We start from the raw sequence: 135595 nt of genomic DNA on the forward strand, positions 1-135595 counted from the left end.
AAAACACTAGGAACCTACAATAATTACATCGGAAACGGCTGAATCAGGCGCCGAACCTTCGTACGCCCCCCCCTGCACCACTACCATCCGGCTGCGTTTCTTGCACTCCCTCCCCACCCGCAGCACTCTGACCCAGCAGATCCATTGCATCTTGCAGAGTAAGTGATCCTCCAAGCTGCACGCGCGTTCTTTTGGCTCTCTTGCGCTTACTGAGTGCCTCGTTGGCCTTGCGGACCGAAGCAACCTCTGACTCAAGAATAGCGACCCGATGCATCACAGCCATCGTACCCTTGGTAAGCTGGTCCACCGCAGTCAACATCGAAGTCGGAGAGCTGTTTTGATGGTTGGCAATGCGAGTCTTGATGAGCATTGACTGCGAGGTCGCTTCTCGAGGGCTGTGTGGTGTCTGGAACACCCAAGGTTGTGGTGGGCCAGCCTGCGAGTTCAAGGCCTTGGCCTCGACGTTCCGTACAAGGGCGAACCACTCGCCAATGACCTTTGGATCCTCGCACTTGGCCATCTGGTAGTCGTATCTACGCGTATAACGCGTCCGGAGCTCTGGCTGGCGTTTGACGAAGTTGTGTGCCCAGCGTTGGCCGACAGGAGGCGCGTCGCGCACACGTAGTAGTCGATTGGCCATATCTTCCACGCCACTCAACCTAGGAGGAAATGCGCGTGCATACAGCCCAATTACATACTGAACTATTGTCTTCTCTTCTAAATCTGTAAGCTTGCGCGAGTTGGCTGGAATATCGCGTCTTGCAGGCTTGCCAGCGCGTCGGCGCCCCAAGGTCCTACGGTCGACCCCGTAGATCTTAGCTGCGGCTCGTTCGCTTAGATTCTCATCTACTTGAAGAGCTTGAAGAGCGAGGATTATCCCGGCTTCTTTTGACCTAGTGTGCATCTTGAATGGTGGAGAAAAAGTGTTGTTGAGGGAGCCTTGGGAACTACCCCAATCCCAATAGTATTCTGGACTAGTATAGCTCCGATGCCTTGAGGCCCTATCTAATCAATAGCCCTATAGTGCGGGGAGAGCTATTATATTTCTCCGAGGCGGGTGTCAAACAGACTATTACCCAGGTCCTCCTATCTCTCTAGAACAGCTACCACTTCTTCCACGAGCAGATTATCCTATATAAGAGCACTATAGGCAAGGACTTCTCCGCGCAGGCCTCGTTCGGCGACAATGGTAGCCCAGTAAACATTATAGACCGCTGGATTCTGGCAGATTATCAAAGTTTATTACGGTTCGTAGACAAAGAGATACAAGGTATTATCCCCCCCTACCCTTCCTCTCATACCCCCTTTTCCACAACACGACCTCCGCCCACAATCACTAACACTGTCTTCCAGCCTACCGCCTCCACACCATCGTCCCCCGCCTCCTCCACTCCCTCGACAACCTCACCAACTGGTATATCCGCTTCAACCGCAAACGCCTCAAGGGCGTCGCCGCCGCCGCCAGGTCCGACGCAGCAGCCGACACCGCTACGGCCCTGACCACCCTCCTCCAGGTCCTCTTTACTCTCGTCCGCGCCCTCGCGCCCTTCACGCCCTTTCTAACGGAGCACATCTACCAGCTCCTCCGGCCGGTACTCCCCACGACCGGGGTTGGGTACGCCCGTAGCGTGCACTTCCTCCCGTTTCCGAGAGTACAGACCGCGCTGCTGGACAAGGCTGTCGAGCGGCAGGTGGAGGCGATGCAGAAGGTCATTCAGCTGGGCCGGGCGGCGCGGGAGAGGAGAGGTGCGGCGTGGGGCTGAAGACGCCGCTTCGGACGCTCGTGGTAATTGCTGACGGGCGGGTGTTGGCGGATATGGACGGGCTGAGGGGATATGTGCAGGAGGAGTTGAATATGCGGGATATTGGGGAGGTTGAGGGAGTATCAGCGGACGGGGCGGTTGGAAGTTGGTAGTATCGTGTTGGGTGAGGGCGATTTGACGCTCGTGCGGGTGGTTGGGAAAGGGGAGGGGGGGAACGCAGTGGGATGAGCATGGCCACGAGGGCGGCCCCAAGTAGGAGCCGGGGTTTTCGGATGACATGATGGAAGAAGAAGGGGGTGGACTTGATGGGGGGAACCCCATCTTGGAGGAAGAGCAGAGTGTTGGAAATGCGGTCATCGTGTTACGGCTTGGGAAATTGTAGGTTATATAAAATTCAAGTCGGGTCTATTCATGCGGGAAACTTAGTGCTAGCAATGCCCGGCTCGAGGTGTCAAGCGTAAGGTACCAGACAAAGTGTCGCCAGATGGACTGCAAAGGACGCCGGGCAACGATCAGGCAAGACGTTTGACGACTCTAGGCTGCCTCTTCATCGTCATGAGTGTGAATCGCCAGCAGCCACATGCCTCCCCGACCTCTCATGTGTGAAGGGGGCTCTGCATGGCGACGTTGGCAGATATCGGGCCGAAACTATTACCCAAATCGGCTCCGAGCAGCGAGATCAACGCAGCACGGATCTTCCCAGACCCAGATCAGGAAGATGTGGATGCTGCAAGTCCCCCTCATCCCGCCCCCGCGAACGATCCTAGAATTGTGTTACCTACCTGGGAGATAATTCCGCCCCCCCCCCCCTGGCAGCGGTGGCGGCCGAGCAAGCCTGGCACTCCTGACTACTCTGGGTAATTACAGGTCAACATCCACCGCTTTGTCGGCGACCGTCATCGGCGACCTTGCAGACGGTAGCAGCATCGCCGCCCAGCTAACCGCCCACTCCGCCTTCTATGTACTGCATACGGGCATTAACGGGACGTCGCCATCATGCGCCCTGCGCCCTGCGCCCAGCTACTAACGCTGCCCGCTCTGGAATACCCCTTGCTCGATCGAATTGCCTAAACTGGACAATGGGGGTGGGGTTTGGCCCCCATCGACCATCGCATTTCCGGACAAGCTGCATCGTACGCTTTTGATTGGCGCCACTTGCAACATAGTGGAGCGAGCAATGACCATATTGGGATTAGCGAGAGTCAGGCCCGAACGGGGCCAAAGGAGCGAATTGAATCCCTTGGTCTTCATGTAAGTGTCTGGACGGTGTATAAAAGAGGGATGGGAAGACGAACAAGTCTTTCCCAAACTCTTTCCCGCAAGCTTCCTCCCTCCCTGACATTCCACCTCCAAGCATCCAAGCATCCAAGCACTGCAGCCTCTGCTCTGTTCGTACCTACCTTAGCCACTCCTCCTACCACCCAGTATGGCTCTCCCACCTGTCCAGCTCGTCCGCTCTAGCGCGCTCCAGATCGATGCCGACACCCCGTGCGTCCTCGAGATGCATGTCCCCATCACCCTCCCCCACCAGCTCGACCCTTCCATGCCCGCGCCGCCCTACCACTTGGCCATGGGGGCCGAAGACGGCCTCAGCTCCTATGCCAGGCCTGTGCTGCGGCGGCTGATGGCGGAGATCGTCTCCCGCCTCTTTGGCCCCGAGCACGCCGCCGAGGCTCTCAAGGCCCCCGACCGGGCCCTGCCTACCCCTGGCGCTCACTACCTCCGCCTCGTCAGCGACTTCGACTTATATATCATTGTCGATAGGAAGAATGGATTCAATCTTGCCGCTGGATACTGGAAGGATCAATACGGCGAGGAGGGCCACGGTCCGATTGACGCCTACGTGGAGGATATAGGGGATAAGATTATTGTCCTCCGCGGATTTGTACTGTACCTTATCCGCGGGGTGCGGGATGCAACGGAGCTGGTCGAGATGAACCCCAGAGTCCTTCGCTTTGACCTGGTGGGAGAGGGAGAGGGAGAGGGAGAGGGAGAGGGCCGCGGCGCGCCGGGACACGAACTTGTGTTCGGTGTCAAGGAGTATACCGAATTCGAACGGGGCTGCGATATCCCCGAAGGACTGGCTCCCCTCATGGGCGTTGGGGATTTGGTTGTTACTCCTTGCCAGAGGCTCTAAGATAGCTTTTGGGGGAAGTCACTGCGCATTTCTTTTCTGTTTTGGCACGGCTAGCGTGTTGATCTATTGAGTACCGAAACTACCACCATCCTATTCCTCGACCCCCTGCTTAAACGAGTGACCGAGAGGAAAGTGTGACCAGCGCTCCATTTCCTAACCCCTAGTCTAATGCGTGACAAAAGAAAGGTGCAACCAGCGCTACATGTCCTTACCGAACCCCCCGAGTCAAATGAATGACGTGAAAGGTGCGACCAGCGCAACGACTTTTCGACCGAACCGTCTCCCGTTCCCCAGACCCCCCTGCTCAACCAAGTGACAAAAGAGAGGCACGACCAGCACGACCTCTCTCCACAGAAGCCATCTCCGGGTGTGTGTGAACCTAGCGAGGACCAGAGGATGCTCCGCGCCGCGAGGGTGCGTGCCCGGCACCAGAAGCACCGCGCGCCGAGCTCCCAGTCGAAGCGCCCCTCGGGGCAGGGTGGGAGCTCGCAGGCCTTGCCGAAGAGCCCCTCGGGGCAGCAGAGTAGGTGCCCCCATGACCACTTGAACTGCCGATGTGGCCGGTGGAGGAGGAGGCGGCATCAAAGTCGAAGTACGAGTCCTCTTGATCAAAGTGATCATGGACGCTGGCAGCCAGCGGCTGGGATTCGTCCGCCGGTCTGCCGTTGTGGCGGGAGTGATCGAGGGATCGATGGAACGATCGCGGGATCACTCAAAACGCCAAGATCGATGGATCGTGGAGCGATCACCACGATCAAGGTATAAAGTACCTCGGGACATTCCCTACCTAGATAGCATATATAGTCACGCACTCTGGAGGACTCTGGGAAGTTCTCCAGTAAGCAATACAACTTGTTCATTGCAGCTTGCACAACACATTGGACATTGAGACCAGATCATTATCTCGTTGTGAACCCCCTGGCTTCACCGGAACACAACCCTTACGTCATACCTTCAGTGAACCCTTTCAGAGTGTGTTTGAGAGACGTTCCGTCACACCTAGAGGACCTAAGGTAGACTATAATAGCTGGTAAGCAATAGCGAGCTAGCCGATGTAGGTAATATATAGTCACTCGTTCTAGAGGACTTTAGGAAGTTCTCCAGTAAGCAATACAACTTATTTATTATAGCTTGTACAATATAGTAATTTCCTTGAAGAGATGACCCATGTTCACGGCCGGCCTTGTCGGCTGGCTCAGGTGATGTACTACTACGCAAGGACGTTTCCCCCAACTGGCGTACTCTTATCTCGACCTTTGCTTTTCGTTGTTAGTGTCCCACCATGACCACTGTCACCGCTGGGGTTCAGCCCAGTGATGTCAATGGAACACTGAACATTTAAAAAAGGTCCAGAACGGCCGGTTTGCCGGGCGATGACGATTGATCGCCCCAACATCATTGGACACTACTGTCGAGTAGCGTTCCCGGTCCCCAGACGGTCCCCAGATACCGAAACTGCCGTTCTTCCCGATCGACTTGGTCTAGACTTCGGCAGGGTTCTCTCCCCATTGCCGAATCCCAGGGCCTCGTTCCACACCTAACCCACTTTTGTGCCCCGCACTCACCCTGCCGATCATGTTTCCACCACCGCCGGCCACGAGGGCTTGTTTGTCTGACATTCCATGACGGACGGCCTTTCACCTTTGTTTCGCTGCACAGTCCTCGGTGAACACTCGCCCGACATTGCTTGCGCACCCTATCAATGGAATCGAGCTAATTTCCGTCAGATGCCATCAGGAGATTATACCTTCTACGGCTGAGTAGGACTCGCATCGATCCTTCTTGCCGGACAATCTCCGACAAGTCTCCGATTATCCGTGATCGGTGGGGAAATGGTTGGGGAAAGGTTCATTTACCTGCTCCTCCACTTCAAGACCCATTATCGCACGATGTTTGCCTGGGGGAATTGCTCAAAGCGCTGGGTCAAAGATTGACTTACGTTCTAGACTTCAACGTAGAACCCTGTATTGTAAGTTCCGAAGAGGTTTTTGGGCTATGACGCGGTGACTTCCGTATTTTCTGTCTTGATCCAAGGCACTGAATTACAAATGGGCGAGCAAGAGTCAACATCGAGAGCCTAGAACATTTCGATTCTCCCATATTCGTTACCGGCCGCGATCCCGCTAGGATCTAGCGGAGGTCTGGATGTCCCCCATCCTAAATCACTCACACACCGAGCATAAGGGCCAGAAAGCCGGAACACATCCTTGTGACTCTGCCGGTTTTCCAGGTTCTTCCCTCGCAAAAAGCAGGTTTAAAGAGGGTCTGGACAGGACCTGGACCTGGGAATCGACGGTTTTTTCCCTTCAATCTACTAGCAACGGTGCCATCCTCATTTGCAGTCCTGCAGGACGCAGAATCCTTCGTGGGGTGACAACATCGCTGGTGCCTCGGAGGGTTGTCATACTGTGAGACATACCACGAATTCCTCGAAGCTTCACAGTGTGGACCCACAAGGCTGTCCCTTGTTTCAAGTCAACGCAAATGGCCCGGCCCGCCGAACCCCTCCTTGGACCCTGGCCCCCACCCGACGGAATCCACTCCCCCACATTCGCCCAATCCTTGCTGCATGGGCCAACCTGGCCAGACCGCCACCCGTTTCATGTCCAACCCCGATCTGGAAATCATCAGTGACCTTGACAGAGCGTTCGACGAATGGCTTTCGGGAGTGAAATTCTCACCTTCTCCGGGCGCGGTCTAGGCAATGGGAAGATACGGTGAAGACAAACCCCGGATATTCCGAGAGTACGCCCATTTCCGGGATCGCCAAGTGGACACATCGTCGTCTCTGACGCATCCCACTTCACCCCCTCCCATTGCTCTGTGTATCTACGGGGTCCAGATGTTTCGCGGTCACACAAAAACGATACAACCTGCAGAATCAAGCAAGGCACAACCAGGCTGAACAAAAGAACTGACGCTAAACAAAATGCAGAACACCACCGCATGCTGCGGTCCATGCATGACCTAGAATGATCCCTCCCACCTGTAACCAGTGTAGCTAGGACAATCCCACATCCCCCTCATCCACCATCTCACCTCCGCTCCGCCCAACGCATAGCTAACCAGATCTAGACTAGAGATAACACCTCGAGCCACACCATCAAGCAAAGTTTACAACAAGGCAACATAAGGCAACACACGCAAGACCATGACGAGGCAACGCGAGGCAAGCCGGGGAACAAAGGACCTGAACGGACCCACCCATTTTCCCAGGGTTCCGATCTCCCGGTGCTTCCCCGCCTGCCCGGCCGCTCTTTCAAATACCAAGACCCTGGTCCCGACCCGCCTCGGCCGTCTCCCGAGCACAGGGTCTGGGCCCACCCTGTGCCGTGCAAGCCACTTTGACGGGATGTCCATATTCCAGTACACAGTGTACATGCGCGGGACAAAGATGCCGGTGATAGAACGGCCGACGGGCCGGGACGTCGCACTACATAATTCCGCGGTTTGGTGTTGGTGTAATAAATGTTATGGGTGTGGAACGCGCCCGGCGGAATTGGGACCGAAAGGGGTGTGGATTGTGATCGCGATGAGACGGGGGGTTGAAAACGATCGGATGCTTATGTAAGGCAATACGTGTATTGTTACGTTACGTGACCGTTACCATCCCAGAGCCCCTGGATGCTTGTATCTCGATATCCCGCTCGACAACAAATATTAACAGCTAAATAATATGCATGGATCACCTCCTGGATTTCCCTCGTGTGTCTTTTTGAGTTTGGGAGGATTTCTTCACCACACCCTGTGGCTTTTTCCCCTTTGATGACGCAGCTGCGGCCTCCGGTTTCCTCGCCCCCTTCCCCCCGGCAGCCGGGCCCGTCGTACCGTTCTGGAGTCCATTTCGGAGCGCGGTAATGTCTGGGCCAAATTTGGCGTTTGCACCCGACAGTCTTTGACTTCTTCGGGGGGAAGGCGTCGCGGTTGGCGAGAGAGGCTGTGGCGGCCATTCCGATGGTGCATTTCTGCTTGCGCTTGAACAACTTGGGCTGGTTCGCGAGCTGGTATCGGGTTCAACGGTAGGGTTGATATCGATAGGGGAGAATTCAATGGTGGTTTGTCTTTGGGGTGGTGAGATATCGGGCGATCTTCGTTTGCTCGGTTCCGTAGGTGGCGTGAGCGGCTTGTGAGATGTCGAACCTGCATCGATGTTGTGAACGGCACCGTCCGTCGTGAGTTTCTCGCCGTTTGTAATTGGTTTGCCATTTCCAACCGTGTTGTTTCTCGAATATGGAAGCCAGTCCCCTCTGTCAACTCCGGCATTGAGATCAAAAACGTTGCTCGTGGTTTTCGCTGATGCTTCCTCAGCACCACCCGCCGTGTCGTCCATTGGGAACGGCCCCGTGGGACCGCCGAAAAGGGGCTCCCCAAAAAGCGTCCCACCGCCGGACATGACTCCTCCATTGATCAAACCGCCACCCGTGTTACCAAACAAGGGGCCAAATGTCCCTGACGCCTGTTCCCTGGCCCCCTGGGTATTGTTGCTCGAAAAAAGTCTTTGCGGGGCCCCAAACACAGCTCCACTGCCAACCCTGTCCTTGGCACCGGAGAGGCTCACAGTTCCAAGGATGAGGTTGTTGTTCTGGGCCGGCCCGTCCTTCCTATCCCCGATACCACCGCTCATTGGACCGAAAAGCCCACGGCCAGTATGACCATCTCGGTCACTAAATGGCGCCCGATTACTGGAAAGCTTATTGATGAAGTGTTCACGCGGCGCCTCTTGCCCGTTAGCCAGAGCACCGTCCGTCTGTAACGGCCTGGTCCAACCACCAAAAAGCCCTCCACTAGTAGAAAGTCCTCCACTCGTAGAACGGTCTTCACCGCCAAGAAAATTCACACCGCTGAAGAGCCCGTGAGCTGGTGCATCCTTCCCATCATTGTCAGGGTTATTCGCTGCGCGCGGATCGTGGGAATCAGCGAAAATACTTCCCTCGGGGAACTCAAACTTCGGACGCAAACCCCAAACCCCGTTTCCGAGCCCAGAGCTGGTGTTCCCCTTCATCAGTTCCTGTTCCCTCGCCTCTACCCAGCTCGGAAACTCCCACGGCGGCGGTTCATGCGCGGCCTGAGATCCGGGACTGGTCACCGCGGAGCTCATGTCCGGTGGTGGCGGTGTCTCCAGTTTCATTTCGTCCTCATTAGGCTCAAGCACCACGTCGTTGGCGGGATACTCGCCTATGATCTCCTTGACCAACTCCTGAACCGGCGTCTCGTGCTTCCATTTCATCCCCGGGAGCACACCCCACCTGTCATCCCAAATTCCGGTCCTGATCCACCACGCCTTGATCCTCTCGTATGCCTGAGTGTTGATGTCCAATAGGCTTGGCTTTACCGCTTCTCCCGGGCCGGACAGTTCACGGGTCGGGGGGTGTGATGAATTCATTGGCGGCGCATCCCTAAATGTACGCAGCTCCTCTCGGATATTTTCGCGCTCTTTGGACACAAGATAGATGAATTGGTGGTAGGGGCGTGAGGCTTCCACGTCACGCGGTTCCTTCTGGATCGGCGTGCCGTAGACTATTTCGCCCAAGTCCCAGTCGAAGCGCCGATTCTCGTGCTTCCAGAAACCGCTGGGGAAGCCCTTGTCGTTCCATCCATCGTCCCAAATGCCCTGCTCAATCCAACGAGCCTTGACCATTTCCTTGGCATCTCGCTCGTCCCTTACAGGAGTCCCGTAACTGCATTCTTGAGGTTTGAAAACAGGCTCGAGGGTGCCGTACCGCAAGCAGGTCACCTGTGTGTTGAATAGGTCGTACGGGGCCGATTTGCCGTGGCTGCTGTAGAGCTCCAGACTTTTTTGGTTGTAACGTTGCTGAGCAGCCGTAATAGGCAACGGGAACTGTGTCGACGCGAGCGATGGGGGGGGAGGTAAGGGCTTGCCGAACCGCCCTCGAAACATGTCCAAAAGTTCGGGGTCTTCGGCGAGTGCCATCAAGGTCTTTTCTGCCTGCAACAGGTCTTCCGGTGGATACGGTGAAATGACTGGCATTATTGCAGTGTGTTGTCGTCAATCACTGGTGAAAAATAACGAAGGAGCAAGCAACGTAGGTTGGACGCAATGACGCATCCGGAGACGGACTGAGGGACACAACAAGTACTGGAAGATGAAGAGGGTTGTGAAAAAATGAAAATGAAAGAAAGCGAAAACAGGAGTAATGAATGGAAGAAACGGAAGAGCAAGATCCAACCGTCATATTCAAAGCTTCCATTTACTCGCGAATGTCGGCTGACCCATTGGTGGTGTGCCTCTCCGAGCGATAAGAGGGCCAATGAAAATGCCCATCGTGACATCGTCTGCTGCAGGTTGGCGCTGTTGGCGCGGGCAGTGACTCGTCCATCTCAGCGAGATGCCCAGTGCCCTGCGCACCAGACGTGCCATACCCAATCAGCCCATCCGTGGGGACGTAGCCGCCGAGCGGACGATGATCGGGGGGGGCTAAAATAAAGTCGGTGGCACGGTGTATCCTGCATGAAAGCCAAACACGGCGGCAAGCCTTGTGCCTCGGAGACCGCTTCTCGACCTTCCGCGGCCGGCCCAACCTCCCTCGCTTTCGCCCAACGCCTCGACAAAGGGAAGGTTGTCACAAAAGTGAGGCAGCGAGGCTCAAACCTGTGGTGTCGGAGGCCCCAAAGGACAGCAAATGAAGGTAGATAAACTGAAAGGCTTCCGTGGCCTAATATCTCAAACGTGAAACCATCCCAAATACCCCTTTCTTCAACCAAAAATACACCTTGCTCCACACACACCGCGCCAAAAATGGAGCATTCCGCTGCTGGCCACAGGCCACACAACCTTGTTCTGTTCTTCTTGGTACCCGACTCGGAACTAGCCTATCAAGTCGTTAACGACCCCAGTAACAAGCCCCTTGTTACATCGAGCATGGATGGAAAGAAGGGTCTCGGTATCGGACACACCCAGTCAATATCGAGAGATCCTGACGTACTGGCAACCCTAGGTCGTGACGGGGACGTCACTGTGTCGGGGGATATGATTTCGAAAGCGCAATGCCAATTTGTTCTCAATCAGAGGACCGGAGCCATCATGTTTCAGGACACATCGATAGCAAGGACCAGCCAGGTTTTTGGCGAGAATTCAACCCCATTTGAGGCAGACCACCCACGCCGTGTCGTCGTCGGACCAAGTCTAAACACCTAGATCGGCATGGGCGGTGTCAACAGCAATCTATTCACGTTCATCCTCGTTTGGCATCACACTGGAGCAGAATTTAAAGCCAAACTCGACGAGCGACAACGCGCAACTCTTAATCTCAACCCCCGCCTTGCCCCAACCGTGTTGTGCGAACCGGGCGCCATTTCCTCCTTCCGAGTGCAGACTCGCATACACACTGGAGGGTTCCCGAAGACGAAGCCGAAGTGGCAGGGGGGGGAACTGTTCGCGTTGGGAAGATCCGGTGAAGTCTATAAATCACGGGATATCTACACCGGTGACTTGATGGCGGAAAAGTTTCTGAGAGGGCCAACTGGTGAGATGGAATATCCGGGGTGGCGGCTCAGGCTGAAGGGGGAGATCGAAATCCTTGCCCGGTCCACACATGTAAGTGCTTTGATGTCTGAAGTCCCTCTCGAGAACGCTTAGACCCCACAAGTGATATGACTCCCGGAGTTATTACCGCTAACCTTTGTCCAGCCTCACATCGTGGAATTTCTTGAGTATTTTGAGGCAGATGTTGGATGCTCCATTTTCATGGCTTTGCAAGAGGGCAGTCTTGCGTCCCTCTCTTTTCCCAATCCCCAGCTCGATTCGCGGGTTTGTCAGCTGTTTATCAAACACACCCTCCTCGCTCTCCAATATCTCGCGGCCAATGATATCATCCACCGTGACGTCAAGCCGGACAACATCCTCTACACCATGCGGAATGGGGCGCCTCACTTCCAACTCGCCGACTTTGGATCAAGCATGTACCAAGCCGACCGAGATGACTACTGCGGCACCCCAGTCTACGCAGCCCTGGAAATCTACTACCGCATGAAACAAACACCCAAGGCCGACATCTGGTCTCTCTTCGTCACCATCGCTGAGGTACTAAATGTGCGCGAGTTTCGACAAACACGACGACGGTTAACTGAGCTGTTTCAATCAAGCACGAATGGTAACGAAAAAGTACGATATGGTTAAACAGGCAGTCTGGGAGGTTGCTTGTAGTCCGGGACTCACCAATATCCAAGATATGGCCCACGGCCAGGCCGAAGAACGCCCATCCGCCGCGGAGTTGTTAAACCGCCTAGCCGATCAACTGGAAGGGGACCCATACACCCCGGAAGTTGAGATGATGGACATGGTCTCTACTTTTTCCTCTTAATTAGTCCAACCGGGTAATCATGGAAAACTCATCGAGGTACGCTCTCGCCCCCCGTAACCGAACACCACGGACAACAATAAGAAAGTAAGATTTCCCAACAGAAGGAAATATAGTGTTGGGCACAGACAGGCGGCATGAGAAATACGTCAACGATCCTGTGGGTGAGTCGAATACTTAGACAATGCCGGGCCGATCGTGGCTGGCGGACCACCACCTTGCACTTGGAACAGCCGGGATAGAGGAAGGGTACGACGGCACATTTTGGTTTGATTTCTTTGTTTTTTATCGTTCCTTTTAGCTGATAATTTTGTTGCGTGTTCTACCAGGGCTAGTAGCCAGTTGCTTGTAATATGCTCCATTCCTCACTTGCCATCTTGCTTAAACTACGTAAGACGAAAGTCCTGAAGCAGAACGTGAGACCCGCCGACGACCGAAACGTTAACTTGAAACGCAGGGCCGAAATAGTCATTGCAAGGGGAGGAGGGGCAAAATAGAAAAGGAAAAAGATGAGGTCCTACCCGGAATCGAACCGGGGTTGCCGGAATCAGAATCCGGAGTGATAACCGCTACACTATAGAACCGTGCATGTTCTTGCGCCCAAAATGTGGGGCTTATCAACCTTGGCCACTTTGCGTCGGAGCATCGAAAACCAACCCCTTTTAACCCCAAAGTCACCAACAACACAAGCGTTGGTGAAATTAACGACATCTATAATACCTTTGCCCCTTTTTCACAGCCATATATCATGCTGCCAGCTCTTGCCCCTTCCTCCACGCAACACCATACCGTTGTAAGACCCAAGCCAGAGGGATGCCGAGAAAGATGATCGATGCATAAATAGCAAAGCACCCGGCCGGTCCCACGTTCTCAATCATTGGTTGGAGAATGGCTACAGCGCCGCCCGCGCTGAGACAGCGGACCAGGTTGCTTGCTGCCTGTGCTGTGGCGGAGCGATTCATGTTGAGGTCTGTGAGGAGGGTTCCGCAGAGCTGGATTTGTTAGGGATGGTGACTCTGAAAATTTTCAAAACGGGGCCAAAAGCTCACCGTAAAGGTTGCTGCCGTAGCAGTTCCGGTTAGGAGTTGCATGATGAGCATGACGGCGATATGCTATTATTCAGGCAAGCTCCTATTAGCAACCGCATCTCTGGCATGACATTCTCCTTGGGGTACATACCCAACGGAACTTGAGGGCCAAACCATATCCAATGATACCGAGAACAGTGGTGGCACTCAGCACGTACACTCCTCTAAGACGTGTTTTCTCGAGTGGAAAATCAGGGGACTTTTTGTCGTATTTTTCCCCTTGTGTTTTCGACAGCCGTTCCACAGTGCGACGGTAGTTCCAATCGACGAATTTCCCTAAGCCAGTCAGTCAGTTCAGAGCGTCTTGTTGCCGCATCTCAGTTGACCTACCAGCACCGTAAGAACCAAATCCACCACCGACCCCTGAAGGAAGGTAGACTAATCCTGCCTGGATGTAATTCAGTCCGTAAATATCTACACATTGCGCATCGAGCGATGTCTGCAGTGCCGCTTTGACCGCATAGTTGATGGCGGTAATAAGAATGACAAGCAAGGAGCCCCTATTTGCCAGAACCGGAAGACATGCCAGAGGATTCGGGAACCTGAGACGCGGTTTCTCCAACGCCTGCCCTGCCTCACCTTCTTGGGGCGATAACCCCTTAGCCGCTCTTCTCCGCTTCGTTTTCCTCAACAGAGAGAACACGGTCTGGTAAACCCATCCATTGGGCTGGACACTGCCGTTCCCGACAATCTTCCGCTGCGTCTCGGGGAAGAAGAGAATCATCACGATGAAGTGGGTGCCTGTGAATATGACGAGAAACCAAAAGATGGCACGCCAGCCGAAGCCTTGGGTCAACCCGCCGCCAATGACGGGGCCAAGGCTTGTCGCGAAATCGGTCCTGGTGATGTTTAGCACAATCATAAAAACACCCAAGCCTGTAGGGTGGCCTACATGAGCAGTAATACCCCGACAAATGAGCCTCGCTCATCGATAGTCGCGATGTCCGCTATAACTCCATATGCCGCGCCGTACATCCCTATCAATCGAGTCAGCTGGTCGGTTACACCACCTCCTAACCTGCCTCACCACCAACATCGAAAGCAAAATGAGAAGCAAAAAAAGCAGAACCTACCCGACGACCCAGCGCTCTGCACCATCCTCAAAACCAACAACCCCGTCCACCCCCTAACAACCGCAATCCCCACATTCGCACCCACCATCAACCCAAACATAACCCCATACACCGGCCTTCTCCCACCGCGGTCCGCCAAGTCCCCCATAAACGCCGGCGCAACGCCTGCCACGGCCAAGTACGACGTGATGGTCAACTGGACCAGGCCGAGGGATACATCGAGGTCGGTAGCGATGCGGGTTAGGGCGGGGTAGTAGATGAAGGAGGAGAGGGTGGAGAAGAGGGCGGCGAGGGAGGCGGCGAAGGCGATGAGGCGTTTTTGGGTTGGGGTGAAGGTTGAGAAGGGGGGTTCATCTTTGGGCGGTTGGATGGTGGTGGGTTTGGCGATGGAGGGCGAGGGGGTTGAGGAGTTACCAAGGTCTGGTGTTGCGGGGGATATGGTGAGGGAGGGAGCCGGCGGTTGTTTTTCTTCGTCCGTGGTGGGTGTGAGATCCGAGGGAGTGGTTGAGGAGGATTCGGTTCTGGCCGTGTTCAGCTCGGGGCGGGAAGTGAGGACTGACGTCCCGAGGGATGTTTTGGCGGTCATCCTGGGCGTGGAAACAAGTGAAAAAGTCAATGCCTCAGAGAAACGGCCAAAAAGATCACACGAAAAGATCACAGTATTTCTTGGTGTTGCGTCTAGAGGCCACTAACCCAAACACCAACCAAGAGACTCAAAAATGACATGAAGTCATGATGCAAGAAGCAAAACCCCGACCCTCCAGACCAAATACGTGATCTCGACTCGCCTTGTCGTATTTCCCCAATTGGCCCCCACCTCAACTCCCCGTGCCGGGAGTGGCTTGTTGGTTGGTGACAACCCCCGGCACTTTCGGGGCGGCACATGCGGCACCGGATGCCGGAGCGCGGAGCTAGCGGTGTGTGAATGTGACGAAGTGGGGGCTGGGCGTATCACATCAGGCATGTGAGTGAGAGATGCCCCCTTGTGGAAAGCTGCAGGAACGGCTGCATGACAGTTACCAGAGTTTAACGCACGGCTGACGCCGAAATCGGCTGTCCGTTGTTTGAGCCAAATCATCCGATTCGGTGCCACAGAGGTGCAAGATTGAAGATGGGTTGTATCCCGTTGCATGCGCCCGTTGAGCCACTTCGCGGGCCGATGGGCTCGATCGTGTAACACTTTCGGGCCGGTACATTGTGCGGGAAAAGCGGAAACAAATTCGGTTAAAATGGTTCGTAACGGCTCTCTCAGGCAAGTCGTGATCCTGAGAATACATGGGAAATCGTGTGTAGCTGTTCTGCTCATCTGATATAATAATTGTTACCTCTTCCCACGATTAGATCCATAAAACGAAAAAGCAGAAACCAAAAAGCTCACCCCCTAGCTGTCTCTTACTCCCCATAAAGCGTAAGAGGTGGTAGGAGGTTACGAAAACCGGCGCGGGAGTTTTACTTCGGCGGAACACCCGGGTATCGAACCCGGGCGCTCAAGATTCTGTGGTGTACTTTTTGACGCCCACAGCCCCCCCACCTACGCCATCCGACCGGTGTCGATTTGGGGGGGGGGGGGGGGGGGGGCGGTTGGAAGGAGCAGCTTGCGGGGGAGTTATAAAGGGCGGTGTTGGGTTATGGGAAGGAACCTGCCCTGGTCAGGTGAACAGATTATTTGATCCGATGATTTGCTCGGAACATCGAGTTGTAAAACCACAAAACCCAACCTGTCCTGTGTCCTCACTTCTTTGAGGCGTTGACAACAAATTCAGGAGCCTTCGTATGCTCCTAAGTTACTCTCCGTACTCTATCACATAGCTAGGATTAAGGGACGGAGGTTAACCGCCTGAAACAAAAATCTACAAATGAAGCGAAACTGGTTACGCGGATTTCCCTTTCGTAGCCTCCTCCTCTTCAACACGTTCCACCAGGAGCCGCATGTTGCTCACAAAACTATGAATGTTAGTTGTGATCTCAAAAAGCCTCGGGATCAGTACACCAAGCAATAAAACTTACATCTCGCGCAGCTTCTTGTCCTGGGGGTATAAAATTGACAGCAAGATCTGCCCGCGCAACATATAAAGTGAGTTCCGGCTATCAACATCCTCCTCAGGCTGGGAGATGGGAACCCGCTTCCAGTATTCCTTGAGGTACGGCTTGCCGAGCGGGTATCTCGGGTTGCGGAAGACACCAAGGTCGACTATTCAAGATCAGTCAGCCGGCCAGAAATAATTTGGCCGTGAAACCAGAATCAACGTACCCTCGTTATGCCCCCACATAGCACAGGCATCATACATACACGCCGTGTCACCGTCGGTCATGTACTTAACGTTACCAGGCCAGAGGTCGGCATGAATGAGGCAGGGCGTGACCGAGCGGCCCTCGCTCTCCAACGGGCCGAGGTAACGAGGCAACACCTTCTCGAAAAACAACGGACGCAACCTGTCCAGCTCCTCGTGCTCCTCCCCATCATGGGCGGCGTCCTCCTTGTCGAGAAAGTCCCTCATCTGTCGGGTCCAATACTCCTCCCAGCTATCGGTCCATGTGTTGTCCTGCTCAAGGTTCCCGAAGCGAGTGTTGACCGGGAACCCAAACTTGCCGGTGGGCGACTTGCCCATGCTGCGGCTGTGCAGGTTTGCCACGGCGGCCATGTAAACCTCCTCGCGAGGAATGTCATCCTCAATCATTTCGACGAACTCGGCGAGGAAGAAGAACTTGTCGGGCCGAGACTTGTAAGTGCCCGTGGCGACCGGACGGGGCACGTGCTCGGGGATGAACTCGTAGGCGGCGGTCTCAGAATTCCAAGCGGAGTCGACGCACCCCTTGCCCTCCTCGCCGGTCCCTTCTTTCTCAAAGAAGACCTGGGAACTGCCGTCAGGGAGCTTCACTTCGATCCTGTAAGTGTTGCAGTAATCGCTCATCCCAGACGGGGTCACGGACACCACTTCGCCGCCCTCCGGGAGGACTTATCCGGGGACACCTCAAGTCAGCTTCGAATTCCCGGTCACATTCCTGGGGGATTGGTGAAATTTCAAACTCACCCGCTAGGAGGCTCTCATCCAGCTTCAGCTTCTCGTCGACATCTCGCACATCGGTGGCCATGATGAGATCGGGATTGGTGTCCTACCCGGTCAGTACTGATTAAGATGCAAAGGCCGAAAAATGAAGCCAAAAGGGCATGACAAAACAGGACGGGCAGCAGCCCAAGTGACCGCTAGGGACTCTTAAGCGGGGAGAATCGTGGGCATTCCGCCCACTTAGGCGGCACAGCAGCACGGTGTTAGGCATCGGACATCGCCTGCGCCGCCTACGGCCGGGTTGTTGGGCCAGGAGGACAAGTTAAGATGGGGGCTAATACAAAAGCGGGCCGTTTTAAACACTTTACCCTTGCTCTATGGTCTCTGCAAATAGGTCGCCTGCATTAAGCTGGGCCGTTGGTTTCAAGTCACGTACTGAGAACCAGCCACACTGCAGAGGGAACCAAACAGGGCGGGCCATCGTTCGTCGGGAATCGCAAACCGTGGAACGTGAAAGATGGGGTCGGAAGGCGGGGATTGGATTCGTCAACTTGGCACATGTTTCTTTTCGCAGAGTATTGCTCGGTGCCAGAAATCGAGACGGGAATTGGGTGGATGAAGGAGGCACGATTGCACGTGGCTCGGATATTCCCAAAAGGGTAATCGCCGCAGGCAATTCACGATCCGGCAAGCACCACACACGAGCACCTTCCAGACTAGACATTATTTACTCGTGGAGTAATTAACCGTCCCCCGCAAAAACTCTATCTCGAGGTTTCTCTGTTTTTAGGATTTTGTTTCCTTATGAAACTGGGATTTGAACTGAACATTAACGATTATCAACAGGGAATCTCGGGAATCTTCAAACCGTCTCATCCAAACTCCTCGCACTGTTGGATTTTGTGAATGTGAGCTGCATGGGGGCCAGAATTGCAGCGGCACAGGCCAGAAGCAACCAACCCCCTCTCGTACCAGCCGCCCTCCAGGCCCCGGCCGAGGCCCGGCGGGCAGTTTCAAGACACCATCGTGATGCACGCAAGCTCACCAAAACCTTATCGTAAGCCAGGATGCATAAACAATCGTCGGGAACCGAGGCCCCCAGTTCATAATCAACAAGAAGCAAGAGACGACACGGTCCTGGGCCACGGCCAAAATGACTTCAGATTCCCCAGAACGAAACGGCCTCAAACGTTGTATCTTGCCATGGCTTGGCCAAACACGATGCACACAAGGAGCGTATGCCCGGGCCATGCTTCCCGCCCTCCCGTCTCAAGGGCCGTTGATGACCATAGCGAGCTGAGATTTCTGACCTACGCTCTTCACTTTTCTTCCCTGGATCCCCTGCGTAAATCTCCTCGTTCATTTTCAAATTCCGTTCCACCCGTCTCTCTTGGCTAAACTTTGATCTCAATTGACATCCACCACGACTCTGTCATCGCCACGAGTACAGGCAGACGGCGTAGTAGTCTGTCCCATGTCTGCGTTTTCTTAATACCGGATTACATAGCTGTGAATCGCTAGAACTAGAGGGCACAGCATGTCGATTCGAGTATGTTGACTCCATTCTCAAGATCTCAAGAAGAGCCCTGATCTAACATAACCACAGTCCCAAACCCTCCAATCCTCATCGACCTGGATGCCGGGAGACCAACTGGCAGTCAGCAGCACCACCGGCCGCCAGCCATCGCCTACCAGCCTTCGGGGAAGACTCCAGAGCCTCCGACGAACCACCACTTTATCCAAGCCATCCCATTCCAACGAATCGACAAGAGGACCACTAGGACTCAACCTCCTTCATGAGCCGTCGGAGCCACGGGTAGATTTTGTTTTTGTAGGCCTTTGTTCCCCCAACTTCCCATCTCCGGTAACTCTTAGCGGAAACTAACCAACATCCAGGTCCACGGCCTCGGCGGCGGCTCACGGCGAACATGGAGCGCGTCGTCAGACCCAGCGTCGTACTGGCCCAAAGAATGGCTACCTTCCGAGCCCGGGTTTCGACACGTTCGCATCCACAGCTTTGGATACGACTCGGACTGGACCAAGTCACAGCAAAGCAGCCTGACGATGCATGATTTCGGTCAGGCGTTACTGGCAGATCTGTACAATTCGCCGCATATGAGGAAGAATGGAAACGTAAGTGATAGGAATTCTCTCCGTGCTTCATGCACAATTAAGCTGACCTAGCCAGACCCCTATTGTCCTCGTTGCTCACAGCATGGGAGGTTTGGTTGTGAAGAAGGTATCACCACCCCCCACTTCAAACTCACAAACAGCTAAAGCAAGCCGAGACTAACTATCCTAGGCCTACTTGATGGCAAGACGAGACCCCATCTACGCGGATATCGCCAACAGGATCCACAGCTTGTACTTTCTCGGCACACCTCATCGGGGCGCCGACTCCAGCGCGCTGATCACCACCCTCCTCTCTATGTCTATCGGACCCGGCTCCAAGGCCTTTGTTAAGGAGATGATCCCCGGGTCTGGGACGCTCCAAAACATCAACGATGAGTTCCGGCACGTTTGCAGCGACGTCGGGATATGGTCGTTTTTCGAGGGCCTTCCCACTTCCACGGGCCCTTCTAACACGATCATCGTCGAAAAGGAGTCAGCGGTTATGGGTACGTACGGTTTTACCTTTTTTGCTGTTCTAAGAGCTCCGAGACTAACCTCTAGCCAGGCCTTCCTCGCGAACACACGCAATATCTGCAGGCCAACCACCGCCGCCTCGTCAAATTTGACTCACCTGAAGATCCCAATTATAACATTCTATTACGCAGCTTCAACACAACCATCGAAGAGATCGAGAAGCATTGTAAGTCATAAGACCACCCAAACCTGAGCTCACCTGCAGAACAGCACGACTAACATCCCCCAGACACTGCGGAAAAGTCCGAGAGCCACCGCATCCAAATGAAGCAGCTCGCTCACGCCTTCGACGTAGCCGAGCGTCCGGACGGCGACTTCATCCGCATGCTAGACAAGCTGCACACAGGCTCCTGCGAATGGCTCACAGGCGATGAAGCCTTCCAGGACTGGCTTGAGTGCGACCCCATGTACGCCGCACCCGACACAGGCATCAAGACCATCACCTCGGGCCCCGCCAAGGACACGCCTCGGTTCCTATGGCTCAATGGCCCCCCCGGCTCCGGCAAGTCTGTCGCGTCCGGGCACGTCATCCGATACCTCGAGTCCCTCAACCTCGACTGCGCGTATTTCTTCTTCAAGAGCAACGAGAAGCCGAGCCTGACGCAGTTCTTGCTGTCAATGGCGCTGCAGATGGCCGAGACGAATTTCCAGATCCGCCACACGTTCCTGGCCATGATGGAGGAGGGCGAGGGTATTGACAGCCACAGTGACCATGTGATGGTATGGAACAACATCTTCCTCGGGCGCATCTTCAAAATGGCGATGTCCCAACCGCAGTTCTGGGTTATCGATGCGTTAGACGAGTGCCAAGCCCGTTTGTTGGGCACGCTCATGTCCATGTTCTCGAGGATCGAACCGAACGTGCCGCTGCGGATCTTCATCACTAGTCGGCCAAACGGGCATGTGGAGCGGCTGCTGAACCAAGAGAGAATCATGCGGACCGAGATGCACACGGGCCAGGCGGAATCGTTACGGGATATCGATGCATTTGTCCGCTCTCGGCTGTCGCCGAGCATCATTGAGGACTTCAACGCTGAGGACGGCGATTTGGTCGCAGAGATCATCGAAAAGTCCAATGGGATCTTCCTCTGGGCGTCTCTCATCATGACCCGCCTCGATGAGGCGCACAGTATCGAGGCCATGCGCACAACGCTCGACCAGGTCCCTACCGAGATGAGCGGCATGTACAGCGGAATCCTAGAGACCATTGCCGAGTCGCCCAACGCCGAGCTCGCACACTGCGTGCTGAAGTGGGTCGTCTGCGCGCGCAAGCCTCTCACGACGGAAGAGCTGCGCGAGGTGGTACGCCTGGATATCAACCAAACGTTGCGAACGGCTGACCGCTTCGCACAAGTGTGCGGGAACCTGATCACGGTCGACGAGAATTACGTGCAGGTCATGCACCAGACCGTCAAGGAGTTCCTCACGGGGGAGCAGAGCGATTACTACATCCCGCGTTCGTGGTCACACGCCCGTATCGCCGAACTATGCCTACAGCATCTTAACAGCCGCAGCTTTAGCCCACCACGGACACGTCGCGTGGTTGCGGCCGCGGTCAAGGTCGACCCGAGGGAGAATGGCAGTAGCAGCAGTAGTAGCGCCAACGGTGCCGTCAAGCCGGGTGCCTTTGACGACTACGCAGCGAGCAACTTCTCCTACCACCTCGCGCACTGCTCCCCGTCCGAAAATACCCTCCACCTGTTGCCCCTACTAGGCACCTTCTTCGGCACGAATGTGCTGACGTGGATCGAGCGCGCTGCACGAACCGGCCGCTTGTCGCTACTCACCCGCACCATCCAGAACCTGAAGGGCTATTTGACTCGCCAGGTTGCCACCTCTTCCCCGCTCGACGCCAATTACCAGCTCACGACGCGTTTTGTGGATGATCTCGTGCGTCTCTCGGCGATCTATGGCCCGAACTTGTTAACCACCCCGTCATGTATCCATACGCTTGTGCCGCTCCTGTGTCCGAGGTCGAGTATCATCCACTGGAAATTCGCCACGGGCGGAAGCGGACCGGGAGGTCCATCAAGCAAAGGGAACGGACGAGGCGGCGGCAGTGCGGCCGGTGGGCAGAAACTGAAACAGCGCGTGCTAAGCTCGTTCAACAACGACTGGGACGAGCGACTCTCGTCACTTGCGTTCTCCTCGCGCGCACTGTCGATCGCATGTGCGGAGTCCTTCTTTGCGGTGGGCTTGGGTGACGGAGAGATTCGAGTCTATCGGCAGAGCACATTCGAGCTGCTCTCGGCCCCACGCCACGGAGAGCCGGTCCGTCGTCTGGCAAACGGAAACTTCACAGGGGTCCTCCTGTCAGGCGGGCTCAGGTCGCTCAAGATGTGGGGTGGGCCGCGGCATGATGTCCTGCTGTGGTCAACGACGGTGCCTGATCAGCCACTGTCGTTCCGGTTTAGTCAGGACGATACGAAGGTGTATGTGCCGTTGCGAAGTGGGGAGGTGTATGTGTTCCGGACCAAGACTGGGGCCAGGCTGGATGCGTTGCCGATCCTGGAAGAGGAAGCCTCGGACTCGGAGTCGGACGGGGGCGGCGGGGAACAGCAGCAGAAGCGAATCACGCCCATGCTGATTCGGATCAGTCCTATGCTGGGCATCGCGGCCATCGCATACAAGAGCTCACATCTGAAGATATCGTACTATGATAGCGACGAGCGGGTGGAAGCGTTCGAGAAGGAAGGGTATGAGGACGGGGGTCTTCCGCCGCAGGTGTTGGACGTGGCGTTCAATGAAAACGCGGAGCAGAACCTGATGGCGGTGGCGTACCAGGACGGGGACCTCGTTACCCTAGACCCATGGACGCTACAACAGCAGAACGCCTATCATCTCAACGCGCACACGCTGGCAGCGTCGCCTGACGGTCACACCTTGGCGGCGGGTGACAGTGAGTGTGTCATCTCGCTGTTTGCGTTCGACGGCTTGCGCTTGATATGTCGGATCCAGTCTCTGGAGGAGCGTATTATGGGCATCGTGTTCGCCTCGAACAACCTGCGGTTCTTCGATCTTCGAGGGAACACATGCAACGTGTGGGAGCCGGCGGTGCTCATCAAGAAGAACCTGGCAGACGACACCTCGAGCGAGGAAGCGGACGACTACCTGATGCCGGCATCGAACCTCGTGTGTACGCGGAGCTTCGAGGATAACAAGGCCATCACGGTCATGACGCAGGCGGGTGACAGCAATTTTGTCTTTTGCGGCCACGAGGAGGGCTCGATAACGGTGCACGACGTCAGCTCGGGTAAGGTGTGCGCCGAGTTCCAGTTCCATGCCCGAATGGTTGAAATCCGCCACTTGGAGTGGAATGCGAAGACCAAGGTGCTCTTCAGTGTGGATGCGTCACGCCGGTGTATCGCCACGAGGCTGACTCTACCGGCCGCGACAACGTCGATAACTACGGCCGTGCAGAAGCAGCAGCAGCAGCTCAAACTACAGCAGTTTGAACACATCCTCGATTTCCGTGCGTCCGATACCGTACTACAAGCCCTTGTCAGTCCCGACGGATGCAGATTCCTCGTCTCGACCCAGTCTGGGGAGGAACAGCACGTTTTTAATGAGGAACGCAGCATCACCCAGACCGCCTACTCACAGAATAAAGCTCGATGGCTAGCTCATCCCACGGACCCGCAACAGCTTCTCCTGTTCGAAAGCGGTAGCAAGACCCTGCATGTCTTCAGGTGGGAGGGCCTTGAGCGCCAAACACCTGAGTCAGGGATCCCAATTCACCTCCCACCCGAGATGACACAAGTATCCCCTGAGATTGACCTCACAGAGGAATGGCACTCGCGCTCCGGCCTCACTACTCTCGTCCAAACCCTCACTCTTCTGCAGTCATCATCTTCTTCCTCCTCCTACGCTTCCCAAACCACCGCCTTCCTCACCCTCGACCTAGCCGTGCTCAGTGAACCCTATCCCACCCACCTCCAAATCACCTGTACCACCCGCCAGCTCGCGTCACCCATCAAATCGCTCCTGGGCATACACCGCTCAAATCTCTTCTTCGTCAGCGGGCGCGGGTGGGTGTGCTCCATCGGCCTCAAAACGCTCAAGACTAGCACATCATACGTCCGGCATTTCTTCGTGCCGTCGGTATGGCAAACGGGCGGCAGCGCCGACCTAATTGCGCGTGTGGTGTCCAAAGGTACGGTTGCGATGGCACATCGAGATGAGGTTGTGGTACTACAAGGGTTTTTGGAGTTCGAGCATAAGACGGCATTTGGGGAGGAGGAGAGCGCTGGTGGGAGGGCGGTCGCGCCGGCTATTCGGGGACCTTGAGGTGGTGTGGCTTTAGCTTATCGATGCGGTCCGAGTTAATGACGGGTGTGATGCTTGTCCTTTAGCTAAGATGTCTTCCATTCTTTAATGTTTCCTTCTTTTCCCATATTTTCCTAGATTTGGTGGTTGGTGTTGGGTTTGCAAAAATCAGTCGTGCAGCCGGGACGCGGCCTTTCAATGTCGGTTCTCATTTTCAGCAAAGGAGGAAAGAATCAGATTGATGTAGAGTTTAACGTGACTTACCTTGATGTGCTCGGGCATGAGGTACGTGGACGCTTAGTGACCTGAGCTTGTGCTGAGCAAGCTCAGCCGTCTGCCGGCCCGGTAGGGGTACTGACGGCCCGTCACGCGGCCCCAGACAATACGCCGACGCTATGCGACGTCACCAAGCCAATGCCGCTCTCACCTCGGCAACCAAAGAGCTCAACCTCCAACTCACCACCTTAATGGACAACCAACCTACATCATGGCGAGGTACGCGCTGCTTTCACGTCAATTACTAGCCGCCAGCCGGCCGTGCGCACGACGCGCCACTGCCGCGCGGTGCTTTGCGACAGCTTCAGATCAACCGCCGCGAACCTCGTCGTCCAAAGCCCCACCTGTGAAGCTTGTCGAGGTTGGACCCCGCGATGGGCTGCAGAACGAGCCGAATCCGATCTCACTGGCCACGAAGTTGGAGTTGATTGAGAAGTTGGCGAAGGCGGGCTTGACTACGATTGAGGCGGGGTCATTTGTCTCGCCTAAATGGGTGCCTCAGGTAGGTAACTGAGGAAGACGAAGAGAAAAGGCAATCAAGATGCAATACGGATAATGAAAGAAGAAATGGGAAAGAATGGACAGAGGCAAGTTGCTAACGACACTGGTCCAAACAGATGGACCATTCCTCCGAAATCCTCGAACACCTTCTCCAGAAACCCCCCACCGCCCCGAACCCGCTTACCTTTTCCTTCCTCGCGCCCAACATCAAGGGCCTCAACAACGCCTTCAACGTCCTCGCCAAGAACCCCACCTCCTTTGTTGCGAGCGGCGGGGGTGACGACGGTAGCCCACAACCAACAACCTCCAAACCCGCGGTCGAAATCGCCGTCTTCGCGGCCGGGACCGAGTCCTTCTCCCAGAAAAACCTCAACTGCTCCATCGAGACCTCCCTCCAGCGCTTCCGTGAAGTGATCCAAGCCGCCAAGGAAACCCACGCCCTGCGCGTGCGCGCCTACATCTCTGTTGTACTCGGCTGCCCCTTCGAAGGGTACGACGTGGACCCGCACCGGATCGCGCGCATCGCGACTGACTTGCTAGAGATGGGCGCCGACGAGATCGCGCTGGGGGATACCACGGGCATGGGCACCGCGCCGCGCACCAAGGAGCTGCTGACGTGTTTGGGGCAGGCGGGTGTGCGGACGGAGGATGTTGCGATGCACTTTCATGATACGTACGGCCAGGCGCTGGTGAATACGGCCGTTGCGCTGGAGCATGGCATTCGCACGTTTGATTGCAGCGTGGGTGGGTTGGGTGGTTGCCCATACTCGCCGGGGGCGACGGGGAATGTGGCGACGGAGGATATGGTGTATTTTATGGAGACGCTGGGGATGGATACCGGGGTGGATTTGGACGCCGTGGTGGATGTTGGGGCGTGGATTACGAAGGAGATTGGGAAGGAGAATGCGAGCACTGTGGGCAAGGCCGTCCTAGGCGCGAGGAAGCGGACGAAGGAAGCGGAGTAAGCGACGATGTTCTTGTGTGTAAATAGCGACATCTTCAAGCACATGCCACATATGTTTTGCGCCAATAAGAAACCTGTTGGTCTATTGATATTGGTCGTCTTTGGCGAACGTGTTAGCCACAATGAATGGGAAGCATGTCGTTGCCTCGACATACACCTAAACAATCGAGGGTCAGCAGTCTATCATCCCCAGGGCGCGCAGAAGCTGGCACTTACCTTGACCGCATCCGCTCCAACTTTGATCTTCCCCCACGACACGGCCTCGTCCGGCCGGGCGCCCGCATCACTCCCGTCAAACTCCTGCGCCGTGTTGATGTACACCGCCGACTCAGCCCCGTTCCTCATCAGGCACGCATTCGCAATATGGTGCTTGACCACTCCACCCCCCAAGATGATCATCCCGGCGCGCTTCGCCCGCACCGCAATGGTGTTGATCTTGCGGATATCCTCCACAATATCTACCCGCAGCTGCTGCGGTGACGACTTGAACGTGTGGAAGTACAGCATGTCCCCGAGGCTCCCGTCCGTCAGCGCTGGGCAAAACACCGGGATGTTGTTCTTGTACGCCCAGTAGTACACCGACCGCTCGTCGTTGATCTCCTTGCCCAGCCGGTGGATCACCTTGGACGGCGTCCAGTGGATCTCGTCGTCGGTGCCTTTACTCGCTTCCTGCTCGACCAACATTTGGTCGAGGATGGGCACGACCCAGTCCTCGAAGGCGCAGTAGTTGGAGTTGGGCACGACCAGGTTGCCGATGCGGTTGAGCCCTTGGGCGCGGAGCTCAGAGCCGCGGGCGGAGAACGAGGAGAGGTAGGTGTCGCCGAGGCATTTGATGAAGTCTTCTTCGATGCCGCCCGCAGTGGTGACGATGGCGGATACGTGCTTGTGCTGGACCAGGTAGCGGAAGACACCCCGGAGACCGGACGAGATCATGTTGGAAGTGTACCCGAGGAAGATGGTCGTGCCATCCCCCGATTCGGGGTCTTTCCATGCGCGCTATGAGGGACGGGTTAATAGATTAGCTTGTAGTATGTTGGGTGCATTAAGCCTGCATACGTGCAGAAGATATGCATCCGTGTAGTCTTTCATCGATCCGGTGTAAGTGGAACCACGTACCATCTCATTGATGATCCGGACAGCCTCGCACATAGAGGATGCTTGAAATCCCATATGCTTCATCCCCTGGAACAAATCATCCACCGTAATTGGGCGACCACGAAATTTGTTGAAGTCCAACTCCTCTACTTTCTGTGCATTGGCCGGCATTTCAACCGATTTCACCAGCACTGCCTCCGTAGCCCCTGTTGGGGGGAGTTGGGGATCTTGTGAGGCCATATTGAGTTGAGAGTTGGGACGCAGATTCTGAGAATTTGGAAGGGTAACTGAAAAAGAAGTAAATATCAAAAAAGGATTAAAATAACAACGAATCGCAAGTATGCAGGCAAAAAAATTGAGAAAAGGAGAGAAAGAAGTAGAATCGCCCGGAACTCGGAAGGTTTAGTCAAACAAGAGCCGCGAAGTGTAACTTTATTAAAAACCGTGATGCTTCCTCTTGGTGGTTAGGGTTGGGTGTTGAGTCAACTTGCGAAACACCTGGGCAAACTTTGGTGGTGTTGTTGCAAGACGACGCCACCCCGCACTAGCCTAAGCTCTGAATCAAAGTCGATCTTGAAACCCCCAGCGGAAAGGTTTTGAACATCCGTTTCCTTACTCGACTTTTTCGGAATGGTGATATAACTAGCATCTGCAAGACAAGTAAAGTAAGACAGTGCGCCAGAACACTGCACTTCTGAAACACCGAGTCAATCGCTCGAATTGAAGGCCGAAGGGGACTCGGATTGAATCAAAAACAAGAACAGCCCAATTGCAGTGGCCAATGCCTGTCGAAGATCGAAGCCCTTGAGCACTAACATTTAAATCTCTGCCATTTTCAGCGAATGCCTAGCCAATCGGGCGTTTGCACCACCCGCTGATGGTGGGCCTGAACGGGTGTGGAGGTTTAGGCGAATCGGGACTAGCGTGCGGCACCGCAACAAACCAGGGGGCTCCACACTCCCGGATCTGTGTGGCAGACAGGACACTGCAGGTTGAATGGAAGGCCACCAGTGGTCCGCGGCAGGGTCGTTTCCGATGCCTTCTTGAATTTCGGCACGTTCCAAGGGGTCTTGGGGGTCCCGCTAGCCCATGTTGAGAACCCTGGAATCCAGTCCTCCAGTCCGCGTCAGTAAGAGCGGAAATGGACGCCCACCACACCGACAGGCTGGGCTGAGAACGCCGGCGTGTGACAAGTGGGCCGAGAGTTGTGCCGGGGGGGGATTCGCGGAATTCGAGACCCACCCAGTCTGGTCATCCAATCTTTAGCCAAGTTAGAGATGGCCCCTTCCTCTAAACATCACCTCGCCATCGACATCAAGTAAATCCCCCTCGCCGCATCTAAAAGGGGACGTAAATTGGTTGTTGGTATCGTCTAACCGGGATTGCATCTCCGGGGTACCAAGATCCGATATCCAGGGTCTTTTTAGCGACATTGTCCGGCCGCGAGGCTGTGCAGTTGCGATTCGACATTCCCACTGCTGCACAGGCGCAGAGTGCAGAACCTGAAGCACCGAGCGACTGCAAAACAACATCATCAACAGCCATCAACCACCCGCGCGTATCACCTCCGCGGAACGGCCGGACGCGCACACGTGAGGACCCGTATTGCGCGGCCTGGTCCTGCATTATTGTGCGGCCTGGTCCCTGGATCTGTCGCCCGGTCGTCTCGCCGCGTTCTGATCGGAGATGTGACGAGATTGACACAATATCGACGGCATCCGAGAGCTTAAGGGCTCTGCCCGAAGATTCATTTGGAATGTAAGTCCTCCGATTCTGGCCTGTTTTTTGGCGAAGGAACTCAATGGGTTTGGCCTTTTCTACGCGGATCCCCAAGTTTTTTATTCCATGAATGATCAGGCGTTTCGTCCAACTAAAAGGTTATGACTACAGGTCGAGATACACTGGCCGTTTCGACGGCGATCGTCGATCTCGCTCGCCACGCGACAGGTCTCCATACGGGGATCGGACTGATCGCGGCCCACAGTACCCTGACGCGGACCGCCGCCGGCCGCCCCCGGACTCACGAGGTAATCCGTCTGGGTTTCCACCTAGTCGGGACGGGTTTCGCGATTCGCTATCAGGCATCCAGCCACCTCGCGGTCCTAAGGCCTTGATCGACCCGCCCAGTGGCCCCCGTGGTGGTGGCTTTGCTGGCGACTTTCGAGGGAGGGGTCGAGGAGGAGGACGCGGGCGCCAATGGCGCGATGACAGCAGGGATGGAGGACGCGACCGGGAGGATTATCGAGACCGACCACACTTTAGAGACGAGCGAAGCCGGGAACGCGAAAGAGTACATGACCGGGATCGGGATCGCGACCGAGAATGGCCGCCACGCGACCAACGCGACCGGCCCGATTTCCCTCGGGCTCGAAGGCCATCCCCGCCCCCACTGCGAGCGCGATCCCCTCTGCCGAGTCGTGATTTTCGAGATACAAGGGACCCGCCTCTTGGTGTTGATGCTGACCGTGGTCGGCGGGGCTCCAGAGATGGACCCCTCTCAGCCGGGTCCTCCAACTCTGATCCTATGTTTTCTCAATCACCCTTCCGTGGCGGGTTTCGCGGAGGTAGTCGAGGCGGAGGTCGTGGCCGTGGAGACTGGGATCAGAGAACCGGTAGAGACAGGGGCAATTTCTACGATGATCGTGATCGGTACCCGCGCAGTCGGTCGCAGGAAAGCCGCTGGGGACGGGAAGCCGATGATCGGGATCGTAGGGATAGCAGATACGCGGAGCCTGGTAGAGACCCCCGGGATGATAGGGAGGTTCGGGAAAGGGAAAACAGAGACCGCGAACTCATTCGCCCCAAAGCGGATCGTGTCTCACACGAACCACCGTCTGCCAAGGACGTCTCGCCCCCGCCTATTGCTCCTTCGGCACCCGCATTTGGCTCCGTTCCGAGTCGCCAGAACACGGCGACGACGGAAATACAATCACTAACTGGGAAACCGCCGCCTACTGGTCCCCGGGCATTGACAGAGGAACGGCCTGTCTCTGCTGGTCACGCAGTTGGGAATGAACGGCCCCCACCAACGGGACCGTCCAAACCTGCTCTGTCAGACGGAGGCCCTCCTATCCCCCTCGGGCCCCGGGCCCAACAAAAACAACAAAGATCGAGCAAGCAATGGATTAACCCCTCACTTAACGTCAAGAAATCACAGGTCGAATCACCGAAAACTGCTCGGTCACAAAACTTTCCCCTGCAATCCGCCCGACCTTCCGGCAGCTCGTCCTCCCACTCCGAATTCCACCGTGACTTTGACAAACGGCCCCGTAGCCCTGGCGCACGATCGGACTCCCATGCCCTGGGTGCAGAACGCGAACGATTCGGGCTACATGTGGCCACAGGCCCGAACGAGATTATGATCAAGTCGGAGCGGGGCTCGCAGTCTGCCAGGGCGTCTGTCGATCGCGAAACAAAGACGGCGCCGAATAGTGCCGATATTAAGATGGGAGGAATGGATCTTGACCGGCCCCGTGAACAACAAGAAAAGGCCCGTCTCAACGAACAAGCAGTGAGCCCGGCCGCTTCATCAAAGCCTGGCGATTCCGTGCCTGAGCAACCCACCGAGCCACAACCCGCCATACAAAAGAAGTTTACCGTGCTTGCTGTGCCGTTTTCCCGAGTACAATTGCCACCGAGAGAAGCACCACCGCCAGCGTCTGACGAATCCTCGGAATCCGACGACGACGAGGATATGGATGTCTACTTCGAGCGCGAAATTTCCAAGACGGAATCTGAACTCAAAAGAGCCCGGGACGCAGCTGAGAAAGTTCCCATGCCCATCGTCAGGCGATACGCGGGTCTCGTACACACAGCGCTGTTGAGTGTTTTGAACAACGACGAGGCGAGTCTGACGAAGCTGGTTGGGCCGGTTCCCGAAAACTTCACGTTCCCTCGCGTTAAGCCAAGTGCTGAGGTGGCTATCAAGGAAGTTCCCGGTGCCGGGGCGGATGAAACTGTAGCACAAGAAAAGGGGCAAGACCAGGCGCAGGGACAGCCAGTTCGCGAACCCTCGGCCATTCCGACCGTGGAAAAAGCCGATGAGCAGCCAGCTGTTGAACGACCTGAACCCCAGCCCAAAGTGGAGGAAGTGGACACGGAAGGGTCAGGATTGCCCCCTGTGCCAGAAATCGGAAAATCTAAGCCGCTAGATCACGATGTAGATATGCGCGATGCTGCGGACGCGGAACCTGCGGCGATTCAAGCTCCTGTTCCAACACATGTACCAACCGCTCGAGAGGGTCTGGGCATCCTTCTCCAGCCGCCCGTTGGTCGGCCTGGATTGGACAAGAACAACGTGTCGCGTGAAGGCAGCGAAAACAGAACGGAGGACGACGCGAGCATCTACGGCAGTGTCGAAGTGGTCCGGGAATTCTCTGCCACACCGCCGGCAGAAGATCTTCCCATGTACAATGTCAAGCCATGGTTCCGCAGCCGGCGGGTGCGCAAGATGGGGGAACAGGCTGCCAATTTCGGCGACTTCCTGTTCCATCATTTCCAGGACCAGACGGTATCGGCACATCTCGCACAGGACGAACTACGCCAAGAATATCGCAAGAAGTATGACGCATACCTCCGATTCACGCACTCGGATGACCAGGCCGCAATCAGGAGCCGGGACTTCTTTGCTAGCTCCGGGGTTCAGCCTGGGACGACCGGTAAGGCGGCCGCTGCAGACTCGAAACCCGAAGGGGGCAGAAGAGGGGCAGGCCGCTTCGCAACTGAGTTCGATCTCGATTACGCGATCAAGGAGTCGATTCGAGAACACGAGGAGATGAGGGAGCGGGAGGCGCGTGCACTAAAGGAGAAGTATCGGACCGAGAAAGAAGCGTCTATCCCGGAAATGTTCTGGACTGAGGAAGAGAAGGATCAAGTCAACTTCTACGACACGGCCGGGCTGTTGCCGCTGGAAAAGCTGGTCGCGACGTGGCAGGTGGTGCCACAGCACGTCAACTTCACGCAGGACGAGGCAGACAAGTTCGAAAAGGCATACCTCGAGACACCGAAGCAGTGGGGGCGGATCTCGCGCGAAGTCGGGAAACGAGACCCGGGCACATGCATCCTCTACTACTACGCCAAGAAACGCGATCTCAATCTCAAGGACAAGCTTAAGAAGCAGCCGCGGCGCCGTAAGAAGGGCCGCGGGAAACAACGATCAAGCGCGCTGGTGTCGGAGTTGGGTAACACAGAAAATGAAACAGAGGATACTTCGGGGGCCGGGGCTGGCCAGGAGACGGGGGAGAATGGGGAAAGGAGACGTCCACCGCGCCGTGCTGCGGCACCTGTGTGGGGTAACAATGACAACGCAACACCCAATGCGGACTCGGATGGAGCAACACCTGCGCCGACACCCGGCCGGAGAAGAGCGGGCACGACGGCCGATGCGAAAGACGGGCCAGGCGGCGTGGACAGGCCCGAAGCCGCTAAGAGAGGCGGGCGCAAAGCACGTCAACCGAGAGCGGATAAGGAAGCCAAGGGGCCGAAGCAGCTGGCGCAGGCTCCCGGGCCTGGAGGTGGTGTGCCCCTGGCTGTTCCTAGCGGGAAGCCGGGACGGGCGCGGGCCAATTCAAAGGCGCAAGGCCCGGAGTGGTTGTCACCGTCGACCACCGTCGATATGGCCGCTGCTAGCCGGACACCGTTACCGTTCGATGTACCCCACGGAGCAGCAGCAGGAGCATCGGGTGTTGGCGCAAGCACAGGAATAGGAGGACCAGAGACAGGAGCAGGAGCAGGACCAGGAGCAGGGGGGATGCAACCACCACTCGTTCCGGTCCAACAACAAGGTCAACTCGCAAGCCCCGAGCGAGGAGGACCCCCACCGATTTCTTCCACGATTTCCGAGGTCATGGCACCGCCATCACTTCGGCCCGAACCACCCCCGCCTCCACCGCCCGCTTCGGTTCCCACCTTTGAGATCTCGCAGCCCGCTGGGCCGGACCGGATCCGCACGCCGCAGCAGGCGTCGAGCTACTGGAGCGTGTCGGAAACTACGGATTTCCCGGGGCTGCTGCGGGCGTTTGGCACGGACTGGTCCAAGATTGCGAATCATATGCAGACCAAGACGGCGACGATGGTACGTTTTATGTCTCTCTATGCTTATACTTGCTAAACATTTCCGGTTATGTGGATATGTGCATATCGTACATGTTGAAGGGGTTAGATGGATAATTTACTAACTCGGAACAGGTCAAGAACTTCTACGTCCGGCAGACCAAGGAGGGCACGAAACCCGAGTGGGAACAAATCGCCATGGAAGCCGACGGCAAAGGCTCTCGGGGCGAAAAACGGCCTCTGCCACCCACACCAACACAAGGGCCCCGAAAGCGATACGACGTCTCGTCGGCGACTGGACACCGGCCTTTGGCTGCGGCCGAGCCCGACGAGGGGATGCTCACCAAGGTCGAACCACAGCCGCAGCCGAGCCAGCCGTTCTTGCGCTTCCAGGTCCCGATCGCACAGGCCGCACCGGTATCTCATACACTAGGTCAACCACCAACATCAACAACTGCCACGGCATCTCAGCAGGCTCCGTCTGCCAGCCCAGCTGTCTCGCAGGCCATGTCTCCACATACTCATCCTCTGCGACCACCCGCGCCGAGTTATTCGTACCCGGAGAGGGAGATCAGAGAGATGGAGCCTCAACCACTGTCACAGCAACAGCAGCCCGTCCGTATCTCGCAGAAGCCTGTTTCTACCGCTGTTCCAAAAACCACCGCGCCAATTCCATCCGTGCCCGAACCTGCACCATCGCGCACTGCGCAGTGGCAGAACGATTTAGGCGGGCAGTTCTCCCTGCTTTCGCAGCAAGCCGACAAGGCACGCGGTGGACCTCGGGATGTGCGAGACCGGTCGAGGCTGGATCTTGGTCCACGAGATTCGCCTCGGCCGGCGGACCGTGCCCCGCCGCTGCGGATGAAGCAGGAACCCGAATCCGCTCTGCATCATCCGCATCCCGATGCATACCCGCCGTACCAGCCGGCGCAGCGCGGTATGTCGTCACGTACGGAACCGGCCCCGCTCGGGCGGCCCCAACAAGCGCAGCCGCAGCCACCCGGACAACCCGAACCGTCTCGGAGTACCGCTTCGTACCCACCGCCGATTCACACGCAGCAGCAGCAACAGCAATCTGGGCGCAGCTTATTTGGTGAGCCCCCGCAGCCTTCGCAGATCTCGCCCGCGAACGAACGGCCCTTGTCGAGCATCCCACGGCGGACGCCAGTGCCGATGCAAGACTCACCTTATGGAGCTGCTCCGTCTTCCTCCTCTCTCCCTTCGCCCGCTCCTCCAGTTCAACCACCAGCACAGCAGCAGCAGCAGGCTGCGCCTGCGCCTGTTCCGCCTCGCGCTCCGGAACGCAAGGTGAACATCATGTCGCTGTTGAACGACGATGAACCGCCCGCACCGAAGCGGGTCGCTGAAGTCTCGGCTCCCAACCGAAGCTTGACCCCTCAGCCCCTGTCTCGCCCTCCGCCCGCAACATCTCTGCCGCCGAGGAGAGATGTCGAGACGGGATACCCGTATGCGCGGAACCCCGGGCAACCGCCGCAATCTGCCATCCCACCGCTCAAACCGTACCACACCCAGTCGCCGCAGCCTGGACACATGCGCGTGCCAAGCTCCGGCATGCCGGGCATGGACCGTATGGATCGCATGGAGCGTATGGATACGGGGCCGGATGCCCAGAGAGACTACTACGCTCGGCATTCTTACCCAGCCCAGCACATCAGCGCTTCCAACTCGCCTCAGTCACAGCACACCCCGTACGCTCCACCTGGGCAACATCATCCGCAGCACTCGCAGTCCAGTCAAGGTGGTTACCCAACCCAGCAGCCGTACCAAACGTACCAAGTCAGTCAGTCTCGTCCCCCGTCGCCGCCATCGCAGTACCCTCCTCATCCGTCCATGTCGGGCCGACGAGAAGCGGTTCCTGCACCTCGTGAGTCGTGGTTGCAGCAGCAACAGCCCATGCATCCACACCAGCACCCGCACCCTCACCAGCACCAACACCATCCTCAACAACAACCTCTGCCGCACCACGGGCACCAGCAACGCCCTTCACAGTCTGGCTGGCCACCCCATCAGGCACCGCCCAAGCCCTCGCAGTCTCTGCCCACTCAATCGGCCTGGGCCGCGCAGAATGGCGGTGTTCCCACGAAGCCATCCGTCAGCAGCCCGTTGCCAGCACAGCAACACCATGTCTGGCCGACAGCAGGGCCTGGTCAACAGCAGCAGCAACAAGCTCAACAACCTTCTGCCTCTCACCAATCGCACCCCCTCAACCTACGTGATCCTCGTGGACCATCCGTGTACGAATCCCAAAGCCCGACAACCGGTATGCCCACACACCCTCACCACCAACACCACAATTCCCTCGGCGGCGGCAGCAGTGCCGGCCGGTACGTGCCGTCTCCGCAGGATTCCATTCGTAGGGGCGAACAACCAACGCCTCTAGCGCCTCAGCAGCCACAACAGCAACAACCCACCAGCGGCGGTGGGAGCAGTGCCAACTCAAGCACCGGTGGACCGCAGGCTCCGTACGCGCGGTACGCGAACACCCCCGGACCAGCGGTACAGCACCCGCCGCCGGGTCGAGAATTACCAGGACGGAGTTACACTCCAGTACCGGGCGGATTTGATCTACGCGGATCACAGGGTGCGCCGCGGGGACCACCCGGTCCCCCTGGATCGCAAAGTCAAAGTCAGGGACCTCCATCAGCAAGCAGCTCCGCTTACGGAAGCCATGAATCAATCATGCGAGGCGACCATCAAGTTCATATCCAGCAGCAGCAGCAGCAGCGGGAACGAGAAAGGGAGAGTGAATACGCGCATTCCCATCTACAGCAACAGCAACAAGTAAGGGACCAACAACTAAGGGATCAACAAATGCGGGAAGGATTCTCGCATCAGCACCAACAGCAGCAACATCAGCATGTCCATCAACAGCAAATGCGAGAGGCTCAGATGCGGGAAAACCAAATGCGTGAGAGCCAGATGAGAGAGTCCCAGCTAAGGGAGGCGCAGCAGCAGCAACAGCAAGGTCAAGGTGGAAGTGGAAGTGGTGGGAGTGGAAGTGGAAATGGGATTTTGGGTCGGCAGTTACGGCCGGGGCCGCCGGGCCCGAGTGAGGGGGCTATGGGGGGTGGGGAGAGACGGTATTAAGTTTGGAGCCCTTTTGAAGACTTGGAGTCTTGGGCTTGGGTTTGGGCTGGAGTTTACTCCAACATACCGGCGTTTTGCGTTTTGCGTTTTGAGTTTTGTTCTGTTCTGTTTTGTTTTGTTTTGTTATGGCTTTTCGGTTCGGTGGTTTTTATCGAGAGATGACGTGGTTGGTGGCTTGTTTTGCTTTGGCCTGGTTTGGTTTGGTCTGGTTCGGCGGCATGGAGTGCGTGACCTGGCACAGCCTGGCGTGCGTCACATGGCATAACATGGCATGGTGTGGGTTTCCACATGATACCAACATTACTCAACGGAGAGGAAACAGGCGAGCTGGAGATGAGGGAAGAGTGTTTATACGTGTATATCAAGTAGTTGGGTGGATATATCAGATTGATATCTGCGGGGGTGTGGGAGTGAGATATGGAGTGTATAAGAATTGTATTCACGGGAGAATGGGAGGGGATGAGGGTTAACGAAAAAACAAAGAAAGAAATGTGTGGATATATTAACTGTAATGTGGAAACCAAGCCAAATCAAATCAACTCAAACCAGGCTTTATTGGGTCAACTGATGATGTACGCTGTATCACTCAACATAGCCAAAGCAGGGTAGAACAGACGAGGTCCAATTTGCGAAGACGGAACTAAACAAGATTTAGCTCCTGGGACTGAGACAGAGATCCCAAGCCCATCCAAGTACAAGATCAAACGTCGAATCGAGACGAGCTCCAAGAAAGATGAACTAGAACCAAGTCCAAACTTGAGCCCAAGTTTAAGTGAAGTCACATACACAAGACCTCAACTAACCATGTAACGTAATTATTTTACTAACCCCAACAGGCCCTGATAACAAGGGAATGTAGGAATGCGCTCGCTCAGTCTCGGAACAGACAAGCATTGAGATCGGATCCGGTATTCAGGGTCACAAGATATTCGATCAGGCCACCATGCCTGAGGTAGTTCCAAACTGCATCACGTCGCTGACATAACTAGGTAGTTTCATCTCCTTTAAAGCAGCAGATAGATTCCAAAGCCATGTGGAATGTCCATTCCTTACTGCTCTCAACACAGTGGTTGATGCCACGGTAATCCAACGTCCAACCGACGAAAAGAAAGAACTAGGCCTGACTGTCTGCCTTATACCACGTACGTGCCCTCCTCTCACCCGGGCCTGCCGCCCTTTATAACCCGCCTTTCCACTACCAGTTTCCAACAGCCCCCCCCATCCGGCAAATGCCCAACCGCGGATGGTGTATTTGGGGGGGTGCGGGCGTGCCACCCATGCCCGCGATACCGCGTGCCGGGAGTTCGACTCCCGGTACGGTCACCGAAGCAAAACCCTCCCGTGGGTTTTCGTAACTGTTCCACAACCTCACCGGAGGAAGTGGGCAGTGAGCTTTTTGCGTTTTTTTTCTTTTACTTTTTTTCCATTTCATATCATATCCCATCTCGAGAGTGTTGACAGTATAATTGATGTGCGCCCGTCCCATTGTATTTGCATTTCTTCTTATTGGAGTCCTCTGCAACCACGCTCTTGGTAGGCACTTCCGCCCTGCCAATGCTTACTATCAATGGTTCTAATAGCCCTGCCTTCACCCCCCTTTCTCTTCTCCCTACAACTGCGAATAAATAGCCTCCTCAAACTCCTTGACAATCTGCCTCGTAAACGCATCGCCCGGCGGAATAATCTGCGTCCCAAAAACCGCACACACCCCAGCCTCGCGGTCAATGAACTGTCACCTCGTTAGCATGACCCTTAAGCCAAACTCGAAGATAAAAACACTCACCCAAGCCGCGTTCCATGCCCCACCCCACATCAAGAACCCCTTCTTCCTGTGCTTCAGCCCCTCCCCGCCGACTGACAACAACCCACCCGCGCCCCAGTCGTACTCTACCCCCGTGTCCGAAGGCGGGATCCAACCGACAGCCCACTCAGGGTGCTTCATGTCCTCATTGAGCGCTGCTTTCTCAACCGGCGTCATCAGCGGCGTAAACAACAGCTTCGCCGTCTTGGGCTTGAGGATTTTGCCGTCATCCATCAATAGCGAGTGCAGCACCTTCATGTAGGAGCCCATCCCACCGAACAGCCCTTCACCTCCAAACGCCTCATTATCATTGTCATACTCCGTGTAAGCGGGCTCAAGCGTGCCCTCGGGGGTGCTGCGCTGTCCGAACTCGGCCATGATGTCGTATGTGGGCTGGTCGAACCGGCCTGGGTGAAAGGTGATCGCTCCCCTGGGCACCCCGACGGGCTCCAGCACGTGTTCGTGCATGTAATCGTCGAAAAACGTCCCCGTCAACTTCTCAATCAACCTCCCCGCCCAGTCCATGGCACTGCCATACACCCAGCCAGTGCCTGGCTCAAACAGAATCGGGTACCCCCACCGCGAGTCGACCGACATACCTCCGGAAAGGGGACTGTGCCGCAGCGGCACCGGCAGCGGGCGACCCGTGGCCTTGGCCCATTTCGCCAGCGGCTCTTCCTTGAGGATGTATCCTGTCCCCGCGGTATGGGTTAATAAGTGGCGCAGTGTAAACGGGGTTTCGCGCTTGACGAGGATGGGCTGGCCCTCGTCATCGAAGCCTTGGAGGACAGGTTGCTTGGCGAGGGTCTCGACGTATTTGGTTATATCCTCGTTTATGTCGAGAATGTTGCCCTCGACCATCTTGAGAATGCAGCAGGCAGTGATGAGCTTGGTGAGGGACGCCATGGTGAGCATGGTGTTGGTGGTGATGGGAGGTGCATCGGGCTTGAGACTGGTTGGGCCGTAGGAGAAATCGTAGTCGATTTTGCCTGCGTGTTGTTAGAGCGGGTAAGTGAAGTGTGAGCTGCGCAGGTAGTGACTTGGCCTCACCGGACTTGTCCTTCACGAGCATGGTGACACCGGGGAGATAGCCATCATCGACGGCCTTTTTCACGCGGGCCTCAAATTCGGGTGTCATGTTGGCGGATGGTCGTTGGTGCCAATATCAATGCGAAGGTGCCGATGTTCTGAAATTGAGTAAACCGAATGGTCGAACAGCGGAAAACAAACACCAAACCCCGAATACTTAATCCTCCGTCCCAAGCTGCACCCCGCCTTCCTAGCCCAATCCTGTTCGGCATGTCTGACCTAAGAACGGTCGCACCTGCCCAACCATCAATCCTCTCTGTCTCGCCCACAGCAGCCGTTTGGCCATCCTGCATGCAGATCATGTGGGTATCGGGACCAAGCAGGCAGGCAGGGAGGGTTGCCCCTTCCTTCTCTCATCGTGAAATCGGTCTCCGTTACCTGCGAAATACGAGTTAGGTGCGGATACGACGTTTAGTGGCGGCCGTCCGGAAATGACAAGCCAACTTTATAAACCCGATGTGCAATGTAAATGGTGCGAGGAGAGGGGAATGAAACCTCGGACAGTCCTGCTAAAGACCGCCACGGCAGATGCGGGGCTTCCACTTACATGTAGTGATCACCCCTCCTCCCTTCATTGACTGGAGTCTCACTACGTTCATGCACATGAATGCAAGTCAGCGTCATTAAGAACTCTGCATTATTGTGCTTTACTCGGTCTTGTGAGACAACTCTCCTAGTGAACAGGAGCAGACACTTCTTGGGCTGATAACACCCAACATGGCCTTCACACCTGACTAAAACCACAGAACCATGTCCTGCCGTTTCTGATCCACCGCGATCTTGGGTATCCAAAACATCACGAAGAGCCCGGAAACGAGGGGCGAAGAGCAAAGAAATAAAACGGGATATATAACGAGCGAAACAAGATACCAGCAGCATAGAAACACGAGAATAACTACTCGGGTATAATCACTCCTCCGCGGTGCTTCTCCTTGTCCCGGCCCATTCCACCTAGAACCTCCACAAGGTCATCAAAAAAACGAATACCCACAAGTCAGGGAACTAGCTGTAGCAGCAGTAACAGGAGGGATATTCCGCAACAATAGAAAACGGTGCATCTCATCAGAAACTTCCCGGCTGCGTATACAGTCCTTCACAGCGTCCTATCCCCATACTCATGTCCATGTCCATATCCATATCCATATCCATACAACCCTGTCCTTCCGAGCCCATTCATACCACACATACCTATCCACCGAGAACCCATTCCACCAACCAGCTAAAACCGAAGGGCCGAGCGTAAATCGCCAGACACAAACAACCCACAAAGAAACAAACAAAGGGACACGCTCAACAAATCCGACCCGGCCTAACGAAACAAAGCAAAGAAAGTAAAGAAACGATCCAATTGGGCGTGTGGGAATGGCTGGACGTATAAATAGAAAGAGCAAAAAAAAGGAGAAGCAAAGCAAAGAAAATACTACGGCCCACCAGCAGACACTTCCACAGCACCACTTCCGTTAACCTCCCCGTCACTCCCATACTCCCCACTCTCTACCCCATCACCAACACTACCTTCACCATCCACCCCCTCCTCCTCTTCCTCCCCCACCCCGTCCTCCTCTTCCTCACCAACATCCCCCCCCTCATCCATCGCCACAATCCCATTCATCCTCTCCCACACCTCCTTCCGAATCCGATCATCCTTCGCCTTCCTCGCCCTCTCCACCTCCTCAAACCCGCCCGACTTCTTCAACTTCCCCTCCCCAACAAACATGACCAGCTCCTTAGTCAGCGGATTCTCGCGCCGCCGTTCCAGCTCCTTTTGCCGCAACTTCTCCGCACGCTCGATCGCTTCCAACCGGTTCTCGTGATTCGGCTGCAACGCCCGGACTTCACCCAGCACACCCTCCTTCGCAGCGTTGGGATCGGCCAGCGCGGCATTCTCGCGGATCGAGGTCAGTCCTTTGGTGAACTGGCCCCGCGCGATGATGGCGTTGGGTCCGTAGGGGCCGTTCGCGCCATTAGCGCCGTTCGCGCCGCCGCCCGCGCCGACGTCTTTCATCTGCTCCTTGGTCGCTTGCTCGACGAGGGCGAAGGTCTCGGAGGCCTTCTCGAGGTCATCGCGCAGGTCGACGATGAGGTCCTCGACCATGCGCAGCTCGTCGCGGCCCTGGCAGACGTCTTCGAGTTCCTTCTCCCAGATCTTGGTCCAGAGCGGTTTCTCCTGCTTCATATAGTCCTCCATTTTGCTGAGTTCCTTGGTGAGGAGCGTGATGTCGCGGGTGACGGCCTCGAGCTGGCGCGGGAGCGGACGCACACCGCGGTGCACCACGTCCTTGCGCAAGTCCTCGACGAGGTCCTGGAGGTCGTCGACACGGTTGACGAGCCGGTCGCTGTCGGCGTTGAGCTGCTTACGCCCGCTGACGACATACGTGTGGCCGCCCTCGCCCTCGATATCGGGGACGGCCACCTTGACGGCGGTCGCCTTGACGTTGGCTGCCTTGGTGCGCAGCGCCGACATGGAGCCCTGGACCTCGGACTGGAAGTTGGAGTAGGTTTGTCGGAGCACGGCTAGGTCGCGGCGGAGGCTTTGGATCTCAGAGAGCTGGCCCGCGCTGAGTTTGCGCGAGGCGAACGTGGATCCGACCTGCCGGGGGGAAGAGGCACCGACGGCGGCGGGCGCTGCCGGCGTTGGTGCCGGTGCTGCTGGGACAGCAGCGGGGGGCGGAGGAGGAGGAGGAGGAGGGGCAGACGCGAGCCGAGCCACATCCTTGGCTGTTTCTTGCTGCCGTTCCGAGACCCTCTGCAGGGCGGCCCCGTGGTCGTCTACATTCTGCTTCATCTCCACCATCATCTTCTTGATCGAGCCCAGGCCGTCGTCGATGTGTCGCTTGACCTCGTCTAGCTGTTCCACATTCAACACTAGCACTGTGCGGTCCTTGATGTCGGACAGGTCTTCTAGTTCGTGGCGGACGCCTGATACGGGGTCCTGGATGTAGATTTCAGGCAGATCAGCTCCGTTCTGCTGGGTGTTCCATGAGAACTTCTCGATGAATGCAAGCTGCAAACGCCCAATTGAGAGCTCCTCGTAACCTTCAGAGAGCACAAACTTCTTGACTTTGGACTTGTATTGCAAGAATAGAGTCAGCTCCTTCGTCGCGGGCGGTGTTTCCGTAAAGGCACTCGGCGGTTTATCAGGGGTGATCGCCCGGGCTGTTGAGGTTGTCGAGTCTTGTGGGGTGGCTGGGCTCTGCGTCGGCCCAGGAGCGGCTGCAGGCGTTGACGCTGCAGGTTTTACTGGTTCCTCTTCCTCCTCGGCATCTCCGCCACCGGGGAAAACATCCAACGGCGGCCCATTCAAGGTCGCGCTGGGCCGGAACTTATCGTCCTCTATCCCGGGGAGCTCAACACGTGGGGCAGACGACTGCACGGGACGGCCCTCTTGCTGCTCTTCCGGGACCCGGCTCGGGACTCTGACGGGCGACGTACTATCGAGGTTGTTGGCACGCGACTGGCTGGACATATTCCGCTTGTGCCGGAGGCTGTTGCCACTGATGTTGTTATCCCTCGCTTGCATAGCCCGCATCGATTCCCTGACTTCGCCTCTCCCCCGGTTGGGTATCGGGCTTGTCTGGGGCGGGAGCATTGGGATCCCCTGCGCCTGGGCGCCCAAGTGCTTTGAGATCTGATACGCCGAGTACCGCCGAGATGCTCGCCGCTCTAAATCACCTCCTCGTTGCAAAGCCGCCAGCGCGCTCTGCTGCGATGCTTTGGGCGGAGGCGGAGGCGGGGGGAAGTTATCCAGGCTGCTCAGGTCGCTTGCCGACGGGCCTGACGGGATCGTCTCATCGCCTGGGTAGGGCGGCAGCACCGGTATGCTCTGCATCGTGTTGCTGGATAGGCTGGACTGGTCCGAATTCGCGGATCCACGGGAGTGCTCTCGCTGAATAAAGCGTTTAGTAGGAGATGGCGCTGCGGTCGCATTGGTACGCGTGCCCTCATCCCGCTGGCTGCTCGGCCGGAAGCCTCCGTTTTCTAAGCCTTCATTTAATAAGTTGGTCAGGCCCGAGTTGACGCTCCCCGTTGTGCTTGTACTGGTGGTCCGGGCCGGAACCGCTGGAGGGCTGCCCGCATCACCACTGCCTTCACTACCAGGGGGGAGGCCATCTCTTTCCCTCTGCTGCTTCTGTCGGAGTCTCGTCTGTTTCCGCTTGAGCCCGTGCAGTAAGTTGATGATGATATCGCGGATTTTGGGCAGGTACTTTTCCAGGCTTTCGGCACTAGCCTCCTGGCTCAGAGTAGACTCCAAAATTTCTCGCAGCAGCTCGGGGACATTTCCCAGGTCAGATGTGTCGACGTTGATTGCAGTAAATGCTCGGCAGGCCATGTTGAATTCGTACCCCAGGCGGACATAGACGTCGGACACCTGAGTGTCGGTGGCGTTCCCTCGCGACCATTGTGTAAGTGTTTCCAAAAGTTGTTTCGTGGCGACGAGAAGGTGTGTGACGCTCTTTTCAATTTGCGATAGCGGAACCGAGGTGTTGGTGCTTCCTGACGACTTTGTGGGTATCTTGGTTAGCAGATGGACACAAGACGACCGGGTGCTTACACCCGCACAAACGAAATGACAAAAGACGCCCGCTGAAACGAAATGACAGTGCCGGCTCTAGTCAAGGCTCCAGTCAAGGTACAGCCAAAATCCGAAACTCATAGTCTCGCAATGCATAAAGCCGGCGGCCAAATCTGGATCTGCGAGGAGAGGCACAAGGAAAAGGAGAAATCGGCAGAGGCTGGAAACTCACGTTGGCCCGTCGAGTCCCGTCACTCCTGCTCCCACTCGCGCCTGCGCTGCTCACTGGCTGCATCGATCTCGACGAGCCAGCAGCACGCGGCGCAACCGGTCGGTTCGTACCAACACCCACGGCGGGCGATATCGATCGTGGAGGAACATTTGGTGGGGGGGCCGGTTGCTCTGTTACGCCGGGCGACCGACGATGTGAGCCCCTCGGATTCATTCTTCTGCTCTGTATGTTGACACTCCCACGGTCGCAAACTCGTTGTTTAGCCTCCCCCCACTCGCGCGCATGCAACTTCTCTCTCGTTTCCTGCCTCTTTCTCTCCTTCTCTTGCTGCCCAACCTAAAGCAGGGGTGCGTGGAATTTCGAAGCGGTTCGCTCGGCCGGGGTATTTGGGGGGGCTGGAGCGTGCGAAAATGGCGCCCTTTCTCCGGTCGCAAGTCAAAATTATTTCCTGGCTGGTGTGTGTCGAGTCTGAGAGAGCCCAGAATGCGGTGGCTCGTGCGAGAAACAGGGCGTCCAAGAGGTTGTGGGAGATAGGCTTTGGTGGATGTATGGAGGGACAATCATCCTCTCGCGAGGGTGCGGAGAGTCCCACTCCACTGCCTGCTGGGGGGTTGGAGGGACGAGTCGTCCGCTCGTGTCGTAGGCCGACGGGCCGAACATAACTTGTGGGGCTTTCAGTCCTGGGGGCCACACTACAAAAAATCCAATACACCAGCCTCGCTAAGCCGAGTCAAAAGGTGACTCGCGTTAGATGTTGCTCAAGTTTACGACTTCTCGTATAATGTAATCACCATTTTCTTGTTTCGCTTTGCTTTGTTTCCCTCACCCTCCGATGCTCGTTCTTAAGACACCAACACTCCCTCGCTGTGGCCAAAAAAAGCGACACACTAAAACAGATAGCTCAAGTCTAATCCATTAACATTCGATCAAATCTTAATAAATTTTGATTGATATACTCTTTTTTGTATTTTTTCACTTGCTGGATTTATTCTTTTTTCTCTTCTTTCCCTTTTTTGGTTTATTCTTTTTAGTCTTTTTTCACTTTTCTTAGCAAAGTAAGTTATCCAGGGACTTAGTGTGCCGCTTTTTTTGGCCATAGCGAGACTCCCTGTCGTTCGAGAACCCGTCAACCCCTGCCTGCAGCGGTGGTGCTCGGCGCCTTGCCACATCCAGCCAGATTTCGTTGTCTTTTGTGTTCTCGGATTCCGTACGGTATTCTATAACATGCCGATCCTTACGGACGAACCAAGACCTCGATCTTTTGATATCAGCTCCCTATCAACATCATACCGGGATATCAAGTTATGTTCAAACACGAAGAAGGCAAAGGTTGGAAGCTTTGTTTCCGTCGTTTGGAGTTTCCATAAGACCGCGTTCTCGGGGGCTGCGCTGTTGAAGTTTACACCTCGGCGGGGTAATACCGTAAGAAACGGAAGGACGTCATGCCGTGGCGCCCGACTTCATCCAGCTGATCTTCAATGCTCACCCCCCTAGGTAGGTAGTGTAGTCACTCAAGGTTTTGAAGGCCGGAAGATGACGGCTTGCAGCTGGAAACCGAAGATTGGGAATGTGGTCAGAATCAGCTCATCATCTTAGCTAACCCCACCCACTGCGCTGATTTACATTTCACGGGTTTCCAACCACCAATCCCGGATCGCTCTCCTCTTATCTACATACCATCATGTTCGAAATCGATGCGTTGATTTCATCAATGTTCCTAAACCCCCTCAGCGGGTGCCAACTTGCCAGAAACTCGGACACTCATCAAATCATGTGTCTCTTGGAGGCTCTATTCCACGTCGGATTCATAGGGCAAAGGCCCGCAAAGCCAGAAGCGAACGGACCATCTCGCCGGAATTAGATGACGGGAGGTTTCTTAAACACATTTTGCAAAAGGTCGCGGCACAGGTTCATCGCAGGATTAAAATGCGATAAACAATGACCTAGCGTAGCGAGGTTGGGCCCACGTATTATCCTCCCCACGCCGGCAATTCGGGCGCCATGTAGCTTCTTCACTCGAAGGACAATACCGGTGTCAGTCATACTAAGGTGTGGTTCTCCGGATGACCTTTTGGGCCTACAACGCGCCATCGTTAACTCATTGTGTGTGTAACCTCATAACGCCCTCCAAGCTTCTGTTTTATGCGCTTTGCATTTTGGACGTTACCATCACGTCACTAGGACGACCGGAAGAACATGTGGTCGCTAGAACAAGCCGTGCCTCAAAGATCATAAACCGCCTATGGCTGCCGTCATCATCTTGGGGCACCGGAAGTCCTACGGCGCGTACCACAGGGTCGGCTTTTTGGGATATAACCGGCTGAAGTATAACTATTTACGGATGCGAGGTTTGGTTTCTCCAGATGGACTGCAGACATGTCATCAGAAACTTGTCAATCAGCCAAAGGTTGCCAGAGTCCAGTATTGCCCGTGGAAGCTCCACCGGTTACGAAATAGAGAAGACGATGCGGGCAACCTGCATGGTCCCAGACCTAGATACCTTCCACCAACTACCTGGGACATCAAAACCGAAGTGTTAACACACCCATTTGACATGCGCAACCCGCCCCTGACAGAAACCATTCGGAGGCCGGAGTGCGAAGTGTCTCAGATATCGGTGCGTTTACCAATGGTCGGTATTGCACAAACTCGATGCCAAACGGCGCAAGCGACTTGAGGTGGTTAGAGAACTAAGAGTTGACAAGACAGGCGTTAGAGGTGGAGACCCAGAAGCACAACATGCCTGACCTGCAGCACATCCACAGCAATGACGCCGGTGCTGAACCTTCCCGTTTCCTTTGGGATCAAACAAAAAGGGGAAAAAGAAACCCGAGCCCGAATCAGACCGCAACATGGAAACTCGGAATCACCAGTGGCCCGAAAAGTCGCCGTGGATTTTTCGTCAGCCGTTCCGTATGTAGGTAGCTTATGGAATATTTCTTTGCTGATAGCGGCCCCGTGGAGTATGCTTCCCAGAACAAAGACCGCAAGCTGTGTGATGCAAGCTCTCATTGTTGATTCGTCGTGGGCTACGACTGACCGCGTCCCATACAGAGTACGAATAGCCTGAGTTAAATGCTGAGGTATTGTGTCACCAGGGGCAAAGACCCAATCGTGCCAGTCACCAAATGCAGTTCCAAAAAGCACAAATCACGTGGGTCTTGGCTGGCGATCAAAACCCCGCCAAGGGGACCGTTTCCAGAAGTGGACTGGCGCCAGTTGAGCTGTGACCAAGCTCGCCCACAAGGTCGGTGCTCCCCATGGCTGCCAGCAAATGGATGCGACAACGAGTGGAAAGGTTTTGGTGTTTTGAGGCCGCCCTTTGTCTCCGCGTCAAACGCCGCCCATTTCATCCAAAACCACAAGAGGGTCACGAGGTTCTTCTGGGAGGGCATTTGAGGCGGCCAACATGATCATTGGGTGTTGAATCGGAGGAAAACCCGTAGGTAAAAGGGTATGGTTCTGCCCTTCCGGTGCCCTGAATTGCTGGTGCTCGTGCTTCCTTTTCCAAAGAAATAATTTTCTTTTTGACGTGCAGCTACCCCAAGAGCTCCCTACCACTATTGCCGTTCAAAATCGTTCTCCTCTCCGCTTCTCTACCCAAACACGCGAGACACTCCGTTCCGCAAGAGTGCCCAGTCCAGTGCCGTTGTTAACCCTGCATTCGGCTACTACTTTCTCTCTCCGCTGGGTACCTTACTCTTCTCGACATCGCACTTTCCCCTCTCTTCCCAACCCCACGGCATCGGCTTCCTCCGACTCTGGCGTTAGCGCGCGGCCATAACTCCGATTCCCAAGCCACGGCAAGGAGAAACATCACGCTCTTGAGCAAGGACCGCTAACGACGACGGTAAGCGGGGCCGACACGGATGCCCCTGGTGCACAAAGAAAGCTTCCAATCGGGAACTCTACAAATCTGCCAAGCCTACATACCTCCCAGCCAGCCTAAGGTTCCGCTTGCGGTGGTCGCACGTTGAGGGAGCCGGCCGTGCACGCAGCGCAGCACGTTATTGAGGTGCTATTATTCGTACCTCATAAAAGGAAGCAGCGCGGGCAGCTGTGTGGTTACGCCGTCCACCGTGGTCGTCTCTGAGTTGATTTACAGGTTTGGCTAGGCGCAGCAAAAATCACCCAAGGTTTCTTTCCTAGATTCCTGCACCACACCCCTCGCCCGGGTTCCTTCCCTCCCAGGGCTCCCCAGAACCCAGCTCGCCCAGCAGCCAGCGCCCACCAATCAGCACGCTGATTGGCCCAATTCCAACAATCTTCCCTCTCTGCCGTTCCCGCACATCTCCCGCCCGCAACCCTCTTTCCCCAAAGTTTAAACAAGCTGCCCCGACTTGTTCAACGGCCGGGCACAGGAACTATGGAAGGCCGATCGACAACCTCAAAGCCCGTTGTCGCATCGCCCTCTCAATCATCGACGGCGACCGACTCCAACAAGGCGTCCGCCGCTCGTCCTCTCTATAGCAGCAAGCTCGGTGACCAGCGATCAAGGGCCGCAGAGGCAACCGCTTCGCCTCCGACTTCAAGGTAAGACACGAGACACCGTTCCCACGCAATCCATTCCCACCACCAGCTCCTTCCACCCGCCCGACATTTTGGGAAAGCCTCGCTGCAACCTCCCCGCCAACGCAAAGTGACTCTCGTACTTTGCTGGCACTTTTTTTTTTTGCCCTTGTCCCCTTCGACCTTACCTTCGTCTTTTACCTCGATCGGGTTTTGGAATCTGACTCCCCCTCTACTCTTTCTCCATTCTACGCTCTTTCCTTCCTTGTCTTTTTTCCCTTCATTCCCGTTCAATCGGTCAAGGTCGCTGCGCCTCTCCACGCCCTCCAGAGACCGCATTGTGCACTTGCGGCAGCGCACGCCCCTCGACCAGGCATTGAATTGGTTGACTAACGCCGCACAGACAACCTCCTGTCCAGCAAAAAGCGTGGACTTCGAACCGAAACCCTATCACCGGTCGATCGCAAACTCCGCAGGGCAAGCAGTCTGTGACGAGCTCCCTTCGCGAAGTAAGTCGCTATTTCCCTTCTTTTCGTTCCCACCGCCCCGCTCTCCTACTCTTCCCCCCTCCCCTTTCCCAAACGTCACTCGCTTTCTTTCTTTCTCCCCCCCTCCCCAACCGATCATACGACTCGACACAAAGCTTGAACGGTGTGCCCAAAATCACCGCCGAGCCGAGCGAATCCGATGCGGCACTCGCCCAAGTCGGTGGACTTTGCGCTGATAGCTTCTCTTTAGGGCCAGCGAGTTCGCATTACGTTGACCTCCGGTGCCGAGTTCGAGGGCACGTACAGCAACGGTGCCGACGCTGCCAGCTGCCGCTTGAGCATGGTACAGCAGAAGAAATCTTCCAACTCGACCGACCTCACAAACGGATCCGGTAGAACAGAGCAGCCCACAATGACGCTCCAACGTAAGGATATCGCGGATGCCCGCGTGCTATCCAACAACAACAACAAAAATGACGGAAGGGCCCCGAACGGTAGGCAACGGTGCCAATGACATGCGGTCGTTTTATCGTACTCGTGTTGACAAGATCTATTTTCACAGGCAATCGATCCTCTTTCCGGACCGACGCGGCCATCTCCAATTCCCGCCTTGGCCCCGAGAGGGCGCTAAAGGCCTGGGTTCCCGACACCAGTTATGAAGTCGATGGGTCGCTGGAAAAGTCGAGCGGTAGCGGAAGCGGTAGTAAGAACAACGGCGTTCCTTGGGACCAGTTTGCGGAGAATGAGCGGCTGTTTGGTCTGAGGACCGACTACGATGAGAATATCTACACAACCACCATTGATAAGAGCCATCCGCAGTACAAGGAGCGTCTGGCGGCCGCCGATCGGAAGGCGCGCGAAATCGAGCGGAGCTTACCCACCACTTCCCACGTCGCGGAAGAGCGTGTGATGGACTTTGTTGGAGGGGAGGACCAAAGGGACGAGGAGGATAAGTGCGTACCAATACTGCCCTTTCCCGCTTTGCAACGAGACAAGATCGTGTGCTGACACCCGACGCAGATATAGCGGTGTACGCCGGCAGGACTTCCCACCTCTCAATCCCCGAGAGAACAAGTACACGCCGCCAGCTCGCCGTGCGCCCACCGGTCAGGCCACCGTGAAGGGTGTTCCGGTTGACCCAGCGATTATCTCATCGCAACTCAAAGCCGCGCCCGTGCCCAAACCCGCCCCGGCCCAACCTTCAAAGCCGATCGAGTCGAAGCTCGAGAAGCCCGTTGCCCCCGTCACCGATAAACCAGCCGAACCCAAGGTCGCCCCGGCCGCGACCAGCGTCGAAGGGAAGAAATCGCCCGAAAGCAAGGTAGAACCTGCTGCCGACGCCAAAACCGCGGAGGCCAAGGATGCCACCGCTACCCGCCCCTCGGGCAGCAACGCTCGCAGCACCCCGAAGGCTGGCCCAGTACCGGGCGTGACTGCCAACGTCGAGCGCGACGTGCTGTCCTCCTTTAAGAACTTTGCCGTTACACAGCGGTCCATGGCCGAGAAAGTCAGGACCACGAGGGCCAAGGCTGACAAGGAGGTTAAGCTGACGGAGCTCAAGAAGTTTGCGGAGAACTTCAAGCTCTTCACACCCGTCCCCACTGACCTGATCTCCATCATTGCCAAAGACCCGGCCAAGCAGAAGCAGATTCAGGACAAGGCGAAGCTCAACATGGAGGTGCTGGCCAAGCAGAAGGAGGTCAAGGAGAAGGAGCCGGCCCCGCCGGTCAAGGAGGGCCCGGGCAAGACGAGTGCCGAACAATCAGGCGCCTCAACACCGGCCGCCACCACCACCGAGACTCGTGCCTCCCGTCCCCCTGCGCCGCAGCATTCGGGCTCGTCTTCGGGCGTTCCGGGGCGTCATCCGGGTGCCCGTTCTTATAACCCCCAGTCTCACTACCAATACAACCGGAACAACCGCGGGCCGCCCCACCTGGCCGCCCAGAACCAGCCCACGGGCAACCTTGCGCAGCGGCTGCGAAACGTCGAGCAGCAGAAGATGCAGCACCCTCACATGGGCCAGCATCACGCCCCTCCGGACATGCGGCTTCCCCCTACCGGGCCGGCTAACAGCGTCGACCCCGCCTTTGGCCGCCGCATGAACGCCGTCCCGCCCGCAGCTTACATGGGCCCCAAGCTGAACCCCAACAGCCACGAGTTCCGCCCGAACGCGTTTGCCCAGCCGTTCAACCCAGCCGTCCCAAGCTCTGGCTCGTCTCCCCGGTCGTCCGTTAACAACATTGCCGAGGTGCCGGCCCCCCCGCCTCCGGCCAAGGGACAGCTCATCCGCCGCAAGACCAGGGCCGTGGACGTCAAGAAGTGCTTCATCCTATCGCATATCAAGACCATTCAGCCGCCCGAGGGCCGCAACTGGGATGACAACGATGGCCTTAAGCCTTCCTTCGACACACTCCCCACCTGGCGCCAGCTTCAGGAGCAGACCGAGGCCCCCGACTCTACCATGCAGCTGACGTACAAGGAGTACTTTGAGCGCCTCCCACTCGCCAGCGCCGCTGTTGCGACCCCGAACCCGACCCACGTCATGCCCCAGGTTGCCCATCAGCATCAACTCCCGTTCCACCTGCAGCATGGTGCTCAGAACATGGCCCCGCGCCAGTCACCACACATGCCACCGATGCAGATGCACGCCGGGCAGCAGCATGGCCACGCTCCCCACGTGCCCTTCAGCAACGGGGATGATCATAGGATGATGCACTCCAACTCAGCCCAGTCATTCGCGTCTCCTAGGATGGGACCGGTGCCCATGGCCTACCCGCCTGGAGTGAACCCGCAGGGACAGATGCCGTACGGCCAACCCATGATGCAACCGTACATGAACGCGGCGCCCCAGATGGGCCAGTTCCGCAGCTTCTCGCATAACCCTCAATTTATCCCCCAGCAGCCGCACCACATGGGAGGACCCATGATGGTGCAACAAGGCTTCATCCCCGGCCCCAACGGCATGGTGGCTGCTGGTCCCATGTACCCAGGCGCCCAGCCGCACTTCGTTCCCGCCGGCGGCGCCCCTCCTCAACCCGTACCGGGCTCGAACGGCTTTCCCAGCCCGGGCCGTCCGACTGCCCCAATGATGGCCCACCAGGGTTCTCACCAGGGCTCCCATCAAGGTCAGCAGGCCATGTACGGTATGAGCCCCGGCATGCCGTACCAGCAACCGGCCTACTCGCAACAGCAACCGCAAGGCAAGTTCTCGGGCCAGCGGCCGCAATGAGTAACTGCGAGAGCGCACTGAGTTACGAGTCGCGGCGCCGCGAGTATCGCCGGATTCTGCCTGCTTATCTGCTTGACCTTACCGAAGAAGAATTATTTGGCTGAGAGCTGTTGAGAATGGCTCCATAGTTTTCGCGCCTGACAAGACAAAAAAAGGAACACAAAAAAAACAGGAAAAGGAAACAAAAAAACACAGTCACTGACCATGCGACATGAGCTGTGACGGCATTATTTACCGAAAAATCTTGTCAAGCGCGCTGTAAGGGCCATACAGGCTGGGTCCATTCGTCATTCATCGAGTACTAGCCGAGTCGCTGGACGGTTCATTTTACAACTGGGAGGCTTGGGGTTATTCCATCCCCATACCAAGCAACTTATCCCGTTGTTGAACACTCAGCGAGCGGCTCTGCGATCTGCAGGCAGAATGGGTGTGAGAGAAGAAGAACGAGTGTGGGAGAAGCAGCGAAGTAGGAGTTGACGTGGAGGCTTTTCCAGGGGTTGGGGTGGGTGAAGGAAAGGTTTGAACAAGAGCAGCCTGAGGGCGGGAATAAGGGGTCGGAAAAGGTGGTCAAGGAGGGGGCAGGGGAAGGGGGAAGGGAGAAGGGGGGCAGGAAGCGGAACAGAGTTTTTTTTTACTAGAAGTGGTTGGCTGGCTGGTTTGGTCTGGTTTGGCTTGCTTTGCATCGATGTTGTTTGGCAAGCAAAATAAGGCGAGGACGACATCCTAAAGGCAAGTCGAGCCAAGTTGAGTTGAGTCAGACCAACCGATGTTTTGTCCTGGTATGTGTGGGTGGCAGGCAGGTGGTACGGCAGGGAAACCAACACAAGACAAGCCAGCGGGGGTGGGCTGCCAGGCGAGGGATCAAGAAGAAGGGGCCCGGCTACTGCTAGTTACTAGCTTTTTGGCCTTGGCCCATCAGTCCATCGGCCCTTGCGGGCATCAATTGAGTTTTATTAAGACTTTTTGTGTCGACTGTGTTTGTTGTGTCTGCATGTATCGCTTTTCTCAATACGGATGTTCAGTCTGACTGCGGATATCACGGTCCTAGTCTCGAGGAGAAGAAACGGCAGTTATGCCATGTTAGCCTTGAGTTAGTATGAACGCTCCTTGGTGCAACCACAATAGTCGTTTACGTGGCGGGGGATGGTGGAACTAGCCTTAGCTATAAATGCATTCATAAAAACAAAAAACCTCATTTTGGGGGAATAATAAAAAAAATATTAACATTTAAATCTCATCATTCCCACCTTAGGCTCTCAGGTCAAGCCAAACTTCACTAACGCTAGCCACAAAGAGCGTGGTGAGTGTGCCGAAACATATCACGGAGACTCAATACGCAGGGGAATATGACTTTTTGAAGGTTAATCGGGGAGGAGGAAGTGGTATATAGATTCGCTAAACATGAGTTTTAATTACAACTTGTCAATACGGGATATGATTAGCTTAGTTTGACTTGCGTGAGTTTGGGTTGGGTTGAACTGGGAATAATTTCTCTATTCGTTGATCGTCAAAGGAGAATTAATCATGGACGTTCAGGTGGTGATGACTTATCCTCTTGGTAAATGTAAATAAGGTTGGACCTCTGTTGCAACAGGATGGAGATTTGGAATTAGGTATTCCCTAGCTTTAGGCTTACTACGGGAAGCTGTGGTAGAACAATAATTAACTTTTATGTTTATGAATTTCTTGTTGGAGAGGAGAGGTAGAGAGAGATATAGGTAAAAGTACAGGATAGCATAACATAACCTGGTGCTTTTAGCTGTTGATTCTTGCACTTGGGACTGGGAGCTTGGAGAAGATGAAAAGCAATGGCAAATTCGCCTAAGTAACTTGACGGTGAAAATTACAGTTTGTTTTGTCGTAGTTATCTCTTATTCTAGGTACGTAGCTCGACCTCGCTCAAGAGATGATTAGGGCAGGCAGAGAAGAGAGAAGATCATTGAATAGAAAGGTACAGCGTGGTTCTTTGGGAGGGTATGGAGTCACGTCTGGGTTATGTCCATTTGATCCGAGTTAAATGACAATTATGTTTGGTATTTTTTCCCGTCAGCTGTGTTCGGGATACTTAGTGCTGATGTGGATTGGGGGATTACGTAGGTTACGGTTTAGATAGTGTCTTAGCTAATGGGGCACATGTCTACCTAGATAGACGGCACAGGAGCGGCGCTGAGTACCTATAAGGGAGTGAGTGTGAAGCAAGAAGTTCAGAGTTCACACTTTCCGAAGGTCAAAGATGTAGTCAGAGCTAACACCCACTGAGAATTGCGGTAATGAACCGGAGTCCGGCTGACTCCTATTAGATAGGAATGTTATAGAGAATGAATGGGTGATTACTATCGTTGGAACGGCAACCTTAATGCATGGTCGTTGATGTTGGGCATGGGATGAGTTTTGTTTTTAAGCGGGAGGATATAGGACCCTTTTTCTACCCGAAGGATGAGGACGAGCACTCGTTGTAGATGGGTTGAACATCAGGCATTCCTGGACTTTTGAAACGAGTAAAAGCAATGAGGGGTGTCTTTCGACGTTGGCCTATGGTTGGTATGTCTGTCAGGTTGATAGTTCCTGGGAGTGGGGGGGGTTGGATACTAAGAAAAGGAAGCAATAGATACTCTAGAAGAGAGGGGGGGCACCGTCTTGGAGGACGCCATTTGCGAAATTCCAAACATTTCGAGGCATTCCACGCCCACCAGTGAGATATTTTTACTCAGTGCGCATTTTGGCAAAGATCAAAAATACAAACCTCACATCCAACAACAACCTGTCCCGCTACTTCAATATATTCCAATCCTGCCCTCATCAACATCCTTCTCCCATCTGTCCCCCCTGTCCGCAGCCCTCCAACCCCCGAAACTCAGACGAGCCATCCAATCCAAGCGGCAACTCTCTCGCCGACTACAATCCCACCCGATTCGTAATCAGGGGCCAAAGCGGCCCATCAAAGCGGCCAGACCAAACAGGCCCAATACCCGACCAGCCCACGGCCCGATGCGGAGGCACAAACTGGCCGAAGGATCACGGCCAGGCGGCCCAAGGGTGTGTGTGCGGCACAGGCTTAAAGGGGAAGGAGAGCGGGGAGTGGACAAAATGGTGAGAAAAAAGGGGGAGAGGGGAAAAAAAGGGGCGTAACGTGAGATCTCACGGCGTGGAAGCGGCGAGGCGAAGGATTCGGCGGGACCTGCCGGTTTGCTTTGGGGATGGGAGAAAGAGGGGGTTTGGGTTGAGAGTGCGAGTTGGGATGGGGTTCTGGAACCGGCGGGAAGGATTTGTTTGCTTTTTTCTGTTCTTGGTGCTTGGTGGGATGGATCGGTTAATCCGGGAGGAGTAAGAAGAGGGTGCGTGGTAAGTTGAGGGTTTTCGATCCTCCTTTTTCTTAGGCTGCTAGTGAGGAGGTGCGTGTTATGGCGGGTATGTAGTGGTTTGGGTTGAGATATTGACTTGATACCTCGGTTGTTCCGACAGTCTGTCCTTGCGATAAAGGAGTGGCGAGGGGAGGACTCCTGCGACTAAACAAGGGATAGGCCATGGGAACAAAGGAAACGTTTCGGCTCCGAGTCACCACGCTCGTGGAAAAAACTCGACAAACATCCAAGTATGACATTTCCCGAGCCCAACTTTCAGATTGGCAAAAGTCTTGAGATCCCAGAGCCGAGATGTTTCATGAAACATGAAGACTCCGCAACTAGACTCAACAGCTGTAGCCACAGGAGTGTTCTTCCGTCCTAGTTCAGGATGTTTTCTGTTCATGACCGGGGCGTGATGCTAAAAGCGGTGGAACTGGGTGTTTCACCAGACACTACCTAGGTCTTATGGTGCTAAGGTATGGATATGTGGCGGGACTTTCCAGGGAGACCCTTCCCATCTACCTCCATAGGTTGTCAGTGGACAGTACACTTCGAGCAGAGGAACAGCTCGTGTTTCGTGGAACGGTGGCGGATTCCCTATGGTTTGCAATAGCCCAGTGTGTGGAGGACGAGCTGAACTGCTGACGGGGTTTTGGGGCTTGTGGACAAGTGCGGAGATGCTCGATAACTTCCAACTTCTGGCACTTGAGGTCCTCCACCTTCAGCGCCCCAACCTGAATCCCAAACGGCGAACAAGGAGTATCCGAGAGCTGAAAAGCTCAGGACTCAAGATGAGGCGAATAATCGAGTGGTCGCCGCGATGCTCCCGAGGTGCTACTGTGGAATCACTCATCAAAGCATGAATTCCAGGGCTATGCGTTGGCCTATCCGGCAACCGGGCAGCTCTTCCCCACGGCCCCATCGATCCTCAAAACCAAGGACTTCCTGGCCTGCGAGGGCCATCACATTACAAGGAGCATACTAGGACTGATCACAATCCGACAGGTCACGACGTGGCGACGCCGGCGTGGCTGAAGAGAAACCCCTCCCCACTGCTAGAGGACTGAGCTCAATCTCCGCTCTGTGACAAGTGTTGAGCCAGAGCGCAGCATCTTGACATCGGATTTGCTGCTGTTGTCCTCGAGCATATCTCGCTTCTCTAACATCCCTACAAACTCATAGAGCTAACCTAGCCTAACCCCACACCGCCTGGCCGTGCACCTTGAAGCCCAACATCCGGGGACAACAGCGTGGGGGGGAATGTCAAAAGACGGGAAAGAGAAAACAAAAAAAAAGAAAAACACAGAAACGCAGGTTCCCGCGCTCGGACACGTGGACGCCACATCAAGGCCAGAAGGTGTGCCGAGATGCTGGGCCCGGCAGAACTTCACAACCCCAAACCCGCGTCATCTCCCGTGTATCCTATCACAGGGTGTATCGCACGGGAAGCATCTCGGCAACTCGCTGGGATGTTGAGTTGTCTCGGTCTCAATGACAAAAACTGGACAACAGTATCCGAGCATTCAAGCAAACAAAATGAGAGAGATATGGTCATGCTTCGGGCTATGACTACTTTGAGTTTGCCCCTGTGGGCAGTGTTATGGAGCAAGATGATTGTGGACGTGGACGCATGAAGTTGAGAACCCGATTTGGAAATGGGAAAATGAGCCAGGGTGCTGGGCTGTGGGCCGTGGGTTTTGCGCAGGGTCCATTTGTGTGGCGGAGAGAAGAGATCTCCGCAACGGTTGGAAGGGGTTCGCTAACACTGTTGCGTGTGTTTCAGGAGGGAATTTGTTAACGTTGCATGAAGAAGTTGTGGGGATTCCTGTCAACTTCGCCCACAACGCTCCTTGATCAGTGACGAAGAGAACAAGACCAGAAGCAAAAGTGCCAGAATTACCCCGGCCCGAAAACCCACAGTGAGAGTTCCATCCGGGAGTTGGGTTGAATGCGGCAGGAGGGCTGCCTGGTTTCGAGAGCCATGCTTCGGCTGGGAGAATGCAGCCCGGTTGGGCGGGTTTTCTGACACCTTTGAGTGCTCGCCAAGGAATCGGACCAGTAAGAAAAAAGGGCCAATTCTTCCGTCCTGGACCGAAAAAAATCCAAGAGTTGGAAAGTCATTGAGCGTCGAGAAGCCGACAAGACGTTGCATTGGAAAGGATTTTGGGCCACAAACCTCCGAGTTGCTTCCATGAGAGGGGTTGGAGCGGGGCCGCCCATTGAGCCGTTTTGCTGCCGCTGCTTGCTGCAAGGCACCGGCCGCGGATTTGTCGGCTTTGCGTCGCGACCGTCATGCTGCTGCGGGCTCCATCACCTCGTGTCTTCCTCTCGGATCCCTCTCGGTCGCCATTGCCGTGTTCCGCGGTGGCGAGGCGTGAGCTCGTTTTTGGCTCTTGTCTCGGGAGATAAACCCCTTCGTCAGGAACGAATCACAGCGGTGGTGCCGTTGGTTGAGGCTTTCGGGCCAACGGTTAGCACGCAAACACGGTTGGGTCGTTTTTTTCTCATTGCATTTTCTTTTCTTTTCTACCAACGGCCGAGGTGCGTGATCCGCCGCGCGGCGTTGTCTGCAGCAAACAACTAAAATGTTCATGAAACCGCTGGGTGGTTGGTGCCCGCGCTAGGAAGAGTCAAACAAGCAAGTCGGTGACAGGCGGGGCCCAACACTGAAAACGCTGAAGTTCAGGGATCCAGGGTTCTCGGATTCTGCGCTGTGTCGGGCGTGCTCCCTCGCGCTGCCCAATTGTTGTCGGTTCATCCCAGGTTCTTTCTTTTGCGCTTTGTTTCGTTGTTTCGTCTTGTCTCCAAGTGAGTCCAGTCCGCGTGTTCATCTGGTCTGCCTTGTCTGTTCGTTCTTGTTTCTTTCTCGGGCTTTGTTTCTCGCCCCTTGGCCCCACCTGCTGACTCTTCCTTCGACCGCTCCTGGTCCGATGTCAACGGTTTTTGTCTTGGTTGGCCTCGTCAGCAGCCGCTCACTTGATGTTGAGATGGGATGATGCTTTGAGCGCGCGGTTGGCGGCGTTGCCGATCACCGACTACTGATGAATCTATGTATTCTCGCGCGCTTGTGCTGCGCCAGTGTTAGGTTTTTCTTGAGTTGACCTGACCCTCGCCACCTGCACGGGCGGCGGATCGCGCAGGCCCGGCGCTTTGCAAAAATGGTAAAATCCCCACATTTCCGTCCGTTCAGCCCACTGAGCTGGCTCGCCTGGAGCTGGCAAGGCGGTTTCTTCTGCGGGGCTGCCGGGCTGCCTCTGCGGATTCGCCGCACGCCAGCAGGGAAGACGTGAGAAACAGCATGCTGCGGGGCAACTCAGCGTTTCCAGGTTTTTAGCAGCGCATCGTGCGACAGCAACGAAGATGTGTGTGTACCGGTGAAGGTAGTGACTCTGTGAGTGTACATATAGACCATGGAAAGCGATGGTGAGATATCGGCTGCTTTTTTCCCTGGAACCAGGCGGGTGGAATTTGCCGTAGACTGTTGCTATTTTGGCAAATGTACTATTTTAACGTTATAGCAGCGATAGTTACTCTTTGCATAATGAGGAGAATCTGAGCCCAATTCAGAAAACCAGGCGGCCCTGTGGCCGGCCATCTCTCCGTTCGATCTGGGGATGCGGTGAAAGCCCAGATCGGGAGGGTGCAGGCGGACCGCTGTCATGACCCGGATAGTTTCCTGACGTAGAAGAGGGCCTGCAAAGTGGGCGACCACCTGTGTCTTCGTGATCATCTGGATATTGAAACACAACTGCCGTGGATGGTGCGGACAGCATGATATGGCCCCCACCACTTCGTCCGAGGACTATGCTTGAGGGGCAGGTTATGTGTGGAGTTGTGGAAGCCAGGACGGTTGCCCTCCCGGGAGAATAACGGTGCCGACTTACACGTAACTAGTGTACAGTACACAGGGTACGAGGAAACAAGCATGTTCCAGACACAAAATGCAGAGCATTACGAGTCTTTGCGTGGGCAGTGAGCGGATGGGTTCTGCTCTTCGGTTTCGATACGGTCGTATCCGGGACTTTTCGCCCTGGCCACAGAAATTCGGCACCGAGTCCATTGTGCTTTCGTTTTCTCAAGTGCATCGATTTCCATTCCATCGCCCATGTGCGTGCGGTCGTATCCGATGGGGCGTAACTAACCCCCGGTCAAGCCGACCAAGCACGCCGCACCGGGTTTTTCCAGTCCCAGATGGCCCGTTCTCACGGCCTCGATACGACTGATCAGCTTTGGACGAGATGGGGACCGAGGCAAGGACTGGGTCGCTGACGGGGGCTTCAAAGTCGAGGGGCAGGACGAGATGGAGAAAAGGAACCACTCGGGGCTGCCAGTTGCGCAAGACTAGGATGCTGGAGGTGCAGGGAAAAGGGGGGCGTTGTTTCAAGTTCAGACGCTGGGGCCACTCGGGCGGTTGCGGCCAGGTTCCCCAGGATCTTGACTCAACCAACCAGGTGGTGTGTTCATGCCATGGACCAATCAGCCCTTGTCGGGCCTTGTGCAAGCGGCCAGGTACCTGCGATTTCTCATTGGACCACGCTCTTGCGTGCCCCTGACAAGACATCCAGAGTTGGGAGCGCAGGAGCCGCTCGATCGGTCTTTTGAGGGTTTTTGACTTCCTTCCATTTTTTTTTCTTCTTGACGCAAGCGTCTCCTTCCCCTTTTGATCCTGGTCCGGGGCCATCTTCGATCTGCGATTCGACAGAACCTCGAGAAGCCCGCTGCCCCACCTTCCTTCCCACTTCCACCCGTTACGTTACCCCTTGGACCGCTCACGATGGCGAGTGGGCAGTCAGCGCTATGCTTCCACTGTTTGACTGTCTGGCCATTTCTGCCCGCTTCTCTACAAACGCGGCTAGAGAGGGCTACTCGGTGCATCTTCAACAGACCGCGCGGCTACCATCACACTAGACCTGCATTGCTGGGCGTTTGTTTCTGCATTTCGTCAACTGTGTGTGCCAAGTAAGACATGTAAGGTAGATTTCGAGATGGTTTAGTTCCATAGGTACCTTTCGCGAGTTCTATCGGAGGGTTACGTACCTGACTTGCCCCTCCCGGCTCCCAGCACGGCGAAATCCCATCGCCCTGGTCGTGGCCGCTGTGGCCGAGTTGCCACGGGCCCGCAGGATGAGCAACCGAGCGAGGGATGATCGTGCAATGCGCCAGGGGGAGAAAAAAAAAAAGAGGGAAACAGACGTGGCCACATGTGTCAGGGCGTCCAACATCGGGTGGGCGGCCGCCCTTCGGTGAACCCCTCCTCCCCCCCCTGCTTGGCAGGCCACCCCCCTGTTATCCCATGCGGACGCCCTACCCACAACGGGAGAGTCGCTGTTCAGGGCTTGGCTTTTTGCCGGGGCTTGGGACGAGAGTACCCTGTCAGTGGGTGTGTTCATCGGGGCGTTCGAAACATGTGTGCGCTGCCCGGGCTCTCAGCCGCTCCCACCCAATCAAAAAGAGACGAACAGGGAGAACAGAAACATCAGGATAAAGAGAGCATCTTCCCCCGCCCTTTGTGTCTTCGTCGCCTTTTTATTCTGTCTTCCTCTTCACCCCTCACGGCATCGCGCCTCGTTCCCTCCTTCGAAACAACACAGCTCCCGGCTTGGGCTTCATTGTCTTTTTTTCACTTCCACTTGTTCTTGCAACAACCCCACCTCACGGTCACTCAGAACCGACTTTCAACCACAACAAACTTTGAGCCCGGCGCTTCTTCGATTTTTGTGGCAACACTCTGCACAACACACAAGCCTATTGTTCATCAATAGCGACAAGTCATCAACAGAAAGCCTATTCATTCCTTCTGCGGCTCCCGAGCAGTGCTCGTACAAAAAGACAAACCGCTGGTCCACACAGTGACCTCTTCCACTCCCTGAAGCAAAACTCACTCCCACAACCAAACAAACCACCACACTTTTGCCTATCCGGCTTTTTCTGAGCGCGCGATCGCCCGCAACACCCACAACACCCCTCCAAAAAACACCGAAAACAAATTTCGCCAAGATGTTCTCCAACGGACTCACCACCGGCCTTCTGGCCCTCGTCGCTGGTAGCCAGCTTGCTGCTGCCCACATCGACATCTCTTTCCCCCCTCCGTTCCGGTCGAAGTTCAACCCCCATGCCACCAACATCGACTACAGCATGACCGCACCCCTCGAGGCGTCTGGTGCCAACTTCCCGTGCAAGGGCTACCACTCCGACTTTGGTACTCCCGCTGGTGCCCCCACTGCGACCTTCGCGCCTGGCAACACCTACAAGTTCACCACCGACGGCACCGCCAGCCACGGCGGCGGCTCGTGCCAGGTCAGCCTGAGCTACGACAAGGGCCAAACCTTCCAGGTTATCCAGTCCATCGTCGGCGGCTGCCCGCTGGCTTCCGAGTACCCCTTCACCATTCCGGCCGACGCGCCCGAGGGCGATGCCATCTGGGCCTGGACCTGGCACAACGAGATCGGCAACCGCGAGATGTACATGAACTGCGCCGCCGTCACCATCGGCTCCGGCGGTGGTGCCAAGCGTGAGGTCGCCAAGGCTGTTGAGCAGCGCGCGTCCACTGCTTTCACCGCTCGTCCCCAGATCTTTGTCGCCAACGTTGGCAACGGCTGCACCACCACTGAGGGTGTCGATGTCCAGTACCCCAACCCCGGCCCGGATGTCGCCGGCACCGGCAGCAAGCTTGGCCCCCCGGTTGGTAGCTGCGGCTCCTCTTCCGGCGGCGGCTCCGGCTCTGGCTCTGGCTCTGGCTCTGGCAGCGGCTCTGGTTCCGGCTCGGGCTCTGGCTCCGGTTCTGGTTCTGGCAACGGTACCCCGACTTCCTCTGCGCAGGCCACGCAGGCTCCCACCGAGGCTCCCGTTCCCACTTCCACTGGCCTCCCCGGTGGCGTGTTCATCACTCCCCCCGCTCCCAAGCCCACCACTCTCGCCACTGTCACCACCTCTGCCGCGGCCCCCGCTGGCACTGGCACTGGCTCCGGCTCCGGTTCTGGCAGCGGCTCCGGCTCTGGCTCTGGCTCTGGTGGCAACACTGCCGGTGCCCACGCTCAGGGTACTGCCTGCACCACCGAGGGTGAGTGGAACTGCATCGGCGGCTCGTCCTTTCAGCGCTGCGCCAGCGGCACCTGGTCTGCGGTGCAGGCCGTCGCTGCTGGCACTGTCTGCAAGGCCGGCGAGACCGCCACCCTCGCCATCGAGGCTGCTACCTCCAAGAAGCTCCGTGCTCGTCGCTTCCGCGGCGCGGCTGCGTCTAAGCTTAGGCTGGCGCCTGTGGCTTAAGTTTTTTCGACTTAAGTCTTTCCGCGCTTTTCACTTCTTTTCCCTTTCTCCAGGTCGCGCTTGATCTAGGAAAAGGCGTTTCGGTTCCTCCGACTCTCTTTTGCGAGAACCGGGAATTGTTTTTGTTCTTTTATTTTCTCTCTGGCATGATCTCAATCGGATTGCATTGCAAATTTCTATACCCCGTCGGCCTCGGGTCTCTCCTGGATCTTGTACCAACCACACAAAGGATAGGAAAACATTCTTGGTCGACTTTTGGGTGTCAACCACCACTCGTTCTTCGCCGAGTGTTGTGTAAGACGCCCGATTCTTTTCACTTTCTTTTTATGGACAGCGCACTGGGACACTTGGGCAACTTGGGGCGGCGGCTGGATTTGGCATGCTTGCTTTTGTAACATTTACACACTATGGAGGAGGGGCACTCGCTAGAGAAAAATGATGGTTGGTGGTCTGGAAGATACACACACCAAATGACATGACATGATTTCCATGATGACACTTGATGACCTTGAGATGTGCACACATTGTAGTGTAGTGAATGGTTGGTTTTCCCCCCCCAAGATCGTTAGATTCCTTGGTGCTGTGCTGCTTCGTGTGAGGTCGATGATCAACACCAGGGTCTTGAATTACAAGGGAGATCGGGTTATGCTCGCTTGGATGTTTCGTGTTTTGCACTGCCTCCTCTCCTCTCTCCTTGCTCGCCTCGCTTCGAGGTCGCGTGCTTGACTGTTGAACTAACGTTACGTTGTATAACTACCCGGTCGATCAAATCATTTCAGTTATTTTGGGAGATTCTTTCGCCATGCATTGGTCGGCCCGGAGGTACTTGTATTAATGGGCTTTGTTTCAGGGGAAATGACTCGACATCGTCGAGTTGAGGGCTCGGAATTGGGGGACGGGTGTGGGAGCATCAAACTTGCCCTCAGAGTAGAGTAGGTTAACCACGAATTGTCTACCAATCACTTGCATATGTTTCTGAGAGTGAACATCCCTTCTTCTCGAGTGGCAGATGACGATGCGACGACAAGCGTCCAACCCATGTTTCGTTTCATGGGCATTTCGAGTGGTGGCTTTGGTTGGAGGATGAGCAGGGAAATCGAACGTGCGTTGGCAGGCGGCCTCTCAGAGCTCGGTAGGATCTAAAACGCAATCTACAGCAAGACATCGTGTTGCACAGCAACTATCCTAGCTCCTCTGCCTAAGTAGTTTTGGCTGCTGTCTATGACATAACTCTTGTTCCGAGCGTTGTGTGTAGGATACACCCTCGCTGTAAGCCACGTAACACCCGTCTCCCCCGTATTCCGAGTCACTTGAGGGTTGACAAAGGTAACATACAGCTCACTAGTACTCGAACGTATAGATATCAACACGTAGTACAGCAATGTTGAAGTGGCAATACGGCAGGTGATGAGTGTGACTGTGGAGGAGTCGAGCATGTTTCCAGTTCCATCTATTCAACGGTGATTATGTTGCCGTTGAGCAGGATCCGCCGAGTAAAACCTGGGCTTTTCTTTCTGAATCGAAAGACGAAGCCGAAGATATTCAGCACCGTGAACCGAACAGGGATGACTTTGTCTACTTCATTATGGTCATTTGAAGCTCTCGACCCCGAACAAAGGCTGACCGAAGTCATCGATTCTAATATGACTCCTCGTTACACGGTTGACTCGTTCTACCGTACTGCCCGTCCCTCCTTGTTTGACACAAAACCATTGTCCCTCGAAATGCCTTTGTATTCCGTCGACCCGATGGGTCGTTGTGTTCGAGTCACAGGGACACAGTTCCGCACCGTCAGAGATAGAAAGACACAAAGTAATCACACAATGGGATTTGTGTACGGTGGATGTATTACATCATGTGTAGCACCAGTTAAATCTGGGGAAATTGTCCTTCGGATACGTGTCTGCTGTGGTCGGGAACAGAGAAACAGTTCTTTTTTGTACCACCAACTCCATAAAAAGATCGAAACAATCATCAAGATCTACGCGCTAAATCAGAAGTGAAACAAAACACCGACAACGAGGACAAAGGCCGCATAGCTGCCTATGCTAGTTGCCAACACCACATCAAGTCACCCTACGCCCTCGTAGCCAGAATAGCCTCCTCCAACACCCCCAACCCCTCCTTTATCTCCTCCTCACTCATCACCAAACTCGGCACAAACCGCAACGTATTCGTCCCCGCCGTAATAACCAACAACCCCCTCTCCCGCGCCGCCTTCACAATCGGCGCCGGGTCTTCACTCAACTGCAAACCCAGAATCAACCCCTTCCCCCGAACCTCCTGCACCAACCCCTGGAACCGGCCAGCCAGCTTCTCAAACCCATCGCGAAATACCTGGCTCTTCTCCGCCACCCCGCGCTGCAGGGCCGGATCAGCCAGCCGCTCGACGATCCGCACCGCCAACCGGCAAGCAAGCGGGTTCCCGCCAAAGGTCGTCCCGTGGTCGCCAACTTTGATCTTCTCCGCCACGCGGCCGTTGACCAGCGTCGCGCCGATGGGGAAACCATTACCGAGGGCCTTGGCCGTGGTGAGGATATCCGGGTGGGCATCGGGGGGTAAATGGGAGTGAGCCCAGAGCTGGCCCGTGCGCGACAAACCACACTGGATCTCATCATAATGCAAAACAGCGCCGACCTCGCGGCAGCGGGCGGCGAGAGCTAGCAGAAACTCATCCGATGCGACCTGCACGCCGCCCTCTCCCTGGATGGGCTCAACGATGACGGAACAGGTGGATTCGGTGACGAGCGCAGGGAGGGCGGCGATGTCGTTGAGGTCGCCGACGCGGCAGCCGGGGACCATGGGGGCGAAGGGGGCTTGGTATTTGGGGTTGGGGGTGGCCGAGAGGGCGCCCATGGTGCGGCCGTGGAAGGCGTTGCGGAAGGAGACGATTTCGGTTTTGCTGCCGGAGGGGTCGAGGACTTTGGCGGCTTTGCGGGCGAATTTGATGCCTGCTTCGTTGGCTTCGCTGCCGGAGTTGCAGATGAAGACTGCGGCGGTGTCGTGCATGCCGCCTGAGGCGATGGTTTGTTCGATTAGTAGCTTGGAGAGCGCGCCGGTCCAGGGGTTGTAGTATAGGTTGGAGGCGTGCATGAGGGTTTTGGACTGTGATGTGCGTTAGCTAATATTGTTCTTTCCAGTCACAGTGGAAGAGGCAGGATGTACCTGCTGCGCGATCAAGTCCGAGATCTCAGGGTCGCAGTGCCCGAGCGAGTTGACGGCAATACCCGCAGTGAAGTCGAGGTACTTGCGGTTCTCGATATCGTACAGGTACGAGCCCTGGCCCTTGACAAACACAGGCGGCGGGCGAGCATACGTGGCGACCATGAAGGGGGCATGCTCGCGGACAAGAGCGGCGCTGGCCGAGTCCTCTGCGGGATCAGGGTTGGGGAGCGCAGCATCGCGGCGGATCTGAGCTGCTGTGACGGACGAGGCACTCGATGTCGGCACCGAGGTGGCCTGAGAGAATAATCGGGCGGCAGCTGGCCGGGCGGTGGTGGCTAGCCGGAGGGATGCGCGGAAGGCCATTTCAAGGAGGGGGTATCTCGAGGGAAAAGAAAGATGGGAATTAGATGCAAGGGGAAAGTGTCCTCGACTTGCGAGATTTTGAGGAGGTTGAGGGACGGTGTGAGCTCGAATTGAAAACAATTGGGATCAATTGAGTTGTAAAGTTGCCCTAGGTTTATAACAACTTATAATCCCGTTTCAATTATGACTGGATCTCGATGTTGGTCATTCAACATTGGCGAGAGGAGTCACGGTCGATTCCCAAAACCCTCACCAGAGCGATGTCGGGCCCAGAATTTTGACCCGCCATCGTATCGATAAGGCCTCTTGGCATTTCCCCAGCCCATCAAGGTTCTCGGGTCAGAGGAACGCCAGGAACAATAACAAGGGAACAAAGGCGCAAAGAACATTGACGAGGCATGGAAGTTATTCATCTGATAATGCTCCGTAAACCCTGATATCTTGAAGGCAAGGGATAAAGAATTCGACTGAATAAATTGGGAGCAAAAGGTTGCGTGGGTGGCTTGCCTATTCCGGGTTGCCAAGACCTTCAAGCGGGCAGGATTCTCAACATTGAACAAGTCCAGTTCAATGTTCCCATATATGGATAAAAGTCACGATTGATTGAACGGTGGATGGTGTTGTATCTCTTACGTTGCACGCTGACTTATCCCTTTGACTTGGCAACAAGAGAATCAATCAGGGCCGCGAGACAATTGGTTCGAGAGCGGTTTTGCTGTTCTCCTGGATGAGTAACAAGTTCTCCACACTTAGCGAACAACAACAACAAACCGCAGCTTCGTCGATTACATAGGAATTCTAAAGCAACTTAACCTATGTGGGTTTACGAACGCTGGGCAAGATAATCACAGTGGGAACCCATTGATGGTCTCCCTTATCCACCCGAATATCCATCAAGAAAAGCAGGCCGGAGCTAACAGATCCATTTAACTGTATGGGTCTCAACACACTCTTATTGGAAATGTATTTCTGCTCATTTGAGCTCTACGTCACCTCTTGTTAGCTCCTAGTTCAGTCGCTCATCAAGCATCGGGTACAATTAAACGCTTTGGAGACAAGTGAGCGATCAATTATGCCACAAATGCGCCCATGCTTACCCGCCAGGGAAACTGTCAGGTACGACGGAGAAGCCCCGCAACCCAAGGACCCCACCTACTTTTGTCTCGGGAAGTGTTCAACTCGCAATTTCCAACACCCCTCCCCGCTATGATGTCACTGTATTCGTCCTTTTGGCTGAAAACGGGAGGGGCTGACTGGCCTCTCGAACGCCAACAGCATTTGAACGGAAAGCCCGGCAATAAAACGTGGAACGCGTCTAGGGGAGGAAGTAAAAGAGCCCGACTGAGAATACGAGATAAGTGATATATTACTACGCGTAGGCTCGCTGAGCCAGGATTGCCTCCCCTCGTCGCGGAGCTGCACGCGTTCGATCGTTCGAGATCTAATTCGCCAAGATGCGATCGGCAGCGGCCGCTGAAGACAAGCTTTTCCGGGTCTGAAGAGCGCCACCAGGGTTCCCTCCCGAGTTATATCGCCAAGAAGGGAATAACCTGCAGACTTGAGGTAGTAAAATGTTGCAAATGCATTCGCCGGTTCACCCAATAAAACGACCCGTTGTGGGAACGGTGATGGGATGGGGAGCCTGGTTTAACGGAAACAGACAGGGACTGGACTTACTGACCCCTCAACCCCTCTGGTGCGGCCCTGGTTTGTGTTGGTTAGCATGGAACATGGAACTTTGACCCCTCTTTTCCGTCCCTCCATGTTAGATAATGAGATGCGGGCGCCAGCTGCTCGATCCTACAGCTCCCCCCTTCTTCTTCTTTTCAGATCACGGTTTCCGAGTTTCGTGCTTTGTTGATTCAAGCGGTATCGGTTCTTAGACCGTTGCTAGATCTTTACTAGACGGTAAGTGTACTTTGCTTGCCAATGCTCTTATTGTAACACTTTTGGCTATGACATCAGACCTTGGGGGTTGTAACTAACAGGAGGCAATTGTTAGTGATTTTCTTTCCACAACACTAGAACTTCCACACTTCACAAGACGACTGTATGACACCGAGACCCTTTTCTTTTGAGATTGCCGTCCTAACCCGTTTGTCACCTCCCGATAGTCACCAAAATGGTGCATCTTCAAACGATCCCCGCCAAGGATGAGGTGAACAAGGTGACCGAGGTCCTAAAGAAGGTCAAGCTTCAGCTGGCCAACGATGACGACTGCTTCACCACCAGCGTCTATGGCTCGCGTTTCGCTGCCCAGGAGCTGCCACGCCATGAGATTCCCGAGGGCGAGATGCCCAAGGATGTGGCTTATCGCATGATCAAGGACGAGCTCAGCTTAGACGGCAACCCTATGCTCAAGTAAATAATTCTCTTCCCACGTTATACCTGACTTCAGGATGCTAACCGACAAAGCCTCGCTTCGTTCGTGACGACGTACATGGAAGAAGAGGCCGAGAAGCTCATGACCGAGTCCTTCTCCAAGAACTTCATCGACTACGAAGAGTACCCGCAGTCAGCCGACATCCAAAACCGCTGCGTGTCCATGATCGGCCGCCTCTTCAACGCCCCCGTCGGGGCCGCAGACGGCGTCGGCGCGGTCGGCACCTCCTGTGTGGGCAGCTCCGAGGCCATCATGCTGGCCGTGCTAGCCATGAAGAAACGCTGGAAGAACAAGCGCAAGGCCGAGGGCAAGCCCACCGACTCGCCGAACATTGTCATGTCGTCTGCTGTGCAGGTCTGCTGGGAGAAGGCGACGCGGTACTTTGAGATTGACGAGAAGCTGGTGTACTGCACGGAAGAGCGCTATGTGATTGACCCGGAGGAGACGGTCAACTTGGTGGATGAGAACACAATTGGTATTTGTGTCATCCTTGGGACGACGTACACGGGTGAGTACGAGGATGTTAAGGCGGTCAATGACCTGCTGAAGGAGAAGGGGCTTGATACGCCGATCCATGTGGATGCGGCTAGTGGTGGGTTTGTTGCGCCGTTTGTTGTCCCGGATCTTGAATGGGATTTCAGGCTAGATCACGTCGTCTCGATCAATGTTTCTGGGCACAAGGTAAGCCCTTTGCAACCCAGCCCCCAGAGTTAACCCCCAGGCTCAATCCCCCAAAACACCGGTTTCGGCTAACTCTCTTTTCCAGTACGGCCTGGTCTACCCCGGCGTCGGCTGGGTAGTCTGGCGCAGCGCCGAGTACCTCCCGCAAGAGCTCGTCTTCAACATCAACTACCTCGGCGCCGACCAAGCCTCATTCACGCTCAACTTCAGCAAGGGCGCCAGCCAAGTAATTGGCCAATACTACCAGCTCATCCGCCTCGGCAAGCACGGATACCGTGCCATCATGAGCAACCTCACCCGCACAGCTGACTACCTCTCCGACTCGCTCGAGGCGCTCGGCTTCATCATCATGTCCAAGAAATCCGGCGAGGGCCTCCCGCTCGTCGCCTTCCGCCTGCCGCCCTCCGAGGACCGCCAGTACGACGAGTTCGCGCTGGCCCACGCCCTGCGCTCCCGCAGCTGGGTCGTGCCCGCGTATACCATGGCGCCACATACCGAGAACCTCAAGATGCTGCGCGTGGTGGTGCGTGAGGACTTTAGCAAGAACCGCTGCGACGGGCTGATCACGGATATCAAGCTGTGCCAGAACCTGCTGGAGGAGATGGACCGGGAGAGCATTAAGAAGCAGAACGAATTTATCCATAAGCACCACACGGCTAGCGGCAAGGCGACACACAATCACCCCAAGTACAAGGTCAGTACCGCCAAACTTTTGTGTCTGAGTGATGTCACATGCTAACTGTGGGTTTGCCCCGAATACAGAAGGAGAAGCATTCTATCCAGGGCAAGACTGGCAAGACCCACGCTATCTGCTAAGAGGTGTTTCCACAAGCAGGGATCATCTTGGGTGTGAAAGGGAATCTATTTCTACGCCGGACCCGCCATAGCTCTGATGATTTAATGAGCAACACGAATACATTGGTTGGATGGAACATGCGAGGATCTATATGTATCAGTTGTGCCAAGAGACAGAGAGATAAGTGACCCGCGATTCGCTTACCTGCCCTGCCGCCTTTGGCTTTCAGTAGACAACCGAAGAGAGAAAGATCTTTCCATCATGGCATGGGCACAGACATGCGAGGATTGCCGGTTACGACATACATGTATAAACGAAGTCCATCTAATGCACAGATAAAGTAAAACGCACCTGAAGCTCTCCAGGCAAGCCAGGGCGGGGTCGGTTTTCAAGACAACCCAACTTAACAACACCACAACGAGGCGTTGTTGGTTGGCCAACTCGTAAGGGGTTGGGCATTTCTGTCTATATGTTGCGCCGGTGTAGCGGGCTGGATATACCCATCCTCCTCAAGGTGCATAAGCAACTTCTCCACTAGTGACGGTACCCTAGCGGCCCAGGAATGACACAACTCGGGTGTAAACGGCGGCGGACCAACCATGCGGTTCATGTTCGGCTTGTTGTCTCGACGGAAACCCACTTCCAGTCGCCACCTAAAAGACTCGACAAGCAAACGAGGCATGTGCCTTATATCGTGACGATAAAACCACCCACCCGCAGCAAATCCTTCTTTACTTCGCAGCCCACGGCTTCACCGTCAGGGCCGGGGATCCAGGTTTGACGGTGAAGTCGACATTGGCCCGATCCTTTTTTTTCTTTTTTTTTCTTTTTGGTGTTGTCATGTCGGGACAGATGGGGAAACGGCGATCCTTGCAAGCAAATCGTCGAGGACCCACATATGTATGACCTCTGCCGAGACCTGCCCAGGTTCCGAATTTGGCACTTACACGCACCCACGTTATGTCCTATAAGTTATTCTGTGTCTTTTTGTGAGGACCCATGACACTGGAAATTGCCGTCTGGTGTATTTTTAGCATTTAAATCTTGCATATCACTGCAAAACAATTCACCTTCACCAGCCTATACTATGTACGTATGAGGACCACCAGCGAACCTCAAACCAACCTCTCACGGAAATAACCACAACCGTAAAGTTACCATCGCCATCTGTCCAGCCCAGCCCAGTAGTTCAACACCCCACAAAGCCAAAACCAAAAGCCGCCTAGCTAATCTGCCGTGGGAAAAAAACCGATCACCGTCACACAACCCCCTCTCCCTCCTTTCCCTTTGCCCCTCATCCCACCCAAGCCGCCCAAGCAAGATATTAACCAGGCAACCCCAGCTAAATAAGTAAGACAGGTCACACAACGCCGAATACAACCCAATGTCACAAGACACACACACTCCATAGATCCAAGACATGTCGCCGACTACAACTCGGTAGGTGCAGTACGCCGCAAGATTTCGGGTTATACATAGTTACTACGGAGCGGCTAGTAGTGTACATACCTTTATGTTACACCAAACCTAGGTGGTCGGGACAGCAGATTGGTGTGGGTTAACAAGCCACCATCACCATCACCATCACTGTATAGCCTAGCTGAATAAAACGTGAGAAGACACCTGGAAGAAGTCACACTGGAGGTAAACACAGCCATAATCGAACATGTAAATGCCAAAAAATGTGCCATTAAAATTCCAGACATCCCCCTTCTTCCCCTCCACCACACACAGCATGCGTGCGTGGTATGTGTACCTGCCCAGGTTATGGGTACTGTACGATATGGTATCAAAAAACCCAAGGAAAAAAGATGCAAACTGTAGAATCAACAAAACCAGCAACAAACAAATAGCCACGCCAGCCATCCCGTCCCACCCCTTTTTTTTTTGTTCCTTTCCCCCCTCTTTCCTTCTTCCTTAACCTTATTGTCTTCCCCTCTTCCTGATCCCTCATCTCATCCCAAGGTTCTCCTCCGTCACTCTACCGGTAAATGACACGCCCACAGACACATGCGCCATGCCGTTCCCTCGTTCCCCGTACAATCATCCCCCTCTCCCCGTTTTACTTTTCGCTAATCATCATTCGCCCGCCCGCCTGCCAAACCAATAAGAAGAAAGGAAAAAAACTCCAAACACGCCAGCCACATCGTTACCAGCCTAGCTTGCCTCGCCTCAAATCCAGACCCAAAATCTGAAAATACAAACACCGATTCATTTCATTACACGGCCGTTTCCATTCCATTATACACCGCATATACCCCCAGTTCTCACACATCAACCCCATTCCCAATCCTCCCATCCCCCAGTCCATCGCATCTCACCCCTGGATTAACCCCCACCACACACACCCCAAAATCACATAATATTCGCGATACTAATCCGCTCCTGACTTTTACTCTTCCCGCCTGGCCCAACCCCCACCAACCCCGGCAACCCGGGCCTAATTGCCCCAGCCCCGGGTACAATGGGCGGCAGGGCCGGTGCCATTTCGACGATTCTCCCGTCTTGCCCGTTGTTGTTGCCGTTGATTTCCATTTTGACTACCCCTCCTCCTTCTCGCCCTCTGTCGTGTGGTGAGTGGTGGTGGTTATGTTGTTGTGGTGGGTGTTGTTGTTGGTGGTGAAGGGGTGCCAAAGACGGTAGTGGCTGCTGCTGCTGCTGCTGCTGCTGCTGTTGCTGTGGCGGCGGTGCAGCGGCGACAGGCGTCCACCCTTGATGTTGTGGTTGATGCTGTTTCGGTGCTGACGTCGGCGCAGGCCCAGATGTCGATCCCATCTCCCCACTAGCCAACCTCCTCATCGAATTCTCCAGCCTCTCCCAACCAGCCACGCCGGGCCCCCAATCCCACCTCTCCTCATTCGTCAACCCCGATCTCGCCTCAGCACTGAACAAGCTGTGTTTCCCCACAGCAGGCAAGGGCGCTGAGCCCTCGCGCTCGCTGCTCCCGGCCCAGACCCAGGCCGTTTCCATGCCGGCTTGCAGGTCAGCGCTGACGTAGGCGATGAGCTCCTCGTCGCGGAGCAGGGCGTCGTGCACGGCAGCGGGTGAAGGCCGTTGAGCGACTGGTGGTGGTGGCGGCGGTCCGTAAGGCGAGGATGGGTGGTGGCTCGGGGACGGTGCTGGGGCCTGCGAGAGGTAGGTCACGATCTCTTCGCGGCGAGACGCGAGGGCGGACACGAAGAAGGTTAGGTAGCGGCCGCAGGGGACGGCAACATCGCGGTAGTCGTTGATGGCAGCCAAGGCGCGAATGCACTCGGAGGCCTGATCGAAGTACCCCGTCAGGAGCAGGAAGAGGGTGCAACGGAAAACGTGGGTCGCAAACAGGGCCGTGGCGGTCTCGGCGACGGAAGCGGCCTGTGTCCGGGCGAGCAGGGAGGCGGTTTCGACGGCCGTGTGCATGCACTGTTCGATGGCGATCAGACGGACATCGGGCGGGCACGAGGGGAGAAGGTTGTGCCGGTGCAGGAGCAGGCGAGCGTGGAGGAGGTAGATCACGGGGTTGAGCACGCCGGGCATAAGAATCCCAGTGCTCGTGGGGTTGCATGCCGCCGGGAAGGCTCGCCGGCACGACGCGAAATGCTGGTCGAACGTGGCGAGACGGGTCGGGGCGATGACGGGGGAGGACAGGGCGCGGCTCAGTGCGGTGTACGAGCGGGCCACGTTTACAACAGCAAGCAGGGAGTGCGTATGCCCTTCGGCACCGTCAGGAAACCGCTGGCCGCGGTCGGTCAGGTGGTGGTCGTCCAAGGCCGCGGGCAACGCGACGTCACAGTCGGAATCGTCGATGAGCATGGGCTTGCCGAGCTCGAGGGACAGCGTCCGGTCGAGAATGTAGATAACCCACCACGTCCGCCTCCGCATCTCCGCCTCGACAAAGGACGAAAGGGTAGGTTCAGTGTAGAGCCCCAGGTCCTGCGCTACCTTGACCGCTCGACCCAGCCAGCTCCACGCAGCCGACTTGAGGTTCAGCTCGTTCAAGGCCGTAGCGATGAGCAGGAGCGCACGCGCGTTGTCCAGCTCAAATTCGTTGCTCCAAGGGTCCAGCAGCGTCTGCGTCGTCTCGAGCAGCTGGGTGGCCGAGTACGTCCGGTTCTGGTCCGTTTCGGGCGTGAACAGCCTCCCCACAGCCAGCACGGCAAACAGGACGGACATGAACGCTGGGGAGACCCGCAGGGGGTTCACTGCCCGGTAAAGGCCGTCAACCGTCTGCGTGAACGTGTTCCAGTGCAGGATGGGCGCCATGGAGTGTATGGACGAATAGTAGGATCGCAAGAGGCCCTCGGTGACGGCTCGTGGTGGTAGCAGCGACTGGAACTCTCGGAGATCGGGTGCCGCCGACTGTCGATATGGGGCAGGCGGCTTCCAGATGCCCCGCGAGAAGCCCCGCAGATTCGATCGGACTCGCGCAAGGTCGTGGACAGCCGCGGGCCGCTTCTTCCGCTTCGGCTGCTGGCCCACGTCCGGGAGCTGCAGCGGCAGCTGCTCGACGCCGTCCACGTCCATCTCAAACTGGCGGCCATCACGCTCTTGCAGCATGCGTCGGAGGCTGTTGTTCTCGCGCCGCACTCGCTCCATCTGCTTCTCGAGATCCTGTACCTGCTTGATCGATGACATGCGGCGGTTGGTCTCCTTGGTGAACTGGCACTTGTTGCCCCGGCTCGAGCACTCCGAGCAGCTGGTTGTGTCCGTGGCGTCGCACTTTACCTTTCTCTCGCGGCACGCGTCGCAGCTGGGATCCTTTCGTCGTTGTCGGTACGCTCGTTTCTGTGCTTGGGCACTGCTGCTGCCGGACGGCAGGTTGGCGTGAGATGGCCGGGGCGTGCCTGCCACTGACTCGCCCGACGGCATCGAGTCCCGATCCATGGCGGACGACGTGGAGGTGAGCGGCGTGAAGGCCTGGAAGGAAGAACTGTGCGGCATCTGGTGAACTGGGGGAAGGGATGGCGGAATCCCCATGTGGTGAGGATGAGAAGGACCAGGAGGACCTGGAGGACCTGGAGGCAGCGCCTGGCTAGATCTCGCGCTGGAAGACGCGACGCTCGCATTATTCGGCCGCATCGGGCCGTTCTGGTACTGTTCAGTGGGTGTAGGGGACTGGGCGGACGACGAGGTAAGAGACGAGCCGAACTGTCGTGTTTGGGGATTGGGGTGTGGCCCGGGGTTGGGGGATCGAGGAGGAGGATATGGACTGTGCGACCCGGACGACATGGTTCCCGGCTTTTGCTTGGCCGTGCTTTGCTTTGCTTTAAGGACTTGTTTCCGGTAGCCTGATTCGGAATCGTCTCCACAGCTTCTCCGAGAAAATGGGGGGTGGGCTCGGGTGAGCTGCCGGTCAAGCAACGTGCAGACGGGAGATCTGTTGGAGGGGGTGTGGGAGTAAGGAACGGAGGAGGGAGTCGCTCCAGTCGCCTAGTTCCAGGGTGCCTTTGGCAAAGTGGGACGGGCCCGCCTTGCTCTGCACTCTGCCCAGCGCTCTCTTCCTTCTCCGGCCCCCGAAAACGAGCGAGCTTTCAGCTCACAGGGCACAGGGCGGCGGGTCCTCCAAGTGAAGGGGGGGAAAGTGCTGGTTGTTGAAGCCTGCTTCTCGGCTACCCGGCTGGCACTGCGTCGTTGCAGAGACTTTTGCGTTCAACCACACGATGCAGTGGACCAGAAACGAAGAGCGGGCGACACAAGAAGACTCCGAGTGCCTAAACTCTGAAAGGCCGGCGCTCGCTCCGTGTCTCGTCGCCGATTTGTTCGGACCCGGGCTCTGGGTGATGGTAGTGAGTTGTGTTGTTGACGATACACTGCCCGCAGCGCAAAGCCCTGCAAGTGAGTGTTTTTGGCCGGATTCGCAGCGGACGCGCCGGGTGACGGTAGTGACAGTGGCAGCGGAAGCGGCAATAAAACGAGAAAAGAGAGCCGGATGCTGCAGCAGCGGCTTGCGCGCTGTCTCAGATACCGATGATGGTGAGGTTTGTTTGGAGCATGCCTCCCTTTGCAGTTGCGCCTGGAGTCCGTTCTGTGTGTGCGTGAAGACGCGGTGGAACCCAATGCCGCTCTGATCCGCGGCCCGTTCTGCCCTCGCCGGAACTGGCCCTTAACCGGCCGTCTTAGGAACCAGCAACGGGAGTACTGCGTAATTTCGTCGGCAGCTGAACCGTTTGGTACCGGGACAGCCGCAATACAACCATGTGCAAGAAACTTGGGCGGTCGTTTTTGTAGCACCCGCAAGAAGACAAGACAACAAGGGGGTCCCCGAAGCCTCACGCAGTCTGCGAGATGTGCAGAAAACGCCTGGCTGGTGCTGCGCGTCGGCAAAACCGAGCGCGGGGAAGCCTAAGTGCGCTGCGCCGCGACGGGCTGCGTGGATTGGAGTGGAGTGAGTGGTCGGAAAGCCCTGTCTGTGGACGCGACGACTGTGTAGTGTAATCCGTAATAGCCCTCAGGTTGCCGGATTCGAAGACTGAGCGGGAAAGCGACAGAACGGCCCAGTCGGCACACACGGCGACAGCAGCGGGCTTCCAGTCAGAGACGACCAGAAGGTTGTGGGGTGCTGCTGCGTGTGAGAGGCGAAGGAACCGTCGCAGGAATAGCAGCAGCAGTACGGAGTACGCAGCAGGAGCATGAAGCACAGCCAAACAGCACTGGCGGCAAGAGCTCCCGAGGTGCTGCGCGCTTACTTGTCGAGGGGATACTGGCGGGCTGAGTTGGAGGGGCGTGAGACAACAAATGGCGCGCTGGGTGAATCGACGTATGAACAAGAAAGAAAAGACGACGTTCCTGCGATCGAAAAGCGTCGTTTGGAAGCAACGAACAGAAACCCACAGCCACGCGCGACAGAAGGTCGGCCGAGCTCGTCTCAACTGGTGGGGACAGGAAGGGTACTGCCGCTGATCTCACCATCCATGCCCGCTGCACCTTCCCACAGCCGGGGTTGCAAGTCGAATTACCGTTACGGCTTAACTTACTTACCGTACAGAGTAACCATGTCGACTGCGTAATAACTTCCATTGTAGTAGTGTACATGTACCGCCCAGCAACAGGGATCGACGAGGTGGGCGCCTGCAGTGTCTGCAAAGAAGGTATGTGTCCCGTCGACGGTCTCTCGCTTGAGTGACCCAAGAGAGACACCTCCGGATCCGTACAATCATGATCAAGATGGTGACGATGATGGTGCGGGTACTAAACCCCATTACGGAGTATGTCCCGGGTTTATTACGAACTTGGTAGGTGTCCGTGGAGTACTCACTACGAAGTACCTATGTAGTCTCTGTAGTGTACGGTGACGGCGCAGCGACGATGATTATTCCGTCCCGTGGATGGCTCGTACTGCGGCGGCCCCTCATCGCGATGCTGTTGCTCGCTCATTAAAATGACAGGGAAAGCCGCATTTCCGGTTTCCGTTTCACACTTTGGGCCGGGCGCATTCTTGAGCCGAAGGCTTGTGGGTTCCGAGTTCCAGCACTGTCCCGAAAGACCCTGGGAGCCTGGGCCCTGCCATGGAACCCCCCCCGGCCTACCGGCGCCCAGAGACGATTCGGCAACCACAGCCGGACACCACCCTCTTTTGCATCGCCGCCCGATTTTCGCGGAGGCCGCGGACTTCCAAGCTTCAAACCCTCATCGTGAACATGGGAAACCCGGTGGGCCGCGACATACAAACAGTCCTACCAGTGACCACTGACAGCTGATACGAATACTTCGGAGAGGTTCTAGCCTTCCTCGCGGTTGTCCGTGGGTTCTTGGTCCCCGAGACCAAGCCTCCGCAAAGCGGCGTTTTGTGCAGGTCCAGCGCCGAGAGATTTTCAATCGCCTAAATACCTTCTTCAGGGCTGGTGCCGTTGAACATCGGTGATTTGTTGCGGGTACGGATACTCGTCGACATGCACGTCTCCCGCAGCACCGTTCAGGGTTGCAGCAGGAATGACGAACACGATGCTCTCCAAACAAACAACAGGAAACTTGCCTGCCGAAAACATTCACCCAACCTTTTTTCATGCCACTTCCTTTTCAACCCTCCACCGCTGCTCTCTGCCCGTCCCATCTCGCTTGGCTCGGCCCCATCTCGCTCGGTCCCACGGCTCAACCCCCGGCTGTGTCTGACGGGAACTTCCCGGTTTGCTGGATGGGATTCGTCAGAGTCGTGCGGTGTCGAAACGGGATCGGCACTTTAGGGCGAAAGAGAACGCAGTCTCGAGGGCGGGTTCCAAGCGGTTTCTTCTTGGAACCCAGCCGCCCAATGAACAATTGCAAAAAAGTCTCAACCCGAAAATGAAGCAAACGATCCCGGTGCGCTGTGGCGGACCCTGACTGCTCTCGGGGAGTACAGCAAACAAGAGAAAAAAAAGTGAGCGGGAAAAGAAACTATAAACGGCGTCCAGGCGGTCAATAAGTTCAAGACACTCGTCTTCATGCCGGCGGAGTGTGTACTATGGGAAGGCGTGAAGCTTGTTATTCCCTACACGTCCAACTATATTATGTACTTCCGTGAACGTTTGTTCCGGCCAGACACCCGGCCGGTGGTGATCAGCGTGTCCGTTGAACGCGGAGATACAAATGTTCCCCACTATGTATCTTGGTAACGGGGGCCCGATTCGGTGAGCCGCCCCAGTGGGACATGATGGATTACCTTTGGTGGGTCCTCTCTCGGATCGAGAGCCGAAGTCCCAAAGACAAGGCGAGAAGTTTCTTACACGTAGTGTAAATACATTCACTACACAACACGACAAGATGTCGTGTATGCGGTGGCCATCCAGACTGGGACGCTGGTTAATAAGAAGGACCGGTTATCGGGTCGCGGGAAACCCTTTCAGCCCCGAAGGATCATTGATCAAAGCTGAGACGGCCGGGGACGGGATCGCTACCGTAACTATCCGGAACTCGGCTCATCCAACAAACAACGTCTTACTGCGTACACACATACCACGGATACTTCGATTGTCCACGAACTAGAAAGGGTTCTGTCAGCGTGAGAGACTTACGTCGTAATCAACCTCAAGTGAAGTTTGTCGTCCCGGCTTTTGTGCAATAGAATTTATGCCCTCGAGCTGTTGATCAGTAACGGGTCACCGAAAAATGCGACGCCAAAATGGTTGTGTTTGGAGGAATTAAAAATCCGCGTGCCCTTTGAATAACAGAAACAGGATACAGTTACCCTTTGTACCGTCGCATTGCGCAAGAGCGATGCATCGTCTCTCTCCTCATTCCTTCCCTTCTTTCACATCATGGTTGGTGATTGCCTCCTTCGTCGGCTTTCAAGCCCTATTGGATTCTGTCTTCGGATTCGTGAATTGGTGCGCATGGTGGAGCCGGAGAAAAAGAGCGTTTCAACCATGCAACTTCTTGGGCAGGAGCCCCGCTCTCGACCCCTGATCCATGCTGGCCATGCGCTCAGGTGGGGTAGCCAACCGGCAGCCGCCGGCCGGTGCCAGATGAAAGCGGGGCTTGCTTTCGGCAAGGGGCGCCGTACCACCAACTGGCGACTTCCTCCAACCGTTTTCAGATCGCCTTGGTGCAAGGGCAAGAACACCCCAAAAGGACTAGACAGGAAGGAACTCAGGAACTCGGGCTTGCTCCCACGAGAGTCTGATGATCACTCATGAGAACTTGCAAAGTGTTCCAATCGAAATTATCATCTCCGCAGCCGATTTATGCAGGGATAATAAAGTCCACACCGCACCTAGCCTTGACACTATGTTGTACTTTAGCCCCTCTGGTGTTCATATAGATGCAGTTTGAACTCAAGAAGACCCTCCACCTCGGTTTGAGATCTTTGCAGTAAGTCCTTCTTCGCTACCCTCATCAGGCTCTTGTTGCCGGCCCGGCCCCGTTCCAGTGCAGTTGAGAGTGCTCGAGGCGAAGTACCAGCCAACCAAGGGAGATCCTTTCCACTCAGCATGCAAGACGCTCCCATTCAAGCCTAGGCCGACCCACGCAGTCGTGGCCTCCGCGTCTCTCATGGAGCAATTGCCACAAATTGCAAAGTTGAACGACGCCCATAAACTTCATGACAATGAACCCGGAAGCTTATCAACCGTTGAATCTCGGGAGAGAGGGTCTGGGTCTTCTTGGCACTGGTTCACCAGGTCCTCGGTCCTCACCCATCAGAACGGACATGGAAGGAGGAAATATTGCTATCTCCTCGAGGAGAAAATGAACTGTTCGATTTAGCGGGGAACAATACCAGCTGAACTGCAACCACCAAACATTGCCGACTCGGGGGCCGCGGATAGTTGAACAAGAACCCACCCCGTCTCCTCACCCCCACCGCCCCGAACGGAATGTTGCGGTCCAACGGCACCCATGCCGCAGCTGTGACACTCGGAACATCACCGACGACGCGGCTTGGGCGTCAGTCGCCTTGACAGGAGATGGTACTGTCCATGATAGCACCTCGCGGCGTCTGTTAATGTCCTCTTTTGAAACAACCGGCATCTCGCACCCCCTGCACGAGAAGCAATGATCTCCATTCTCGACCACCGGGAGCGAAGTGCGGCCCGGTTTGAAAGGACGGATGACGCAGCTCTTGAAATAATGCGTTAGACGCGTACTTCAGAGGCGAAGTCCTGCGCAACCTCTACCCGATCCTGAGGTCCTACACATCCGTCAGATTGAGGACAATGCCCGTGTAGCCTTGGAGAGCTCGTTCATACAAACAGACCAGAGATCTCGTCAACGCTCTCTTGATTCCAAGACCTAATGGCAGTTATGGGAAGGACCGAGAATCATGTGCGAGCCCTTTGTTACGCCCGACTAAGTCGCAGACGTTCAGTTCGGTCTTGTAACTTGGGCGCTTGGCCACCTCCCCCGTGCCTTCCAAGGCCAGTCTAGGGGGGCTTCTCTCCCATCTATTACGCCAACGGACGACCAGCGGCGCTTCGAACCCTGTGGGATACTAACTCTTAACGTTGAAAGCCATCCATACAAGTAAACAGACCATCTTGTATCCGTATTTGGAGGCCGACTCGTATTGCCCTCATCAACTCCTCACGCGGCAGGTCTGCTCGTCAACGGCCGAATGGGCGGATTCAGATGTCGTGCAACCCACCAGACCGGTCGACGTAACCGATGCCGCGGCAGGCGGAGAAGCCAGCCGAGGGCGGCCCGGGTAAGCCCTGTCATTGCACGCGGCGAGTTTCTGTCTCACACATCATGAATATGGTAAGATGGGGGGACAGCGGCAGAATGCAACACGCGTGTCCGTGTCCTCTATTCCGGGCGCTCATTCTCCATCAACCCCACTGGCGCTCTCCCATTTCTCTGGTGGTGCAGACAAAGGTCCATCATCGCTCTCTCTTATCGCCGTTGGTAAATGCCGTCGTTTTAGTCGCTGCGTGGAAGGGTTCAAGACTAACGTCATGAGGCCAAGCCCCACGAACAGCCCGTCACATGTCTTCGGTGTCGTGAAACGGGATGTGGGAGGGAGATCAGCCACTCTTCCCGGTGCTTTCATTATCGAAAGAGGCCTGAGACAGCTCAACCTCAACCCAACCACTACCGTCCATGGGTCGCGAACGGCTGGAAACCTATGAGAGCGCCCTGTCGGAGAGGTTTCCGAGCTCAGCCTGCTAGTGGAGTTTCAGGCGCCATCTTGCCGGTCGGCCGAAGGCGTGAAAAAAAGCAAAGGGCAATGGCCGGGTTCAGCGAAGATCGCAGCCCGCTTTCCACGTGTTGAGCAATTGCCGGCCGGAACCCTCTGCCGCCTCGACCATTTCCTGCCAAGCGTCAAGACAACAACGGGATGTCGCCAAACAATCAAACAACTCCCGAAAGCCTCAAAAAGAGGCTTCGACAATTCTTGGCCGGTCCGATGGGTCACTTCTAAGTTCTGATGCATAACATTATCGCTCGCCATGCCAGATACCGATGTGGCGGGAAGATGCCTGCCCTGTCTAAGCCCTTTCGGTGGTCTTTTGTGCGAGAAAAACGCACGACACCCACTCAACGGGCAAACGAGAGCCGCCCCCTCCCGAATCCAGGTGTCTCAAAAATAAGCGCTAGCCCTTGCTCGGGGACTCCTTTTTGGGCCGTTCGTCCCAAATCCAGTAACGAAGGGGGCGCTGTGGCCGCTCCTCTGCACACCCCCATGAAGCTTGAAGCAGGGATCAACAGCCCTGAACGAACACGCTGGCCCCGGCACCAAACTCTGTTTTTTTTCTCCCTTTTTCTCCGCACATCCGACCAGCCGCCCTTGCTTTTGCTCCACCCAGCCACCGCAGCGAGATTCATCGGCCTGGTCCGGCGGTTGCCGTTGAATCGCGGCTGCCAAGGAAAGGCCTGGTGAATCCTTTCGGGGTTGCAACGTGTAAGCAAGCCTTGTTGTCAGTACACTGCAATACAGAACCGTAACAATACAAGGCGAGATGTCAGAAACTGGCTTGAGACCGGGCTCACGCACAGTCTCGGAAAGTGTTCCGAAAGGAGCGCAGCCGTTGCGTTTGGACGGCAGCATCCGCAGCAGAAGCCAAACAACAATAGGGCAACATCTTGCCGGGCAGGCCACAGCTCCTATGGCCTAACTAGCCCTGTCGTCTCGCCCATGGAGAGACTCCCGAAGAGACGAGCTTCCCGTTTCTGACTCCATTTGCGAAACCAGTTTCCCAATCAGGCCATGGAAGGGGAAAACCTGTGTTCCTTCCCAATAGCCAGCCCGCTGGCCTGTGGCCCGTTTCCCCTGCTGCGCTGTGCTGCGCGTCTGTGGCGCTGGGATCATTCCGTGCAGACTTCGAAAAGTTCGAAATGCTCCGGTGCGGCGCCGCTCAGCACGCGTTCTCCGGGGGGTTTCCTTGCCCAATCGACTCCCGAAGCCTTTTGGACGTTCTCTCTGAACGCAGAGATGAGGCACAGCGGACTTCGCCGTCGTGGTCGCCGCCGCCACAACACGAGATGCATGACAACGCAGTACGACTCGACACCAGAGGACGATCCCGCAGCAACACAGACACAATTAACTCGCTCTCCCCATGGACGCCCCCCGAAACTTCGTTCAAACCCCCACCCGCCCCGTGAAATTCGGCAGTGACTTGCCTGATTAGGAAACCAGGGCGCGCGTCAATGTGGCAGACAACAGCATATTCGGAGGCTTGGAGTGCTCATCTCATGGACAGGTGAGACGCAGCGCGGAACTCGTCATGACTGATGTGCGACGGCGACGACGGCGACGACGGCGAGCAAGCAAAAGCTGTCTCAACAAGTCGTTCGGGCCGATGACGACAAGCTACTTCGTACGTCGGCGCAAGATGGACGAGCCAAGGACGTCCGCAATCCGAACGCAGCACGTGGGACACCGTCAGCCCGCGGAAGGGGGGCAAAGGACGCTGCGTCCTGCTGGCCCTTACACAGCTCCGCTGCCCCGACTCCCTCCCTGTCTCGAAGTGTAATAATGACTTCGTACGGACACCCACAAACCAACCAACTACCCTAACAACGGGATGTTATTTCCAGCAGCCCCCTGTTGCTTCCCCGTGTTGCGTGGTTTGTTGGAAGTGAGCTGAGTCTGTGACTGGCAGTGCAAGCTGAGCCGAGCCGTCTTGTCCATCTTGTCGTTCATTGGGTTTGAGGTCGTGTGGTGAGACATAGACAGTACTCTTTTCCTTTTTGCGTGGCCGACATCCATACCCCAAGCCTGAGCTTCTCTTTCTTCTTTGATATCTGAAGTTACTCCGGGCCGGCCCGCGGACTACGTTCGGCGCTTCCTCCTTTCTTTTCGATTTGTTGTTTCCCAGTCTCGGTTTAAATACCGCCTCTATGTCAAATACATTTACACTAAGAATGTGAGTGTCGGCCCGCCTGCTTCAGGAGATATTTCGGCAGGATCATCATATTGCATTTAACATCGCACCACATTGTCCCGTGGCCGCACAGCATGAAGATACTACAATACAAGGGAGAGCAGGAAGGGTGACTGGTGCGGCAAACACACCCGGATGTTTGTTTGTACGCGGTAAGTTTGTGTGCATGTATGTCTAAGACAAGCCGGCCGGTGACGACGTCTGGTGATGGCGGCTAAATCGCTAAATCCAGATAACGGGGAGGAAGTGGACGGAATGAGCCGTGGCGTGGCGGGTTGTGAGACATCATGTTGTTCCCGCGGCTATGGCCGTGTTACCGGGCTTGCTTCCTTTCCTCCCAACAACCCCCACGAGCAAAAAGCACGGGACTTATATCTGCACTTTACGCCATGATTGAGGTAATACCGTGTGCTCCGGGAAAACAAGGGTTTTAGCTTAGCTCAAGATATCCACAGACTTCCCCGTGGGGGCATACTATCATGGTACCCTGTTCTACATGTACTATACAGTGGCCGAAGTGTCGGGTGAAAGTGTGACGAGCTGAGACCTTCGACGGCTCGGCGTTTCCATTCTACTGTACCGCAGTGTAGTTCCCGAGTGGTACCGTCCACACGGTGACCCCCCCCCCCCTTCCTCTTGTATACACTACGCTTCCGTTCATTGGATTGGATAGCCCCCATTCGACTTCTTGCCGTCTCGTTGATCGTTCCACAATCCCCCGTATGTCTCTCTTATATGTGCCGCATTGTGTCTTGCATGGTCTTCCCCTTGTGTAGTGTATTGTAGTCTAAGTGTATGTCCCCGTTGCGTTTCCCATGGGGATATTGTCCGTGTGTTTGTTGTCTTACTTACTCGCACGCCTTGCCTTGCCTCATGGCTCTTGGGGAGTTATGTTGTGACTTGGGTGTGGTAACTTTGGTTAGGTCTATCCTATTCTGTGTGTTCTGTACTCTGTGATGGATTGTGATGTACCCATGCTGTGCGCTCGTCGCCGGTTATCGGCAGATTGGCCCGATGCTTGTTACGGTTTTGCTTGCTGGGGTGAGACATGATGGGTTGATGTTTCGGGTATCAGAAGGTGAGAAGTCATTTTATTAATTTCTAACGAGCTGAATTGCCTCGCTCGGCGAACATAATGGTTTTCACGTGCCTACCTGAGTGATATGAAGGAGTCATTTACGGAATAGTTGCTACCCGTTATGGTTCAGTGTTGTAATCATTGAGATCAGACGGACGAGGGCCGTGACGGGAACGGGGGAAGTGTGACTTTGATGGGGGAAAAGGGGGGTAAACGGTCAATATAAAACCGGTTTGTAGATGGTGTAGTTTTAAGCGTGTTGCTTGGGCTTGGTCTAACATCTCCTTTCACTCTCATTTACACGCTTGACGCCTAGTGTAACAGGACCTGACGAAAAGCAAAGGAATACCCTGTAAGAGACGAGTGAATAGGCATGGCAGAATGTCGTGCACCGTGCAGTCGTGCACTCGTTAAGACTGACCGGCTGTATCTTGCCGCACATAGTAGATGCGGTGAAGGCCCGCGCATGGGTTGGGTAGCGTAGGGCGGGATGGACCCTGAACGAGTGGGTTATCTTTAGGCTGTTTTGACAGACGTGGGAGTCCTTCGTGCGCCGGCTGTACTCGTCGGGATAGGGGAATGCTCAGTCTCTTGGATCTCGAAGGGGGGTTCAGAATTAGACAAGCAGGTTCTCTGAGGATTGTGGCCATAAGGGCCAAAAGCCTGGACTAAATCCTCGTTTATACTTATCATCCGCAGGTTAGGATTGCCTTACCTCGATAGAACTTAGACAGATATGTTGACGCTGACGTTGCCTGTTTGTAACCTTTCAACACCGGGCTACAAGATTGAAGGCACACAGCAGTTCCTAAGAGGAAAATTGCCCGAGACGAGCCGGTTCCGTTATTACTCCCGGGTGTATGTTGTAAACGATTATCTTGCACAGTAAACTTGCTAACGTACATACCCCTAGGCTATCCATGCTAGTTTCAGTGGCATTTCACGAGGAATCGATCCCCTTGAGTTAGATACGTCTACCCCCTACTCGAGATAAACGAACCGATCAAGCAGAACGCAGGGTCTCAATATCAAAAATCACGCCCTCAATAAACTATTCGCAGGGCTGCAGAACCGGGAGTTGGCTAGCAAGCTGTGCTCCTCAGACAACTTACTGAAGACTTTAGCCATCGTGTGCAGCTCAATGATGTTCAGTTCCCGAGACCACTTCCGCTAGCGTACTTTAATGATATCGAGAAGATATTGCCGAGGCCCGCGAGATTCTCGCGGCTTAACAGCATGGATGTCGGGGTATAGATTTATATGTCATCCACTTCCCGGCAGTGCTCCACTGCCATTGTGGATAGTGACCGACCGGAGATCGGTAGGTTCCGCAATGCCGACGGTAATCCCGCAGAAAGCCGGACGTAACATCGGATTGCTCAATCGAGCGTGAATCGGCGCCGGTTGATGCGGTGAGTGGCCCTTATTGTTGGCATCCCGGCAGTACCGAGGCGGCTCTGTTCCGGCGAGCAACCGATAGGAAAAGATGTTCGCTTTTCCCGAGCTGCATACACGATTAATGTCAATATCGGACATTTTTTGCCAACAGGGGGGATATGCGTGGATACAGAGTAGGGTGGTGGTCCGCAAGCGATCAACATGAGTTTTTTCCGACCGTGACATGGGTGCCATATTATAATTCAGCGGAGCGAGGTTGAAGAACGGCCAACACCATCGGCCGGCAACTACAAATGTGACCGAGGCGACCAAAACAGCCACCCAGTGACCTGGTAGAGATTAATGAACCGGTGGCCCGGCTGTTACCGCCCGTCCTTTTATCTACCATTAGGCATGTTGCATCTGCAGGACCCGGAAGCGGGATGATGATTGTTTTGCGGTTTGTTGACCAGCGCACATTTATTAATCCAACACATCCCATCTACCCATGCTCGCCATGTAACACGGCATGTAACTGCACGGGCTATAGGTGATGTCTCATATACCCCGTCTGAGAGCTGAAGGTTTATTGCCTCCAGTTCCACAACAAACTTCCCGAGCCGTGATAATTAGCTAGTGGTGCGGCGGACAGCATGGCACGGGCACAAGCACGGGAACAGGCACGGTACTTTGACTCCTGTTCGGAAATCTCTCCGGCGTCTGAGCGGCCACGATCGGGACCCTCAGCCGAGCCCGGGCTTGTCTCATCGGTGAGCGAGCCGTCTGGATGACCGGCTCGGCCGGATAGCGGTTGGTCGGTTCTCAGATCATCCCTCGGGTCTTTCGGAAAGGCACATGCTGCTGTGATGCAACGCCTTCTCACCTAGGCGCTAAAGTATTTGTAATTCTCTTTTCTTTTTCTTCTTGTGGTTTCTAGACCACATGTTTTACACGAGGAGAGCCAAAACAAAATAGGAGAAAAAAAAACAAACAAAGGATCCGAAACATGATCTTCCTCGTCTCACCGGCCAGACGGCCGTCGCAGCCTGTTTTGGCTCCTTGTCAACCCACGCGACCCGGACCGACCGGGGCCGTGTAAGTCAGCACATACCACCCAGCGTCTGCCGCGGAAGTGGGGGCTTCTTCGGTCTCCATTTCCGGCGCAGTTTAGGGTCGACCAGGTCGGACTAGGGGGCCGCCAACACCCACCAAACAGAAACACTCGGGAGATCTGCACTAACACAACTCCATCATCCGCGCGGTGGGTGCACGATAAGAGGGTACGGTACCTACCACCTGAGTCACCACTTTTTAAGACAACGAGACACGGTTAACCTTGGAAGCGGCGACCAACCGAACCAACCTCTCGGCCCCCCGCGGTTGGTTTCGGGATGACCATCGAAGGCATGGCATGATTTACCCCACCCCGCGGAAAGCAATGGAACGAGAAGAGGGCAAGAGCGAGGGAAAAAAAGCGGGAAAGGTTGGTCATGGCCCCTTTAGTTAACGTTACCTGACCGTTGGTCGAATGCGCGAAATAATTCTGAGCGCAAATGCGTCAATTTTATACAACTTCCCTCTGAAGAATCGAAGTGCGCAAGTTGATCGAATCGAATCCAATATAGCACATACACCGAACCCGCCGCAGCCACGCGGCACCAGCATTAACAAGCGCGCGTGCGACTGGCAATCGGCACTCCCGTCCTCCACTGGGGTAAAAGAGGGCAAAAAAGAAAAGCCATGCGATCCTACAACGCAACCTCGCCGGCGGATTGGTCCGCTGCAGGAGCCTGGCACACCGTGCCGTGGTCACCGGTGCACGGTCTCCACGGCGTCGCAGCGGGCGCTACAGGGCCTGGAGCGGGCAATTCTAGCGGTTCAACCGGGGATTCGAGGGATTCTACCGACATCTCTAGTGCTGCTTTCGGGGGGCACAGCCCTGCAGCTTCGACGACTCCAAGCCAAGACGGCCCGGGATCACGATCGGGCACGACGTCCGCCGCGCCGTCAACTCCGACCTCGCCGACGTCTCCCACCTCGTTCACATCCACGGCGCCGACGGCCACGACAGCCCCGGACCTAGGTCCCAGCCCGATCGGCTGGCTCAAATCCGGCATCCCGTACCTCCCGCCCACCGACGCCCTCCAGCTCCACACCCTCGACGTCTGGGTTCCCAATCACGATAACACCAACGTACCGCCAGACCCTCTGTCTCCGTCCTCGCCTTCCGAAGCAGGAGGCACATGGATCGTCTACATCCACGGCGGCGCCTGGCGCGATCCTTTCATCACCTCGGCCTCCTTCGCCCCGGCCGCGGGCTATCTCCTTCACCATGCTGCTGAGCACGCCGCCGGAAGCGGGGCGCCACCTCCCCTAGCCGGTCTCGTGTCCATCAACTACCGCCTTTCACCGCACCCCTCGCACCCAGCACCCAGAGACCCTTCACGACAGGCCCGACACCCGGACCATATCGCCGACGTGCTCGCGGCGTTGTCATTTTTAGGACGAGTGTGTATTATCAAGGGCGGCGCGGTTAGTAGCGCTAGCGACGGACGAGACGACAACCGTGCGATTGGAGAAAAACTAGCACCCAGCAGCGAACCGGCCCCAGAAACAAACTGGATCCTCGCCGGCCACTCCTGCGGTGCCACCCTTGCCTTCCAAGCCGTCATGCACCCAGCCCGCTGGAAGCTTTCTTCCTCGTCTTCTTCCCACGTTCTACCACCCCCACGCGCGCTGGTGGGCTTCAACGGCCTATACGACCTCGCAGGCTTTGTCGCGGCGCCCCCGCTCGCATACGCCCACCTGCGCGACGCCTACCGCGAGTTTACCACGGCCGCGTTCGGCGGCGACGAGGACGGCTGGCGGGCAGTGTGCCCTGCGAGTGCGGGGGGTCAGTGGGTGCAGGAATGGGTGAGGGGCGGCGGGAAGCAGCAGCAGCAGCAGCAGCAAGAAGGGAAGAAGGCTGCTAAGAATAAATGGAGTCTCAAGGTTGTGGTTGAGTACCTGGTTAAGATGATATTGGGCGGTACCGGCAGCCAGAGAGACGGTAAGAAAGCCGCTGACAAGGAAACGAAGAAGGCGTCGTCGGCGGCCGTGGCAGTTACGAAGCCGCCAACCAAGAAATCCGTCGTGCTGGTTCAGTCCCGCGAGGATAGTCTTGTTCCTTGGGACCAGATCGATGCGATGCACGCCCGGCTCGCTGATGAGGGGGGTGTTAATGTCACTGTGGTTGAGTCTGATGGCGACCATGACGATGCGTGGAAAAAGGGGGGGCGGATGGCGGATATTTTGTGGGGGGTTGTGAGTGAGAAGGTTTAGGGGCATGAGCATATTTAGTTTTTTTGGGGCTTCATTGGGATGGGTTCATTGGAATGGGAGGTATCAATCTCAGCGTTTTGTTCCGTTTAGCGTAGCTTATTTTCCTCCCTCTTTTTTCTCTTTTTTTCCTTCTATTTTATTTCTTTCTCTTCTTCCTTTCCGCATCCTCATCTTTCAGTCTTCATTTGGGGACCGGGTTAGCATCAAGCATTTTGGGGCATTTTGGGACGCCGCAGTCGGTTTACAGGGCCAGCCGGATACATCAGACAAGCAGACGAACAGACAGACAGGCAGAAGAGGGACGGGCATACAGACAGACGGAGGGGGCAAACATGAACAGCAAGACACTTGGGGGTGCATGTTGTGTCCGATTTAATCACTTTCATCACTAATACACGAAACGTTTTATCTTCCCCGTTCCCGTTCCCTTTCTAATTAATACCGAACGAAGACTAAGGCAAGACCACGGGCTTTCGCGGTATATGACTTCCCCAAACCTGTCACTAGTTACAAGCAATGGGCGGGAGGCCCCTTTTGCATCATCACATTAAAAGATGTACACTACGGCACGAGCTGTGAGCTTGGCGGCTAGGAGTATACCCCAAGTTCTGCTATGCAGATAGACAGGTAGGTGGCTGTGGATCTAAGAGCTAATTATTTCATTAACAACCGACACCTACCTCACACACCTAAGGTAAAAGCAACATGTGTATGACTGATATCTTCTTTCCGAATAAGTTATACTATTAAAACCTATCCAATCCGCTGGCTCGAAGGGACCTTTTGTCCGATCGGGCAACACTAATCCAGAGTCAACCCTGAAAGTACTATCCTAATCCCAGTCTATACATACCCGTATGCTACTAGCCTGATGATGTGATGCTACCCCTTTCCTTATTCAACAATGCCCCTCTCGAGTATCCCAAAATATTTACACCCCCATTCACTCATCATCCCTTAACCCCGTCAAACCCCCCGCAAGCCCATGCATCCGTCTCCCCAGCAAGTCATCGGTACTCGCTAGCTTTACCAGAGACGAAGTATTCCCGTCCACCTTCTTGCTACCATCACCCTTTTGCACATCATCCTTGTACCGCGCCCGCTTTCCTTTACCCCCTTTCTGCTTCTTGCTTCTACTTGTAGTGGAGGAACTGGGCCTGGGCTGTGGTGCTTCGTAGGGGGTGGCATCGCCGTTATCGCCATCAGCGTCGTTGTTGAGGTTCTTGGCGCTCTCAGATGGGCCGGTCCCTGATGCTGATGTGGGTATCGCACCACTGAAAGATGCTACCTCCTTTCCTTTCCCGCTGTCACTAGCGCCCTTGAGCTTGCTCATTCCCATCTCCAAAAACTGGCCTTCATCTCCACTTGACTCGTGCCGGAAATGATACCTGGCGGTGGCCCCCGTCAGGTTTTGCTCAACACCCTCATCATCCCCCCCACCATTCCCATTCACGCCACTACCCGGGATCAAATCGCTCAATCTCCCCATCTGCCGCCCCCGAGTCGCCCACACCCGGTCCGACTCTTTCCTCTCCGCGTCGTTAAACAAATCCACCGCCCACTCGGCAGACTGCTCGAACAGTTGCCACGCTGGTTTGTACACGGTTGGGAACTGCAAAAACCCATGACTAACTCCAGGTAACAGCACCACCTCGGCCACGGCTTTCATATCATACCCCTCCGTCATGGCATCGCTATCGCGGTACTCGAGGCGCTGCCCGCCGCTGGCCATCACCGCGGCCTTAACCCGCCGTAGACGACCGGCCAAAATAACGGTGTCGTCGACGAGGGGGTCACGCTCGCCAGTGAGGAAGTAGGTTTTTGGGAATTTCGACAGTAAAACGTCTGGCGCCAGGATGGGCGAGAGGAGGTAGTCCTGGGAAAAGTCGGGCTGGTTGTGCCGTCCGACGTAAAGGATGATCATGGCGCGCATCATCTCGGGGGTCAATACGCGGTCGTTGAAGTACGAGATCATGGAGGATATAGCGAGACGAGTGTGCATCGGCTCAGGGCGGTGCGAAGCCCCAGGTTGTAGTGGGAGGTTGGTGTCTGTCGTGGCTGCCGCCGCTGTGCCCGCCGGTGCAGTGCTGTTGGTGGGGGCTCTTGTAGCCAAGGGGGATGGGGGCGCCGGCTGGACTTGGCTCCAGGTGGTTGGTCCCAGGTTCGCATACTCGGGTGCCGGGCTATGGATGTGCTGGTGTGTCGGACTCAAAAGGGCGGCGTCCTGAAACTCCTGGCTCTTTCCGTCGGCGCTCTCTTTGCGTGGCTGACAGCGGGCTTTGGATGACGACGCGGCGCTGTCGTCCTCCCCATCAGCTTCATCGTCGGACCCATATGGTGTCCCGACGAGGTTATCGTATTGCGAACGCTTGCGACGGACAATACTCTTATTCGTCGCCCTCATGCTGCGGTCCTTGATCAAACTCATCTGCTCGTCAGACATCCAACTACCAATGTTCATGTCAAGCGCTGGGTAGAACAGGATCAAGCCGTCAGGGACTGGAAGCTCCGTCTGGCCCTGGAAACGGCGCACCGGCGACGAGCCGCTCTCGATGATCATCAGCGTCGTCGACGTGGCCAACGTCCCGCCTGCGCTGTCACCCGTAATGACAACCTTGGGGACCACTTCACCGGATAGGCCGATGCACCGACCACGCGTCTTAATGATGGTGGTGTACACATCGTAGCACTCGTTAAGCGCGTAAGGATACGGATACTCCGGCGCCTTCTTGTAGTCCAGGCTCAACACGGGTCGCTTGGTCCTGCCGGCCCAGGCCAGCAGCTTGTCGTCATTGCACCGCGGGTCCATGGCCACGAAGCCGCCTCCGGGGATATCAAGAATAATTTGTGTGTGGTCCTTAAGCTGCGAGAGCGGCCCGTCAAAGTACAACCACCCCATAACCGGCTCTCGGTAATCGCTCGCGGACGGGCGCGGAATACGGATCTGACGCGGAGGCCACTTCGTGTATTGACGGCGGAGCAAGCCCTGGAAAAACCGCAGATAGGGCGACTCGCTGCCCTTGTTCCAACTGACGCGCATGTGGTCGATGTTGATGTTGCTGCGCACCTTACGCACCTTCTCGTCGGCCTGCTCAGCGGCGATCATGTAGAAACAAGAAAACACCATGCTCGCCAGGTCTCGCAGCGGCTTGTTCCGGATCTTCATGGCCGTCCAGAAGCCCGCATCGAGTGCCGTGAGCATCCACGTGGCGCGGAAGTAGTCGGCCTCGTACATGTTACTGAGAGGATCGGGGCTCGCGAGGCCGACGAGGGTGCTGAAGTTACGCGCGGCGTAAAGGTAGATCATGGTGATAACGACGGCCTGCCATGCCGTGAGCCGCTTCGAGAGCGCCCGCGACAACACGCGGACTAGGGGTGGACCATGTTTATTCCCCCTATCCAGGTTAGCTAGGCATACTACGGAAAGATGGGGGGCATGGATTATTCCACGTACTTGAACACATAGGCCGTCCAGATCCCCAGGACCACGAGGACCTGCAATCTGCGCGACTTGACAGACGGTCGCCCCAGCACATGGTCAATCATCTTGCGTTCAGCTCCAACACCACGCCCCGGATGATAGAGATGTTATTCGATCGATCCCGAGCACCGTGTTGCTAACCATTGACTCAATGGGAAGAGAAGCCAAGGATGTGCAAAGGGTACAACGATCGATCCCAAGTGGGTGGTCTCGTGACACCCGGGTCAGACAATACTCGGACTCAAACGGGCTGCGCCCCGTGCCATTAAAGGAGTGGCTTCCTTGTCTAAGAGAACAGACGGTGTTTAGGAAAGAAGAGAATAAGAGGTAAAATAAACCATCGAAGATGATAGAGATACGTTATTGATGGAATTAACTGAGGAAGGAGACACCCAATCGTCGGGTGACCTGAAACGCCGCTGTTGGACGACAAAGAGAAGGAGAGACCAACCGCACTAGGGTCGATGAATCTTGGGAATCAACAAGACGGGAGACTATTTCGAATAGCAAGAAAATACACCCGGATCACACGGTAACAAACGTAGGTAACGTTAGCTTTTTCTTCCATGTCTGTGTGCCCCCATGCGCTCTAACTTGACACAAGGGCACGAATCATGGCGTCACGGGGGCGGCAACACTTGACATGTGAAGGTGGAAGCACCCGCTGTAGGGAATTGTCTAGAAACGGAATGCGGTGGGTTGCTGCTCCAGTGCCCGCCTTGCATTTGGCAATTGCGCCGGGAAGGAGCGTGGGGTGGTTGGTGGGGTGGTCCGCTGGGACTGCGGGGTGCTGCTGCTTGTTTTCAGAAGGCTGGCACTCTGAGCATGTGAAAGAAAGCGCAGGTCGAATCGAATCACGTCCAAATTGAACCACCCTCCATTGGCTGGCATTTGTTTGTCGGGGACTTTTTTTCGGTCCGTGGTCAGCAGACGCATCAAGCGGGTGAAACTGGGCTTTCTGTGAGACGTGAAGATGCGAGTAGTTGAACTTGGGGAAGAGTGTCCAATAGTATATTTCCCGCTTCAAGCGGAAGGACAGGTGTGGAGGAACCGTCATGTGTTCCGGCTGCGATGTGCGGCATTGACCTCACCAACGTGAAACGAAACGGTTGAACAAGTCCCTGACGGTCGCTCTATGCGGTCCAACCAAGATTCAGTCGTTGCAAGATTAAAGCTTCATTAAGGGACCGACTGCTCGACGCAACTACACGTAATTGGTTACATGTCAGGATAGCCTTTGTGCTATGATCTAAACCTCAATACAATCCCTTCTCCGTGGCTCGACAAACGCCGGGCACACAGCGAAAAGAGGTCCAGATTCTGGATTATGACAGCAAAAATTGCGACCGGAACGGCCCCGAAGGACAATTCATGACGGCTAGCACCACGATGTGCAATGCAGGCTCTCCGCCATACGGCGCGGTTTTCATGATCTCCGCGCAGTCAATCAAGGTAAGTATGAAGAAAAAAAAGGGAAAAGAAGAGAGCAAGAATTTGGGAGCGGGTGCAAAAATTTATAGGCGAGGGGAGTGGTCTGTGCGTGTGGGCTGATTTGGGCTGATTTGGGCTGTGGCCCGTGTGCCTCTCATTTCAGGGTTGGGGTTGTTGATTTTCGAATAAACAACCAATTTACCAAACGTTAACCTGCTCTCACTCCATCACGACCGCAACCTCCGAAGCGGGACCTGAAGATACTTCTCCAAAATACTCATCAAATAGCCGGTCTAAGTTTACTATGTACAACCCGACTGAATTGACCTCCCACCGCAACCCTCACATTCATCACCCCTCGTCCCTCGTCACTTGCCCCCTCACTCTTCACAATAATCCACTGTCGTCGTAACCGTCACCGTCGGCGCCGGAGCGGTCGTTACCGACCCCGTCAGCCCAAAGCACGAGCACGCCGAAATGTACTCAGCCGCATCCACACAATTCTCCGCATAATCCGGGATCGCGGTCGGCACGACAGTCACCTGCCTGTTCTCGAGGAGATTACGCTTGGGGTGGGCGTGGGTTGGAGTCGGTGGGGGGTTCTCGACTGTTACTGTGACGGTTCTGGGGAGGGGTGAGATGGTGTCATGATGATTATGGTTGTGTTGAAGCATTGGGGCATGAAAGAGAAGTAGGTGGGAGGACTCACGATGCTGCGGGTGTGACGGTGATCAGCAAGAAGCTGGCGCAGTGCGAGGAGCGCTCGGTCAGCGGGAGCAGGCCCGGCCGAGTGCCGGTGACCGCGCGGTTGCAGTTGTTGCCGGCGCAGTGGCGGGGCTCGACAACGGCTGCGGCTGCGAGGCCGGCGAGGAAGGGGAGGACGGTGATGAACTTCATGGTTGTGGGTGAGTGGGTGAGTAGGTACGACGTTCACGGGAGGCAGAAGGTAGCTCAGAAGTTCAGATGAGAGGTAAGCTGGTTCTTGGTCCGTCTTATATCTCTCTCGTTCGGTCCACCTCTCCGCATTCTGGGCACGATAACCCGCCAGTTCGCATGATCGTAGCGCCACAGGCCCGCCTAACAAGCAGTGAAGCGGCGCTGGCGCTGTTCTTTCTCGTCCGCTTCCGGCTATCGGCGCTGACGCAGCGGGCGCCTCCGAGCTAGAACAACCACATCCTGAGCGCAAGCCAAGACTCAGGAACCAAGTGCCAGGAACCAGGAACCGGGTCCACGCGAGAGTAGCGGCCTTTGCGGTTGGACGTTCTACTTCGAGGCTTCGAGCTAGAAGCCTCGGCCGACGCAGTGTTACGCTGAGGCTGGCCTGGGCAAGGCCCTGAGCTAAACCTAATTGCTCTCCCGGAAGAGCCCGCATCGAGATGGTTCGTGGTTCCGGGCTTGGTGTGAGGTTTGGTTGTGGGCCAAGGGCTTTTGTGAGTGGATGTTTGCCTACGGGCTTTGCCGTGTGCTTGAGCCTCCGACCATGATCTGTTCTCTTCGGTGTTTGTTGTGTTTGCTCTCTCCCTGCTGTTTGTGGCAGCGCAGATATGTAGACCGTCAAGCAAACTACCGTAGATTCGAACTACTTAGTGTAGTACAGTTCTGTAAAAGTGCTACACTAAAAAAAGACCCTGGCGATCAATCCGCCCTGTGCCTGTCGATCACTTGCAAAAGTTACTGCAACCCATCTTCACCAACCTCTTCTCTCATCCTCAGCCGCATTCTTCCGCTTGGTTGACCACGCCGCGCTCCGTTGCGGGGTAAACTCACGCTAGTACCTGCGGACATACAATCGATTGGTTTGATCCGCTAGCCCAAGACGAAAAGAGAAACCCTTTGTCGTCCTCTCGGTGTGCAGGGCCCGTTCCTCCGTCTTTCGAGAAGGTCGAAAGACAAAAGCGACTGCACCTCGGAGGAATGAGCCTACAGCTTCCTGTTGTGTTCTGGAACTCAAAATCCGGGGTGAAGCGCACGAGAGGGGACAGCCACCCAAGATCGTTGATCCTTCGGTACCGATTCCTATGGGCGGTCTAGAATCTGACCCTGCCCGGGTGACGCGGACCGACGGGCTGAGCTACGCATCCTCGGACTGTGTCTAAGCTCTCAAGAGCATTTTCGTTGATTTTCGTATTGTATCCGTACAGTACACGATATTCCGAAGCCCTAATTAGCCTCAACGATTCACTCAACCCTAAATAATATAAAAAATATCCCAACCTCCTCAAGAAAAAGAGCCAAAACACCAAACTTTAGCAAGCGGCCCAAATCCAAAATTCTTCACCGACCCCATCAGCCGGAGCCATTCCCCGGGTTCCCTCCCTCTCCAACCTCACTTCTCCCAATCGGGAACCGACTCCGTTAACCCCTCAGGTCAATTATCCGCAGCCAAGACACGGGAAGAAGCGGCTGGTGAAAGTTGCTCTTTACTGTGTACACCACAGTTGCGCTCTCTTCTCCGCCCCCAACCGTACTGTCACTCAGTAACTGCTCAAAATAGAAGCACCTGGCAAAACATTCCAAATCTCCATGGACACTAACAATTTCATGGTATCGTAACCGTAACCACCGCGTTCTGGGTGACATCAACAGCGACGCTAAGCATAACGACAGAAACACTAAAAGTATACAAAAATACACAAGTAAACACAGTCGATCAACTAATTCGTGTTCTGTACCTATCCCACAACCTATCAGCGTGCGAGCAAAGCAGGGTATCCGAAGCCGTTTGACACACTCATAAAGCCAAAAAAGAGAGAAGAAAAAATAGAAGGTAGAAGAAACAAACCGAAAATATCAAACAGAAACAAGGGAGAAAATAAACCGAGAAATAAATAAATAAGATGAAAACATGGGTACGAAAGCCTTGAAGCTAAAGACCAGATATCCCCTTCCCCATAACTTGTATACAACTAGCTCATATCGGCGGCCCATAATGCCCATGCATATGCCCAGGCATCTCAACCGTCTCGTCAAGCGATGCCAACGGCTGCCCCCCTCCCACTCCCGTCCCCTGATTTACTCCCAACCCCGTACCACTAGCCGCACTATCCGATCTACTCCTCCCTCCCCCTTCTACACCCCCAGCACCAGACAACTCCACAATCCCGCCCGACCCCGCCAACTCAGGTATCAACTGCCCTTGCCTCGCGCCCCCGTCCGCTGCTGCCCCAGGCGTCCTTACAGGCGTTGTCCCGCCCACAACCCCCCGCCCACCAGCAACAACAATACTCCCTCCCCTTCCAATCTGGCCCATAACAGGCGACTCGACAATCCCGCTTCCTATTAGCGGACTGCTTACCCCAGCCGCTCCACTACCTCCACCTCCAGCTCCTCCTTCACTCCCATCGGCGGATAGCTCACTCGTGTTACTCATCGATCGCCAGTGGGTATACGAGTAGCCCCTACGGCCGGTATTTCCGCCTCCGGCCCCCCCTCCCCCGACTGACGAGGCCGAGACCTCGCTGTTGCCGCGCATACGTGCCGGTTGCATCGCGCCGGGGAGGTTGTTGCTGTGGGTGTTGCGCGAAGAAGGGGGGATGTCAAAGTACCCGGCGGCCCCGCCATGTCCACCTACTGGTGGTGAATGGTATGGGTCCGGGCTGGCGTGGCGAGAGCGGGAGTGATGGCTGTCTGAGTTAGCACTTGCGGCCGCGGTTGCCGCTGCCGCGGCTGAGGGGGTTTCGGCGTCGGCTTCGGCGGGGCTGTAGAGGTTCGGGGAGGGTGTGTAGCCGAGGGAGCCGCCGCGGCCGCGGGCGGTGGAGTCGTAGCCGTGGCTGTGGTTGCGGCCGTGGCCGTGGCTGCGTTGGGAGGTGGCTTCGGTGCTGGTGACGCTGGGTTGGACCATGAGGGGGTCGACGCTCATGTCGTCCATGTCGGAGTGCAAGTGGCGGCCGTAGTGTTCCATTTGGGCTTGGTTTTGGGATCGGGTCTTCTTGCCGCTGGAGGAGCCGCGCTTGGAGTTTTCGACGATGGTCTCGACCTGCTTGAGACGGCGGATGATGAGAAAAGCGGCGACGACGACGACGATTAGGAGCACCACGACACCCCCGATGATGCCGCCAATGGCTCCACCGCTGAGCCCGCTGCTCGGCTCGCTGGAGCTGGAAGGGGTCGCTGCGGGCTCCTTGGGCACGCTTGTCAGGATGAACATAGCAGCGGCACCGGTTTCGCGATAGTCGGTGGGAATCGTTGGTGTGCTGACGGTGACGGTGGTCCGCGTCGTTGTCACGGTTTCTTTGCCCGACGTTGTTGTGATTGTCTGTACGATCGTCGAGGTCACCGGGTCTGTTGAGTAACAGGAGGCACCCGGACCGCAGGCTAGCCCGTTCCTGCAGCACCCATCCCCGGCCTCGCAGGTAAAGTAGTTGGTCGGGCAGTGTAGGTCCACGGGGGTCGCGCCGACAGCCGCGAGACAGCCTTGAGGGCCGTCACAGATGTAGTTGAGCGGGCAGCAGCCGGCTACACGCCACAGTTAGTCCATGTGTCACAATCACAATCAAATACTCGAAGTAGCGGGGTCACCCACGTTTTCCATTTACCGGTGCGCAGGCGTACCAATTTGCCCTTGTGCAGGCCGTCGTGATCCCGGCCGTCGTCGCATAGCATGAGTCGACCGCACAAGCATATTTCGACGGGCAACAACCGCCACTCAAAGAGGCGGGGCACTCGGTGTACTCAGTCGAACAAACATTCTCAGTGACTTGGCCCCCGCCATCCCGACCGAGGACCGCGCGCGCTGTCACGAGCGCCTTGGGAATCCGATGCACATGGTTCCATTCCCTCCCCACGTGCGTTGCCGATACATCCCTCGCTAGGAACGCTGAGAGGAGAAAAACGGCGCACGACGAACAGGACCAAATACTGTTGCGCATGGCGACGATGTCGCGAATCCTCGCGCGGGCTGGCGCCTCGTTCGCTGGTACGCGCTTCAAGATCAGATGCGCTGTCGTCAGCTTGTTGAGAGTACCGTACCGCTCGGCCGGGCAGGTTCAGCGCAATTGGATGAGCAGGGTTTGGGCGGGACGAGATGTGCAGGGGAATGCGCGGGGATCCGGCGGCGCGGGGCGGGAAGTCGTTTGTATAACGTGAACGTTCTTCGGGATGCCGGCGCAAACCCGTTTTCAAGTCTGGCGGTCCGAACTTGTCCTGTCGTCGAGTCGGTGAGGTCGTCCTTTGGGAGGGTGGATGGCGCTATCTCAGACACGACTAACTTGAGCTGGAATCGAGCAGGCGACAACCTTTTTGTTTGACGGGGCGGGGGCTGGGCTTGAGCTTGCAGGGCGCCACTCCCCTTCCGAGCGAAGACACGGCTTGTGAGAGGGGGGGTTGCAAGACGGAGTGATCGTAAGCTTCGCCAGGGTCTTACACACCGATACCACGCATACAGCCACCGGGCCCCACGACTCACTCCTACGGATACGGCTGATAAGTTAGACTTTGGTTTCGTCCGAACTGAGGACCCTGTGGCGCAAAGTCAAGCTCTTGTTTCCTTTCTGGAATGCGAGAGATTGGCCGTGATCTGACGAGGTGAACAAACAGAGACAAAGCCAGACAATCCCAGGCCAAGGATTCTTGAGACTCAATGGGGCAGGAGAGCGGGGTCTTCGCGCGAACTTCGGTCGTACAAAAGCTGACAGGGCCGGCTTCCTTCCCTTTTGAGCCTCCTCCACGACGACGAAAAGTTCGAAGGCAACGAAGTTCGCCGCCGTCCAAGCACTTTGAGCTATCCGGCCGACGAGCCTTGACAGAAACTGTTGGCACTATCGGGCTGGGTCAGCAACGCCGTGATTGGCCTATTTTCCGGGATCGCCATCGCTGGATGCGCCGAATGGCCGTCTCCCGTGAGGCTTCTGGGCATCCAGCACGAGCTGAGGGGTGGCTCAGCGTCGTGGCCCGTCCCCGTATTTTTTCCCTCGCTGCTCTCCTGCTGTGTCCTTTTGCTCGGGGCGGCGGAACCCTTGGACGGCCAGAGCAAGTCAGGTCGCCAATGGGAGGTGACATCGTGCTGTGGGCAAACAACCAACTGCAGCGGGAGGATGCCGGAGCGGGATCTTCGGCGGGGGCCAGCGCCCGTTGGGTATCATTTTTGGGTGATTCCTCCGGAAGAGACAGTCCCCGATCGGCACGGCATTGACTCCCGTCCGAAGCACGCCGGGCGCTCGAGAAGTGAGACCTCAAGACTCGCTCGGCGGACACGACACATGACCGTCTATCTTTTCGTTAGGTCTTTATGTCTTTACAGAATAAAATGGGGACGCCGTTGAATCTTCGAATGCATTGATGGACCCGGTCCCGACGTGGTCTCGTTTGCTGCGGCCGCTTGTCTTGTTTGCTTCCTCCGCGTGGAAGCTAGGATGCTTGAGGGGGGTGCTAATGCAAGGAGTGCGATGGTGCATGAGTTTGTCGAGATCTCATCGGTCCGATAAATACATACTGTGCGCAAGCAACAAATACTCAGCGCGTTTCATGTTTTGTTTTACGCTTCTGCGTTGAGGTTGGGCTGATGAGTGCGGCATGGGAGCTGCAAAACATCAAACACAGGGTGTTCAGCTCTTCCAGCCGTGCAGATGAAAAGCTGGGGAAGTTGCCGGTTTACCCGGAAACCGTGCGCCAGCCGGCTGCAGGTGACACCCGCAGCCGGCAGCCTGCGATCGACAGCAGCGGCTAGAAGGATGACTAAGTTTACTACTTTAACCCCAGCCCCAACCCCAACTCCCGCCAAGTACCATCATGGATCAAAAAAAGGGGTATCCAGTTCTATTGAGGAGTGCAGAGAGGATCGAAAGTCTTAAAGACAAGGGAAAAAGGAATGGAGACGACAAGATTACGCCTTCTTCTTCCCGATAGGACTCAGCTTCACCAGCTTCTCCATCTGCTCTGTCCACCGCCGCGCAAACTCCTCTTCCGTAAACCGCTTAGCCGACTGTCTTGCTCGCTGGCGGACAGCATATGGGTTGGGCAAGCTGAAAGCCTTCTCAAAGCCTTCCGCAAATTCGGCCGCTGTCGTTGCGTGGAAACCTGTGGGGGTATTGTCAGTACAGTATCGAAGAAACGGTGAGAAGTATAAAGCGCAAGTATGGAGCGGAATAAGCAGAAAGAACTCACCCGTCGGCTCCCCGTCCACGTCCACCACGATATCCAACTTCGGTCCACCGCTATCATGCACAACCGCCACCAGCCCAGCCGCTTGGTACTCAACCACCCCAATCCCAAAGTGCTCATTCCACATGCCATTTACGCCCACCGACGCCCGACGCAGCCACTCCAAAATCTCAGGCCACGACGCATCCAGGTGAAACTCAACGCGGTCGCGAATATGCAGTTCGTTGACCATCAACCGCAACTGGTAAACACGCTTCGAATCCTGGTCGTCGCGCACGCTGCCGACAAGCACGAGACGGGTGTTGTCGGTGACTGAAGGCGGGCGGGACTTGAGGAATTGGGCGAAGGATTCCAGGATGAGCTGGTGGTTCTTTTCCGGGCGGAACTGCGCAATGTACAGCACCACTTTTTCGCGGCGGGCTTCGCTGGCGGGGGACACTTCAACTTCGTGCTCCAGCTCACGGACAGCCACGGGCGGGTAGACAACGGCGATCGGGTGGGCGCCGTCAGAGGCTTTTGTCTTGCCTCCCTTGCGGAAGGGGGCCCAGAGACGTTGGATATGGCCCTGTGTCCAAGACGAGTTGGTCATGACCACATCTGCCGCGGCGCCTACACGAGAGTAGACCGCAGCAAAGGCACGCCAGTAAGTACGCTTTGCGGTCCCGCGGAGACCTGCGCCCTGGCCGGCGTTGAGACCGTTGCCAATGCTTTTGTTTGGGATCGGAGCCCCGATGTCGGCCGTGTCGAGGGAGTCTAGCATATCGGTAGAGATGGTCGGGTAGTGGACGTATGCGCCGGTGGGCACGGCGCGGCCAAAGAGGAAGCGTGCGAGGCCGAGTGCAAAGGCGTAGCCCATGGTGTCGATGAACATGTCTGGCACCAGTAGGGAGAAGGCGTCCCAGGCAAGCACAAGCGAGCCGAAGGACTGGCCGGCGAGGGTGAAGCGAGGCCATGTGGAGGCGAGCACCCAGTGGCGAGTGGAGAGGTAGAGGAAGTTGATGGTGGGTGGGTGCAAGTGGATGTTGAATCGGTTCTGGAACGGAGGGTAGAGTTAGCACATGTGGTCGGCAAAGAGGATTGGGCTAGTCCCAAAACCTGCCTTAACTCGGGATAGGATGGCGTCTTTTGTTACGCCGTGGTCCCCCGTGTAGACTACACACTTAGCCTTGGGCCAACGCTGCTGTGTTGCGCGGATCGCCGCCCAGAGAACGCGTTCTCCTCCGCCGCCGGCATTACTATTCCTTATGTCAGAACCTCGTCCAATGTCCGGTATGTAGGTACAACCACCAGCAAGACTCACCAGAACGGGTGAAAGAATCCGACAATTCCATCCCAATCACTATCCGCCGCCGTCTCCCCACCCTCCGCTACACCGTTCGTCTGCGTATCAAGCTTCTCCCACCCGCCATCCTCCCTGCTACCCCCCTCGCCACCGCTACTTGTACTTGTCCGCCTGCTTTCTGCGTACTTCTTCTCGTCGCTTTGTACCAGGTCGATGATATGGCTGCGGCGCCCGTCGGTCTTCTTGCGAAGGTACCAGCCGAGAACAGGCCCAGCAATGTGCCAGAGTATTGGTACCAGTAGAAGTGTGGCGAGCGGTGCGAGGCAGAGGATTGGGATGAGGACGTGCGAGACGAATTTCTCGGATGTGAACGGAAAGGTGTTGTTCTGGGGCATGGCACAGAGAGTGGCGCCGTCACCGGCGCCGCAGGTGTCGGCCATGGACCGGGAGGTTCCTGAGTCTGAGTCGGAAAGAGGGATAGTTTAGGCTGTCGTGGACGAGGTTCAAGTTCGGGGGATGTTCGATTGAGAGAGGAGAGGACGGTGAGTGGAGGTGCGAACACGGCTATTCTCAGGCGCAATCATAGGAACGAGGTGAGGAGAAAAAGGAGGGTTGGGTATTGGATCAACCTACTCAGTTGAACAAAAGATATACGACAATATACGACAAAAGGAACCTACCAGTAGGCACCGAGAAGCTCTCGACCAGAAAGCTGTCGGCGAGTTGCGGAGAGCTCAGGGCGCGAGCTTGGCGGACGTGGACAGCTGGTCAGAAGCACGGGACGCCCCACGTCATTTTGATTTGCAGGCCGCAGCGCATTGCCTCAGCGGCCCACTCCCACGTGGGCCACCATCCGTCAAGGATCTAGGCCTGGCAGAGCTGAAGTTGCCTGTTTCAATATCGACGCCCTGAACTCTTTTATGGCGTTTCCTACGGTTTCACTTCGTTCTTTTTATGTTTAATGCTGGCGAATTCCGCCATACTGCCAAATTCTCTCGAGCCACCGGCTTAGTCTTCTGATTAACCCATGTGAGCCCCGTTCCGCAAGACAACCTTAATCTTCCATCACTCTACAGCTACCAAAGTAGGTTCACAGTAATCCTACATAATTGTCCAACACAAAATCGCCCTCGCCTCGACCCGGATGAGTCACCTGCCGGTCCATCTCCGCAGTCTGGCCGTCGCCGTCCCATGAATGCAATCGGCAGCAAGCTCGGATGAGGTCAACAATGCGTACTCCATAGATTCAGGCCCTAACAAGCTGAGAGCCGGAGAGGATGCCCGGGATCAAACTCGGGTCGATTTCCCCTTTACTGTTCGACATTACCTCGGCTTGATTCATAGGGATAGGTTTGGTACCAGATAATGTTGAGTAGTGAAGAAAGCTTATTACAGTCCCGTTTCATTTTTATTCCCTTTGTTTACCTGCGAAACCCAGGCCCGTCACAGGGCGATTTCTAACATACCGCCCCAAGAGTTGGGGAAGGGCGTAGCATCCGCAACTTTGGCCACAGGTAGCTCTCAGTAGCTATTTCTTGAAGTAAGGAACATAGTCCTTAATCTAGCCGCTCGTGTGAAAAGGCCCTTTGTTTAACAATACTTTGTCCGGTACCCTACCTCGCTATGGCCAAAAAAAGCGGCAGACCAAGTCCCTAGATAACTTTGCTACAAAAGTGAAAAAAGACAAAAAGAAGACACCAAAAAAGAGTGAAAGAAGACAAAAAAGAATAAATCTAGAGAGTGACAAAAGACAGAAAAGAGTGAATCAATCAAAATTTACCAAGATTTGATTGAATGTTAATGGATTGGACTTGAGCTATCTGTTTGAGTGTGCCGCTTTTTTTGGCCACAGCGAGTGCCCCAAGAGTAGAATGGGCTGGGGAAGGGCCTAGCATTCGCAACGTTGGTTAGAGGTTGCTCTCAATAGTTGTTCCTCGTAGCAAGACAAGCAGGACTTAATCTAGCTCGTCGTCACAAAATGCCCTTTTGTTCAACAGTACTTGACCTGTAGCTTACACACTCAAAGGACTTGACATTTCGTACTGGTGGGGTGAGGTCGCTGGAAGAGATTAGATAAGCACCAACTGCAGCCGGCTTGCATTCACACATTCTCCACAGAACTCCAGTTATGCTGTTGAATTAGAAGCTCCCACTCACACAACAACACCAAGGGGCCAACACATACTCAATCGGCCCCGAAAATGGCCACACCCGCCATACGGTCACTCACCCGACTTCGGGCCAGCCACACTCGGCCCTCGCTCCTCTCACGAACGGCTCAAACCCCCTCCCGCCGAGTCACTCTCACCCTAACCCTCGCTCTTACCCGCAATTACCACCAAACACCAACCCGACCAACAACAACAACCCCCTTCAGAACCCTCCCCCTTCCCAACCCCAACCACCACGGCCACCAGCAAATCCGCCCCTTCTCCCTCTACCCCCTCATCGAAACAACCCTCTCCCTCTCCCACACAGCCCTCACCACCCTGCACACAGCAACCGGCACCCCCTGGTTCCTCACCATCCCCTTATTCTCCCTCGCCGTGTCCCTCTTCACTCGTCTACCAGCCATCATCTACTCCCGCCACACCCACCAACGTCTCCAGCGCATTCAGCCGCTCGCTAATGCCTGGCGGGCGCGTGTCACGCATGATTTACAGGGGGAGTTACGGCGGCAGCCGGATAAACCAACTGCTGCTACGACTATTACTACCGCGGGTAGTGGGGGACGGGGAAGGGGGCAGCAGTTGACGCCGAAGAGTTTTTACAACCATGCGCGAGCGGCCCAGTCGAAGCTGTACCGGCGGTGGGGGGTGCATACGTGGAGGGAGACTGGGATGAGGGTTGCGGCGGTGCCGTTTTGGTTGGTGGGGATTGAGTCGATTAGACGGATTTGTGGTGGGCCGAGGGGAGTGGTGGGGACGTTTCTTTTTGGGAGGGGAGAGGGGGTTGAGACGGTGGTTACGGAGGCTTTTACGGGGGGCGCCGGGACTGGGAGCGGGAGTGGGAGTGGGACGACTGGCACGGGGACGGGGACGGGAGAGATGATGTTGTCTGGGACGGGACCGGCGGGGGGAAGTGAGGTGATGACGACAACGGCCGGGGGCTGGGTAGATGGCTCGGTAACGGCCGCGAGTACATCAGCAGCCGACATCCAGCAAGCTGTAGTGGCGGCCTCATCGTCGTCATCGTCAGGCTACGCGGCAGACCCGACGCTAATGACGGGCGGGTGTCTCTGGTTCCCCGACCTGACGGCCGCCGACCCGCTACACATCCTCCCTCTGGCGCTCTCCGTCGTCTTCGTCCTCAACATCATGCCCAACACCATGAGCGGGATCCGACTCCTGTTTGGCGCGCGAGACCCCCAGAACCCGGGAACCTCGGACGCGGCCGTGCTTGACCCGGCAATGAAGTGGCGGCTGCGGTTGCAGAGGAGTTTGCTGATGGTGGGTATCGCCGTTGGCCCGCTCACGATGGATCTGCCGTGTGCGCTGCATTTGTATTGGATTACCTCGTCCTTGTCTGGTAACTTGCAGGCGCAGGTCATCTCCAAGCTGATGCCGTTGCCTAAGACGGTTCCGCCGGCGAAGATGCAGGAGCCGATATTTATTTCACCGACGAGGGAGAGTGTGGCGTTTGAGGAGGAGCGGGCAAGGCAGTGGGCGCAGGAAAAGCGGAATCGTCAATAGACGGGCTGGGTCGGTCAGGGTAACACAAGAGATGAATAAGAGCGATAAACGGTAGCATGCCTTGGACGGCTTAAGAGGCTCTAGGCCCAACTCCAAAACGCCTCCTCCGTTGTACAATAAAAGAAACAAAATGATACCATTATACCACCCGCCCGAACCACAGCACGCTCTCAAAAAAGCGACATCATCCCTGGATATATGAGAAACACGAACCGCAAACAAAAGAGACACACCAGCTAAGCCCCAACCCTTCTATTCCTCCCGCAAACCGATTAGCGTCCTCCTCCTCTACCCCAAAAACACCGCCAATAGAATAATCGTCAAGATCACCACCAAGATCACCAACAAACAGCAAGCTTTGCTCCGCGCATTCTTCTGGTACCGCGCGGCGCTCCGCAACTCACGATCAGCGCCCTGCGTATCATCACGCACCACCTCAACATTCCGCTCAATCGTGTCCAGCACCTCGCCCTGCTCCGTCACAATCTGCGCAACCTGCTGGAACAGCACGTTGAGGTCGCCCACACCCTGCTCAATGTTGCGGATCTCTTCCTCGCGCTCGATGATGAGCGCTTCTTGGAAGTCGACTTCGTCTTGCGGGGCGAGGCGGGTGAGTTCTTGTTGTTGGAGTTGCTGTGGTTGTCCGTGTTGGAGTTGCTGCTGCTGTTGGTACTGGGAGCCGCTGTCGAGGCCGGCACCGGCGGAATCGTCGTCTACGGCGGCGCGGGCGGCGGAGATGGAGGCTTTTTGTTTTTCGAGTGCTTGTCGCTGGAGGGACTGGAATTCGGAGAGCGAGGCTTGGAAGTCACGGGAGAGTTTTTGCTGGTTGTATTTTTGTTGGGGCTGTACCGTGCGTTAGTAACAATCCGCCTGAATCGTTCAGGGGGAAAACCCACCGTAGCATCCTCCCACGCCTGAATCTTCTTGACCCCCTCGCCAACATCCTTAAATGTGTTGCGCGACTCCTCAATCAGCTCGTGCACCCGCTCCCGCACCCGCGGCGTGTCCCGCCGTGTGCCCAAGTGGCCGACCTCTCCGCTTAGTCGCTGGTTGTTCCCGTTGAGCTTGAACAGCTTGTTGCTCAGCTCCTGGAATAGCCGCTGGAACTCGGGGTCGTCGCTGTAGCCTCCTGCCCCGGGACCGCCGGGCCCCCCGGGAGCTCCTCCTCGGCGACGCCCCGCTTCGAGGGACGAGAGTTGATCGAATGACATGGTTGGTCGTTTGGGTTGTGTGTTGGGTTCTTTTTTGCGAGCTAATGTACCTCAGCAAGACGACACTGGAATTTCAATGCTGTAGCGAGCGATGCGACAGGTGCGCGGGCCGTAGTCGTGGTTTTGACTGGAATCGGATTGACGATGGTTCGTTCGGTTGAGTTCAAGGTTTGGTGGAAGGCAACGAGGTTGGCGGATCCTGGGGCGTTCCTGTGACAGGTCCCAGCCGCAGCAGCCCCACAACGACGTAATGGGCCTCTCCACCAATCAGGGAGCTCTGCCCTGCGCACAAAAGCGGAACCCTTCCCCTTCGCGTCTCCCCTGGTCCCTTGCGTGGTTGCTCTGTGGATTTGTTGCATTGCTGGTGGGCTCCTCTCCCAACGACAGCTTTTTTATTTACAAACTGAACGAGGCGGGACAGCTCCAGGCTGCGAACATCCACCACCACCATCACCGAACGATTGACCGACCGGGGGATGTGCAGCAGAAATGGCGGCGGCTACAGTTAGGAGATCTCCGTATAAGGATTTCTTGCAACCCGCGTTGCAGCGGCGCTTTGCCACGGCGAGTTTGGGCGTGCTGGCCGTTACATACATTCAAGCGCTATTCTTGGCGAATTGGAGCTCTCGTACGATGCCGCCGAACAGCATTTTCCCGTCGTATTTGTGTTGGGATGAGCTGCTAACGTTATCTATTCGACTCTAGTATTTTGGTCCTGGTTCCCCCTCAGCGCAACCGGTTTCCGCGCGATCGCCCTGTTCTTCTGCGGCATCCTCATCATCATCCTTCGCATCTCACAGTACCACCCCGGGCTACGGACCTCCGACTCGGGCATTTCCACCTTCTTCCGCTATGCCCCGCGGCTCGAGACCGCCGAGACGATTGTCACATACACGCTGTCGGCCGTCATCTTCAGCTTCATCTACATTTGGTCGCTCTCGGAGGACTCCGGACTAGAGTTCATCACCTATTTCACGGCCGACCGGGCGCGGCTCAACGAGAAGCCGCTGTTTTTGATCTCGCACTTGGTGCTGCTGGGACTTTATCAAGGTTTCCTGCACCTCTTCTGCGATGTCGACCGGCTGTCGCTCGGTGTGGCTAAGCCGCAGAACGGAGAGAAGAAGGCTGAGGAAGGGGACGCGGCGATCCAGATGCGCCGGTTGAAGGAACAGCTGCCGGCAATCCTGGTGCGCACCGTCAACATCTCGTTGATTGGCCTGATTCTGAGCACCATTATCTACCCGCTCACGGTCCGCAGCGCGGTCTGGAAGACGAGCTTGGTGTTCTTGCGGCCGATCTACAACCTCCCGCGGAGCAATATGCTGCCGCCTACAGCACCTTTTGCTTTCTGGTTTTTGGTCCGCACCTTCTTGGTTAGCTTGCTGCTGACGTTTTCGTGGGCTGCCGCCAACACGGCATTTTCTCTGTTCCTGGTCAAGCACCCGCTCAAGAACGGGAAGCCCCTGACATCGGACTCCAAGGACCCGAACGGTAGTCTGTTGAACGGGTTGAAGAATAAGAAGCTCTCTATCAAGGTATGGACCGCGCTCCACTGGGAGACACCTCCGTTGGCTAACCTTGTCTAGTGTTTCGCGATGTGGGAGCTGGCGTTCATTGCCCGCGACTTTGCCGATCGCCGCAAGGCCATCTACGAAGACATCGACCGCAAAGACGGGCCGATGTGGTCTCAAGTCTACCAAATCTGCCTCGACACATTGAAGACCTTGGAAACCAGCATCGATGCCTACACTGCACCACCCCCACCACCTCCCACAGCAGCCGACGTAAAGGCCGAGCAACAAAAAGTCCGCACTACCGAGCCCCCACGTAACGAGGAGATTTTCCAACCCATCCCGCAACACAAGGGCCTGCGCAACCAAGTCGAGAAGGCCGTCCACCAAGTGGCCCTTGCCCCGGGCCAGACCTCGCAGTTGTCCCCAGCCGCGAAGAAAGCCGTCGAGTCGGCTAAGCACCAACTGCTTAAGATCCAAAAGGAGGCCACCGGCTCCGACGACCCGCAGGGCCTCTTCCAGGACTTCGCCCTCCGAGCCCTCCACTCCCCATTTGGCTGGCCCTTCCGACACCAATACCGCCGTCGCCTGGCCCACGCCGTCTTGGGAAGCCCCTACGGCGAACCCAGCCTGTATGTCAACGCGGCGTGTGCGCTGGCCGGGCTGACGGTCCATTCGCTGCGCGAGGACCGCTACGGGAACGTGCAGCGGGACGTAGCGACGCTGATTCGGGCGCTGACGGGGGTGACGAAGAAGCTGGAGGGGTTCCAGGCTGGATTGGCGACGCACTGGACGGATGTCGAAGCGGAACGGACGTGCCCGGAGGTGGAGGAGGTGCTGGCTGCGCTCAAGGATGGGCTGGCGAGGACGATTGAGGGGTTTGGGCCTTATGCGCGGGAATTGAGGCTGAGTTTGACGGATATGCGGCTCGCGAGGGAGGCTGCGGGCGTGGAAGAGGCGGAACAGGAGATGGAGGAGGTGGGGAGAGGGAGGTAGTAATTGGGAATGGGGATGGGTTGGTGTGTTATACGAATAGACGGGTTGGGATCATGGTGTATCATCGGTTGTGTGTACTAAAATGAAAGGATAATAATTATGACAAGGGATCACATGCATGCATAATAGGGAGGTCAAGAAACAGCCCCCAACCCTAACCCTTAACTTTTCATCCAAACAAAGACGGGATAGGCACAAGCTCCACCATCGCAGCTTCCCATTTTCAACTTCCGTAATCTCTCGACCATCACCAGCGATGACGCGAACTTGACTACTACAACCTCCAACGCGCAACCCGAGCTCGGCGCAGCCATGATCAACAACCGCCGCCATCGACCGACCGATTTGCGTCCTTGCGCGGCGTGGCCAGGGCGCATCGCGACGATTGCGCTCGCGTTTTCTGCAGCGAAGAAGTGAAAGCCATCGTCGCAGCGATTTCCGATTTCGCGATTTCGCGATTTAATACAATCAGAACCTCGCTATCACCCCGACGAACTGCCTTCGAGCCCCGATATACCAAACCCAACAATGCCCTCCACAACAACCCCCTCCCCCACCTCCCTCCTCTTCCTCATAACGTACAACATCCTCTACTACACCCTCTACCTAATCCTCTTCGCCTTCCTCGTCGTCACGCCCATCGACCTCATCCAACAAGGCGTGCACCACCGTCGAAACTATGACATACTCGTCGTCACCGTCGTCTACATCACTACTATCCTGGTAGTTGCCTTCATCTATGCGTCGCGTTTGTACATCAGTCGCTCGGTGCTGGCGTCCATCCCGAAGGCGTGGGTGCCTGTGGAAAAGGGGGATGTACCGCCTGATGTGAGGAGGATGATTGCGGAGGGGTTGGGGAAGAGTGCGGGTGTTGCTTGGGAGGCGAGGCCGAGGGTGCTGGTGCCTGCGGCCGCGGCAGCGGTGGGGGGTGTTGGGGGTGGTGGTGGTGCGACGGGGAGTGGAGGGTCGGTGGGCACGGCGGTGGGTGGTGAGGCTGGGAGGGATACGAGGCCGGGGACGACATGGTTGGGTGTGTCGGAGTCGGCGCCGGGGACTGCGATAGTGTCGGGCGCTTTGCCGCTGGGGTCGAGGAGGAGTGTTGTTGTGGCGCCGGCATCAGCACCAACGGGTGCGCTTTCAGCACCGGCGCATGAGGCGGCGAAAGAAGCCGGGCATAGCAACGGTGGTGATGGTGATGGGGCGGTGGTTACGCTACAGCAGGCCACCCCTAACAAACCACCGGTCTGGGGCAAGATTGAGCACCCCGGCTGGGCATCGCCCATGTCTCTGGACCTACCCAACCTGCAGTACGACACCGTGGTGGCCGAGCTGCCGAACCTGATCGAGGCCAAGGCTATCACCCTCGCTCCGCCAGACGCAGACGCACAATCCCTCCACCCGGATACGCAGACCGCCGACCCGCCCGCGCTCGACCCCGACGCCGTCGCTCTGTTGCAGCGGCCCGAGTTCATGGACCTACGCGAATATCTGGGGTTCCTTACCGAGCTGGCCGTGCTAGCGCCGTTGCCGGCCACATCCGAGTTCTTGGTGCAGTACGAGGCCGCGCGTTACGCGGGCCGGCCGTTGTCGGAAGCGCAGTTTCGGGGGTTGATGCATTTGTTTGCGGATGTGCTGCACAACATGCACCCGCTCAGTCCGGCTGCGCTGGCGAGATACGCTGGGGGTGATGACTACGATGATGGTGATCATGGGGAAGTGGAGGACTACGACGGGGATAATAATAATAATAATAATAAGGGGAAGTCGAGATCATCAGAACTTCCACCATCAGAAAGCGACATCGACAACGACGCGCCACGCGGAACAAGCCCATCCAGCATGGGCACCCACCACGATCCCACAAGGTCCAAGGCCCCAAATAATAGTAGCCGACGACGACGCCAACGTCCAACACGGACCACCGGAACCACCCCCCATCTCCACCACCAATCCAGTTTCAGCACAACCCGCACCATCAGCAGCGGCGCCAGCACAAACAGCAGCACAGACGCCGACGGCACCAGCCAGCGACACCGACCATGGTCACACCACCACCACCACCACCCCATCCGTCCAGGCCTCAGCAAACGCACATCGTCAGGGACCACATCCAACTGGCAGTTCCGCACGGCACCGACGACGCCCAAGAGCCGGCACACGGCTTTCTCGGTGCGCACGTCTAGTTCGGTGGAGAGTTTTGCGCACACGAGGCGGCCGTATCCGGAGAGTTTGTACTCGGGTTCGGGGTCTGCTGGGGTTGGGCCTAGTGGTGCGCGCCCTGGTGGTGCAAGTCCGCGGTCGGTGAGTAGTGGGAGTGGGAGTGGGAGCGGTTCTGGTTCGGTGATTCGGTTGGCGAACCGGGAGGACGCGACGGATTTACCGTATGTGTTGACGTACACCTCTCCGGGTCCGTGAGGGTGTATTGGAGAGGGTGTATTGGAGAGGGATGCCGGAGTGGGTGTGGGGCAGTCTGTGGTGTTACCTGAGAGAGCTCGCTTATTTGTCTGGGAGCTGGGCTGCACGTCATACGCTAAGAGGAATGCTGCAGAATGGGATGCATCAGTTTCTCCTGCACTAGGAAAGGGAGTAATGATAGTATATAATACTTATCTTCAATAGACGGACGGATAGACGGATAGACTTTTCTATGATCCTGTACTCTGTATCCTATATCCTATAATTACATTCCCGTGCCTTAAACTCGGCTGAACTCAGTGGGCGTCCTGGTAGCCGTCTAAGATCCAAAACCAGCGCAAACATCACAGAAAACAGAACCACCGAAACGACATCCAGGCAGACATGCACGAAACAGCAACGCACGTAACGGCGCCGATCCTTCCCATCCCAACCACAAGAATGCGAAGAACCCCCAAAAAAGGAGTGATGTGCCGCCGTGAGCGCCGCGGATTGTTTCCTATCCATAAGGCTCTTGGCCAACATTGGGCCGGTGACATCATCGCCCGCATCCGGTTATCATTCCCCGATCGAGAAATAATCATCACACGGGAAACGAAACAAGATCCAAGGTGAAGACCCCGGCGGCCTGTTTGTCCGATGATTTGCATCGAGGCGATGACAGGTGTATCCTGGCGTGGATGAGGTCAATGTTGGATCTTGGGCTTGGAGGTTGGGATGGGGTGTGGTTGCTCAGGAAGGGGAGAAGAAGGGGGTTAGGAAGGGGGGGGATTCTTGTTATCTAGCTGTTCCCCAGCCCTATGAAAGATATTCTGTCCTGGAACCAAACCAACACTCGTTCGTTTCTTCATTGGTTTTTTTTCTCCCGTCTACTGCTTACACTACAACAACGTGGCAAGTAAGTAAAGTCTAGACACTCCGAACAGATCACCAGACCAAAAGACCCTTGCGTCTGGCGTCTTACTCTCTGCCTCACTCTCCGCCTCGTTCATCGCCTCGTTGATCATCCAATCGATCCACCACTTCGGTACTGATCGGGGAAAGGCATCTACTTATACCACATCTAGTACACGTCACACAACGGTAGCCACACAACCAAACAACAGACTCGTCACATTATACCCCGTCGTCTCGGACCCGGAGTCCTGGATATTTGAGCCTCATCGCTTAGCAAGCACAAACCGTCGTTTCACTCGCACCATCCGCCTTCTTTGAGCACAAAGGAGGCAGCTTCGTACGAACGCCGGTTACATACCTTACATACACCGGCGTACTCCCCGGCTTACGGCTCGTGTATCATCCCCTTGTTTCCCGCTTGCTGGGACGGTGCCACACGATTCGGCACTTACTCGTTAGTCGGGCAAAAGGCTGAGTCTTGGCTTTTGACTCCCCATCGAGATCGGGTGTGTATGAGAGCTGGTGCTTCGGAGTCGAGTTAGAGGTTCAAGGTCTTAAAAGCGGCCGTCTGACCCCCATCGGCCACTCACTCCCTGGCGTTTTCAACAACCACCATAAACATACCAGAGAACTTTGCCATGCCCCGCTACCACTCCGACTCCGATACCAACTCCGATACCGAGCACCATCCCCGTCGTCGTCGTTTTAGCACCCCAGGCCCTCCACCCACCACAACTGACCGCCACGCACACCCTCACCCACATTTTCCATACGAACCACATACCCTTTTCTACCCAGCTGAAGCCTCTGGCGCCGCCGGTCCCGGTCCAGGTCCAGGTCCCGGTCCCAGTAACCATCCCCGCCGTCTCCGACCCTCCGATCCTAGTCTCACCGACCCCACGGGTACTTCCACCACCACAGGTAGCAGTAACCCCAACAGTGGCGGTATCCAGCCCAGTATGATCGCCGACTCAGCCGTCCTCACCCGCGATCGTGACCGGGCCCGTCGCGGCCGGAGACCTCAGGCTGCTGCGTACCACCACAGCGGCGGCCGTCGTGCACGGGATGATTCCCTAGCTGACGACGACGACGACCTGTATGATGACGACGACGATACCTACAACTACGACGACACCAGCTATGCTCGGTCACTCTCCCGCTCTCGGTCACGCTCCCACGGCCGAAGGAATAACCGAAAGAAATCAACCTCCCGCTCCAAATCCCCGCATAAAATAACACACAAAGCCCGCGGCCTGATCTCATCCACCTTCACCCCGTCCACGTCAGGCTTGGGGGTTGGTGTGTTGGGGGCTATTGTGGGGGGTCTGGCGGCACGGGAGGCTAGTGAGGCTGTTGCTGGACATAACCACCACAGTCACGGCCACGATCACAGTCACAGACACGGCCACGGTCGAAGTCGCAGTCACGGAGGCCATAACCATCACCATACCCATGGAGACCACCACGGGCATCGACACAGCAGAAGCCGCAGCAAATCCAGAGAAGAAGGGAGCCACGCCCGGCTGATTTCAACAGTAGTAGGCGCAGCGGTGGGCGGGTTAGGGGCGAATGCGATTGAGAAGAGGATGGAGATGGGACGGAGGGGTGGAGAGGGGGATGGGCTTTGGTTTCGGGAAAGGGGTGGGGATATGTAGTTAGCAGTTTGTCTGTCTACCTCGTGTAGTGTATCTACTTAAGGACTGGAGTTGGGAAGGGAGTTGGAAAGGGGAGTTGGGAAGGGGAGTTAAGGGGGTTGTTGAGAATGGGAGTGATGGGTGGGTTTGGGTATGATGATGATGGAGTTGTGTGTTTTGTTTTGTGAGAATATGAAGATGGGTAATAGGGCAAACGGCTTGTCGCTTTTATGGCGTTTGAATCATTCATCCCTGATACGTGGGATACTTTCGATACGCGAGAATACACAGTTTCATCTCCTTACATCCACCGTACGTACATACAATTATACGTACAGTACCCACTTCGTTCGGTGAGTATTCTAAAGCCATATACAAAATGTGATGGTCAGTTCGTGATTGCACTCGCCGTGTCCACGCAGCGACCCTAAGTTTAAAAGCACCCTCACCATCGGTGCCGTGCCCCCTGGGACGTAGTATATACCACCCATTGCCCGTAACATAAGGACAAGAGCTTCCTCCACGTCTGGACTGTCCCACGGCACTAACATGGGCATAAATGCAGTGAGCAGGTTCTCATAACACCACAGAGATTATTCCGCGCATTTTCAGGCGTAACGGATACCTCATCGCCGTTGGATACGTCTAGCGCACTAGATTTCCGGAAACCCCGTTGGACGGAAGGGGGTAGGAGAGGGTCGTATAAGTAGAAGGTACACACTTCACAGTAAGCCGGATACCTAGGTAATATAGACTCGGGTAGGCAGATGATGCCGTTTCACGACTGTTTTCTGTATATTCCGAGGCTACGCCATGGCGGTTCACCCCTTATCAGGGTGCATACAGTCCGACGATAAATATACAGGAGCAGGAGGTCCCAAAAACACAGTAAAAAACCCTTCTAATGGGGCAACACACAAGACTAAGACACCAGTTCATTTCCAGTGCCGTAAATACAACAGCTCAAGCTATAATCTTACATGTTATCATGACACTAATAGCGCCCCCTAAACACCTCTTCCTCGCCCTATTGCATTCCTTTTAGTTACCTACCCGGGGCACAACCTGGAAACATTCCTCCTCTCAAGTTCCAATGTGACCAGACGCCGAGACAAGCCATCCTAGGTAGCCCAGGCCAACCCAGACCAGACCAACCAAACGCCGTAGTAACCCGTGAAACAAGCCAGTAATTGCTCTCTTGCGGAGGCGTGAAACGCCAGTCCATACCCTCCTCGTCAGTCATGTAATAACGTCCTGTGATCAGCTCGTGTTGTTGCGTTCGTGCGTCTGGCCATGTCGTGTCGTCCAGTTGTGTCGTCCAGCCATCTCGTTCAGTCATGTTTCTAGACCCGTTTGTTAACCCCCCGATATATCGAGACCGCCGAAGAAAGTCGCTTTCTCGGACCTCCATTTTCCCCCAAAGCCATGTGCGCCAATAAAATAAATACCCACCCATCCGTTGCTGTCCGAGTGAGAAAGTAAAGTCAAAGTCGAGACTCCGGGACTAAGCAGCGAAGACCGAGAAGAAGAGACTTCGAGAACGGGAAGGAGACGCCGAAACAAACAAACCCCTCCATCACTCCTCAACAGACTCGTACGCAGCCGGATCCATCCTACCCACCCCTGCACCACCCGAGTTCCCCCTCGGTCCATTGAGGCCATGACCGTGGCCACCGTGGCCACCACCATGACCAGTCGGGGCAGTGTTATGGTTGTGTCCGTGACCATGGCCGTGGACATAGCCGTCGCTATGAGTATGGCCACGAGCAGGACCATGAGTAGCGTGGCTGAGAGTGTGGGATTGGGTATGTCCCCACCATCCACCGTCTCCAGAGCGTTTCTGCTGGTGCTGCTGGTGACGAACCGGGTTACCATCAGGACTCTTGGTGTTGCTGTTGCTATGGCTGTGGCTGCTGTGTGTAGTAGGAGCGGTACACCCCGTATGGGTACCCGTGTTGGTGCCCGTGTTGGTGTGGGAGTAAGTACCGGTGTGACTGCCCGTTGAGTAACCCAGGGAGCCAGAGGCGGATATCGATGCGGTGTGTCCGGGAAGATGGTGAGCGTGTTGCTGCTGCTGCTGCTGCTGATGCATCGGGATACCCTGCTGCTGCTGGTGGTACTGCATTCCCTGTTGCATCGCCTGCTGTTGGGCCTGCTGTGCCTGCTGCTGGGCCTGTTGTGCCTGCTGCTGCTCAACAGCCTTCACCATGCGCCTCCTCTCCACCGCGGCCCGAAAAAACGCAATCATCTCCGCCATCTTGATCTGCTGCTCCTCCGGGCAGCCCAACACATGGAACAACCCACGCGCGTCTATCAATTGCTTGGCAATAACCGTATCCGGCTGGCAGAAGGTCCTCACACGCAGCGCGCGGGCCGTAGACCGCGCCGTGTCAAGCACCGCTAGAATAGCCGGGGCCGAGGCCGTGCCATTGTTGTTACTACCCGCGGTAGTGCCAGTAGCAGTATCGCCCATCCCATCCGCCGGATCCCCCACAAACGGCCTACCACAAAACATAAACTCATGCACATGCGCTTTCACCATATCCAGCTGCGTCTCAACATCATACCGGAACCCGAGCACGCGGGGCCGACCTTTACGCTGCCAGTCCTCAGCGACTTTCTTCAGGCGGTCGGCGCTGACACGTCCGGCGGCGAATTGTGCGGTCAGGTACTCGTTGAGGGCAGTCGCTAAGGCGAATTCGAGCTCGCAGTACAGGAGGCTTTGCTCGCGCGGGCTGAGGGAGATGGCAAGTTGGCGCGAGGCGGGGCGTTTATCTTTGGATTTGGCGTCTTTGGAGGATTTGTCCTTGGAGGTGTCTTTGTCGGAATCGCGCGATTTGCGCTGGGCGCGTTGGTCCGAGTTAGTTTCCATCTGGGTTGGGTAGGTGGGTTAGCTGATGATATCATACTGGATCATAACATGCTGGATCATGGTGATGCACAGAAAAGGGGTAAAAGTAAACAAACAAAACCTACCATCTCCTTAGCCTTCTTGACCAAGTTCCCCAAAAACCCCCCACCACCACGCGTCGGCGAGCTGTTCAGTCCCGCGCCGGTAGCGCCACCAGCACCCCCCATCGGGTCAGTCTTGGACGTGTTCTCCAACCAGCCGCCCTCGCCGATCAGCGTCTTGGACGCCTTCCGCACGGTTGGCATGTCCCGCGGTAAAAAGGGCGCAAGCGGGGTGTAGCCGATCTCTGCGCTGCCGGACAGGTCGTCGGGTGCGTCCAGCAGGTGTTGATTCTGGGACTGCTGAGACTGGTGCTGCATCTGCTGTTGCTGCGGTAGCTGAGCTTGTTTCTCAAGCACCGGCTGACGGACCGCCGTCGGGTAAGTCGGCGGCTGGTAATGATGCGGCTGGAGAAAGAGTTGATTATCATCCCCACCATTCTCCTTCTTCTGCTGCTGTTGTCCCTGTCCCTGGGACTTTCCATCGAGCAGCGCCTCCTGACTACGCGCCGAGTGTTTCCGCTCGGTGTACTCCTGCAGAATGCTCAGATGTCTCGGCTCATGCTCGTCTCTACAGTCTTTGTGGATGCGCAATGGGCTGATGTGCGAGGGATGGCGTTCTAAACCACCTCCACCGCCGCCGCCGTCGTCAAGGACGGGCGACTCCTGCGAGTAATACGACGATGTATCGTCGTAATCCAAAGTCGGGTATGCCTCGGGAGCGGGCTGACGCACCGGAGACGGAGCGCGTTCGACAACCGGCTTGTGCACGGCAATAGCAGGCTGCTTGCCGATGCGCAGTGCAGCCAGGCGGGCGTGGGCGCGGGCGATCTCGGTATCGATGGGAGCCAGGGATGGCTTGGGAGCAGCTGGGGCATGTCCGCGGCTGTTGTCGCTGTTGCCTCCTCCTCCCGAGCGGGTGGGGGTTTTATGGGTAGGCGGGGTGGTCCGGTGGGAGTGAGGGGTCTCGCGGGCCTTGTTGGGCGATACACTCCCGATCTGGACGCTGGATTGGTTCCGGTGGTGGCCGCGGCCTTGGATGGTGCGTTGACTCTCGGGGGTCTTGGTGAGGATTGATTTGATGGGCGAGCGAGAGCGCGCGCGGGCTGGGCTGGAGTCGGACTGGTGCATCTTTGCGGGCGATTGGGATCGCGATCGGGTGAGGTACGTGTCGGTCTCGCGATCTTTATCGCCGGAATTGCGGTCGGTTAGCTTCATCCTGCCTCGGGGAAGTGCAGGGACGTCGCCGTCCTCGGAGGACAGTCTATAAGAATCAATTAGTAAATAAATAGATCCCGTGTTGATAGTGCAAAGAGAAGAACATACACGGCAGCCAATTTCTCCATCTGCGAGTCCGTCAAGCTCAGCTTCAAATAAACGCTGCGAGGTTCCTCTTCGGGTCCGTCCGTCGACGAGCGTTCCTTTGACGACCTAGACTTGGATTTGGGTTTAGGCTTGGAAAGAGGAATAAAGTTGCCTTGGATCGGGTTGTGCGGGACACCCATAGCTTTGTGGGAAGAAGCCTCAGGTTCAGAGTTTTTTTGTTTACTTTCGTGTTCCTGCGGGCCGTGTTAGCAGCTTTTTCACACATACCCGGGCGGGCAAGCGCGTGAAGTTGAGCTCGGGCGACCAAGGCAGAGAGCATAAAGAGCTAGGGAACCCACAGCAAGAGGGGCCACATGCCCTGGAACAACGTCGGTCTCGGTGGTGAGGTTCTGAACCCACTCTGTAGTGCGGGATGCGTAGAATTCCTTCTCTGTGGTAATCGGTAAGAAACATGGGATGCTTTTGGGAGTTATGGCGAGGAACTTACGGATAGTCCGAAGTGACTTCTTCTCAGCGGTATCTAGGGCTGCAAGGACTGGGTCCGAGTCTGAAGTCAAGGGTAGGCATTATCCTAGGTCAGCTTCTCTATACTCATCTCATCTCTTGTTGTTGCCGATCTCAACAATAGCAACGGCCAACAATTGGTATCAAGCTGGACTCACCCTCCCGTTTCTCGCCTCCCTCGTTGACAGAGCTGCTACTCGACATCGATCTCAGAAGGAAAGGCCCAAGACGACTCGGAAGCTTCGTCGTCGTGTTGCCTTTGGTATCTCCTTTTTCGTCCTCGGACTTGAGTACCGCCGAAATTGTTGGTGTCTGGTCACGCCTGGATACGCCACTCAGTCCGGAGCCTTTTCTGATCCAATTCGAGCTGGATATGTCCCCTCCTCCTCCCATATCCATCAGAAAATCTAGACAGAAAGCACTTAGCATTAGTCCCGTGACATGATGGAGGAGACACTTAAAGTAATGCTTACCCGCAACCTCGTCAAACCTATGCTGATTTGGGTCCGAATCGCCAGTGGTGTTTCCCGAGACTGAGCCATCATCCCGATCAATACTGATCCCATCGTCACCATCCTCGCCGTTGTGCCCTTCGTTGCCCCCATCCCCGGCCTTGTCATCATTCATAAGCCCGCGCTGGGGCGAAACAGGAGACTTAGGGGGATGGATGCTGCCGCTGACCGTCACCAACAGAGCTCTGGTAGGCGGGGCAAGGACCAGATGTTGGGCCATGCAAATCTCGTGGCGGGAGCGGCGATGGTTGTCGTTGGTATTCCTCCCATCATCGTCGTCGGTGTTGCCGCCCCTGCGGTCCTCACTGTCCTCGATGCTGGTTTTGCTCTCCACATCGTCCTCGGCCGGTTGCCGGGGAACCGGAGTTGAATTCATAATGTATTTAGGAGGGGTTCGAAATGCGGTTGGTGCGAGTGGTTGGATAATTGCAGCAAAGGTAGTGGGAAGCAGAAAGAGAAATGTGTCTCGACATGCCACCGTTGGTGTTGAGCTCGAACTAGAGGTGTACAACAATGCTGGCCAATTTTTCCTCAATTGAGTCGTTGTCAGGCAACAATACCATTGAGGTTGCTATTGGCGTGAATGCCAGAAAATTTGGGTTGAATGCCGTCCCAAGGCACCCTCTTGCCTTCCATCGTGAGTACCCACATCGACAGCATCAGATGAGTTGACGGGGCTTGCCATGCGGCTCGCGCCATTGGCCGCTGTCGTGGTGTTCATGGTGGACGGAATATTGTAGTGAATGCTGGTATTGTAGCCCAATGCTGTGAGTAATTATTGTTGTTATTGTTAACTAGAGTGATAGGAGGTGGTGAGCACTTGGATCATGTCACTCACTCATGGTCTAGACTGGGGGTAGTGATTATACCACAGTTTTGGCCACAGCCTTTTCACTCTCATAGCCATTTTGACCGATTGATGGTACATGTTTAATACACTTTCCCTACAATGCCATTCCCTCTTTCATCACAGGAGTAAAGATTAAGAGATGACCATGAAGCAGCTTTGTGAAACGATGATACAGAAGGTGTCAAGCAGGCCAGACTATGGTTCTCCTCAGACTTGACATCCCGAGTTGGTAGTACGATTGCCGGAAACACAGGCAATAACTCGACAATTTGTTTGAGACGCTTTGGGGAAGCCAAGTTTGTCGTTTTCGGTACCGAACACGCTAGCCCCTGACACCCATCATCGGACATTATCAACGGCCAAGACACCATCGGATACTTTTTGTCGTCCTCTGCAGCCGGATCGTCCATCCCAGGTAGGTACGCATGTACACATGTGGACGGCGCTCTTTCTCGTCGCATTTCAAGTCTCGGGAGACCACGGCAGCAGCTGGACGGACACAACTTAGCTCAGCTGATCAGTGATCACCTCGCTCGTCCGACAAGGCCGAGGAAGCGAGCGGCGAGTCGTTGACAGCCTCGTCTCGCTCTGCGTGGGGGTCCGGGTCGCCTGCCGGAGGCTGGAGTTGAAACCCCCCACACGGCCCACACACTTTTGTCTTTGCTCCACCAGAAGAACCCTTTTTAGGAGTCGTGGGAGTGTCCTCGGCAGAGTTCCGGGCTTCCTCGCATTGCTTCTCAGCCAGTTTCGCGTTGACGAAAGACTTCTGGCACGTAGAACACCTCTTCCAACCTCTCTGGACGAGGGCACGTAGAACGGTACGGTTTGCAACCTCCTTTTCGATCCCTGATTCCGTCAGGAGCCACTGATAGGGGAGGCTCTTCCCTTCAAGCCCGTGCTCCCATATCAGCTTTTCAATCTTGTTGAGGTCTTCGTCATCTAGCTTCCTCTTCCGGCCGCGAGTCTCATCCACAAATGAGTTATTGTGGAAAGTCCTGGGGTAGTCACGCAGTATTTTGTACCCCGAGCTTCTACTTACGCCTGTGGCACGAAAGATGTCGTTTTTGTAAAAGGGACAGCCATAGTGAAGCTTTTGAAGCCGGGCGAACTCGTATGCCCCGTGGACCCTGGCTTTGGTAGGGGTTTGGTGGTGCTTGTAGCCCATTGTAGCGTGGCTGGTGGGCGGGTACACGATAGGCGGTTGGGTGGATGGAAGTTGTTTGAATGGGGGAGATTGTGATGGTGGGGCGGTTTTGCAGTGCTGTGTTTTTTTGTCGACCGCCTTGTTCGGCTAACAAAATCGGCAGGCTCGCAGGCCAGCCTTTCCCAAGGCGGCCACTTGCGGGTGCACGTGCTGGGGCGCTCTGGGGTTGGTGGGGTTTATCGACCCCCAGAAGCCAAACCTTCTGAAGAACATGCATGGAAGCCAGTAAAACCGGGCTGGCCCGCTGCGCTGTCGCTCCCAAGTCCAATCAGCCTGATCCATTTCCACCGTTGCTGGAGTCCACAGCATGCACTTTGTTTCTGCTCCAACTTTGCAATTCCCACTTCAATTCCCGACTCTCTCAGCCGTGCAACAACGGAGCCAGTCCCCACCCATGCCACAACGGCCCCGCCGGACTTCATTCCCGTGTCCAAGTCCCGACATCTCGATTGCCCCTCACTGCGATCCCCCCGGGCGGTGCACCGGACGGCTAGACGGGAAGATGAGAGAGGCAAAAGCTGACAAGGGCTGGAAAGTACAAGCTCCAATCTGGTGCAACACTGTGGATTACGGGGCTACGGGTAACAAGGCTACAGTTTGCGGTTATCGTTGCGGGAGATGATCTGTTCTCTCTCTGGCTCTCGTCTCTCGGCGCGCGCTTCCTGTTTCCCGCTTCCTCAGAGTCTCAAGGATCTCAAGGAGGAACTAGTATTCCGCACACTCACACAGACACGCCACACAACCCTCGGTCTTCTCGCGGTTGTCACATCGGCGGCGTCTCCTTTCCCTTGTCGTCTTGCCGAGCCCCATCCTCTCACAATTCGTGGATTGCCTGTTCCGGTATCATTCAACGCGAACTATCCACAAACCTCACTTCCCACTTACAATCGTCCTTTTCTCTCGCTCTCTCACCTCGGACCGAGTCAGCGAGCCCACATCTTTCCTCCTTGGATTCCTGGATGCTCCAATACTCGTTGCACAACACATCTTCCCGAGAGACTTGCCGTGTTATCTCATCTCAAGCACGTCTGATGACGAACTCGCGATGTGATTGATCGCTGCTCCGGTACCCTTCCCCATCGTTCCCGCCTGGCTATCCGCGTCTCGTTCCGGGGACCGGGGTTCAAATATAGTCCCCATCCGCCCTCTGCCTCTAAAACTATTGGAGCGGCAATTGCTTCTGCATTCTCTTGAGACTATATCCTCAGCTTCACGCTTCATCGAATCTTCTCTTCAGATACCTGATACATCTCCTGTTTGCTTCGCTCCTTGTTTTTTTTCCTGTTGTGTTGTTGTTTGAAGATACCCCTGGAAACATGGCCGCGCCTGCAGACAAACACCCCAGCCCAAGTCACTATGACATCGGTAAGACAGCCCAGACGCCCCCCTACCCAACCAACCACCACCCCTGACACAAAACTTGTACATAGTCATCGTCGGCGCCGGCCCCGTGGGCCTGATGCTGTCGACATGCCTGGCAAGATGGGGCTACAAGATCAAGCACATCGACAACCGCGCCGAGCCGACACCAACAGGTCGGGCCGACGGCATCCAGCCGCGCTCGCTCGATCTGCTGCGGAACATGGGTCTCAAATCCGCCATCATGGCCCACAAGCCCGCTCGCGTCTACGAAGTCGCCTTTTGGGACCCATCATCGTCATCGTCAGGGTCAGGTGAAGCCGGCCAGGGAAAGGGAAGAGGCATCGTCCGCACCGGCACTTGGGCCAGCTGTCCCGGCTTCATCGACGCTCGGTACCCCTTCACCACCCTCCTCCATCAGGGCCGAATCGAGCGCGTGTTTATTGCCGATCTGGGGAAGAGCGGGGTGACGATCCAGCGCCCCTGGACGATCTCGGGGTTTGCTTCTGATGAGAACGCCGACCCGAACTACCCCGTGACCGTCAACCTTGAACATGTCGACGGCACCGCCAAGGAGACGGTGAAGGCCAAGTATCTGTTTGGCGGGGAGGGCGCGCGGTCGTTTATCCGCAACCAGCTGGGCATTGGGATCAAGCATAAGGATCCAATTGCTCATGTCTGGGGCGTCATGGATGGTGTGGTTAAGACGGACTTTCCCGATATCAAGGTGCGATCTTTGAGATACCCAAGCGATCAGATTCACAGACCCTCTCAAAATAGACCACCAAGCTAACAACACCAGATGAAATGCACTATCCATTCCGAGCACGGGTCCATCATGGTCATCCCGCGCGAGGACAACATGGTGCGGCTTTACATCCAGATCGCCTCGTCTACCGACCCGGACTTTAGCCCCCGGAAGACTGCCACGGCCGAGCAGGTCCAAGCCTCGGCCAAGCGCATCCTGCAGCCCTACTCGATCGAGTGGGAGCGTGTTGAGTGGTACTCGGTCTATCCCATTGGCCAGGGCATCGCCGATAAGTACACTTTGGATCATCGTGTGTTTCTTGGCGGTGATGCCTGCCATACCCATAGCGTGAGTCTTCTTTTTAGTTTCTATGAGACGCCCACCAACAGGATACTGACCTCCCACAGCCCAAGGCCGGCCAGGGCATGAACACTGCCTTCCTCGACGCCCTTAACCTCGCCTGGAAGATCCACGCCGTCGAATCCGGCTTTGCCCGCCGGAGTCTGCTCGAGACCTACGAGACCGAGCGCAAGGAGGTAGCCGAGTCCCTCCTGGCATTCGACAACAAATACGCCCGCCTTTTCTCCCAGCGTCCTCCCGCCGCCAGCGAGGTAGCCGCCGCCTCTGCCCAAACTAACGGGGGTACCCCCGGTGCCAACAACGAAAGCAGCCACAAAGACAACGAGTTCGTCAACACCTTCAAGGAATCCTGTGCCTTCACCAGCGGCTACGGCGTCTCGTACCAGCCCAACGCCCTCAACTGGTCGCCCTCCCACCCGGCTCAATCCCACGTCATCCTACACCCCGATAGCACAGACGCCAAAGAACCCCGGAGAACAAGAACCAGACTCATCCCCGGCCGCCTCCTCCCCAACGCCGACGTCACCCGTGTAGTCGACGCCAACGTCGTCCACCTCGAACAGGAGATCCCATTAAACGGCTCCTTCAGGCTATTCATCTTCACCGGTGGACCGCTCACCTCAACAACCACAACAAGCAACCCCTCCCCCCGCCGCAACCGCCGCCACCGCGCCCTGCACGACCTCGCAGCCCACATGTCCCGGCGCAACTCCTTCTACGCCGCCTACTCCTACACCCACCACCCACAAACCCACCCCAACCCCCCTCTCACAACACCACAAGCCAAAAACAACACCAACCCAACAACCTCAACCCAAACGCAAACCACCACAACCCCCACCACCACCGTCACAACAACAACCACCACAGCAACCACCACGGACCCCGCGATAAGCCACCACGAGCAACACAACCCCCACTCCCGCTTCTTCACCCTCTGCACCGTCATCGCCGCGCCGCGCGCCGACATCGATATCGCGCGTGACCTGCCGCCGCTGATGGCAAGGTATCGCGAGCATGTGTATGCTGATGATCGGATTCTGCTTCTTCAGGGGCAGAGTCAAAGTCAGAGTCAGAGTCAGGGGCAAGGGCAGGGGCAGGGTCAGAGGACGAGGACGAGGAAACTAGGTGCGGCGCACGCCAAGATGGGGTTGGATGTACATATTGATGCCGCGGACGTCGAACAACAAGATGTTGGGAACAGCAATGCCGGGGATAGCAGCAGCAACGGCAGTAACGACAGTAACGGCGCGGTGGTGGTGGTCCGACCCGACGGGTATGTGGGGATTGTGGTGGCGCTGGAGGAAGGGAATGCCACGGGGGATGCGTTGGATGCGTATTTTGGGGCGTTTAGTAGTAAACCGTTGGGGGTTGGGGGGCAGGCGATGCTTTAGATTGGGGGGATGGTTCAAAGGCTGGGGGTGCTTTGGAAGCTTGATCTGTTGATCAATTTGATGGGACCATGATATGGGGGGAGAGGGGTGGAGTAATTAGCCATGAGTTGGTCAAAGGTGGTTTAGAGCCATGTACGCGATAAAGTACGGAAGATTATACATACATGAGGCGCCTAGACTTGTATCAACCTTTTTCTTGAAATAACCCAGGCAGGCCCTTTGCGTTGACACGATCCAATCGATTGTGCAAGTTTACAACACGGGGGGAAAAAAGTCATTGCTCCAAGGACAGGCGGGAAAGGTCCACCCCATATCTTATGCGTTGGGCAAGACAGCCTAGTTGACAGATACTCACTGAGCGTACCCATCTATTGTTATCAATGTACTCAAATCACAATCAAAAAAGCAAAAGTCGGAGAACAAGACAAAAGACGGCCAAGACGCGCTCACAAATATCTCAAGTTCCTCAGACACTAACTGTAACAAACAATCCCATCCCTTTCACGATGTCCTTTGCCCTAATTCCATGACTACCTATATGCCCTTCCCGACCCAATCCCAATCCAAGACGCCTGCTAAACCAAATACCCACCCGCGCTAATCCCTCACAAGAAAACTAGAACAAAAATTGAAGGATAACAGCGAAGAATAATAAAAGGGGTCCTCATCGTGGTTCCCAAACTCCGCGGTATCAATCCCAACCAGACATTCTGAGATAGCCGCCCCATCTTGATATTTGCGTCGTTTTGCTTCGCCAAGAAATTCCAATCAAGTGAAGACAGTCTTCATGAAAGTAAGTGCGAAAGGAGACAAAACAAGTAAGCAAAAAGAATGTAGATAACCCAAAAATAAGGTAAAAATAATGAAGCGATAGATGGGACACAAACCTCCCACCAAAACACAATCATAACCTGCGACATAGCGCAACAAAGTCACACCGTCTCATCCCACAGCCATCGCATCATCTCACCAAACCAAACCAACCCAAGTAAAAAAAGGAAAACTACTCCATAGGATGGTGCTGATTCGACCCCACCATCCCGCCCTCAAACAACCCCCCAAGGACCTCCCCAGGCAAAATCTCCAGCCAAGGCGGCATCATCGTGCTCGGCAAGCCCAGCATGTCGAAATTGACCTCCTGGCTGTTGAACGTGATGAAATCGTTGATAGGCGTCGGGCCCATGTAGGAGTACGACCCGGATACCAGACCGCTCTGCGCAAAGTCGGCTTCGTAGTCGCTGTGATTATTATTATGTGCGGTCATGTTGTTGTTGTTGTTGTTGTTGTTGTTGTTGTTGTTATTGGTGTTGTTTAGGGCAGCGGCGGAGTCGTGATTAGATGAGCCCTGGCCCTGAATGTGCTGCCCATGCTGGGCCATTTCGGATTCTGTAGAAGGGCTGGGATGCGAGCGTGTTTGGTCTAGGTTGTTGTATGCGGGTTGTATTGAAGCAGCGGGATGGTAAGAAGAATGGTGTGGTAGGTTTTGGTTCGATCGCGACCCGTAGGCTTGCGAGTTGGCGGTTTGCGCGTTGCCCACATCCAGATCCCCAGCAGGAGACGGCGACTCGAACTTGAGGGTTGACTTGCTTAGGGCAGGTGATTGGGAGACTCGGTGCACCCTGTGGGGATGAGGCTGGTAGCGCACAGCTGACACATTGGGCTGTAGATATGCGGGTGGGAACGCCGGGGGTGTCTCGGGGAGACTCTGCCGGATCGGGTCGTAAATCATGTTTCCTGGTGGCGTTGCGGCCGAGACTGGCACGGACGTTGGTTGTGATGGCACGGAGTGGGCGCCTGGCTGTCCATTGTGGTTGCCTTGGAAGAGGACCGTAAGGTTGGAGTTGGGCGAGTTTGTGGTTCCGGTGAGCGAGTATGCAATAGGAGGCACGTTCGGAGAAGCCGGATACTCGAACCGGGCCAGCTGGCTTAGTGGAGTTTGCTGTGCCATCTTCATAGCCTCATACTCTTCACTGGTAAACGTCTCACAATCCCATATGCCCTTCGACTTTTGATCCAAAGCCGTGAGGATGTACCCGACGCCGCCCCAGTACTGCTCAAGTTGCTGGAGTGACTTGTAGCAGCGCTGGTAGTTTTGGTTGGCGGCGGATGCCAGAAGTGAGTGTTTCACCGGGCGTGTGTCGCTGCTTGAGCCGTATTTTGCCACGGGCGGTGGCGGCTTAAATTGTTCAGCCCTGAAATCCGGGGTTGGCGATGGCTCATAGGAAGCAGGCTGGGACGTGTTGGCGACCGATTCCATGAGGAATGCGCATGCGGCAATGTAGATGGGCTGCGATGTAAATGGGTTTCCGATCAGACTTTTGGGGTCGATCAACTCGGCGAACGCCAGAATGTCGGCGATCGTCTTAGCGCTCGACATGGACAGTTCGCGGCTGTCTGGCAGCTCGGGGCTGTTCGTCAGCAGCTGAGCCGGGCTGAGGTTGTGGAAAGGCGTAAGTAGGGTAGGCTGGTGGAGGATGATGACGAGTGCGTGGAACCAGAAATGGAGCAACGTGAACATGGTGCCTTGCTCTGCTTTGACGTATTCCCGGAAGTTGACTGCGCTGAAGTGGAGGCGTTCATCTTGCTTCTGGTAGATCGCTGTGAGGTCCCTTTCCATAATCCTGAGCTTGTGCAATCTGTCCTCTGTCAAATCTTTGGCATTTCGGATGTTGTTGAGTACATCCGAGGCGCGGCCGTACAGGTGGATAATCTCGATGAAAGGCGGGAAAGGGTCGGGCCGGTGATATACGGGGTCGATGGTCGGTGGTGGTAGTGACAGCTCAAAGTCGCCGTCGCGGAACGTTACCGGTCGACCGGTCCCTGATGAGATGACACGATCCAGTATGAAAACAGACCAAAACGTATCAATCCGCTCCTGCTCTACTTTCTGCTGCTCCTCTGGGCCGAGGGTCTCCTCCTCGTGCTTGGAGTCGGGATCATCGAGGCCATCGGGGCCAAGGTCGGCCCGCGTCCGGTATCTTAAATACCAAGCGTCGTGCTCCCCTTGGTACTTGACGCCTTCCATTCTCTGGAGTCCAAGATCCACAGCCATGCGTATGGCAATGCCGAGATACATCCAGAGCGCGCTATCTTGATCGGCACCAAACCCTTCGTAGGCCATCAACAGACAGGCTTGGACAGCAGCAACCGAAGGGCAGGGAAAGGTATCGACGATGGCCGCCTTGGCTCGATGCGCAAAAACGTGGCCATATTCTGATCGTTTCAGGCTCTCGTCCTGGGTACTGGCAAATATAGGCAACTCGGAAAACCGTGCGGCTAAGGAGCAGACAGCATCAACAAGAATGGGTTCTATCCTCTTCTCCTTCAGCATCGCTAGGAAGCGGTCCCTGCGTAAAAATCGATAGTTGCAACCTAGTTGGGTAAAGAAGGTCTCAACAAGGGAAATTATCAGAGGGTGGACAGGGCCCGGGTTGTTAACGTCGTACGTGGGCAAGTCCTCGAGCGACTCGAGGATGGTATCGTGTTGCGGAGTGTGGTTGTAACGGAAGGTGTGTCCAAATAGGGACGATCCTGGCGAGGATGTTGAGAATGAGCTGCCTCGGCTCTTGTGCCTGCTGCCACGGTACACATTCACGACCATCTGTTTAAATCCAGGCACGATAGCAGTAGGGCCGAAATAGCGGAAGTAGGGCACCCGGCGGCGCTCGAGCGACGAGATAGGCGAGCGGTTATGGGTGCTCCGACTCTCCTCGGAGTACGAGCCGGTTCCGGCCAGGTTGGAGTGCCGCATCGCTTTCCCCGAACTCCGAGACCCGCTATCCTGATCCCACTCGCTCCCGGCTTCGTGTCGATGGTTCGGTGTGATGGTCGCGCTGGGTCGCAACTCGTGCTTCGGTAAGGCGTCCTGGTCGACGAATCCGGCCGTCTGCGGGGCAATCTTGTTCGCCCAGCGACGCCGGTCTCGGTCGTCGTCGTCCTCATCATTGTCCAAAAATTCATCGCGAGTGCCGTTTCTCAAATCTAATCCGTCATGAGACTCGCTCTTTAGAACCATATACCCATCGTCCCCACGGGGGTCCCTCCTCCTGTCCGCAATGTCCGTGTATCCCAAGCAAACATGCCCATTTCTCTTGCAGGTCGAGCAATCCGGCTTCTCACCAGCACATCGGGTCTTTCTCTTACGGCATGTCAAGCAGCTGACAAAAGGTCAGCACTAAGTTCGGCTGGAGCAACAACTACGTCCTGGTCTACCCGCCATGTCCGAGTGCGCCGCCGCAGAGGGGTGATGCGATAGGCAGTGCGGACAAGCTGCGATAAGGGTGCGCGAAACTTCGCAGAATTGCATACGGGGAAAGGAAAAGAAGAAAGGGAATTCAAAGCGAAAACAAACATACGCCGCATTAATCCTCCGTCTTTTCGACGGAGGCTGGCCTTGGTTGTTGACAAAGCGTATTTGCTTGGGCGCGGGCAGGGCTCCGGTGGTCGGGTTGGACATGTCGGGCGATCCTCATAGCAAGATCATGGTGAGCCGGTTGGTGTCGCTGAGGCGGACTTAAACGGTGTGAGCCCCGGGTAGCGAATGTTTGCGCTTTGTCGCGAGCTGCGAGTGTTCTGGCAAAAGGACACTGCGGTAAGTGTCGCTTTGTAACTTTTATTGTCCCTCGTTGAGGGGGATCACGATGTTGAACTAATGTGGGAACTGTGGGGGCTTGGCACCGCCCCTGCTGCGGTCTGAAGAAAGGCCCCAAGAAGGGTCAAGCGGTTGGAGTTAGTAATCAACAAGGCGCATAGCATGGTTGATCACAACGGAGACGGGACGTAAGAAGCACTGGTGGAAGTCATCTTGTTTTCCCAGTCTTGAGGAGGAGAGGAAGGCAATCGCAGGAGGCCAGCGATGGCCAAGTCAATGCGAATGTGGCAGGCAGTTCTGGGGTCCGTGAGGGATCAGCGATCCTTTTTTTGCGGAGCTTCGCTGGTGTTTCCAAGCGTCGCGTGCCGGTTGGCTGGGATTGGGTGGCCAGTGGTTGAACGCCGACGTCGTTTTGCTCAACGGTGTAAGTAACGTGTGGAGAGGCGCCCAGGGCCAGCAAAAGACGTTGTCAGAGTATTTCGTCCTCCTCAAGGGCGACAGGAGAGCCAAGAAAGAATAAGACCGAGGATCTCGGCGTTGGGGGGAGAAAATAAAACTGTGGGGGGCGAGACAAACAGGAAGCCGAATGTAAAAAGAGACCTCGGCGCAAAAGGATATGTGCCGGTCGCAGGTCGCAAGTCGCGATGCCTCGGATTGTTTAGCAAAGAGAAGTAAACATAGTGGCCTCATGGCTAGGGCCTGAAGCCCCTCCCCAATTGTTAAGCGTATCAAAACCCTGAGTGGCCTGTGTGCCGCTGGTGGAATTGGGCCAGGGCACGGAATCCTCATGTTCTTTCTTTGGCCGGCAGCTGTCTGTCGTTTGGATGCTCCTTCTCCGGCATCGTCAACATTGAGCTGTTCCAATGCCCCTTCCTTTGTGCCAGGCTTATCCCGATTCAACACATCTTTCCATCACAAACTTTCGTCTCATCAATAAGAGCAGTATTTAGCTGAGTAGGAAGCCGTTGTTGCAATCCTCCCGCACAGTTGCACACACCCTTGAACTGTGATAAGAGATTTTCGTTCGTCCACCAGCAGATGTCAATGTCGCATTGCCCTCCAGTCTCCCAGAACAAGCGAGACGGGTCTCGTCATCCCCTCGGGTCCTTGTCCAACGTCCTTGTTGAGTGTGTGGTCGGTCGGTGCTCGTGGATTGGCCCGCGGAGCAGCCCGCCAATAGGGGGTGCAGCTGGACTTGAAATGCCTTTGCACTGCTTCTGCAAGAAGGGACTTGCCCGGCAAATTTGGGCCAGGCACACTGCTCGCTTGCACAAAACCTACATATTATTACAGTGAGATATCTCCCTCTTGGGTGTCTTCCCCCCAGCTTCCCTTCCTCTTACAAAGCCGTACAAAGACGAGTTGAGCTTGGGCTGTGCCGCAGACAGTCCCCCATCCGACATGGAATGCTCGACATAAGTTGGTCTGTGCGCCCATCCCCCCGGCGCATTTCGCGATTTGATGTGGGCCCTCGTTTTCCCGCGGCCCCGACGTGTCCAACTTGCCGACTTCCAGGTTGTCGCCGCCCAGGAAAGTCGCCGAGGTTCGTTGAGTTCAGGCTTTTCAGATCGCCAAAGGTAACAGAAATGGGAAAGAAAGAAAATATCGGCGGCAAGATAAGTAACTTGGGGACGCTACACTCTCGAAAACACCTACAGAGGACGAATGCTGCAGCTTCTGTTACTCCACCAAAAAAGCTTAGCGTCATGCCGTTATTCTGCAGGGAAGCCGCCCAGCGACACGGCCCGGCCCAGTCGGGTGCTGCTCCTCACGAACCCGTTCTCTCCTCCGCAAAACGGGCATTTTCTATCTTCAGCTGCTATTGGAGTACCTACCAAGCCTTTTTCATCTTGTTTTGTTTAAGCTGCCGTTTTTGGCAAAGCATGCTAATATGCTAGGCCTCCCGAGCGTGTCCGTCGAGCTCCCCGTTACACAATCAACGAGCAGCACCAGCCACAACAGGTAAAACTACTTGAACTTTAGTCGGCCCTTTACTGTGTACATGGAAGGTGATCCTGGAAGCGGGACAACCGGTCCCTAGGCATGCCGAGGTTTTGCGCCTGGGGTTGTGTTTCTTCCTCCAAGCTCCCACGATTCCACGTTCTTTCGCGGATGTTCTCCGCTCTTCGTAAAGTCTCACGGTTTCCCATCGTTGAGAAGACCACGAATTTAGCCCAACCCCCCCACGTACTATAGGAGGGAGCAATTTACATCGTGAAGCGGGGCATCGTCATGGAGAAACTCACCGGAACCCTGACGCGGTACGCCGGCGCCTCGACGATAACCCCGTGTCCAGGCCGAGAGCAGGGGAATCAGCCAGAAGAAAAAAAAACGGGACTCACCACTCGGTTGGAGAGAGCTCCCCATCAACACCCCGCACCCGGCAGAGTGGTGCACGATGAGAGGGAAGTCACCTGGGCGGCAGGATTCTCAGCCCCCAGGAACTTTCTTCGACTCGACACAAGATGACGGCATACATCGAGCCCTCGATATTGACATCCCTTCAGCCGGGAAAGAAGAATCGATGTCCCAAAATTAAAGCTCAGCCCGTGATAGCTCCCCTCATCGAGGTCGTGAGTGGTGGAGGGGAAGCAACTAGATTCCCCGAGATCCAACGGCGTGGCACAAATAGCCTAAATTGAAAGCAAAACCAAAAGCCTAGGAAAACCGCCCCCCCCCACCATTACCACCACCACCGCCAACCACCACCATCGCTTGAGATCGCTCGCTCGCTCGCTTCGGCTGGCAGATGAGGCTGTCCATGAAAAACAAGCTCTCCCGGCGGACCGCCCTTGCGGCCGCTCGTCTTGCATCAAAGCACGCTGCACGCGAAAATGCTTGATATAGTGTGATTCTCTCACCCACCTGCCGGGCAAGGGAACGCCACATCGTTTGTAACCCCATCTATCATATCACTTTACGGCCCGGGTACTATGTACATACAAGTGTGGTGCGCAGAAAATATCCTCCACGGCCGGTTGCTTGCTTCCCCATTTCCCAGCTCCCTCGTTTCAGAGGGAGGCAAGGCAGCATGGGAATACGAGCACGCCACGGGAATGCACCCAACCTAGCCCACATGATCAACCTTGAACGAAGTCTGTCTGTTGGTGAGATTGTTACACCGCCCCCCGATTCCCCAGTTATCGAGCCCCATAGACCCATATGGAAATATCAACGGGCTCTGTCACTCACACCACGCGTCTAACGGCATACTAGTATGTACGAAGGTGGTCAAGATTCTGTATCAAGTTTTGATATACAGTGAGAACGGATATGTGCACGTTAAAGTAACAGATCCCAAAACAAAAAACATGTAACGCCCCTTTTCCGATAAACAACCCACGGAAAGACCTTGCTTGCTCCTTCAAGTGAACAGGAACCTCTGCCCCATGATTATCCGTCCTGTTGTTTTCCAATGCCCCCTGGCCCAGTGCCGTGTGCCTATTGTACAAGCCCATTTTTGAACCCGTCAACACTCCGTTCCCCTTGCCCCTCACCCAAAAACAATGCTTACTCCCATCTCCCGACATACCCTCCTCCATAGCTCTTCACCATCGTCATCCTCCATCTCTAACCCCAACTCTTCCTCGGCAACCCCATAATCCCCCCCATCTCCACCTTCCCGGTTGCCCTTTAACACCTCCCTCTTCTCATCAGCCCTCCTCCAAACCTCCCCCAAAATAACCCAAGCCCGCTCAATATTCCGCATCCCTTGCCTCCGATCCACTTCCCTGAATACCCTACCCGCCAAGCCGCGGTCCTCTTCCGTGACTGCCTCACATGCTGCCATAAATAGTGGCCATAGAAGTGCGGAGACGGGTCCGCCGTGGCGAACGGTAGCAGCACAGTGTGACAAGGCGAGGCGCGCGTGGGTTTGAATTCGGGTGGATGGGTGTAGATCCGCGCGTGAGAGGATGGTGCGGTGGAGGTAGACGAGGGCGGCGTGGCGGTATGCTTGAGCATTGTGGTGGATCGAAGAGAGGCGTGGGTGGTCTTGGTGCTGGCGGGAGGGTTGGCGTAATTCGATTCGGGGTTTTTGTGGAATGGGCCGCTCGGCGGAAGTTGGTGGCGAGGGAGCCGTAATAGGCTCGGAGTCATCTAGTAGTCTGTGAGAGGAGTAGACAGTAACAACTGTGCCAGTAGGTGACCCTGTGGATGCTCTTGAATCGGTGTCAGAAGAAACATCGTCATCATCCGGGTCGAGCTCGTCGGGTGTGAAATTAGAAGGGAGTTGAGGTTGCCACTGGATTAAGGCGGTCTCGATAGCTTGGGCGGTAGACTCGAGCTCGGTGCGGAGGACAGCGGTCTTGGAAGGACTCTGATTTGTGCGGACGGCGTTGGCTAGCTCGGTTTTCAGCGCACGGAGGCCGGCGAGACGGTGAATGATAGGCCATAATGTCGTGGCCATGCCGAGGAGTGTATCGACATTGCCCATAGGGGACGTAA

The 135595-nt window shown here is 55.8% G+C and overlaps 32 protein-coding genes and 1 non-coding gene across 33 annotated transcripts in view; 15 read left to right on the forward strand and 18 right to left on the reverse strand.

The window, feature by feature from the left end:
* Positions 1 to 1186: 1186 nt before the first annotated feature.
* On the forward strand, positions 1187 to 1763 carry C8A04DRAFT_25626 (uncharacterized protein; the record flags this gene model as incomplete). Its single annotated transcript, XM_062779634.1, has 3 exons — positions 1187 to 1189; positions 1211 to 1247; positions 1354 to 1763. The coding sequence occupies 3 exons, from the start codon at positions 1187 to 1189 to the stop codon at positions 1761 to 1763; spliced, it is 450 nt and encodes a 149-aa protein (XP_062639776.1).
* A 1426-nt stretch (positions 1764 to 3189) lies between these two features.
* On the forward strand, positions 3190 to 3900 carry C8A04DRAFT_9805 (uncharacterized protein; the record flags this gene model as incomplete). The annotated part of the gene is made up of 1 exon (XM_062785635.1): positions 3190 to 3900. One exon carries the CDS (start codon positions 3190 to 3192, stop codon positions 3898 to 3900), a length of 711 nt encoding a protein of 236 aa, XP_062639777.1.
* Positions 3901 to 9004: 5104 nt separating this feature from the next.
* On the reverse strand, positions 9005 to 9889 carry C8A04DRAFT_9787 (uncharacterized protein; the record flags this gene model as incomplete). Its single annotated transcript, XM_062785627.1, has 1 exon — positions 9005 to 9889. A coding segment is annotated over one exon (885 nt), but the record flags the coding sequence as incomplete, so codon positions are not given.
* A 1173-nt stretch (positions 9890 to 11062) lies between these two features.
* On the forward strand, positions 11063 to 12221 carry C8A04DRAFT_25629 (Serine/threonine-protein kinase-like protein; the record flags this gene model as incomplete). Its single annotated transcript, XM_062779635.1, has 3 exons — positions 11063 to 11455; positions 11549 to 11950; positions 12042 to 12221. The coding sequence occupies 3 exons, from the start codon at positions 11063 to 11065 to the stop codon at positions 12219 to 12221; spliced, it is 975 nt and encodes a 324-aa protein (XP_062639779.1).
* A 509-nt stretch (positions 12222 to 12730) lies between these two features.
* C8A04DRAFT_t31 lies at positions 12731 to 12802 on the reverse strand. Its single transcript has one exon. It is a non-coding gene; the product is annotated as a tRNA-Gln (tRNA).
* A 162-nt stretch (positions 12803 to 12964) lies between these two features.
* C8A04DRAFT_34880 (major facilitator superfamily domain-containing protein) lies at positions 12965 to 14281 on the reverse strand (the record flags this gene model as incomplete). The annotated part of the gene is made up of 5 exons (XM_062782976.1): positions 12965 to 13210; positions 13268 to 13330; positions 13398 to 13582; positions 13637 to 14145; positions 14199 to 14281. The coding sequence occupies 5 exons, from the start codon at positions 14279 to 14281 to the stop codon at positions 12965 to 12967; spliced, it is 1086 nt and encodes a 361-aa protein (XP_062639780.1).
* Positions 14282 to 16250: 1969 nt separating this feature from the next.
* C8A04DRAFT_9820 (Fructosamine kinase-domain-containing protein) lies at positions 16251 to 17472 on the reverse strand (the record flags this gene model as incomplete). Its single annotated transcript, XM_062785641.1, has 4 exons — positions 16251 to 16323; positions 16387 to 16570; positions 16631 to 17335; positions 17412 to 17472. The coding sequence occupies 4 exons, from the start codon at positions 17470 to 17472 to the stop codon at positions 16251 to 16253; spliced, it is 1023 nt and encodes a 340-aa protein (XP_062639781.1).
* Positions 17473 to 18924: 1452 nt separating this feature from the next.
* C8A04DRAFT_25632 (uncharacterized protein) lies at positions 18925 to 24320 on the forward strand (the record flags this gene model as incomplete). Its single annotated transcript, XM_062779636.1, has 7 exons — positions 18925 to 18936; positions 18994 to 19218; positions 19284 to 19520; positions 19576 to 19626; positions 19690 to 20005; positions 20065 to 20199; positions 20263 to 24320. The coding sequence occupies 7 exons, from the start codon at positions 18925 to 18927 to the stop codon at positions 24318 to 24320; spliced, it is 5034 nt and encodes a 1677-aa protein (XP_062639782.1).
* A 466-nt stretch (positions 24321 to 24786) lies between these two features.
* C8A04DRAFT_9769 (uncharacterized protein) lies at positions 24787 to 26041 on the forward strand (the record flags this gene model as incomplete). The annotated part of the gene is made up of 2 exons (XM_062785619.1): positions 24787 to 25077; positions 25193 to 26041. 2 exons carry the CDS (start codon positions 24787 to 24789, stop codon positions 26039 to 26041), a joined length of 1140 nt encoding a protein of 379 aa, XP_062639783.1.
* An 81-nt stretch (positions 26042 to 26122) lies between these two features.
* On the reverse strand, positions 26123 to 27375 carry C8A04DRAFT_9732 (Deoxyhypusine synthase; the record flags this gene model as incomplete). The annotated part of the gene is made up of 3 exons (XM_062785603.1): positions 26123 to 26197; positions 26257 to 27036; positions 27157 to 27375. 3 exons carry the CDS (start codon positions 27373 to 27375, stop codon positions 26123 to 26125), a joined length of 1074 nt encoding a protein of 357 aa, XP_062639784.1.
* A 1609-nt stretch (positions 27376 to 28984) lies between these two features.
* Positions 28985 to 36294, forward strand: C8A04DRAFT_9726 (uncharacterized protein; the record flags this gene model as incomplete). The annotated part of the gene is made up of 4 exons (XM_062785599.1): positions 28985 to 32816; positions 32880 to 33208; positions 33346 to 35833; positions 35990 to 36294. 4 exons carry the CDS (start codon positions 28985 to 28987, stop codon positions 36292 to 36294), a joined length of 6954 nt encoding a protein of 2317 aa, XP_062639785.1.
* Positions 36295 to 37903: 1609 nt separating this feature from the next.
* C8A04DRAFT_25636 (beta-lactamase/transpeptidase-like protein) lies at positions 37904 to 39233 on the reverse strand (the record flags this gene model as incomplete). The annotated part of the gene is made up of 3 exons (XM_062779637.1): positions 37904 to 38023; positions 38078 to 39084; positions 39146 to 39233. The coding sequence occupies 3 exons, from the start codon at positions 39231 to 39233 to the stop codon at positions 37904 to 37906; spliced, it is 1215 nt and encodes a 404-aa protein (XP_062639786.1).
* Positions 39234 to 40604: 1371 nt separating this feature from the next.
* Positions 40605 to 44142, reverse strand: C8A04DRAFT_9740 (actin interacting protein 3-domain-containing protein; the record flags this gene model as incomplete). The annotated part of the gene is made up of 2 exons (XM_062785608.1): positions 40605 to 43685; positions 43930 to 44142. The coding sequence occupies 2 exons, from the start codon at positions 44140 to 44142 to the stop codon at positions 40605 to 40607; spliced, it is 3294 nt and encodes a 1097-aa protein (XP_062639787.1).
* A 4153-nt stretch (positions 44143 to 48295) lies between these two features.
* Positions 48296 to 52155, forward strand: C8A04DRAFT_9712 (uncharacterized protein; the record flags this gene model as incomplete). The annotated part of the gene is made up of 5 exons (XM_062785592.1): positions 48296 to 48462; positions 48842 to 48947; positions 49177 to 49420; positions 49489 to 49879; positions 49947 to 52155. The coding sequence occupies 5 exons, from the start codon at positions 48296 to 48298 to the stop codon at positions 52153 to 52155; spliced, it is 3117 nt and encodes a 1038-aa protein (XP_062639788.1).
* Positions 52156 to 61496: 9341 nt separating this feature from the next.
* Positions 61497 to 62765, forward strand: C8A04DRAFT_9763 (uncharacterized protein; the record flags this gene model as incomplete). The annotated part of the gene is made up of 1 exon (XM_062785617.1): positions 61497 to 62765. The coding sequence occupies one exon, from the start codon at positions 61497 to 61499 to the stop codon at positions 62763 to 62765; it is 1269 nt and encodes a 422-aa protein (XP_062639789.1).
* A 2076-nt stretch (positions 62766 to 64841) lies between these two features.
* Positions 64842 to 66293, reverse strand: C8A04DRAFT_34891 (pyridoxal phosphate-dependent transferase; the record flags this gene model as incomplete). The annotated part of the gene is made up of 2 exons (XM_062782977.1): positions 64842 to 65870; positions 65931 to 66293. 2 exons carry the CDS (start codon positions 66291 to 66293, stop codon positions 64842 to 64844), a joined length of 1392 nt encoding a protein of 463 aa, XP_062639790.1.
* A 2122-nt stretch (positions 66294 to 68415) lies between these two features.
* On the forward strand, positions 68416 to 70173 carry C8A04DRAFT_9793 (glutamate decarboxylase; the record flags this gene model as incomplete). The annotated part of the gene is made up of 4 exons (XM_062785631.1): positions 68416 to 68654; positions 68709 to 69357; positions 69443 to 70051; positions 70120 to 70173. The coding sequence occupies 4 exons, from the start codon at positions 68416 to 68418 to the stop codon at positions 70171 to 70173; spliced, it is 1551 nt and encodes a 516-aa protein (XP_062639791.1).
* Positions 70174 to 72508: 2335 nt separating this feature from the next.
* C8A04DRAFT_9789 (fungal-specific transcription factor domain-containing protein) lies at positions 72509 to 75016 on the reverse strand (the record flags this gene model as incomplete). The annotated part of the gene is made up of 1 exon (XM_062785629.1): positions 72509 to 75016. The coding sequence occupies one exon, from the start codon at positions 75014 to 75016 to the stop codon at positions 72509 to 72511; it is 2508 nt and encodes an 835-aa protein (XP_062639792.1).
* A 13107-nt stretch (positions 75017 to 88123) lies between these two features.
* C8A04DRAFT_9728 (Alpha/Beta hydrolase protein) lies at positions 88124 to 89704 on the forward strand (the record flags this gene model as incomplete). Its single annotated transcript, XM_062785601.1, has 3 exons — positions 88124 to 88919; positions 88995 to 89296; positions 89495 to 89704. 3 exons carry the CDS (start codon positions 88124 to 88126, stop codon positions 89702 to 89704), a joined length of 1308 nt encoding a protein of 435 aa, XP_062639793.1.
* Positions 89705 to 90647: 943 nt separating this feature from the next.
* C8A04DRAFT_34895 (uncharacterized protein) lies at positions 90648 to 93250 on the reverse strand (the record flags this gene model as incomplete). Its single annotated transcript, XM_062782978.1, has 2 exons — positions 90648 to 93099; positions 93159 to 93250. The coding sequence occupies 2 exons, from the start codon at positions 93248 to 93250 to the stop codon at positions 90648 to 90650; spliced, it is 2544 nt and encodes an 847-aa protein (XP_062639794.1).
* Positions 93251 to 94996: 1746 nt separating this feature from the next.
* C8A04DRAFT_25646 (uncharacterized protein) lies at positions 94997 to 95513 on the reverse strand (the record flags this gene model as incomplete). The annotated part of the gene is made up of 2 exons (XM_062779638.1): positions 94997 to 95240; positions 95326 to 95513. 2 exons carry the CDS (start codon positions 95511 to 95513, stop codon positions 94997 to 94999), a joined length of 432 nt encoding a protein of 143 aa, XP_062639795.1.
* A 2014-nt stretch (positions 95514 to 97527) lies between these two features.
* On the reverse strand, positions 97528 to 99484 carry C8A04DRAFT_9748 (uncharacterized protein; the record flags this gene model as incomplete). Its single annotated transcript, XM_062785610.1, has 3 exons — positions 97528 to 97844; positions 97935 to 99071; positions 99139 to 99484. 3 exons carry the CDS (start codon positions 99482 to 99484, stop codon positions 97528 to 97530), a joined length of 1800 nt encoding a protein of 599 aa, XP_062639796.1.
* Positions 99485 to 101436: 1952 nt separating this feature from the next.
* Positions 101437 to 103436, reverse strand: C8A04DRAFT_25648 (glycosyltransferase; the record flags this gene model as incomplete). Its single annotated transcript, XM_062779639.1, has 4 exons — positions 101437 to 101630; positions 101718 to 102747; positions 102814 to 102949; positions 103015 to 103436. The coding sequence occupies 4 exons, from the start codon at positions 103434 to 103436 to the stop codon at positions 101437 to 101439; spliced, it is 1782 nt and encodes a 593-aa protein (XP_062639797.1).
* A 1761-nt stretch (positions 103437 to 105197) lies between these two features.
* Positions 105198 to 106688, forward strand: C8A04DRAFT_34898 (mitochondrial inner membrane protein OXA1L; the record flags this gene model as incomplete). Its single annotated transcript, XM_062782979.1, has 4 exons — positions 105198 to 105217; positions 105374 to 105664; positions 105722 to 105947; positions 106083 to 106688. The coding sequence occupies 4 exons, from the start codon at positions 105198 to 105200 to the stop codon at positions 106686 to 106688; spliced, it is 1143 nt and encodes a 380-aa protein (XP_062639798.1).
* A 288-nt stretch (positions 106689 to 106976) lies between these two features.
* Positions 106977 to 107899, reverse strand: C8A04DRAFT_34900 (t-SNARE; the record flags this gene model as incomplete). Its single annotated transcript, XM_062782980.1, has 2 exons — positions 106977 to 107531; positions 107585 to 107899. The coding sequence occupies 2 exons, from the start codon at positions 107897 to 107899 to the stop codon at positions 106977 to 106979; spliced, it is 870 nt and encodes a 289-aa protein (XP_062639799.1).
* Positions 107900 to 108388: 489 nt separating this feature from the next.
* Positions 108389 to 110406, forward strand: C8A04DRAFT_25651 (nucleoporin protein Ndc1-Nup; the record flags this gene model as incomplete). The annotated part of the gene is made up of 3 exons (XM_062779640.1): positions 108389 to 108527; positions 108605 to 109434; positions 109486 to 110406. The coding sequence occupies 3 exons, from the start codon at positions 108389 to 108391 to the stop codon at positions 110404 to 110406; spliced, it is 1890 nt and encodes a 629-aa protein (XP_062639800.1).
* Positions 110407 to 110934: 528 nt separating this feature from the next.
* C8A04DRAFT_9783 (uncharacterized protein) lies at positions 110935 to 112821 on the forward strand (the record flags this gene model as incomplete). The annotated part of the gene is made up of 5 exons (XM_062785624.1): positions 110935 to 111334; positions 111527 to 112108; positions 112184 to 112271; positions 112398 to 112637; positions 112698 to 112821. The coding sequence occupies 5 exons, from the start codon at positions 110935 to 110937 to the stop codon at positions 112819 to 112821; spliced, it is 1434 nt and encodes a 477-aa protein (XP_062639801.1).
* A 1535-nt stretch (positions 112822 to 114356) lies between these two features.
* C8A04DRAFT_25653 (uncharacterized protein) lies at positions 114357 to 115245 on the forward strand (the record flags this gene model as incomplete). Its single annotated transcript, XM_062779641.1, has 2 exons — positions 114357 to 115017; positions 115094 to 115245. The coding sequence occupies 2 exons, from the start codon at positions 114357 to 114359 to the stop codon at positions 115243 to 115245; spliced, it is 813 nt and encodes a 270-aa protein (XP_062639802.1).
* Positions 115246 to 116928: 1683 nt separating this feature from the next.
* Positions 116929 to 120524, reverse strand: C8A04DRAFT_9715 (uncharacterized protein; the record flags this gene model as incomplete). The annotated part of the gene is made up of 9 exons (XM_062785594.1): positions 116929 to 117232; positions 117473 to 117790; positions 117851 to 118224; positions 118329 to 118549; positions 118739 to 119565; positions 119628 to 119860; positions 119966 to 120057; positions 120115 to 120174; positions 120290 to 120524. The coding sequence occupies 9 exons, from the start codon at positions 120522 to 120524 to the stop codon at positions 116929 to 116931; spliced, it is 2664 nt and encodes an 887-aa protein (XP_062639803.1).
* Positions 120525 to 122010: 1486 nt separating this feature from the next.
* On the reverse strand, positions 122011 to 122658 carry C8A04DRAFT_25655 (uncharacterized protein; the record flags this gene model as incomplete). The annotated part of the gene is made up of 1 exon (XM_062779642.1): positions 122011 to 122658. The coding sequence occupies one exon, from the start codon at positions 122656 to 122658 to the stop codon at positions 122011 to 122013; it is 648 nt and encodes a 215-aa protein (XP_062639804.1).
* Positions 122659 to 124013: 1355 nt separating this feature from the next.
* C8A04DRAFT_34903 (uncharacterized protein) lies at positions 124014 to 126558 on the forward strand (the record flags this gene model as incomplete). Its single annotated transcript, XM_062782981.1, has 5 exons — positions 124014 to 124062; positions 124128 to 124783; positions 124859 to 125152; positions 125212 to 126229; positions 126356 to 126558. 5 exons carry the CDS (start codon positions 124014 to 124016, stop codon positions 126556 to 126558), a joined length of 2220 nt encoding a protein of 739 aa, XP_062639805.1.
* Positions 126559 to 127561: 1003 nt separating this feature from the next.
* Positions 127562 to 131014, reverse strand: C8A04DRAFT_34904 (fungal-specific transcription factor domain-containing protein; the record flags this gene model as incomplete). The annotated part of the gene is made up of 2 exons (XM_062782982.1): positions 127562 to 130715; positions 130914 to 131014. 2 exons carry the CDS (start codon positions 131012 to 131014, stop codon positions 127562 to 127564), a joined length of 3255 nt encoding a protein of 1084 aa, XP_062639806.1.
* Positions 131015 to 134642: 3628 nt separating this feature from the next.
* Positions 134643 to 135595, reverse strand: part of C8A04DRAFT_25658 (uncharacterized protein) — a gene marked incomplete at both ends in the record, with an annotated part of 2444 nt that continues 1491 nt past the window's right edge. Inside the window, one exon of the mRNA XM_062779643.1 lies at positions 134643 to 135595. This exon is cut by the window's right edge and continues 112 nt beyond it. Within this exon, the coding sequence (XP_062639807.1) occupies positions 134643 to 135595 (953 nt within the window).

Source organism: Dichotomopilus funicola, assembly GCF_033296635.1.
Source record: "Dichotomopilus funicola strain CBS 141.50 unplaced genomic scaffold C8A04scaffold_8, whole genome shotgun sequence".
NCBI classification, from domain to species: Eukaryota; Fungi; Ascomycota; class Sordariomycetes; order Sordariales; family Chaetomiaceae; genus Dichotomopilus; species Dichotomopilus funicola.